The 144,179-nt window shown below is 35.6% G+C and overlaps 6 protein-coding genes, 2 long non-coding RNA genes, 1 other non-coding gene and 2 pseudogenes across 13 annotated transcripts; 6 read left to right on the top strand and 5 right to left on the bottom strand.

Annotated features, from left to right (window-relative positions):
• Positions 1-808: 808 nt before the first annotated feature.
• Positions 809-882, bottom strand: TRNAI-AAU (transfer RNA isoleucine (anticodon AAU)). Its single transcript has one exon. It is a non-coding gene; the product is annotated as a tRNA-Ile (tRNA).
• Positions 883-16,498: 15,616 nt separating this feature from the next.
• LOC108345761 (pentatricopeptide repeat-containing protein At5g59600) lies at positions 16,499-23,121 on the top strand. Of its 3 annotated transcripts, none has more exons than XM_017584500.2 (5): positions 16,499-18,577; positions 18,992-19,084; positions 19,174-19,383; positions 20,387-20,483; positions 21,680-23,121. In XM_017584500.2, exon 1 carries the CDS (start codon positions 16,520-16,522, stop codon positions 18,131-18,133), a length of 1,614 nt encoding a protein of 537 aa, XP_017439989.2. In that variant the 5' UTR covers positions 16,499-16,519; the 3' UTR covers positions 18,134-18,577; positions 18,992-19,084; positions 19,174-19,383; positions 20,387-20,483; positions 21,680-23,121. The 3 variants fall into 3 exon arrangements, with proteins under 3 accessions (XP_017439989.2, XP_052723676.1, XP_052723677.1); XM_052867716.1 differs by having other exon boundaries at positions 20,340-20,483; XM_052867717.1 differs by lacking the exon at positions 20,387-20,483.
• Positions 23,122-36,307: 13,186 nt separating this feature from the next.
• LOC108345762 (small ribosomal subunit protein S13, mitochondrial) lies at positions 36,308-38,201 on the top strand. Its single transcript, XM_017584502.2, has 3 exons — positions 36,308-36,550; positions 36,642-36,875; positions 37,735-38,201. Exons 1-3 carry the CDS (start codon positions 36,323-36,325, stop codon positions 37,885-37,887), a joined length of 615 nt encoding a protein of 204 aa, XP_017439991.2. The 5' UTR covers positions 36,308-36,322; the 3' UTR covers positions 37,888-38,201.
• Positions 38,202-69,100: 30,899 nt separating this feature from the next.
• Positions 69,101-70,681, top strand: LOC108344405 (uncharacterized). The gene is made up of 2 exons (XM_052867818.1): positions 69,101-69,742; positions 69,884-70,681. The coding sequence occupies exons 1-2, from the start codon at positions 69,101-69,103 to the stop codon at positions 70,679-70,681; spliced, it is 1,440 nt and encodes a 479-aa protein (XP_052723778.1).
• Positions 70,682-71,280: 599 nt separating this feature from the next.
• LOC108344406 (uncharacterized) lies at positions 71,281-72,747 on the top strand. The gene has a single exon (XM_017582850.2). It carries the CDS (start codon positions 71,281-71,283, stop codon positions 72,745-72,747), a length of 1,467 nt encoding a protein of 488 aa, XP_017438339.2.
• A 15,781-nt stretch (positions 72,748-88,528) lies between these two features.
• LOC108345986 (DEAD-box ATP-dependent RNA helicase 39) lies at positions 88,529-103,116 on the top strand. Its single transcript, XM_017584882.2, has 9 exons — positions 88,529-89,131; positions 90,573-90,668; positions 90,741-90,929; positions 91,011-91,151; positions 91,370-91,510; positions 100,974-101,116; positions 101,861-101,990; positions 102,089-102,137; positions 102,523-103,116. The coding sequence occupies exons 1-9, from the start codon at positions 88,577-88,579 to the stop codon at positions 102,975-102,977; spliced, it is 1,899 nt and encodes a 632-aa protein (XP_017440371.1). The 5' UTR covers positions 88,529-88,576; the 3' UTR covers positions 102,978-103,116.
• Positions 103,117-103,933: 817 nt separating this feature from the next.
• LOC108344407 (putative UPF0481 protein At3g02645) lies at positions 103,934-106,229 on the bottom strand. The gene is made up of 3 exons (XM_017582852.2): positions 106,082-106,229; positions 104,262-105,537; positions 103,934-104,180 (listed from the first exon to the last, which is right to left on the bottom strand). Exons 2-3 carry the CDS (start codon positions 105,523-105,525, stop codon positions 104,173-104,175), a joined length of 1,272 nt encoding a protein of 423 aa, XP_017438341.2. The 5' UTR covers positions 105,526-105,537; positions 106,082-106,229; the 3' UTR covers positions 103,934-104,172.
• A 610-nt stretch (positions 106,230-106,839) lies between these two features.
• On the top strand, positions 106,840-109,457 carry LOC128193489 (uncharacterized). 3 transcript variants are annotated; one of them, XR_008244750.1, is made up of 4 exons: positions 106,840-107,236; positions 107,330-107,433; positions 107,540-107,699; positions 109,160-109,457. It is a non-coding gene; the product is annotated as an uncharacterized LOC128193489 (long non-coding RNA). The 3 variants fall into 3 exon arrangements; XR_008244751.1 differs by having other exon boundaries at positions 106,844-107,433; positions 107,557-107,699; XR_008244749.1 differs by having other exon boundaries at positions 106,844-107,433.
• Positions 109,458-118,719: 9,262 nt separating this feature from the next.
• On the bottom strand, positions 118,720-119,736 carry LOC108344408 (UPF0481 protein At3g47200-like; annotated as a pseudogene).
• Positions 119,737-124,774: 5,038 nt separating this feature from the next.
• On the bottom strand, positions 124,775-134,614 carry LOC128193605 (uncharacterized). Its single transcript, XR_008244955.1, has 3 exons — positions 134,040-134,614; positions 130,926-132,467; positions 124,775-125,026 (listed from the first exon to the last, which is right to left on the bottom strand). It is a non-coding gene; the product is annotated as an uncharacterized LOC128193605 (long non-coding RNA).
• Positions 128,741-130,926, bottom strand: LOC108343958 (UPF0481 protein At3g47200-like; annotated as a pseudogene).
• Positions 134,615-144,179: the final 9,565 nt, after the last annotated feature.

The following is a 144,179-nucleotide window of genomic DNA, read 5'->3' as shown; positions in this document are numbered from 1 at the left end:
ATATTAACATTTTTCACAGAATTAAATTAATTTTGTACAAGCTATCATGTTCTGATATTAACATTTTTCACTAGTGAAAGGTTCCATATTTAAGTTACCGTTTCGGAAAATACAGATAATCATGTACAATATTAAAGATATTCGTTTCTATATTTTTTATAGTATTTTGTTGAAGGTATTTTCATCTGCGAGAAATATTTATTTATTCATTTTGATATAATTGGAAGTAGATTATGTATTATATTTTTTTAGTTGGTCTACTACTTTAATATATATTTATGTATTACTATGTTTTCTTTTTTATTATACGTATTCTTTTTCTCTGTATTAATGTGAAAAGAGCAAATATTTAGTAATGATATAACACATAAATACAGATTAAAATACAAAAAATCTAAAAAGGTGTATATTATATTATTTACTTAAAATTACCTAAAAAATAAATTAAATACTTTTTATTTGACTGAAAAAAAAATCATATTCTGTTTTAAAGAAAGAAGGACTAAGTTATTATTCATTAGTTATCGTTTCCAGTTTTAATGATATAAAACAGTTATGAAAAGTTGAAATTTGAGATTTTCTTAATTTCCTTAATGAAAACAACTAAGAGCATTAATTATTTTAAAGGCTCCCTCATTTATATGTTTTGGGGAATATTTAATGAAATAATTGTTATAAAATAAAGGTAATACTCATCTTCATGTTGGGTTTTGAAGGATGGAAAAGATGATGATCCTTAGGAAAATCAATCCCAATGCAAGCTTGGAATGTCATCAGTATATTAAATTACGAAAAATAATTAAAATTATGGCCCATGCAGGTCTCGAACCTGCGACCTTCGCGTTATTAGCACGACGCTCTAACCAGCTGAGCTAATAGGCCACATTTTCTTAAAGTTCAAAGTTATATTATTTATCATTATACATAATTCCTATGTTTATAACTTGAATTATTCTTTGTAGTATTTATATATGCTTTTGAAATTTAAGTGTTTAGTGATGAACAAAACTGGTACATAATTTCATTCTGAAAGAGAGAAAATGAAAAAAAAAGTGTTTTTGATGTTGAATTGGACATGGGTGATTGGAACCTCAATTTTATCATTAATTAGCAAATGAAAAAGAACCTAGATTGATATTGACAGCAATCTAATTGATACTTTGATGTCATGCTGGTTTGTTTAAACGTCTCTTACAGCATAATATATATCTTTTTGGTACATTACTATACACTTTATTGAAACGAAGAACTCAATTATTAGAAGTTAGACCAAGAATAATATTTTTAAAAGATACGGCAAAATTGAAAAACATTATTTCGTTGCAGTTGAATTTGTAAAAGATACTTAGAAGATTTAAAAACATTATTTAGTTCTTTCATTGTTGGATTGTAATTTGATTAATGATATGTTTCATAGGTTGTTATGCACCTTACCCTATATATAAGTATGTACATTAATCGTGTCATGTTAAGTGTTTAAGTTAGAATCAATATTTCATAGTCTTCATTTTAAAAATGAACTTTAAATATGTTTATAGCTATCACAAGTGGGAATGACATAAGGACAAATCAGGAAAAGAAATTAGAGGAGAATAATTTTGTTAGGCAAAATGGACACATGACAAGTAATCATACAGTTGTGAATAACAGAAAAAGTGCAAGGATGAGGAGACCTAATGTACGTATGAAAGATTATGTGTGAGGCGCGGGTGGTTATAGGAGTGGAGGGGAAAAGAAAGGGGATATGGATGGTTACATTCTTTGTCTTCTCTATTAATTCTCTGTACTTTGGATATTATGGAATGACCTCTTTTTCTAGTTAAGGAAGATGAGCATAATAATACGAAAAGGTTTTATGAAAGAATATTCTGATATGTGATTACTTTATTTGCTTACCTTTCCGCTCTGTGACTTATTATTATTACATTTGGTGCTTTCATTTTGCACTTTTCTTCATGGCTGAAAACACTCGCTTGAAAGAGCTATCATATGATGTTAAGCGCATTTTAGAGTTGATGGAATCTATGCACATGGAGTATTCTACTCGTTTTGAGAGCCTGGAAACTACATTGACGTCGTTGCATGTACGAGTACCTCATCGAACAGGTCCGATTCGAGTTCTGCGCTTCCGTTTCAGGTTCGAAATGTTAAACTTGATTTTCCACGTTTCCATGGCTCAAATGTGTTAGAGTGGATTTTTCGGGCTGAACAATTTTTCAGGTTTTAGAATACTTCGAAGGAGCAACGCTTGACCATTGTTGCAGTTCATATGGAGGCAGATGTGATTCCTTGGTTCCAAATGCTAGCTAAGACCACTCCATTTCAATCTTGGATTAGTTTCACTAGATCCTTGGAATTGGGATTTGGATCTTCACCTTATGAGTGTCCTCGATCTACCCTTTTTAAGTTGATGCAAACATGATCCGTTCAAGAATATTATCGAGAATTTACAACTTTGGCTAATCGGGTTCAGGGCATTAATGCAGATGCTTTACTTGATTGTTTCATTAGTGGGCTTAAGATTGAAATTCGTCGTGATGTTATTGCTAAAAATCCCATATCATTGTTACGAGCTGTTTCATTGGCAAAGCTATTCGAAGAGAAATACCAGCCAAAACAAAAACCTACCTTACACCTTCCTTACCCAAAATACCTACCATCCTCGTTAGCCCAAACAACCAAATCTACCAGCTTACCACCCTTGTTACCCAACCCAAACACTATAACCCAGCCTAATTCCCAATCCAGTAAGTTTGCCAATGTCAAAAAAAATTCTACAGCAGAAATGCAATTGCGTCGAGAGAAAGGATTTTGTTTCACATGTGATGAGAAATTTTCACCTCGCCATAGATGTCCCAACAAACAATATTTGTTCTTACAATTAGAGGAAGAGGTAGACTCTACACTGGAACCTGAACCACCCGATGTTGTTAATCATTCTAACATGCAATCACTAGACCAGGAGCATCACCTTTCTTTTAATGCTCTTAAAGGAGTCTCTAGCATTGGTACTATGCGATTTCAGGGTACTATCAATGGGGTCACGGTTCAAGTACTACTGAATAGTGGGAGTTCGGATAACTTCTTGCAACCACGACTTGCCCATTGCTTAAAGTTAGCCATTGAACCCACTACTGGATTTCAGGTCTTAGTTGGTAATGGAAATTCTTTGACAATGGAAGATATGGTGCGCATAGTTGACGTGCAAATCCAAGGGCACTCTTTACAACTCTCAGTTTACTTATTACCAATCACGGGTGCATATTTGGTCTTAGGGGCAGTGTAGTTAGCTACCTTAGGTCCCCATATTTTGGACTACATGGCCTTGACATTAAAATTCTTAGTGGAACGGAACTTTATTACTCTTCATGGGGATAGGCCACAACTTCCGACTCTAGCCCAATATAATCATCTTCGTAGACAACAACGAACGAATGCCATATCTGAACTCTTTGCACTTTAGTTTCAGCAACCTCATTGTGTTGTTGATCATGGGATGCAATTACCTACGAATTTGGACCCTGAATTAGCATTACTTTTGCAGAACTATCAGGATGTTTTTACAGTTCCTACTGGTCTTCCTCCGAGTAGGTCCCACGATCATTGTATTCCTTTGATTGCAGGGGTTGATCCTGTTAAGGTTAGGCCCTATAGATACCCTCACAGTAAAAAAGAACAAATTGAGAAGATGGTTAAGGAGATGTTACAAGAAGGCATTATAGTGCCTAGTAATAGCCCTTTCTCATCACCCATTGTATTAGTCAAGAAGAAAGATGGTACTTGGAGATTTTGTACGGACTACCGCGCCTTAAATGCCATAACCATCAAAGACAACTTTTCCATTCCTACTGTAGATGAGTTAATTGATGAGCTATTTGGGGCTCAATATTTTTCCAAGCTTGATCTCAGATCTGGGTATCATCAAATTTTGCTTAAGAAGGAAGACAGATATAAGACAACATTCAGAACACATCATGGGCACTATGAATGGCTTGTAATGCCTTTTGGGTTGATGAATGCTCCGACTACCTTTCAGTGCTTGATGAATGAAATCTTTCAGGATATGTTACGAAAATCTGTGTTGGTTTTTTTTTACGACATACTAGTCTACAGTCCGACTTGGTCTTCTCATTTACACCAACTAGAATTTGTCTTGCAATTACTAAGGAAGCAAAAATTATTTGTCAAGTTCTCTAAGTGTTCATTTGCTCTCAATGAAGTGGAATATTTAGGATACACTGTTTTAGGTCAAGGCGTAGCTATCGATGCTTCCAAGGTACAAGATGTGTTAGCATGGCCTCTTCCTATTAATCTTAAACAATTAAGGGGATTTTTGGGACTTACGGGTTATTATAGGAAGTTTATCAAGGGTTATCCATCTATTGCAGCTCCTTTGACACATTTGCTCAAGAAAGACAACTCTAATTGGGATGTCGTAGCTACTACAACTTTTGAAACACTCAAAGCCACTTTAACTCAAGCACCAGTACTTGCTCTTCCTGATTTTACTACTGCTTTTGTATTAGAAACAGATGCATCAGGGATTGGTGTAGGAGCGGTGCTTAGTCAGAACAATCATCTAGTTGCCTTCTTTTCAAAGAAATTAAATCTCAGACTTCAGAAACAATCAGCTTATACGCGAGAATTATATGCCATCACGGAAGTCATAGCAAAATTTCGACATTACCTTTTGGGGCATAAATTCATAATTAAGACAAATCAGCAAAGTCTCAAGAGCCTGACACAAGAATCCTTACGAACACCTGAACAACAGTTGTGGTTGCATAAATTGTTAGGCTACGACTTTACTATTGAGTTCAAACCAGGGAAGGACAATTTGGCAGCAGACACATTGTTTAGATCATTTTTCATGGCGTGGTCTCAACCAAACTTGGCAATTTTAATCGTCTTACGCGCCGCGGTTGTAGAGGATACGAAATTACACAACATCCGTGAATTATGTCGCAAGGGTACCCCACCCCATCCCAATTATTCCACACATGATGAGTTATTATACTGGAATGGCAGATTGGTTATCCTTAGGAATCATTTCTTGATTCAGCACATCTTACATGAATTCCACGCTTCTCCACTAGGCGGACATTCGGGTATTACACGACCCGTCGCTCGGATTGCGACACAATTTCACTGGCAAGGAATGCATAAAGACATAACTAAGTTTGTTAAGCAATGTCTCATTTGTCAACAGGCTAAGTCTTCCAATACCCTACCTTCCGGGTTATTGCATCCTCTCCCCATTCCAGCACAGATATGGGAAGATATAACAATGGATTTTATTACGGGATTACCTAATGCTCGGGGGTTTACGGTGATCATGGTAGTGGTTGATCGAATTTCTAAGTATGCCCATTTTACTCCTTTAAAAGCTAATTACAATAGTATGCAGGTGGCTGAATTGTTCATGCAAACGGTGGTGAAATTACATGGATTTTCCAAGTCGTTTGTATCAAATAGAGACAGTTTTTATGAGTCATTTTTGGAAACAACATTTCGATTGAGTGGCACTTCGTTGGCAATGAGCACCGCATACCACCCCCAATCTGATGGTCAATTGGAAGCTGTCAATCGTTGTTTGGAGATGTACTTGTGTTGTTTTGCTTATGACAATCCAAAGATGTGACTGAAATTGTTACCGTAGGCAGAGTTTTGGTATAATACTTCGTACCACATCAGTACGGGTATGACACCATTTAAGGTAGTCTATGGAAGGGATTCACCTCGAATTGATAAGTATATTACAGATTCCACAGATCCTCCTACTTTACAGGAATTGTTACAGTAGCGTGATGTTGTTTTGCATCAGTTAAAGGGTTATTTGAATAAGGCACAACAGTATATGAAGCAACAGGTGGATAAGAAGAGGCGTCATATTGAATTCAAAGTGGGAGATATGGTGTTGGTGAAGCTCGAGCCTTATAGACAGACTTCGGTTGCTTTGAGAAAAAACCAGAAATTGAGTATGAGATATTTTTATCCTTTTCCTATTATCCAATGTATTGGTCCAGTGATCATTTTCCTATTATCCAATGTATTGGTCCAGTGATCCTTTTCCTATGCTCATCTTCCTTAACTAGATAGAGAGGTCATTCCATAATATCCGAAGTACAAAGAATTAACAGAGAAGACAAAGAATGTAACCATCCATATCCCCTTCTTTTTCCCTTCCACTCCTATAACCACCCCGCCTCACACATAATCTTTCATACGTACATTGGACCTCCTCATCCTTGCACTTTTTCTGTTATTCACAATTGTAGGAGTACTTGTCATCTGTCCATTCTCCCTAACAAAATTATTCTCCTCTAATTTCTTTTTCCGATTTGCCCTTATGTAATTCCCACTTCTGACAATAGCTAACTATTGTTAATCTTTTAGTTGTGATAATACTATTATATGAGTAACTAGAGTATATCCATTAACTATCTAAGTTTATTAGTGAAAGCTTAAGCATATTTATTTTCAAAGGTTAATAATGTAATTATATTTAATGGTGACAAATGTACGTACTAACTCAACTTATTTTGTCTTAATATCTTATCGGTATGTAAAAATGAGATAAGGTTGCCTGAAATGTTATAATAAAACAAATTAAATATCTTTCTACATTTTACTAGTCCCGTAATGATTCAATTAAGTTTTTTTTATTAGATTGATGTTAGTTTTTTGTTAAAATTTATATACTAAATTTTAAATATTTAAATTAATTTTATTTTTTAGGTGAGTGATTTAGTGTATAAATCTTAATATAAATCTAAAATCAATTTCATGAAAAAAATATAATTGAATCATTTTAAAAAATAAATGTCTAAATTGAACCAAATAAAAATTAGAAATTAAATTACATTTTTATAAAAATTAAAATATAATTTTACCTGTAACTTATAATTAATCATATAAATATTGTTTTAGATTTTTAATTAATTGTATGTAATTAGATAAATTAAAATAATTATTTTTTTTTACATATATAAGTTATTTTATTATAATAGTTGAATCTTAACTTATAAGTATTTGTTACCAATAAGGAGTATTGGTAAAACCTGAAGATGTATTTTGATGATGCTGCAACTTATAGATTTTGGATGTAGTAGGAAAATATTTAAAAAAAGCAACTTGTAGATTTTGAATGTAGTAGGAAAATGTTAACATTGTAATTTTTACTAGTATAATCGATTATGGTTAAGCAATAATCGATTATCACAAGTCATACTTGAATAATCGATTATCACTTCTTTGAAAACTCTGTAATGGACTTGAATAATCGATTATCACTTACAATAATCGATTATTCATGGCAGTTGGGAGCTGACCTTTGGCATTCAGTGTACTTGGCTATATAATTTGATTTGGAGAAATCAGAAGTGAACGTTTTTTTTTGTGAACTGAGAAAGCTTAGAACACTGTGTGTCAGAGGAACGTTCTTAGAGAGCTTTTTGTTCATTGTTCCCTTGCTTGGTCTTGTGAAAGGAGAGGCTCGCGTATCGTGTGTCGATAGTCGGAGCAAACTCTCTTCAAGTTAGCAAGGTACTCTGCCTGGTCTTGTGAAAGGAGAAGCTTGCGAATCGTTGGTCGATTGCCGGAGCGGTTCTCTTCAAGTTGGTAGAGTGGTTCTTTTCGTTTTATTCCTGTTCATTTGATTGTAATCTGTTAAACCATTTTTAGTGGAACTGTTAATCACTATTTATAGTGATTAACGACTGGACGTAGATTCTGTTGAATCGAACCAGGATAAAAATCCAGTGTGTCAACTTTTCTATTCCTTACACTCTTTATTATTTTACGTATATCAACTGTTTGATTAATTTTCTGAAAGAAAAATTATTTTTACTAAAAGGACCAAATTAATTTTAATTGTGATCGAACACCCTTTCCGCTCTCTGAGTTTTAATTCCGTTGCGTTATACTCTTCGAAAAATACCCCCTCCGTTACCAACAATTGGTATCAGAGCTTGCTTTGATAGTTTTTCAAAAAAATTTATTTGCGAAAATGGCCGGTCACAATCAAAACCATGTATATGCTGAGGGTGCTTCCATTAACAGACCTCCGTTGTTTACTGGTGATAACTATGCTTTTTGGAAAGTGAGAATGGAGATTTTTATGGGGTCTGTTGATAGAGGTATCTGGGAAGCTGTACAAAATGGCCCTTATATTCCTATGAATACTGTTGATGGTGTAGAGACTGAAAAACCTTATTTTAATTGGACTGCTGAAGAAAATAGACGAGCTTAGTTTGATATTAAAGCTCGCAATATAATTTCATCTACTGTTGTACTTGATGAATTTTATAGAATTTTAGTGTGTAAGACAGCATAGGAAATGTGGGAAGTCCTCAGAGTCACTCATGAAGGAACAGAGGACGTGAAGCGCGCTAGGAAGAACACTCTCATTCAAGAATATGAGATGTTCAAAATGCAACCTGGAGAAACGATCTCTGACGTTCAAAAACGATTCACTCATATTGTGAATCATTTAACAGGTTTGGGTAAGACTTTTGATACTGATGAACTTAATGTGAAAATTCTGAAATCTCTGGACAGGTCTTGGCAACCAAAGGTGGCTGCCATCTCGGAGTCTCAAAATCTTACTCAGATGTCAATGCCAATCTTGTTTGGAAAGCTCCGTGAGCATGAACTTGAGCTGAGGAGATTGACTGCTGCAGAGGATCAAGGCAAAAGGAAAACTCTAGCTTTCAAGTCTGAAATATCTAAAGGAAAAAGCTCTAAGAGGATCGAAGAAGATGATTCTGATGATGAAGAAAACATGAGCTTGATGATAAAGAAATTTGCAAAGTTCATGAAAGCAAAGGGAAAGGACAAGTTTCACAAAGATAGGAAAGAAAGTCAAGAATCTCCATCAAACGTAAAGTGCTTCGGTTGTGGAGAAAGAGGGCACGTAAAATCTGAGTGTCCAAAAAGCAAGAAAAGTGAAGACAAGAAGGAAAGAAAATTTCAAAGGAAAAAGAAAGCATACATAGCTTGGGAGGATAATGCCTCTAGCTCAACGAGTTCAAGTGACACAGAAGAAGAAGCCAATCTATGCCTTATGGCAGATTCTGAAGAAACTGGAAGTCAAGTAAGCGATTCCAGCTTTGAATCTAGTGAATTAGATTTACAAAAAGCTTTCTTTGAATTGATGAATGAATCTGAGAAACTTAATGCTGCTCATAAAAATTTAAAAAAGGAACATAATGAATTGAAGTTAAAATATGATAAACTGCTTGATGATGAAGTTGTTCTAAGAAATAGAGTTAATACCTTAGAAATTAAATTATCAAATGCAAATGCTACTGTTGAACCTGTTGAATGCTTGTCATGCAAAAGTTATATGTTCGATATTGATATACTTGAAAACTTACTTGCAAAGGCAACTAAAGCTAATTCACATGCTAAAACAAACCTTAATAAGAGCAATGGAAACATGCATCAAAATTTTAAATCCAAGGTAAGAAGAACTCGAAAAATTTGGGTTGTTAAAGGAACTTTTATTAAAAATAAAATTAGTGGTGTATGTTGCTTTTACTGTATGAATCATGGTCACACATCAAACAAATGCAATATCAAACATGTTGGTGTTCCAAGTGGCAAATATGCTTGGGTTAAAGCTGTGAGATGATGTAAACTTGCAAAAACTAACCCCAAGGACCCATATTGAGATTGGGGACCTAAATATCTTGCTAACTTGTTTTGTAGGATCAATCTAAGTCCAAGAAGTCACTGTGGTATCTTGACAGTGGTTGCTCAAGACACATGACTGGTGACAAGAAAAGATTCATCTCTTTTGAGAAGAAGAAGCAAGGATTTGTAATGTATGGGGATAACAACAAAGGCAGAATAATGGGTACTGGAAACATTGGAGGAGGAAACACTTTGACAATAAAAGACGTCTTATACGTTGAAGGCCTCAAACATAATCTTCTAAGCATAAGCCAACTATGCGACAAAGGTTTCAAGGTAACTTTTGAGAGTGACAAATGTACTGTTTATTTTAAAAATTCTGCTGAAATTGCTTTGCAAGGTGTTAGGCATAATAACATATACTTGATTGATATTGAGAGTGCATCTAGTCATAGTATAACATGCTTAGTTGCTAAAGAAGAAAATTCATGGCTATGGCACAAAAGAGCTGCACATATTCACATGCAACACTTAAATAAATTAATCTCTAAGGATCTTGTGATTGGTTTGCCTAAACTAAAATTTGAGAAAGATAAACTTTGTTCTGCATGTCAAAAGGGTAAACAAACCAAATCTTCATTTTCATCTAAAAGCATGATTTCAACATCAAAACCTTTTGAACTTTAGCATATGGACTTGTTTGGTCCATCTAGAATTAAAAGTTTTGGTGGAAACTACTATGCTCTTGTAATTGTTGATGATTACTCTAGATTTACTTGGACTTTCTTTTTAACTTTGAAAAGTGAAGCTTTCAAAGCATTTAAAACTTTTGCTAAACGTATTCAAAATGAAAAAGATTTGAAAATCAAAACTTTGAGAAGTGATCATGATGGTGAATTTGAAAATGAATCGTCTGGAAAATTTTGTGAAGAATTTGGCATTGCACATAATTTTTCTGCACCTAAAACTCCCCAACAGAATGGTGTTGTTGAAAGGAAAAATAGATCATTAGAAGAATTAGCTAGAACGCTTATGAATGAATCTAATGTGCCAAAATACTTTTGGGCTGATGCAGTAAGTACTGCTTGTTATGTGTTAAATAGGATGCTTATTAGGCCAATTCTAAAATTAACTCCATATGAACTGTTGAATGGTAGAAAACCAAATATATCTCATTTGAAAATTTTTGGATGCAAATGCTTTGTCTTAAATAATGGAAAAGATAATCTTGGAAAATTTGATGCAAAATCTGATGAAGCAATTTTTCTAGGATATTCTTTGACTAGCAAAGCTTATAGAGTGTTCAATAGAAGAACACTGATAATTGAAGAATCAATGCATGTTGTCTTTGATGAGATTGTAGACCTTGAGGTAAATCCTCTTGAGTCAAATAGACCCATTGCAGGTGATGAGGATTACTTAAGAGAAGCCCTTGAGGAGATGTATCTAAATGAAAATTATGCTCCGGAGCTTCAAGAAACACCCCAAGTCGTTGATTCCAAAAGCTATCAACAACCAAGAGGACTATCTTTGGACAACATCATAGGAGATATATCAAAAGGGGAAACTACTAGACATAATTTAAATAATTTTGGGTTAAATATGTTTTTAGTCCCTAAACTATTGGCCGTTTCTGGTTTTCGTCCCTCTTTCAAAGTAAGGTACGATTTGGTCCTCAATCTTTAAAAAACGTTCGTTTTAGTCGAAAAAATGAACGTTTTGAGGACTAAAACGAGGACTAAAAACAAAATTTTGAGGACTAAAACGAACGTTTTTTAAAGATTGAGGACCAAATTGTACCTTACTTTGAAAGAGGGACGAAAACCAGAAACGGCCAATAGTTTAGGGACTAAAAACATATTTAACCCAATAATTTTTGTCTAACTGTTGCTTTTGTGTCTCAGGTAGAACCTAAAAATATAAAGGAAGCTCTTCAAGATGACAAGTGGTGCATTGCTATGCAAGAAGAGCTAAATCAATTTGAAAGGAATGAAGTTTGGGAACTTATTCCAAAACAAGAAGAATTCCAAGTCATAGGAACAAAATGGGTATTCAGGAACAAGCTTGATGAGGATGGAAACATCACAAAGAATAAAGCAAGGCTAGTTGCTAAGGGATATTGTCAAGAGGAAGGTATAGATTATGATGAAACGTATGCACCGGTAGCCAGGTTAGAAGCAATTAGATTATTACTTGCATATGCATCTTTGATGAAATTTAAACTATATCAAATGGATGTAAAAAGTGCTTTCTTAAATGGTTTTATAAAAGAAGAAGTGTATGTTAGTCAACCTCCTGGCTTTGAAGATTTTAAATTTCCTGATCATGTTTACAAGTTGAAAAAGGCCCTTTATGGTCTTAAACAAGCACCTAGGTCTTGGTATGAAAGACTTAGTACCTTTTTAATTGAAAATGAATTTTCTAGAGGAAAGGTTGATTCAACCTTATTCGTTAAGAAAGTAGGAAAACACATTTTAATCGTGCAAGTTTATGTAGATGATATCATTTTTGGGTCAACTGATGATTCTTTGTGTGAAGAGTTTGCAAAAATAATGCAAGGTGAATTTGAGATGTCCATGATGGGTGAGTTAAACTTTTTCTTAGGACTACAGATAAAACAAATGAATGGTGGAACATTCATCTCCCAAACTAAATACTGTAGAGAAATTCTTAGGAAATTTGGTATGGATAGCTGCAAGGAAGCTAGTACACCCATGGGTACTTCATGTTATTTAGATAAGGATGAAATTGGAAAAGGAGTGAATGAAACCATGTTTAGAGGCATGATAGGATCCTTGCTATACTTAACTGCTAGTAGACCAGATATTATGCAGAGTGTTTGTGTATGTGCTAGATATCAAGCCAATCCTAAAGAATCTCATTTGACTACAGTTAAGAGAATTCTAAAATATCTTAAGGGAACTACTTCATTTGGACTTTGGTATCCCTCTGATGCCTCACCTAGTTTAATAGGATACTCTGATGCAGATTATGGTGGCTGTAAAATTGATAGAAAAAGTACTAGTGGAACCTGTCATTTCTTGGGATGCTCTTTAGTGTCATGGCACTCAAAGAAACAAGCATGTGTAGCTTTGTCTACCACCGAAGCTGAATATATTGCAGCTGGAAACTGTTGTGCCCAAATTTTGTGGATGAAACAACAATTGGAAGACTTTGATATCTTCCTTGACAAAATTCCTCTAAAATGTGACAATACTAGTGCGATAAATTTGACCAAGAACCCCATAATGCATTCAAGAACTAAGCATATAGAAATTAGGCACCATTTCTTAAGAGATCATATTCAAAAGGGGGATTGTCAAATTGAATATGTTGATACCTTACATCAATTAGCTGATATCTTTACCAAGGCTCTACCTAAAGATAGATTTTTTGAGCTTAGAAGAGAGTTATGAGTGTTAGACATATCTTAGAATCAAGATCTATGCAAATTTTTGCATTTTTCGTAAACTTAACGCTTCATAATCGATTATCACTAAGTTATAATCGATTATTCATGCATAAAATTCAATTCTGGAAAATCTTGAGCAGATAATCAATTATCATTATGCATAATCGATTATCATGCAATTCTAGGCAGTAATTATTGAACTGATAATCGATTATCACGAGCCATAATCGATTATCTCACTGACAGTTTCAAAAATAGAGCCGTTGGAGCATCCCATAACGGCTATAAACGGTCATAAACGACTAGTTTTTTCCATTTTTCTTATAAATAGCCCCCTATAATCGATTATTAGACACTCCTTTGCACCCAAATACTGCTGAAATCAAATCTAGAGCTCAAATCTTCTTCATTTCTCTTCACCTTCACAAAATCTCATTTTCCCATTCTTCCTCCATGGTTGACTCAAGAAGGCACTATCGTAGAACAACTGAAGCCTCCTCTTCTTCTCAACCACGTCTTGCAAACATAGATGGATGGATTTCAGATCAAGGGAAACACGCAGACTTTGTTAATTCTTGGCAAGAAAGGAAGATCATGGCGGTAAAGTTTATTCGTCTTGACTTTTTCTGCTTCTATGACTTTCAATTTCTAAACACTTTTGCTGAGCAGGGGTTAACGCATCTGTTAGAACAAAAAGGATGCATTTATCCTGATCTTATAAGAGTCTTCTACTTCAACTTGCGCTATCGAGATGGGATAATATCTACTAAGGTCAAGGGAGTACGCATCATTTTAGATGATGACGTATGGACCAATGTTGCTCAACTTCCCATCTGGGATGATGCTGTCAAAGTCCATTTAGGACTTGAAGATTTCAACAGGATGATGACTTTTCAATCCTTCCTGCGTCATCCTGAACGGCAAACAAATAGAAGGCAATTACTGGTTGGAGGTTTTAAAGTTGAAAAAAGGATGATCCACTACTTGATTGTCTGGATTTTATGTCCTAGAGCAACCAACCATGCTCAATGCTCTGAGCAGGATTTACTTCTGTTGTATGGGATTCTAAATCACATACACATCGACTGGCCTGCTCTCATTGCTGACACAATGGTAAAAGCCAAGAAATCCCATTCATATCAATTTCCCTATGCTCTTCTTATTTCTAGGATTTTAGAATTCAAAGGTGTACCTGTTGAAGGAGAACTCGTTCAAACTATTGAAGCTGTGGGATCAGAAATTGGAGATACTACCTTTCGTCAAATGGGATTCATTACTAGAGGCAGAGTCCTTATTCACAAAGATGATGACCATCCTGATGTAGATGAAGATGATGACATGGACATTCATATGGCTGACCCAGTAAGTGCTGCTGCTCCGTCTGATGCTGGACCATCCAACATACCCTCCTCTTCCTCAACTTCTATGGAAGAACATTTGGCAAGGTTATCTAAACAGTTGGAGGATATGAGTCTTGCACAAAAGACTCACTTTGAGGAGATTTATGAGTGGCAGCGATCTGTTGATGAGTACATGGTTGATCAATTTCTTGATCTTGATGTTCGCCTATCTAACATCGAGAGTCATCTTAATATCCCACCTCCTAAACGTTCTCCTATTCCTGAATTCTAGGTTTTAGGCCTCTAAGTTTGATTGTTATGTTATTTTCTTTATGGTATTTAGTTTCTTAATCTTTATGAATTTCATGTAATTCCTTTCTATTCTTAATATAATGAGCTTTTATTTTGTGCATATATTCCATTTTTGAGGGGGAGCTCATATTAAGGGGGAGGTTATTACATTATTCTTTTTTCTTATGATCAAAAAGGGGGAGAAGAAATATAAGGGGAGGATTAAAAAATAAATAAATAAATAAATAAATAAAATAGTTTTTAATTGTACAGGTACTGCTAACTCTGTGGTTGTCCATTAGTTTATATATGTTGCAGGTAAACCTGAGTTGCTTTTAAAAAGAGAGTTTTTGATCATCATCAAAAAGGGGGAGATTGTTACCAATAAGGAGTATTGGTAAAACCTGAAGATGTGTTTTGATGATGCTGCAACTTATAGATTTTGGATGTAGTAGGAAAATATTTAAAAAAAGCAACTTGTAGATTTTGAATGTAGTAGGAAAATGTTAACATTGTAATTTTTACTAGTATAATCGATTATGGTTAAGCAATAATCGATTATTATGACTTGTGATAATCGATTATCACTTCATATAATCGATTATCACTTCTTTGAAAACTCTGTAATGGACTTGAATAATCGATTATCACTTACAATAATCGATTATTCATGGCAGTTGGGAGCTGATCTTTGGCATTCAGTGTACTTGGCTATATAATTTGATTTGGAGAAATCAGAAGTGAACGTTTTTTTGTGAACTGAGAAAGCTTAGAACATTGTGTGTAAGAGGAACGTTCTTAGAGAGCTTTTTGTTCATTGTTCCCTTGCATGGTCTTGTGAAAGGAGAGGCTCGCGTATCGTGTGTCGATAGTCGGAGCAAACTCTCTTCAAGTTAGCAAGGTACTCTGCCTGGTCTTGTGAAAGGAGAAGCTTGCGAATCGTTGGTCGATTGCCGGAGCGGTTCTCTTCAAGTTGGTAGAGTGGTTCTTTTCGTTTTATTCTTGTTCATTTGATTGTAATCTGTTAAACCATTTTTAGTGGAACTGTTAATCACTATTTATAGTGATTAACGACTGGACGTAGATTCTGTTGAATCGAACCAAGATAAAAATCCAGTGTGTCAACTTTTCTATTCCTTACACTCTTTATTATTTTACGTATATCAACTGTTTGATTAATTTTCTGAAAGAAAAATTATTTTTACTAAAAGGACCAAATTAATTTTAATTGTGATCGAACACCCTTTCCGCTCTCTGAGTTTTAATTCCGCTGCGTTATACTCTTCGAAAAATACCCCCTCCGATACCAACAGTATTAACATATTAGATAAATTAAAATAATTATTTTTTAAGTATATAAATTATTTTATTATAATAATTAATTTTATTTGTAAGTATTAATAAAGTACATTATATTTATATTTTTAGGTTCTTCAAATAACATAATATAAAAATAACTTTTTAAAGAAAAAAAAAACAGATTGGCAGTCTAGTCCACATTGCACAACCTCTCTGTCTAGCCAATATTTAAAAATCAATTTTTTTTAATGAAAAATATTTATATAACATGATGTATACCAAATCTTTTACAGTAACATTTTATTTCTCATTCTCATTATATTAACCTTCTATCTCAAACTGGGCGTCTAATATGTGTAAAACTTAAAAGCATACCATTATGTTTTTGAAACAAAGGAGTGATTTGTGTGAAATTTGTAAAAAATAAGGCATTTTTAGACATTAGTGTAATTTAATCCAAAATATTAGAGTATAAGCTTACTATTTTCATGTTAAAAGGCTGCGGAATCAGCGTGTCGCAAAAGAGTAGAATCATAAAAGAATGAGAACTATGCCATTTTCCTCACAATTGAGATGGTCACCACATGAATTTGCTTTGTGCCTTGAAAAATGCCTGAAAGCAAAGACCTTGAGACCCGGCATGCAGGTCCATGCCACCGTGGTCACTAGTGGAACAAACATGAACATTTTGTCTCTTAATTCAAAGCTTGTTGGAATGTACGCTAGTTGTGCTCATCTGAAATCAGCTAGGCTTTTGTTTCAAAAGATTGAACACCCCAATGTTTTTGCATTCAATTGGATGATTCTGGGGTTGTCTTTCAATGGACACTTTGATGATGCATTGTTGTACTTTCGTTGGATGCGCGAGGTTGGCCACATGGGCAACAATTTCACCTTTTCTGTTGTTCTTAAGACCTGTGTTGGCTTGATGGATGTGAAAATAGGGAGACAGGTTCATGCCATGGTTTTTGAAATGGGTTTTCAAAATGATGTCTCCGTTGCCAATGCTCTCATAGATATGTATTGCAAATGTGGCGGCATTTCTTGTGCTCACAGCGTGTTTGATGGAATGCGTGAGAGGGATGTTGCCTCGTGGACGTCAATGATTTGTGGGTTTTGTAACGTGGGGGAAATTGAGCGAGCATTGGTGTTGTTTGAGAGGATGAGGTTGGAAGGGTTGGAGCCAAATGATTTCACATGGAATGTGATTATTGCAGCGTATGCTCGGTCAAGTGATAGCAGCAAAGCTCTTGCGTTCTTTGAGAGAATGAAACGGGAAGGTGTTGTTCCTGATGTGGTTGCATGGAATGCATTGATTTCTGGGCTTGTACAAAGTCATCAACTCAGGGAAGCGTTCAAGATGTTTAGGGAGATGATACTTTCCGGGATTCCGACAAATCAAGTGACCGTGGTTGCACTGCTTCCTGCATGTGGATCAGAAGGTTGCATTAAATGGGGAAGAGAGATTCATGGATTTGTATGCCGGAAGGGGTTTGATGCGAATGTTTTCATTGCTAGCGCTCTTATTGACATGTATTCAAAGTGTGGGAGTTTGAAAGATGCTCAAAATGTATTTGACAAGATTCCATTTAAGAATGTTGCGTCATGGAATGCAATGATTGGTTGTTATGGAAAGTGTGGCATGGTTGATTCGTCCTTGGAGCTGTTCAAAAGAATGCAGGAAGAGGGACTGCAGCCAAATGAAATTACTTTTACATGTATTCTTTCAGCATGCAGCCATGGTGGTTTAGTGCAGAAAGGTTTAGAGATTTTCTCATCAATGAATGAATGTTATGGGATTAAGGTAAGCATGAAGCATTATGCTTGTGTGGTTGATCTCTTGTGCCGCTCCGGAAGGACGGTAGAAGCATGTGATTTTTTCAAAGCCTTGCCAATACAAGTCACAGAGTCAATGGCCGGAGCTTTTCTACATGGTTGCAAAGTCCATGGAAGAAGAGATCTGGCTAAAATGATGGCAGAGGAAATAATGAGAATGAAGTTAAAGGGACCAGGTAGCTTTGTTACACTATCAAATATATATGCTGCTGAAGGTGACTGGGAAGAGGTTGGGAATGTAAGGAATGTGATGAAAGAAAGAAATGTCCATAAGCAGCCTGGTTTTAGTTGGCTTGAAAAGCTAGGTGAGGTTACATGAAGGGAGGAAACAGAAAGAAGGTAGCAATATGGTGGGACTAACACTCCAGACTGACCACATGTAAAAACAATTGCATTCGACATAGCAGCTTGTAGAGCTGCAGGGGCCATAGCAGACCATGAACACCCCTCCAGAAGTTGACGTTTGGACTATGATGTTACTTGATAATAAAATAGCACAAGGCATAAACTGGAATCAGGTTTTGTTGGGTAGGTTCAAGGCTTGTGGAACCAACAAGTTAATAGCTTTCAGGACTAGTTAGAGGGTTGAGGAGATTGGCCGTACTTGTTGTCCAGAGTGCTTTGGTATGCATGAGTTTTCATAGATGATAATTCTCTAGGCCATGCAATTGTTGAGACTTTTCTGATTAGTGGTTACTGATCGCCAACACGATACTGGTAGTGTGAAACAGAAGTTGGAAACCGGCGAAGTGCGAAGCATCAAGTTTGTCCCTTTTCTATTCCTTTCTTCTTTTCTCATCATTTCTGTATAAATTCGTTTTCTTTTTGATTAATTTTTGAAAACCCTAAGCTAAAGGGGGCAAAGGTGTGAGACAGAGAGTGATGTTTTTGATTCAGTTTCGAAAACACCAAATGCTCTACTATAGGCCCATCTCTCCAGTCCGTCCTTGATTCCTCTCTGCATCATATAATCTAATTTGCTTATGTTGGCAGTTTCATTCTGTGTATGACAACACCCATTTCTTGTCTTCATCTTTATGTTGATATGGGCGAAGGGTTTTCACTTGCACCTACACACTCCATTTTTTATTTTGATAATGTTTTATTATTTTATGTGGAATGTGTCATTTGTAAGCTTTACTATCTTTGCTCTTATATTTTGTGAAAAACCTTGCAGTTCAATGAAGGGGATGGGGCATTCTATGGACCAAAGATAGACATCAGTGTATCTGATGCATTAAGTAGGAAATTCCATTGGGCAACTTTGCAGGTTTGCCACGCTTAGATAGATTTGTGTTCACATGATTTAGTTTTGGATAACTTGTCATGTAATAGGCAGGGGAATGTGGTTACTTGCAGCTTGACTTCCAGGCTCCTGATCGTTTTAAGTTGGAATTCTTTACTGAGGATGAAGCCAAAATTGAGAGACCTGTAATGATACATAAAGCAATTGTAGGATCTATTGAACGCATGTTTGCCATAGTTTTAGAGCACTAATAGGGTAAATGGCCTTTCTGTGAAGCAATTGTATGTCCTGTGTCTGAAAAATCACAATCTTAGGCACTACAGGTAAGCAGCTCTTAATTTGATGCTTTATTCTTTGATATATTTGGTTTCACCTATTAAATGATACAAATGTTGTACTGACATATCTTGTGGTAGCACTTGTATTTTTTCATGCCTGTAAATTAACTGTCTAGTACTCTCATAGGAGCTTTTGCAACATTGGCTTTTCATTGTTTATTTATGAGCTTTTCTGTATCATGTTGAAACCGTAGACTAATGGGGGCAAGGTCATGAGAGAGAGTTGCGCTTGAGAGAACAAGGTGTGGTGAGCTATAGCAGTGTAATTTGAATAATTTTTGTTGAATGTGTAATTTGGGATGTTTGTTTGGTTAGGTTTCCTGTTTGAGAAATTTGATTGTCCTGAATTCATAGAGGTCTGGTGATGAATTCATATGTAGGAGAGAATGGAAAGTTTGGTTGCCAATGCATGTTATGATGCTTTGTAGTTGTAAATTAGTCCCATGGTCTACTTTAAGTAAGGATAAATAAATTATATTCTGTGCATATTCCCTTAAAGGCCGTGTAGCTTGGTGTAAAATGCGTCTTATACTTTGCACTAAAAACTTGCAATCACTAAATGCTTATTTTAATGGCACATTCCTAATGTCGGAAGCATAACAGAGTGACTTATTCCTCTGCATCTTTTGATGTCAAACGACAAAATCTATATTGTCATTATATCAAAATCTTGTTATGTTGCTTATAGCCAATTTACTTTATCAAAACCTTGTGGTTAGTCATGCCTTGATCCCTGTGAATTTTAAATATTTAGAAGCATATCATTATAGTTTGTTAATTTTAGCGTTATATTCCATGACCTTGTGACCAATTTTTTTAACTTAAGAAGGTTTCTCTTTCTTCTCTACTTTATAGTTTGGTAATTATTGTAGGTTTATTTAACATTTTGTGTACTTTAATTTTTGAACTTTTTTTAATGTTCATATGTAATTATGGTGGAGGTTTTGATACTCTAAGATGGAAACATGTTGATAATTTTGAAGCATAGCTCGTCTTGACAAGGTTATTCTCTTAATTCTTCTTCCTGCTTGCAAGTGGCTGATGCAAAGGTTGTTTTCTCCGGAGAGTTTTGTTGAATTAATCAAGTATGTATTTGACTTCTATCTTTTCTATATATGAATTTTTGTGTGTGAACGATATAGTTTTGATTAAATAGCTCGGGTGCTTGGTGTTTGACATCAGATGCAACTTTGCATTGACTCTTTAATTGAACTTTTGTTTGCTTTTGTAATCTGATCTAGAGTTTATCTTGAGTCAGTTGCTCTGTTGTGCTTTCATCTGGTGCTTAGTTTGTTTTGTGGTTGTCCTGTACTGTCCTTTACTTGGCCTTAGCCTAGCTCTTTCTTAATTGAGAAGCTCATCACTCTGGTTCTTGGAATTTGAAAGAAAGGTTTGTGCTTGGTGGCATCTTAGGTGGTAGTGGTCTGAAAGACTCTCCAGTCTTGAACTGCCAAGGGGAATTTCCCTTTCCAACCCATTCATTTATGTGCTTTAAATTTCTAAAGAGAAGTCTGAGTGTTGTGAGTTTTGTAAGACTGATTTAGCTTAGTTTCCTTGGCAATTTGAGAGAGAATTCAATATTCATCTAATTGTTCTGAGATTGTTCATTGTGTAGGAAAAAGAGTTTCAGTAATCAGATTGGAGCATCTGTGCTTGTTTAAGCTGTTGTTGCATTCAATTTAGTTATAAACTGCAACTGCATTCATTTTAGTTTATAAATTGTTTGTTGAATCATTGATGTCTTAACTGTTTTGAAAATGATTGCCGATTTCATGGATTAATTGATTCTGCTGAAAGCTGAATTTGATTTGCTAAGAATTATTGAAACTGGTTTGGAATTTCAAATACTAATCTGAATTGGCTTGTAAGCATTTCTGCATTGCATTGGACTGAACAAATCTTAAATTAGATTTGATGATTGTTTAAATCAGTTTAGTTTACCTTTGAATTACACCTATTTACATCTGGCTTAATATCCATGTTCATGTGTATTTTGCTGGAATTGGTGTAATTTCTGTGTGCATATCTGAACTGAATTAGTGCATGGAGAAAGTGTAGAATAGGTGTGTTGTTGTGTGGAGAGTTGATAAATATTTGGAGCAAGAATTTTAAGCAGCAGCAAAATCTCATTATAGAGTTTGGAGCAAGCTAGACCAACCATTTAATTAGGGGAGTTGCTTAACTTTCTTACCTCTTGCTTGTTTAGTTGTCTCTGTCTTGGCTTGAAATTGATAGCATTGGTGGTTGCTCTGCTGAATTGAGTGTGAATATTTGATTGTAGTTTGTCCTTGGAGAGAAAAAGCAATTCTATTAGCTGTCTGGATCAATAAGTGCACGCGTGAAGGCCACAGAATAAAAGGAAAGTTCTTACTGTAATGTGTTTTCATTGTTCAATTTGTTCTAGCTAAGGGAATTTTGATTGCAGCTCTGCATTTGCCTTTGTAGGATTGAAATGATCAGGAGAAATCAAGAGAATTGATCCAAGAAGCACCAAGTTGAGCACGAGATTTATGCACAAGGATGAACCAAACTGTGGGCACGTGAATATTTTGGGCACAAAGGAGTTGGACCGTAAAAACATAGAGTAGTAGCATAGTTTTGTTTCTTTGAATTTTTTTTGTAATCTGATTTGTAATGGGCTTGTGTTAGCCTACTGTTAGCTTTAGCTTTGTTTTGTAAAAGGCCTTTTAAAAAGTCCAAGTATTTGGAAGAGTCCTTGGTGCTCTTTCAACTCTTGGAACCTTTCTTGATTGCTTAATTTTTTGAATTTTGATTTTACATGTTAGTAGTGATTTAGGCTAAGAGATTAAACTCTAAGCCTTGTCACATTAGATTCCAAGGAGTCTAGTCTTTTAATTGTGTTTATTTGTTTGTTTGTTCGTGAGTCATGTACTTTGTTTCTAAAGGTGATTTTAGTTTAAGGGGCAAATAGTTAGTAACATTAGACATTTCTGACAAGGAAAGACTTAGTACATAAGAAGTTTTTTGGCTCACCTCTCTTACCTGGAACTTGTCTAAGTGAAAGCTTTTAACCCTTTAGATTAAGAAAACTTTTAAAAACAAAGATGTCTTGTTATGGTTCATATAGGTCTTCTAGGTCATCTAGGATAGAAAATTGTGATGAGATGTTTAATCGAGCTAGGAATCTTCCATTCTTTGAAAAAGACATAGGTACATTAACATACCTAGCTTGGGAACAACAAATTGATAAAATAAATCCTTGGTTTTATAAAGACAGGGAATCTTATGTCCTTAACATATATCTCTCTAAGTTAGAAGAGCATGCAAGTAAGTGGTGGGATGAAAGACAATATCATGTTAGGAAAGGTAGAAAGTCCCCCATTCGTGATTGGCATGATTTAAAAGCTTGCATGAGAAGAAAGTTTGTGCCTTCAAGCATTAAAAGAAAACAAGAATTAATTAGAGATTGCATTGAAGATGAAAAATTATTTCTTGAGAGTTTAAATGATCATGAGTTTCTTCGTAGAGAACTAGAATTTGGGGTAAGACTTAAAGAACTCAAGGATAAGAAAAGAGAAAGAGAGATTGAGAGAAAAGAAGAGGAAGAAAGGAGAGAAGAAGAGAAGAATAAAAGAAGAAGAGAAGAAGAAAAGAGGAAGAAAGAAAAGAAGAGAGAAGAGAAGAGGATAAGGAAAGAGAAGAAGAAAAGAAGAGAGAAGAGTAAGAAAGGGAAAAGAAAGAAAAAGAGAAATTGCTAATGGAAAATCCTATTCTTTCAAAGACTATGAAACCTACAAGGGAAGGTTTCCAATTCTTTACTTCTTTTCCAATAATTGTTTATTCTTCAACTATTAATTTCTCTTTTAAACTAATTGTAATTCCATATTCTATGCAAACTTTTTCAAAATATGGTAATTTAAATCTTGAGTTATTCTTATCTTCAAGGAAAGAAATAACTCAAGACAAAAGTAAATTTGGATTTCTAAAATTTCCAAAGACTACAAAACAAAATATTTGAAGCCCTTATTTCCTTGTTTTTATAGAAAATTTCTTTCTTGAATCAATATTAATTGAAGATATATTTGATGTGTATTGCAAATTCGTGTTTGATTCAGGAGGAAGAAAAGTAGATCTAAAAGAATAAGGTCACTATAAGATGGCCATGCTCCCAAGACTGTGTGGAGCTCCTTCATAAGGCGATTGCCAGATTTAAGGAAAAATCTTTTTTTAAGAGGGAGGGTATGATGCAATCCTGCCTGACGTACCTTTCTCAATGTTTTCCTTTTTATAATTTTACATTTTATTGTATATGTGTATCAGCTTGCAAGGAGCATGGGTTACTATAAATAACCAACTCCTCTCTTGTATTTGGGACTTTTGAGTGAATGAGAATTATATTTTTGAAATCAGAATAATTCTCCTTGAAAGTCAGGCTAGAGAGTCCAAAGACTCCCTCTAGCCACCTTCCAACACACTACCTTCATTTCTCATTTTCCATTAGCTTTTCACTGTGCTTCCAATTGCTTTCCTCCACGACGTCGCTTCTCCACCAATCCATTTCCTCTGTGTGGCATGCCTCGGCAGCTACATTTCTTCCTTTTAGCACGCGTCATCACTCCTCGCCACATCATCATTTGTGATTCGAGCTCTCACTTCACCGCATCGACATCTTCTCTCGCTGAGAGCATTTCTCACTCGTAGAATCTCCATTTTCATTCTTGCCTTCGACGTCTGCGGGAGCGTTCGTCTTCCTTGAGAGCCTTTCATCATCACGGTAAGCCTTCTTCACTCACAGAATAATCTCCATTTCCTCTATCCTCCATTTTCCATCAAAACATTCATAGATCTAAACCCTCCGTTAGGGTTTCTTATCCTTTTCACCATTTTCTTTCAATTCCATCGATTAAAACCTTGTTTTCACTATTAGGAACCTTTTCCACCGATTACACTTTGATTTACACCAATCAATCGGTTCAGAATAGGTTTCCTTCTTCTTCTAGGGTTTCTATAAGGTTTAATCCTCTGTTCCTTGTTCTTCTTCGAGTTTATGTCATTTTCGCTGCCTCTTTCTCTCTGGAGGAAGCTTCGAGGATTCGCATCATGCCTACAGTCCTCTTCTCGGAGTGCTCTTCCATCACAAGAGAAAAGCAAGATTGGTGGCACATCTTTCGACATAAACAAGGTCTAGATTATACTAAGATGTTTTCTCTTGTGGCTTGAATTGAGACCATAAGGTTGGTGGTTGTTTTGGCAAATGAAAGAGGATGGCCTTTATTCTAGTTGGATGTGAAATAAGCATTTTTGAATGGGGCTCTTGAAGAGAAAGTCTATGTTACTCAACCCCCTGGATTTGTGGTTAAAGGGAGTGAAAACAAGGTCTATAGATTGAGAAAGGCCTTGCATGGCCTAAAGCTGGCACCAAGAGCATGGAATAAGGTGATTAATGCTTTCATGCTAAGACATAATGTCAAGAAATATCTAATTGAACATAGAATATATGTGAAACTCCAAGATGAAGCCAATTTACTTTTGATGTGTATATACGTGGATGACTTGCTTATCACATGAGGCAACTTCATAGGAATTGAAAAATTCAAGAATTTATTGATGGTTGAGTTTGAGATGACAAACCTAGGTAGATTAAGGTACTTCCTTGAGAAAGAATTTGTTAAGACTAAGAAGGGAATAATACTTACCAAAGGAAGTATGTTGTAGAGATATTAAAAAGTTTAAAATGGAAAACTGTAATGAGGTGGTGGCTCCAACTACGACAAATTTCTTCAATAAAAGGTGATGAAGAAGATGTTGATAACATGTTTTTTAAACAAATGGTTAGATCTTTTAGATACCTATACAACAACAGACCTACCATTTTTTTCTTAGTGGGTATGCTCAGCAAATTTATACATCAACCAAGGAAGAAACATGTGTTGGCTGTAAATAGGGTATTGAGATCAGGTAGAAAATTAGTTGCTTGGCTATTATGAAGTAGATTGGTGTGGTGACAACATTGATAGAAGAAGCACCACTAATTATGTTTTTAAGTTCATAGGAGCACAAATCTCTTGTTGTAGTAAGAAGTAATTTGTTGCATATTTGTTGAGCACAAGCTTAAGTGTTACTTGTCAAGTTACATGGCTTGATTCTATCATGAGTGCTCTGAGTGTGGAGATTAAAAAGCCTATTCAGCTACTTGTAAACAAAAAGTCAACTATAAATTTAGCCAACAATCCTGTATCACATGGGAAAATGTTAACACTTCGGTAAGTGTACCGAATCGTATCAAGTAATAATAAATGGTAAGACCAAGTATCGTTCTCAAGAGACTCACGACACTAAACAATTATGTGCTTACTAAACTAATTAAGACTCTAAAGAACAAATTTTGGGGTTTTGAATGCAAATGCAATAAAATAAACATGAATGCAATTTGATCAATTGAGGCTAAACACAAGAATGAATGGATGAAGTTGATGATATTGTTGTTAGGTTTAGATTTCACCTAATTTACTCTCATGCATATATGAATTCATCTTCGTCATTAATGTTAATGTCACTTTCTAATTTACCTTAAACTCGATGTCTCGGTGAAGAAAGCCTTATCCTAATTACTAGTTCACAATGTCTTGTCTCCCTAGCAATTAATCATGCATTACATTCGCACAAAAGCTTAAAGGCAACCAATTCTCCTATCCCTATGTCTAGGAAATATTGCTTTTGGGAGAATTTCCTCAGTTCTAGATTTCCCCATATGTGTCCATATCGACAAAATCAATTATCATGCTATGAATGAGTTAAACAAAGCAAGCATAGAGTATAGAGGAAAAACCCTAACAATTAATGAAGTAAAGCATATATAATCAAGAATCAATTCAATACATGAGAGTTTAAGAGGTTACATCTTTCCCAACAACAAATAAGGTTTAGTTCCCCATTATCATGGAGAAACTAGATGAATAATGAAAGAGTGAAAGAAATAGAAAAACCCTAGAAAGAGAATAACAGACTCCCGCATCCCCAAATCTAGAACGTGCAAGTCCTTAAATAGAACTAAAAAATAACAGAAAACATGTCCAAGCCCACGAAACTGGCACTCAATGCCCAAAAAGGCCGCTCTGTGGTAACTGCGACACTAAACTGGTGCTCAACCCAGACTGGCGCTCAACGCTACTTTTCTGCACTCTAGTTGACTTTCTGCATTTTGGTTGACTTTCCTGCATTCTGGTTGACTTTTCTGCATTCCAAGTATTTGATACTTTAACTCTTCTTTCAAATCATTCCAATAGCCTACAAAATCAAGGGAATTTAGTGATAAAATCATCAAGTATAACCTCAACTCTCTTATTCACAAAACTAAAGTAAAAACATGAGTTCAAGCAAGTTTCTAAGTCAGAAAGGGTGTTTTTAATATCAAAATTAAGTATAAAAATAACGGTTTTTCAACCGTTATCACAATTCCAAACTTGAAACTTTGTTTATCCGCAAGCAAAACAAAAACTGGCTTAAATAACATAGTCAAACTACAATGGTCTAGCACACCAAAAAACATTTTTATCTAGAACAAGTAAATCGCTCATGTTTGCTCATCATAGAAAGATCAATCAAGATAGATGATGTCATAACCAATCAAGCTTCAATTGTGGTGCTCACATAATCAAGAAATACACAACAGATGCAACAACCTTATGAGTGATCAACAAGCAGACAAAATGTTACCCTATGTGTATGAAACTATTCCTCACCAAAGACAGTGTTTCACTCAAGCACTCAAAAGTGTATAGTGAGGTGACGCTCTTACACTCTACTATCACAATGTCACATGAATCAACTTTGCCTTTCATTTAAACACATCAAACACATTCACAAACAAGTTATCATCACAAGGACTTTTTAAGGTTTGTATTGAGGTCGGGCTAAGAAGAAAATTGGTTTTTCTAGACAACAATTGATTCTCTTTAAATCTCAACTCTCTTTCTTCTTTTATGTGAGAAACCAATATTCAACTCATTCCCAAACTTTACTTGCATTGAGCTTAACCTTTTCTTTTCTTTCTTTTCTTCTCTTTTGCTTTTTGCTTTTGCCCAATGCTTTTTAATGAATTTCACAAAGTTCTTTTCGATTTCTCACCACCCCAAACTTGAACCATTCTCCATCACCACAAAAACATACTCTACTTAACTCAAGGTAATGATTTCAAAAAGGGTTTTTCCACTTTTCAAATTTAGGCTCAAGGTTCAAAGGATAAAGAGAAACCTTTTTCTTTGTTAGGTTCACCTATTGGCATTGGCTCTAAGGGAGAAGAAAACATGGCCTTGATCATATGTAACAAGCAAGCAAGTGGTTCAATCATAGAAAATTAGGCAAAATCAATCATGCTTCCAGAGCAATAGCATTTAATCAATCAAAAACTCTGGAGCCCAACGTCTCATAGGTTAACTCTAGTTCCATAATTTGATAAACATTCTGCCTAGCATATTAATCACAATTGAAATCATGCATCTGTTTCAAATAATTATGAGCAACCACCATCTGTGCTTAAAAGATAAACAATCATTATCTCAACATGCATCATAGAAAAATAAATCAAACACAAGAATATTACTCATCACAAAACAGTTTATCATCAAACCATTGCAGCAACTATTCATTCAACCAAGTACATGACTCAATTAAAAATAAAAAATAAAATAAACAAAGTTCAAACAAGCATAAAAATAAAGTAAAACAAATCCTGATCTCATAGGATCCATCAGTAGATGCTATCACTCATCGTCAGCCTCTACTATAATAGCATCCATCAGTAGACATTGTCATCTGAATCTTCATCATCATAGCATCCAGCAGTAGATGCTTTCAATAACATCCATCAGTAGATGTCTAATCACAGGGCATCCATCAATAGATGCAAACCTTTCTCATCAGCATCCATCAGTAGATGTTGATCTTTCTCATCTTCATCGACATCCATCAGTAAATGCCATCAGTAGCATCCATCAGTGGACACTTAATCACATAGCACCCATCAGTAGATGATATCATTCATCACCCTCATCATAGCAGCATTCATCAGTAGATGGTGTCATCTGAGTCCTCCTAGCATCCCTCAGTAGATGTTGTCCAACATCCATCAGTAGATGCTATAATTCCTGCAAAGCAAATTCAAATCCAAAAGAAAAAGTCAGAAATTGGGTTGTCTCCCAATAAGCGCTTGTTTAACGTCACAAGCCTGACACCATTAAGCACAATCTGCATCTATGATGTTGGTGTTCCTTTTGCTTTCATCACACCAACTTATCTACAACATCTTCTTGTTCACCATCTTTACCCTCCTTGAATAAGAAGCCTCAATCTCAATAACTCCATTCTCTTTTATATTCTTAACCACTTCATGCACAGAACTTGGTGAACATGACACTTGAAGGATGGCGCTCAGCGCCCTTAATGGGGCGCCTAGGCGCGTCCTGCAACCTTCTTTGTCCTTTTTCTCTTGATGATCATGTACTCCTAGTACATATTTTTCGAATTTTATCCTGCAAACACTAAAGAACACTGCACTAGAGCACCCAATTAGCACAAACAGATAAAAAATTAAAAAGATAAAAGGATGAAGAGATAGAAAGATAGAAAGATATAAAGATAGAAAGATAAAAAGATAAAAAGATAAAAAGTTAAAAAAGAAAAAAAATTAAGAGATAGAAAGATAAAAATATAGAAAGATAGAAAGATAGAAAGAAAAAAAAATAAAAAATAAAAATGTAAAAAGATAAAAAGATAAAAAGATGAAAAGGAAAAAGTAAGAATAAAAAGATAAACAAATAAAAAAAATAAAAAAATAAAAAGATAAAAAAAAACTAAAAAGATAAAAAGATAAAAAGAGAAAAAGATAAAAAGATGAAAAGAAAAAAGTAAGAATAAAAAGATAAACAAATAAAAAAAGTAAAAAAATAAAAAAAAAACTAAAAAGATAAAAAGATAAAAATATAAAAATATAAAAAGAGAAAAAGATAAAAAGATAGAAACATAAAAAAAATAAACAGATAAAAAAAATAAAAAGATAAAAAGTCTAATCGGTTAAGAATCACACAAATAGAATAGTTATACCACGAGTCCTTGACAACGACGCAAAAAACTTGTTAACACTCTGATAAGTGAAACGAATCGTATCAAGTAATAATAGATGGTAAGACCAAGTATCGTTTTCCAAGAAACTCACGACATATGTGATTACTCAACTAATTAAGACTATAATGAACAAATTTTGGGGTTTTGAATGCAAATGCAATAAAATAAACATGAATGCAATTCGATCAATTGAGGCTAAACACAAGAATGAATGGATGAAGTTGATGATATTGTTGTTGGGTTTAGATTTCACGTAATTTACTCTCATGCATATATGAATCATCTTCCTCATTAATGTTAATGCCACTTTCTAATTTACCTTAAACCCGATGTCTCAGTGAAGAAAGCCTAATCCTGATTTGCTGATTGAGTTGACTTGAGAATTTCCTGATTAAATCTTTTGTGAAAGAAATTTGAACCATGTGAGTTTTGAACTTAATGTTAAGGATGGACCACCATGTGCCATACCTATTTTTCTTGTGTGAATTGCCCATGTTTTGTTGATACTCTAATAGTTAGCTTGATTCTGTGTTGTGCAACTAAGGAGAATATGCATGACTTGATATGATTGAGGCATTTCTTGTTTTATCTACTTGGCCAAATAAACTTGTCCTAACATTAATCCATTGGAACCCCTTTTGAGCCTTGAGCCTATTTTTCTTGTTCCCAGTCATTGTCAAAAGAGAAAAGAAGAAAAATCATGTGTTCCTTATCTTAGGAAAGAAGAAGGAGTAATGGATTCTGTTAGAAGTAAAGTGATGAATAAGTGTGTGGGTGAGTACCTCACCCACAAAACAATAAAAAGGGTAAAAAGGAAGATGAAAAGTTGAAGTTTTAAAAGAAAAAAAAGATCTTCCTTAAAAGAGCAAGAAATAGAGTTGTTTTTGAAATCAAATGTCATTACTCTTTCTATATCAATTTCAAAAACTCAGAAATTCCAAGAAAATTCCCTACCTTTGCCTTGTCCTCAATAAAACCTTAAAAAGCCCTCATGATCAATAATTGCATGTTTACTGAAGTGTGTGAATGTTAGAGTCTTGCTAAATATCAAGGGTGTCTACTTACATGGGTATTTTAAGTGTAAACACAAGCCAAAAACACTTGAGAGAATTGGAGAGAAATAGATACATGTTGACTTGAGTGTTGTCTTTCATATTTGATTTTCTTGGAAATTCAAAAAGGTTAACTCATGTGTGAAGAATAAAGTGATTCCATTTGCATGTCCATGACAAAGTAATGCTTAAATGATTGATCTATGTCTGGTGATGCTTATTCTTTTGATCCAAATGCAAATATGAAATAAAATGATTCAGAACAAAGTCTTGGAATTAATCAATTTTGCCCAGGAGTGCAAAAAGATAAGTGTGGGGGTGTGATGAGTGCATATTTATGCCCACATTTATGCTTTAAGATTTAAATTTTTTTATGGGATAATTATGTTTAAATGGTTGATTTTAAATGAATTTGTGATGATTGGAATTGTTGGGTTTGGGAAATAAAGAGACATAAAAAGTGAGTTTTAGCGCATAAATTATTCTTGGATGTTCTAATGTTTATTTGTGCAGCTGAGAATATAAGTTTTATTGGTCCAAATGGCAATTCAAGGCCCAAAATCAGATTTTATTTGGAAAATAATATATAAATAGGCCAAACTGACAGACTTTACCCTTGCACCTCCTAAAATTCCTACATACACTCCTATTTCTGAAACAGGCCAACAACCAAGCCCAAACACTAAGCCTTTTCTACTACACCTCCTAAATTTTCCTACCCATACCCCTCCTAAGCCAAACTTCACCAGATCATGCCACGTGGCAGTCCACCACTAACAGATTGGACCACTTAGATGATGCCACATCACTGATCCTTGCACTCACTAGTGAATCAGTCAGAACACGCCACCTCAGTCCTAACACATGAGCATCATCTTCCACCCACTGAAACCCTAGCGCCGCCGCGCCGCTCCGTCACCGGACAACCACCTTGTCGCCGCGCCACTATAGGCCACCACAGAGTCTCGCAATCAGCCGCCGTCGCACAGGAACTACGTCGCCAGTGGCCATCATCAACCACCTTCTTCCACGGCCAATAACCACATGTCGCACCGCCATCAAACCCAGCATCGTCACCGTTTCCCATGGCAGCTATCATCGCGCCACCACGCCGCAGATCCAAACCACCACGTCGCTATCCTCCGTCGTAGAGCCACCCAGAATCGCGAAGACCATCCTCGCGAGGCCACCACTGGGTGAATCTCTCCATCATCGACGCGAGTCCTCCTTCGCCGGTTACTACCTTGCTGTAACCATGCACCGCAAGCAGAGCCACCATAGATCGAAGCCTCCACGCATCAGACCATCACCGGATCTGCAACCGCGAAATCGCCGCGCACCCCTCCTCCTTCATCGCGAGTTCTTCATCAGGCTGCCACGATCTTCATCTTCCCCGCCATCAATCGCGAAACCGCTGCTCCCCACCATCGAACACGCACCAGCCACCACGACCTTCGCCACCATCCATCATCTTCACCACAGCTCCTCCATGGCAGTCACTGAGAAACCGTGCCTCCGCTGCCTTCGTTTTCATCATCGTCTTCGCGTCTCCACCTGAAAATCAAAGGAAGCCAAACGCACAGAGCAATCGCAACAAGCGAAACCCATTCGAAAATGCAAAGTCGCGCCTCCATGGTTCGTAGCACCGCAGACGAGAAGAGAAGCCCTTTCCCCCAATCTGAAACCCTAATTTTGGGTGGGAAAGGGGCTGACACGTGTCAATCTCCCATTGGCTGCGACCTCTCTGGTCAAAGCTCGTCAACAGGGGCTTCTGGTGCAATTTTGGAGAAATTCTGAAGGGGTTAAAGTGTAGATAGAGGAAATTTTAGGGCTTATGTGTAATTTTGGAAATTCAGAAAAGCTAAAAGATAAAATTTTGTTGTTGAATTAATTTAATTTGGGAATATCAACAGAAAATATCTTCCAAATAATGTTATAATTATCTAAATCTTTTAGTTATTTGGAAGATATAAGATAAAAGATTCGATCAATTGAATATTCAGAGTCCAAGCCCAATCAAGCCCTATATAAAGAGACCCAAGTGGGACTTCACTGAATTCATTCATTCTCTCATACTCCTCTCACTTTTCTTTCATCTTGTATTCAACTCCATTCATGGAGAGCTAAGCATCTAGGGCTATTCTGTTGTAATTCCATTATGGATTCTGAGGTTAGATTGAGTTAATGCAATTGTTTACTTTGGTTATTGATTTAAGTTGTTCTCTCTATGTCTTTCATCTCTCTATCTTGTTAAAAGCAAAGATTTTTGCATCATAATGTGTTTGAATCTACATACATATTGATTATATGAGTTTTAGGGTTTCTAGGTTTAAATTGAGAATCTACTTTGATTTAATTTCGAAACTTTCATATGTTTAAATGGTTTTTACTATCAATTGAGAATGTACTTTGATTGATTAGTGATAATTTCAACTATAATCAATTGAGAATTTACTTTGATTGATTAGCTTTTAATTTGGTTAGGAGATTTAAGAATAGACATGATTAAACACAATAGAATTTGATTGAGAATGTACTTTGGTTGAATTTATTGTGAATAATCTAGAAAGGTTTTGCATTTGATTGAGAATTTACTTTGGTTAAATGCATGATCGCCCTCAAATTAATTAAGAATGTACTTTAATTAATTTGAAACTTAAACAATAATCAATTGAACAATTATCCGTGAATAATCGATGACGAATCTACCTTGGAAAAGCAGTGGAATTAGCCTATTTCATCGTAACTGTTTTTAAGTTTCTTATTTGTTCTTTAAACATTCTCCAAACATTACTTTTATCCATAAGCATTGTATAACATTCGTAAGAGTCAGATATTCAAAAGCAATTCCGTGTTCGTTGGGAGACGACTCAAGGTTACTTTAGCCCTATCTACTTTCTTGAATACTACTTGGCAATACTAAAGTTGCCTTGAAAAGTAGTATTAATTTGATAGCTTCAACGACAGCCTATCAAATTTGGCACCGTTGTCGGGGAATACGGTTAGTATTTTAAATATTTTGATTCTTATTTTGATTTTTGTTTTATTTTTTTATTTTTTTTATTTTTTTATTTTTTTATTTTTTTATTTTTTACTTTTATCTTTATTTTTTTTATTTAACGCACATACATTTAATTTAATTTGAGTTATTTTGTAGCCTTTAGTCATTCTTGTTTTAGCAAAAATCTTTGTTCTTGTTTTTATTAAGAATTTCTCTTGAGAAATACTTGAGGCTATTTTGAATACACTCTGGCTAGGAAAGACTTGGTACTTAAGTTGTCCATTGTGACCCACCTCTCTTTCTTGGGAGTGGACCCAACAAGTCTCTCTTATCTTTTATTTGAAATCTTTATCTAAAGCAAGAACAAAAGAAAAAGAGAAGTAACAGAGAAACAACTTCCAGCAGATTGCGTAGTGCATGACCAAAGCTAACCCGGGAGAATTTTATCAAATTAACCCGGAAGTTGAAAGGAATTTGCGTAAGCTGCGGAGAAGATTGAAATTTGGGTGTTCTACTGAGGGAGCACTTCCTACATCTGAAGTCATTCCACCTTCATTATCTCCAATCACAAACATACCATCCAATCCTTTACTTGATCCTAACCCAAACAATATGGCACAAAGAACCATTAGACAATTAGCCACCTTCCACAATACAATTATCCGAAGTAACATTGAAGATCCTAATGAGGAGTGGGAGTTGAGACCTGACCTGTTAAATGCGTTACCAAAGTTCAATGGGTTATCAAGGGAGAATTCACACAAGCACTTGAGACAATTTCACATGTTGTGTGAAAACTTTAGATCTCCCAGGATTACAATAGAGAGCCTTAAAATGAGAGCTTTTCCTTTTACTCTTCAAGGCGCAGCTCAAGATTGGTGGTATTATCTCTTTGCACGGATTACAAATTGGGAAACTATTGAAAGACTCTTTCTTGAGAAGTATTTTCCTACATCTAGATTATTAGCTATCCGTAGAGAAATTCAAGATATGAGACAAAGAGATAGAGAGAATCTTAGTGAATATTGGGAAAGATTCAAGAAACTATGTTCTTCATGCCCTCAAGTCCAAATGGAAGATTTTATTCTAAGCTTTTATGAAGGCTTAAGTCCTATTGATAGGTCATGGGCAGATGCTGCAAGCGGAGGATCTTTCTTAGACAGGTCACCAGAAGATGGTATAGATCTAATAGAAAGGAAGGCAGTAGACAATCAACAGTATGGAACAAGAGAAAGAGATAGAAAAACCCTAGAAAGAGAGGAGGAGACTCTCGCATCCCCAAATCTACCCCGAAGGGGTGAAAAGTGTGTTTATGTGCCAAGCCATCAAAAGATACAATCCCTAGGACCTGGAAGTCCTTAAATAGAACTAAAATATAACAAAAAACAGGTCCAAGCCCACGAAATTGGCGCTCAACGCCCAAACAGGCCGCTCAGCGGTAACTGCGACACTAAACTGGCGCTCAGCCCAGACTGGCGTTCAACGCTACTTTTCTGCACTCTGGTTGACTTTTCTGCATTCTTGTTGACTTTTCTGCATTGGTTGACTTTTCTGCATTCCAACTATTTGATACTTTAACTCTTCTTTCTAATCATTCCAATAGCCTACAAAATCAAAGGAATTTAGTGATAAAATCATCAAGTATAATCTCAACTCTCTTATTCACAAAACTAAAGCAAAAATATGAGTTCAAGCAAGTTTTTAAGTCAGAAAGGGTGTTTTTAATATCAAAATTAAGTATAAAAATAACGGTTTTTCAACTGTTATCAGAAAAGCAAGCATATAAAACTAGATTTAATTTTCTAAAGGAGAAAGTTAATAAAACATAATGTGTATCCTATTGATTCAATTGTATTTGAGTGTGTGGGTGTTTGATTAAGCATGATGTGTATATGGTTACTTCCTTGATCCATCTATATTAAAGGTTTAGTGCTGTGGATGTTGCCCACAAGGTGTTTGATGATATGCCCGTCCGAGATGTAGGGTCTTGGAACGCAAAGATTTTGGGGTTTTGTCAAAACGGGAAAGCAATTAGGGCATTGGGTGTTTTAGGTAAGATGAAGGCTAAAGGGGTGAAAATGGATACAATTACGGTGGCAAGTGTGCTTGTTGTTTGTGAGTAAGTGAATGATGTTGTTTATGAGATGTTGGTTCATTTGTAAGTGATAAAGCATGGGTTGGAAAGTGATGTTTTTGTTTGCAATGCTTTGATTAATATGTATACAAAGTTTGGCAGATTGCAAGATGCACAAAGGATTTTTGATGCATGAAGGTGAGAGATGCGGTGTCATGAAATTCTATAATAATTGCATATAAGCATAATGATGAACGAGTTACTGCTCTTCGTTTATTTAAAGGGATGCAATTTGTGGGATGGGACCAAAATTATTTGACAATTCTAACTTTTAGAAAATAATATTTTAAGATATTCACGAGTAAGTACTGATTTAAAAAGTCCATATAACAATTAACAAATTAGATAATGAATATATATTTTTTTCATGTGAGTTAGATTAAACATTATTTATATATATTTATATTTATTTATATCTAATAACTTTTGTCATCCTTAATCATAATAACGGGTCCTTTAGTTTCTTGCCCTATGATTATTTACATAATGTTGAAAACAAAAATTAAATTCATAAAAATTAACAAAAAAATTAAAACGTAATTAAAAAACTAAATTAAACAAATTTATTAGAAAGTAAATTAGTATTTAATTTAACCCATGAAATTAGTGTAATATAATTTCAACAACATATTTTAAAAAATTAATAAAAGGAAAATGTCATTTTGTTTTGAAATTCTTTTTCGAGTTTTGGTGCTCCATTTGCACCTCCCAGTCCACACCGGCAGCACCATACTGAAGGAACAAAATATTGAATTGGAAAACCTACTCAGTGCGTCTCTCTCTCTCTCTCTTAAGTCGCATACTGAATCCTCCAACTCCACCATGTTCGGCTCCGCGCGAATCTTCTCCGACATCGCTCTCCGCCTCCGCCAAAACCTATCGGTAAATTCTCCTTCCGCTCAATTCGCCTTCGCCATGGGCTTTGTCGAACATTCTAGATCTTCACGTTGTTCTTTTCTCTTCCGTTTTGCAGTTTCGAGGTGTGCGCGTGCAGAACATCAACATCGGAGGCGGTATGGGAGGCGAGATCCCCGACAACAAGCGTCTGGAGTACGCTCTCCAGCACCTGCACGGAATAGGGCGCTCGAAAGCGCACCACATCGTCTGCGAACTTGGCGTTGAGAACAAATTCGTCAAGGACCTCAGCAAGAGGGAACTCTATTCCATTCGCGAGTTGCTCTCCAAGTACTTGATTGGAAACGATTTGGTACTTTCTTCCCACCATTTAGACACCTCTTTGCATAAATTACTCTATGTTTTTTGTACAAAAATACCAAAAAAAGAAAGAACAAATTGAACCTAAATTTCGTGACTGGCCAAAACTCCTATTCTTCTTTATCGTATTCAGCAGCGTTGTGTGCAATCTCCTTTACTGGGTACAATAGTACACCCTGTAATATAAGTGTGATAAACCAGAATATGTATGCTTCTTCTTCTGAATTATCACTATGTCTCCGTGAGAACAGGACCAATACGCACACGCATCTCACCAACACTCTTACACACCCACAGCAAAGACACTCACTCAACACCAAACATGGAAATTGTAGAGGAATTACAAGAATACTAGAGATTATTCACTCACAAAGACCAAACAACCCTATATATATTTCTGGTTTACAACAGACTTAACCATAATTATTAACTAACAGAATTTTTAAATTCTGTATACAAAAACATTATTACAATAAGTTATTTTTTTTAAAACAACTAAGAAGTGGTCTATTAGGGGTGTCAGTATAATGTTTTTCAGATGATTAAGGACAGTTAAGGATGGAAAAAGGAGGAGGTGGCAGTAGAAATTAGACAAAAATTTTGGGTCAGTCTAATTCACTCAAAGCAAAATGAATCAAACTTTTCTCATTGGTGAAAATCAACATATGTTTATCGGTTTTCAGAGAAGTCGGATGAAGAGCTTCTATGAAATGTGTAGTGTATAATTTGATTCTAACTTATAAAATAGGTTTAATTTATTTTTACCTTCTCTTTTTGTACTTGTATGTGTTTAAGGAGAATTTTTTATCTGAATAGGCTTGTTTGTTTCGTCATGTGTATGTGTGTTTCAGAAAAAGTGCGTTGAGAGAGATGTGGTAAGGTTGGTGGGCATTCAGTGCTACCGAGGGATCAGGCATGTGGATAACTTACCCTGCCGTGGACAGAGGACTCATACGAATGCACGCACTAGGAGGAGCCGGAAAACTTTCTCTGGATCGAGGTAGGTACCGCTTGAGAAACAGATGAGTCTGAGATGATGAAATAAGTTTTGTTAGAGACTTAGCTGGTTTAAGTGAAATCAATGTTGAGATTTACATGTTCAATATGCCTTTGGCGGGTTCATCTTTTCATTGCAAGAGCTTTAATGGTCTTATTCTGCATTTTGGTGAGTTTCTTGTCTTGTCTTGGTTGATTGGCTAGCTAATGTGCTTTTTTATTTGAAAATTTTTAATCGTTTATGCTAGGCAAGGTTTTAAATTGTGGTTGTAGCTTTGTTGCAGTGCAAAATTTCAAATAAATGTAAATGATGCCATTGCAATTGTGGTCTAGGTTATCGATATCCAAAAAGCCTTCGTTTTAGGACTCTGAAATTGTGGTTGCAAATTATTTATAAAGCCTTAATGTTGGTGTTACTGATGTAATCACTTTGAGGGTTGTGGATCAGTTGAGAGTGGAATTTGTAGTTGGTTATTGACTTAATTCCTAATTTGATTATTTAATTTTATTCAAATTTTCCGAAAGACCTCTAGCTATTGATTTTTCCAATTTAATTCTTTAGTTTATTAAAAACATCTAATTTGGTTATTTTGACTGTTTGTTGGTCCTTTAATTTTTAACCAACCATCTGCTACTTCTTCTCCTTAGTTTCATTTTTCTTATTCATGGTGAAACAGGAAACTAGCGACAGCCAAATTAAGAAAAGAACCAAATTTGAATGTTTTTTAAAGAATTAAAGGACTAAATTAATGTCTTTAAAAATTTAAAAGACTAAATTGAACTAATTAATAACCAGAAGTCTTTTTTAAAGTTCGAATGAAATTAGAGGATTGAATTAGGAATTAAGCTTGGTTATTATAACCAACTTTCCTCTAGCATGTTGTTGGAGATTGATACACTTTCTTTTTCTTCGTGGCTCATTAGTATGCCATCCACTGTCATCTGCTTCTGCACCTATCGATTTATTTTCCGAGTTTCTCTACCAAAAATACTTTATATACTTTGTCTGAGATGGAAATTAGAAAGTAGAAAACAAGTGAAAAAGAAAGAAAGAAAAAATTAAAAGTGAAGTTATTTCTAAAATGTCTTCTAACGTGTTTTCTTTCTATGTGATTTTTAAACCAATTAATTAAGGAAAATGAGTAGCAAGTGATGTAATCACATAGAATAAAATTATGTATAAAGCATGCTAGTAACTTTGTTAACTATTAATTGGATAAAAAACTATATGAACACAAAATTTTAGAATAAAACAATTGTCTAAACTATATTGTTGTTAAAGCTGAAGTTACTTAATAATATTTTTACTTAAGTCATTGGACACATTTTAATACCATAAAATGGACATGCAAGGTGAATCAATATTTAATAATAATAATAAACAAAAATACTTAATTCAAAAAATTTATTACACACAACAATTTATAATTAAACGGTATCATAAATTTCTTATTAGATCAATTTAATTTTAAATCTTTTAAAGAGTTTGATTAATTTTTTAAATGAATAAAATAATTTGTTTAATCGTCTCTAATAAGTTTAACACAAAAATGACAGTTTCATAAATCCAATAATTATTTATAATGCTTGATTTTTAACAAATATAACAAAACAAATTCTTACTTCAAAATGGGTTGTGACTTGCGGGCTAGTTTGATAGTATGCCAAAATGGAAAATGGATCGAGTCGGGTTGAAAGTTATAACTCATTAGTTTGTTTTGATATGGTTCATATGTAACACTCTAATTTATGAGATGTCACGGTTTTACAAAATTCAATAAATTTTAAAACTTTATCATAGCGCGAAAATGTAGTTTTTAAAAACCTTAACCTTTCATTATGCATAATTTATTCGAAACATAATATTTGCAAAAACCTTGTCTAATTACATTATTCCAAAAGTAATTAAAAGGACTAAGGAAATAAACAACTACAATTATTTTGTTTCAAAAGTTTATACCAAAAGAACTTTTTAAAGAAACCCAAATCTTTCCCCTGTCATCTCACAAATCTATCCTGCCTCTGGAACATCTACAATCTAATTTGTTCATGTATAACACTTTATACGATCATCATTGATATTTCATTCACAAACACAAACATGTGTGGGGTAAGTTACCGATTAATCAATCATAAGAACAAGAAGCATACATATTGATTATATCAACCATAACCAAACGCACAAGATACATACCTTCTTATTATACCAACCATAATCAAACACACAACAAGATACATACCTTATGATTATATCAACCATAATAAAACGCACCATACATAGTAGTAATAACAACATGATTTCTAATCCTCTAACATAAACAATTCAATCATACTGAATTACTCAATCCTCGATCCCTAATCCATGATCTCTAACCCTTGATGTCATTACTAACATTTCACACATAGACCCTTGATTTATCCCCTCATTAGCATCCATGCTAACTACTTACTATAACCATTATAGTAACACCACTATCAACATAACATAACCTAGAGCATCTCAAGTATCATGATCATCATCATAGATACACCACCATCATGACTATCCTAGTCATGAACAACAACACCATGAGCATCATCGTACCACAATATCATAGTGGAAAGAGTCTATCTCACTTGTGTACCCGACCTCACCGATTGTAGCCGCTACTACTGCCCATTTGTAGCCTCCTCTACAAGACATTTGTAGCCTTCCCTACAAATCATGTCCTTCCAATGTACACAAGGAAAAAGGAAGCACCTATCCGCAGATAGAACTAGGATTTACAAGGTACAACAAGTAGACATATCATCCACTCTCATGTTCATCAATCACATACTCAAGTACATCCCAATACTCACTCATCCTCCACTCTCAACCACAAGTCAAATTGACCATAAACATAACCATTAACCTCAATCTCTGATTATCATCATGTTTCACAACTCCTCAAGCATGATTCACGTCCATTCTTCATCAAATTCGTCATTTTTCACCAAAATGCATTGTAATAATCGAATATTACTTGAGATAATCGATTATCTCAATGAAATTTACCGAGAAACATCATGCGGGAAGGGATAATCAATTATCATCCCAGATAATCAATTATTTTCAAAATCGCACTCAAAACCAACGCGTAGATAATCGATTATTGTCGAATTGAAACACACCATATACATGATTCAAGCATTCAAACATACATACATCAACCCTAGATCATATGGAAACACAATTAACACATCATACATACATTCAAGCATCACATACCTATGTAAACATACTCAAACACATGTAATACATCACTTGAATCATCCAGATCCAATCACTGACGTGTTATACCCCCAATAATAGGGTGCAAAAGAGTCTTTGATAAAAACACCAAATAAGGTTTTCAATCAGCCAAACTAACTAAGCATAATGCTTACAAATGAGAACCAAGAAGATGAAAATTCTTCAAAGTAGAGTCGTTGATGCGAGGCTATTTGCTCCCAAACTAGATCTCCGATTGACAATCTGAACAGTAAGAATTAAGAACCATATCTTTGGAACCCATTATCCAAAAATCACTTCAATCCAACGGTGAACGACTTCACAACAATGAAAACACAAGTGTAGATTTTATGAAATTCTTCAAAACAAAGTATCTAATGCAAGGATATTTCCCCCAAACTAGATCTATGATTGATGATCCGAACGGTCAGAATTAAGAACCATACGTCTGGAACCCATTGTCCAAAACTCAGTTCGATCCAACGGTGAACGACTTCACAATGACGAAAACACCAGTGCAAGTTTTATGTTATGCGGGAATGACTTCTTATCTTCCTTTCTCTCTCACTTGGTTTTTCCCTCTCTTCAAATGACTTTAATGTGTCATACTAATTTGACTCATCTCCATTAAAACAAAGTGAGACCTAATTGTCTACATTATTTGGTCTATTCTCCATATAGGAAGGGAGTCCAATAACCCAACACTTACAACATATATTTGCATGGAAGCCTTCAAGCATCATAACTTTGTTCTCTCTTAGCATCAAACCCTTTGTTGGGATAAGCCACAAAACATACATAATACATTTATAGGAAAACTCATCACAAATATTACCAAAAACATATTCTCATGCACACACAAACCATTGTCCAACAATAGCAATAGATAATCATAATCATATAACATATATCAACAAGTATTTTCATGCAAGTACGTCGAGAATGAATAACATACAACAAAGAACGGTAAGCTTTCCCATACCTTGGCCAATATTAGGGTTTTATCTAACTTTAAAAACACCATAAATCCTCCTTTGCACTAAGGTTTGTTTGTAGTTCTTCCTCTTTTGTCTTAGAAAACATATTTTCTCTCTCATAGCTTTCTGATTTTAATTTTTTGATTTCAGGATAACAAAATGCAAACCCCTTTTTACTCTTCTTCTTTTTATCTTTTTCTATTGTATCACTATGTTTTTAGTTTTAATAAAATCTCTCAGTTTATCTCTAAAACCACTAAGATTTCCTATCTTATTCTGTCCTAACTACTTTTTAAAATATCATCAACCACTAAATCTTCTTAAACTTCACGTAATCTTTAAAATATCTAACAATATCTAATAATGATTTTCTCTAATAATAATATATCTTTTAATCTTTAAACCCACCAAGATTATATTTCCTATTTTCATTTAACTAAATTTTAAAATAACAACTAAATCTTCTAAAAGATTTACATAATATCATTTTATTAAATATCCAGATTATTTAATTTGCATGTTTTTCCTTTCTACACACCCCTTAATTAATTTCTACATCAATTAAATAAAGGTAAAAGACTCTTTTTCCCCTAGAGAAAAATATAAAAATAAATAAATAACATAACAATTATGTTCTAACTAAATATAATCTCAAGAACACTAATTTTCTAATAAAAACCTAAAGTCTCAAAACTACTTTACTTTTAAAATCTCTATTTTCACGAATCTTACATCATCAAATTGACGAGTTAAACAGAAACTAGTCCGCTTTTGACATTTTGACATTGTTTCTATTATTTTTTTAAAATTAAAAATATTAATTGTTTTATATTATCATTTTATAAAGATGCAAATATACAATATTATTTTAAGTTAAACTTAAAAATTAAATTTTAATTATTAAAGTAATGTAACATGTAAATGCAATAATTATTTTAATTTATTTAATTAAAAATATTAATTAATCAATTAAAAACTTAAAAACTATTTACATTTTGAAATATTTATTAATAGATATTATACAAATAAATTTTATAAATAAAAATTTTAAAAAATAAAAAAAAAGGTGGTAGGTCAATCCATAAGTTGGTCGACTCGCTTGTGACATGGTGGATTACAATTTCTTATTTGTTTTTTTTTTGTGTGAATCAACCCAACTTGATTCATTTTTAGTAAGTTAAAAATATATGGGAATGAAACAAGTCAAATTGACTCATTTTTCCATTCTTATCTTCTTAATATTGATATATTAACACATTTTTTTAAGAATATCTTGAAAACATACGTGATATTTTTTCATTGATTTTAAAATATATTAACACAACAATAAATAAATAATGAACCAATAAAAAAATATAATAAATTAATAAAAAAGTAATGTATTGTGAAATGTTATGAGTACTTCTTCCTACACCTTACTGTGTTCAGCCTGCAGCTCCCTTTTTTATATTTTCAATTGTACCCTTGTTAGAGAATATTTTGGTTTTTAAAACGTTGACCCATTGAATAATAAGCATCAGCTCTTCCTCCTCTGCTGCATCTCAGATTTGCAAACCTACACCCCTTTTCTCCCTCTTTCCTCCTCTTTGTCGCATTTCATTTCTAAAAGCCTACACCTCTTTCTTTCTCCTCTCTTCTGGCGCTCTTCCCCTCCTCCCTCCTCCCTCATTTTTCACCATTCTCGCGGTTGAGTGGTCCTTTCCTCCCCTCCTCCCTGGTTTGGTGATTGTGTGTTGTTGGTGTCGTGGTAAGTTGTAGTAGTAGGGGTAGTTCTTCTTCTCAGACATTTTACATCAAGCTTTGTTTGGCATCCAGGTTCTTGTGATTTCCTTAAAGCTCATTGTATGATAGAGTATATGATGCATGATGGATGATGGTTATAGTGTGAAAAAAATGCTTGATATGTTGTTATTATTGCATTTATGCTTTATTTGGGCTTGTGCATGGCGGAACGATGGAGGGGACGAAGTTGGAGGCCGTAACCGCAAGTGGAACTACAGTTAAGGCTCTGTCGCACTTGGAAGTGCGGATGAGGCGGTGCCACAATTGGATATGGTTGATGGGAACCGCACTTGAAAGTGTGATTGTTGGTCGCAGTAGTTGGAGTTGCGGTTGGTGTTCGCCGCACTTGGATTTTTATTCCTTTCTTTTTTTTATTATGTTAGTATATTAAATTTATTTTTGTTAATATTTGGTATACTTTTCTAATAATTTATATTTATATGTTCTGTAATTTTAATTTATATGTTATGTTTTATTGTGAAATAATATTTACTATGTTTTCAGAGTAAGAGTATGTTTTGATTTGTTTGTTAATTATTGTTGTATTCGTTGTTTTTTTTATAATTTTAATTTTTTTATATATTATTTATTATGTATATTTTTTTGTTTAATTTTATTTTATTTGTTTTTGAATTTTGAATTTTTATTAATTAATTATTTATTTATTGATTATTTATTATTTGTTTCAATATTTATTATTATGTAATTATTTTATTTTTTTTGTATATAATTGGTGAATAATATAATTGGTTAATAGAAATGGTTAGAACTAGAGGTGCTTCATCTTCTCGTGGTGAGACTGCATCTTCTCTTGGTGAGCCTTCATTGTCATCACATGATGAAAGGAGATGACATACGACATCTGCTTGTAGAAGACGTGTTGAAGAATATTGTGTGGACGTTATTGATGAGCATGAGGAGCAGGACGAGTTTATATAGTAGGGACATTGTGAGGATGACTATGTTGAGCAAGAGGATGTTCAACAGCAGGATGACTATAGTAAGGAAGAAGATGAAGATGAAGATGGTGGATTCCTAGGAGGTCCACATGACACCTCTTTGCTTACCCATTACACCCAACACGTTACATTCGCCATATGGCAAGGCTGGGTTAGTCATGAACCTAAATTTTAATTGTTCATTAATTGTTAATTTATTTTTGTTATATAATTTTGTGTTTTTATGTAGGATCGAAGGGGGATCAAGGTGATCTCCATGTCGGGGTTGGGTTCCTTAGTGAACCTATCATACGAGTATGCCGATCATGGATTGATCGTTGTCCTCTCGGAGAGGTGGCACCTAGAGACTAATACTTTCCACCTCCTGGTAGGTGAGATGAGCGTCACATTAGATGACGTTCTCAATCTGCTCCACCTACTCATCATGGTCAATTTTGTGACGTAGAGGAGTTAGAGTATGGTGGGCTCAATCTCATATTATGGAGTTGCTTGGCGTGGACTGCACCAAAGCTTCAACTGAGATGAAACAGTCACGCGGTCCAAAAGTTAGGCTAAGTTGGCTCTGTGAGGTCTACCAAGAGTGCATTGAGCAGGAGCTTTGAAGTGCACTGCTCAGGCCTACTTGTTGCATCTGCTTGGATGCATAACTTTTACAAATAAGAGTAGCACTCTAATTCAAGTCTCGTACCTCCTTCTCTTGCGATACTTGAATGTATATTCAAGATATGGAGCAGTGGCATTGGCACATAAAAAATAAATAAAAAATATTTTAAATTAAATCAAAACTTTAAAAATTAACACATACAAAAATCGTAAGTAAAATATTATAAACTAAATACTAAATAAAATAAAATAAAAAATCATTAACACTAACAAAATCAAAACTTCATAACAAATAAAAAAAATTAACAACAAATTAACTACTAAATCATAAATAACAAAAACTTTCAAAAACAAAATAATTACATAAAACATGAAACGCATCATAAATATTACAATTTAAATAAACAAATATAATAAATATAAAAAAACAGCATAATACAAAGCATAATATATATTAAAAATTAATTAACTCATATATAAAATAACAAATACAACACTAGAAAAACTCATTAGGCAAAAGGTTTGCATTGCACCAGGGAAGAAACGGATACACCAAATTCTAACTCCAAATAAAACATTCATTCTCTCACACTCGCACACATCACTACAAACTCACCACCCTTCACACTATTTCCTTTCTTTCTATCCCTTGTCTCCATCATACTTTTCCACCCACACACCACTACATCTTTGACAACCCCACACCCACTCATGCATAATCATTTGTAACATTTTCTCACGTAAACACTATACCCCTACAAGCACCTACTTTTTTTTTTTCTATTTCTCCCTAAAGTTTCTTTACATTTTCTTTTCTCTTGTAACCCCTAAAACCTCCTGATAGAAGACCATCAAGGAATCACATTGGACCTCTTATTAAAGCCATGGCAAGGAAGATTCAAGAAGAAGAAGGATCACCTAACACTTTACTTCTATGGAAGGTTACTTATGAAAATCCTTCTTCTCTTGTCTAAAAACTAATATTTGTAAATAATGTTTTTGTAGGATACAATAAAACTAGCCCTATAGTCTCTTGAGTCACTCTTTCTCTTCACTTTCTCTACCCTTTCCTCTAGCTTCCTTCCATAGTAGGAAGGCCTTCTGAGCTAAGAGGTCTCTACACACACTCCTTCCATTAAAAACACACTAAAACACCACTCATCTTCATTCATTCTGCTGCACCATTATTGCTTGCTGTTTGGAGTTGCTACCTGCGAGTTCCAATCCTAGGCATGCTTCCATCAAGTGGTATCATGAGCTTAGGTCATCCACGCACAAAGAGCTAAGCTATTTCCTCCATTTTCTTTTTTAGATTTTAAGCTTCTGTTTTGAATTTCTTTTCAGACTGTTTTGCTATTTCCAGTCACTATTGTTGTGCTTCCATTGTGTAATCATGTTTATCTTTCATTTTAAATGGTGAATATTCTTTGTTTGAGTTATTTTTAGCCTTATCTTTCAATTTCAAGTTTGTCATAAGTCATGTGCACATTCTAATGCAGTTTTAGTTTTGTTTGTTCTAGTATTAATTTGTTCTGCTGTGTTTTTTCGGTTTGCTTGAGTTTAGAGTGTTGGAAAATATTTAAATGAACCAATTAAGGAAATGAGAACTTGTTCTAGCCTTGGTGATATAAGCAAAAGCACTAGAAATTGATTATGGTTTCAAATTTGCTCAAGAAATTCAATTCTGGTTTAAATCCTTAAATCTGTTTCAGTTAGTTTTCCTTTGATTCTGAAGCTTAGTACAACATTTTTTAGTGTTTTTGAATGTGTCTTAAGGTGTGACAAACCAGAATAAGCAATGAAATGCAATATGCATAGCTTGGTTGCTCAAAATCCTTAGCAATTCACTGTTTCAGATTTGAATTCTGGCTTTTTACCGTGCTCAATTTATTTGATTGGTCCATTCTGAGTTTGGACATGCTAAGCATCTCAATTCTAGCTTAGTTCAGTAGAGTTATATCTTCTTAAGTCATTTTAATTGTTGTCCAGCCTTTTGATTCTTTGAAAACTGAATTTGGGTGGTTTATTGGAGGATTTTGCTGCATAATTTGGCTATAGCAAGGGTGATTTTCGAATCTTGTTGTTTCTGTGCTTTTGGAAAGCTTAACCAAGTCTAATTTGATGTTTGAAAGTTGTGTGCACTGTTCAAATGGTCATTTTTAGGCCTATATGCAGAATCATCTCTTAAACCATCAAAATTTCCCTTAAAATGGAAGTGCACCAGTGAATTCACATTGCAATCCGTTTTCCAGCTGTTTCAATGTTTAAACATCTTTAAAATGATGATACAAAGTTGTTTGATGCATCCATTGAACTGTTGAATCACTTCCAATCAAGTTTGGGTTTAAAACCACCATTTCAGTCCACTTTTTCTGGTGCAGAAATCACTTTCCAGCCACTGTTTTGGTATTTCTTGTTCAAATTTATTTCTGGATTGTGGAAAAAGCTGGTTCAATGTTTGGAAATGAAAATGAATGATCAAAAGAAGTATAATCAAGTTATAAAAGGCTTATACAACCTTACAATCTAGTTTAGAGGCCATAAAACTCAAAAACTTCAATGTTTGCTTTCATTCCAGCCTTGCTCCATTTGAATTCCTCATTTTTTTGGCTTCCAAGTTTTTCAATTCAGAAAAACCATATGTGAAAATTGGTGCAAAGTTTTAAAACTGTTTGGTGTGTTTCTGTTATGTTTTGGAGCAGTTGTGCTATATGTTTAAGGCATCCAGAGGCAGAAGCCTACACCTACTATGGTAGCCTTTTAGGAAGTGGTTAGGGGATTGAAGTTGGAGCAAGAAGGAGGACTTTATAGCATCAATTTTTCCTCTGTCCAGCAGCTGCAGTTTGCTGTTCCAGCAGCATTTCCAACCAGAAAAAGTTCAACTCACACATTGTTTTTGAGTAGCACATAGCAACAGCCAAAGCTTGAAGCTTGCACTAGTTTTAGGCATTATTTTGTTTGAGCCTTCATATCACGGAACCTTTGTAGTTTAAATTTCATTTTGGTTTTTGGCTAAGTGACTTGGGAAAATGCTCTTGAAGCAATTCCAAGATCACATTTGAACATTGTAATAGTGTAATTTCGTTTCCTTAGTGTGGAAGTGTGTCAAGGGGCTCCAAGTGTCACTTGCACTTTAACTTAGGGTCGTCTAACATTTACATTTTGCATCTTTATTGCTTTCTTTAAATTGCTTGTTGATCTTTTTGTTTTAAGTCTCTGTGGTATATTGGATTGCATATCATCTAGATAAACCTTCTTTTGGTTTTTAGGAGCATTTCATTAACATTTGAAAATATTTTGAAAGATTTCTACCTAGAAACTAAGGTAAAAGATAGTTCTAAGGAAACTCTGGCTAGGAAGAACTTGGTTTCAAAGCTTGTCCAACTGTGACTCACCTCTTCTTCTTAGGAGCTACTTGAAAACATTTTTGCCTCTAGAATCTTTTTAGAAATCTTTCACCAAAAACAAAGAAAGTTTGTGAAAATCTTTTCACTCATTACTTGTCAAAATTAAAAAAAAAAACCTTGTTAAAACCTTTTCTCCATACTTGACAAGGATGAGTCAATCTAGTGTCCAAGGAAGTGTGAGAGCTTACAACTAAGAGAGGAATTTGAGCAAAAGTTCCAACAAAGGGACAAAGAGATTAGTGAGCTCAAGGATATGATTGGTCAACTTTTAATCAATCAAGACAAGGGTAAAAGGAAAGAAGGGTCTACACATATAAAAAGAGAATACCTTGGAGATACATCCTCTCCACCTAGTGAACCTAAGCATTATAGTAGTCATCACAATGATGACCACTATCAAATACCTCCTAGGAGAAATCATAGAGTGAGAGAACATCACCCAAGGGAGCCCAAGATTGATCTTCCTTCCTTCCATGGAAAAGATGATGTGGAAGAATATCTAGAATGGGAGATGAAAGTTGAGAAATTGTTTGAGTGTCACCAAAGAGATGATGAGAGGAGAGTAACTATGGCCTCTTTAAGCTTTCAAGGCTATGCTTTATATTTGTGGACAACCTTGGTAAAAGATCTGAGATTGAGAAACCTACCTTTCATTAGGTATTGGAATGAGTTGAGGTCTGCCTTAAGAAGAAGGCATGTGCCAGCTTACTATGATAGGGAGTTAATGGACAAGCTCCATAAACTCCAACAAAGAAACATGAGTGTTGAGGAATATAGGCAAAAAATGGAGTTACTCATGTTGAGAGCTGGAATAAGAGAGGAACCAAGGATAACAATTGCTAAGTTTCAAAGTGGACTTAATTATAACATAAGAGATAAGGTAGAACTCTTACCTTACAATGACCTTAATGAATTAGTCCAACTTTGTGTAAGGGTGGAGCAACAACTCAAGAGGAAAAGCTCCACTAGAAAGGACTACCCTACTAGTTCTAGCCTTAAGAAAGAATACAAGAAGGAGGGTAGTCTATCTAAGCCAAAGTATGATGGGTCTAGGGAGAGAGAGAGAAAAAGAAAAGGTTAAAGAACCTTCAAAAGACCATAGAAGTAAGGAGACTAAGTGCTTTAGATGTGGGGAAAAAGGGCGCTATGCATCTGAGTGTCGCAATAGAATGTCAACTTACATTCTTGAGCATGAGAGTAAAAGTGAGGGTTCTTCATATAGTGAGTCTGAAACATCCACTTTTGAAGAAGAAGAAGCTTTACCTTGTGATGGTGACTTACTCATGGTAAGAAGACTCCTTGAAAATAAACATGTTGAGCTAGAACAATCACAAAGAGAGAATCTATTCCACACAAGGTGTAATGTTTTTGAAAAAACATGTTCAATGATTATGGATAGTGAATCTTGTTGTAACTGTTGCAGTTCAAGAATGGTAGAGAAGCTAGGCTTAACTATTACTCACTAGTAAAAAAACAACTTTTAAAGGCGCCCAATACGCTTTGGTTTTAGAAAAACCGAAGCATATTCAAACGCGGTGGCGTTTTTGTAATTAATGGAAACTTATATGTTTCGGTTAATGGGGAACTGGTGCCTGAAAGTGCTACTACCTCAGTTGTCTAAGCTACCCGAGGCATAAAACTTTCTTGTAGATTTGCTAGCGTTTCATGAAGGGGATACCGCCTCGGCTCGACGCAGAACCGGTGCCTAAACACGCTACTATTGCACCGTAAAATAGAATGGTTTTCAGTTCCTTTTCTTCTCTCTCACTCAGATCTCCTTCTCAGTTTCTCTTCTTCTATCTTCTCTCTCGCTCAAATCTCAAAGCCACCACTCCGCTACTCCGCTGCTCCGCCGCTCCGTTGCTTCGTCGTCGCCACTCCGTTGCTCCACCGTCGCCACCTCTCCTTCAACGCCGCCGCTCCGTTTTCGATGTCCAAAGTCATGGCTGCATCCCACCCTGCAACCCCAACCCGTGACGCGATCTCAGATCTCACTCCACCACCGGACGCGATCTTAGATCTCACTCCACCGCCTAGTGCGGCCCGTGCCAGTGGTGGAGCCGCTGGCCTAGCACCCGGTCCAGCCCCCTTCCGGTCCAGCCCCCTTCTGGTGCCAGTGGTGGTCATTACAAAGCGTCTTTGCTGCACAAGGGAGTTCCACTCTTCAGTGACTTCGCCACTGTTGGTGCAGGTTTGGGGACTTCGCGACTGTTGGCGGAGGTTTGCGGACTTTGCGACTGTTGGCGGAGGTTTGGGGTTGTTGGTCATCCGATTTGGGGGTTAGGGATTTGAATGGGGTTTTGACTGGATTTGGGGGTTAGGGATTTGAACGGGGTTTTGATTGGATTGGGGGTTAGGGATTTGAACGGGGTTCATCTATTGCTGATTCAAAAACATTCATCAAGATGATGACAAGAACAATCAATCTGCTTGTTCCCTATTCCCTGATTCAATTTTTATTTCAATTTTTGGGTTTCTGAATCTGCTTGTTCACTGTTCAATTTTTGGGTTTCTGCTTGAGAGCTCCAGGAATAGAGGCTCAGAGGCAGTGGAAGATGGGTGTCTGCTTATGCATAAGAACATACACCAAGAACATCCTAAAGGTTGAAAAAATTAAAAAACAAACACGTTACTGCCTCGGTTACCTAAAAACTGAGGCATAAATCCTATCTTTTTTAACTCAGTTCACAATCGAGGGATAAAACCTACCCCTTTTTACCTCGCTGGTATATACTTCGATTGTAGAACTGGTGCCTATAAGCAAAAGTAACCGGTGTCATATCCTCTTAGTGCATTAGTGACTCCTCATCCTAAACCTTATAAACTTCAATGGATCAAAGAGGTTGAAGGAATAGTAGTCAAAGAGCAAGTAAGTGGACCCATTTCATTGGAAAATCTTGGAAATTCGATAAGCAAGCTCTACATGATGGAGTCACCAACAAAATGACCATTCAACACAAGGGCAAGAAAATTGTTTTGTGTCCTCTCACACCTTCACAAGTAAGAGAGGACCAAATAATTCTTAAGAAGAAGTTGGATAGAGAAAAAAAAAGGGAAAATAGGAAGGAGAAGAAGGAGAAGAATATGGGATTAGTAAATAGTGCCTCAACCAAAGAAGTTGTCCAACCCCAAACTTTGAAAAGTTCTAAAATATTTTGCTTGGACAACCTCATTTTCTTCTCTATTGCAAAGAGACACTTGTTTCATTAAATTATGAACTTGTTTCTCTACCAAAGGGGTTGCAAAAACTTTTAAAAGAGTTTGATGATTTATTTCCTAAAGAGGTACCAAGTGGTTTACCACCTTTGAGGGAAATAGAACATCAAATAGATTTGGTGCTTGGGGCAAGCCTTCCTAATAGGCCATCCTATAAAACCAACCCCATGGAAACAAAAGAAATATAGAAACAAGTTAATGAATTATTGAATAAAGGGTGGATCCAAAAGAGCCTAAGTCCTTGTGTTGTGCTTGTGTTGTTGGTTCCTAAGAAGGATGGATCTTGGAGAATGTATATAGATTGTAGGGCCATCAACAATATAACTGTCAAATATAGGCACCCCATTCTTAGATTAGATGACATGTTAGATGAATTACATGGAGCAAACATTTTCACCAAAATTGATCTCAAAAGCGGATATCATCAAATAAGAATTAAAGAGGGCGATGAAAGGAAAACCGCTTTCAAGACCAAGTTTGGTTTGTATGAATGGTTAGTCATGCCCTTTGGCTTAACCAGTGCTCCTAGTACATTCATGAGATTGATGAACCATGTCCTTAGGGAATGCATAGGAAGGTTTGTAGTTGTCTACTTTGATGATATCTTGATCTATATTCAAGGTCTTCAAGAGCACCTTAGCCATGTCAGAAAGGACTTGCTTCTTCTTAGAGTATATCTTTGCCAACTTTGATAAATGTACTTTTTGTCAAGAAAGTGATTTTCCTTGGATTTAAAGTTGGAAAAGAAGGTGAACATGTTGATCCTGAGAAGATCAAGGCCATACAAGAATGGCCAACCCCTAAGACAGTAGGAGAGGTGAGAAGTTTCCATGGATTAGCCAACTTTTATAGAAGATTTGTAAGCGACTTCTCCACCATAGCTCCTCCTTTGAATGAACTAGTCAAGAAGGATGTTCCTTTTATTTGGGCTGACAAGCAAGTTTTATATTTTGAGACCTTGAAACATAAGTTAACTCATGCACCTATTTTAGTGTTGCCTGATTTTTCCAAAGCCTTTGAACTAGAATGTGATGTATCTAGGGTAAGGATAAGAGTTGTTTTAATTCAAGAAGGTCATCCCGTAGCTTACTTCAGTGAAAGACTTAGGGGACCTACTCTAAACTATCCTACCTATGATAAAGAGTTGTATCCTCTCATTAGAGCTTTAAAGACTTGGGAGCACTATTTGGTAAATCGAGAATTCATTATACATACTGACCATGAATCTCTCAAGTATCTTAAAGGGTAAGGAAAGTTAAACAAGAGACATGCCAAGTGGGTGGAATACGTGGAGCAATTTTCCTATGTCATCAAACACAAAAAGGGGAGTACTAATGTTGTTGCAGATGCTTTATCTAGAAGACATGCATTATTAGTAACCCTAGGCTCACAAATATTAGGATTTGATGATATAAGAGAACTATATGAAAATGATGAAACATTTGCATCCACTTATTCATCATGTCTTAAGAAGCCTTTTGATGGATTCTATCTTTCTGAGGGGTATCTTTTTAATAAAGGAAAACTTTGCATACCCCAAGGATCCATTAGAAAACTTCTTATCAAAGAGAGTCATGGAGGAGGACTCATGGCCATCATGGAGTTGATAAAACTCTAAATATTTTTAAAAGTAAATTCTATTGGTCACACATGAGAGTAGATGTTCAAAGGCATTGTTCTAAATACATAGTTTGTTTACAAGCTAAGTCAAAAATTATGCCTCATGGACTCTATACACCTCTTCCCATAGCTAATACCCCTTGGGAGGACATAAGCATGAATTTTGTTCTAGGATTGCCAAGAACTCAAAAGGGGTATGATTCTATATTTGTGGTAGTATATCATTTTAGTAAAATGGCACACTTGAGATTGAAAAGAAATAATTCTTGAGGGCTTAATTGATCCCTCTCATAATCTTCTATTTATAAAAATAAATTGATACAAGAGTACATGATAATTAGGGTAACCTTATTAGACACAATATAATCATGATAAATAAGGTAACTCTAGACACAATGTAATCATGATAAATAGGGTAACCTTAGACACAATATAATCATGATAAATAAGGTAATCCTAGACACAATATAATCATGATAAATAGGGTAAATATTTTAACACTCCTCCTCAAGCTGGTGCATACAAATTGTATGTGTCAAGCTTGGAATAAATAAACTCAATCCAACAAAATCAACTTGTCTAAAATGTCAAGACAATAGACGTGGTAACTTTGGCTCCGAACAAGATGCACATATGCTTCAGACCATCAAGAGAGAATGTCTATAAACCAAATTGGACTCACAAACCAGCGTAACCAAAGAGACTCTTCATAAGCTTATGGAGAATAATATTAGACAACCACGAAACTTCATCTAGCACCATGAACCTTCAACTAATGACTTTGACAAAGTTGATTTCCATCAAAAGTGAATGACGAGTGGCAGACAACGACAAACTGAAGAAACTGGATTGCCATCAAGTAAGGATGGGGCCTGCATGACTAAAAGCGATAAACTACAAAGACTGGATTCCATCGAGAAAGGATGGAGCATGGAGCTTATAGTGGCTAAAAGCGACAAACTATAGGGACTAAATTGCCATCAGTGACGGATGAGGCCTGTAGTGGTTGAAAGCGACCAAACTACAGGGACTAAACTGCCATCAAGTAAGGATGGGCCCTGTAGTGACTGGAAACATACTCCCCTCACTACAGGGACTAAATTGCCATTACTGACTGATGGGGCCTGCAGGGACTAAATTGCCATAATTTACTGATGGAGCCTGCAGGGACTAAATTGTCATCACTGATTGATGGGGCCTGTAGTGGCTGGAAACGACAAAACTACAAGGACTGCCATCACTAACTGACGAGGTGATGGGGGCCTACTGTGGTTGAAAGGACAAAAGTGCAAGGACTGCCATCATTGACTAATGGAGCATGTGGCTGGAAACATATTGCAGTGGTTGGAAGCATACTCCCCCTCACGACAGAAATGATGACGCCGTCGATGATAAATCGTGAATGTGGAAGATCATAATGGTCTCTTTTATTCATCAAAGCATCCAAAAACAGATCTAATAAGGGACTGGTGAAATTGTTTGACTAAGATTCTGAATCTGGCCAGAAATAGACTCCCCCTTATGCCATGAGGAACCTTCAACCTATGACTTTGGTGTTGAAATTCCTTGGAGACTTGTAAATAAGTGACACAAGCCATCAAGAACATCACAGCTGCTACAATACGCAAAGATAAACAAATATTATGAAAGGAGACTAAGGAACAATGCTGAAACAGAGGTATAATGCTGAAATAGAGAGTTTTTTTTTATTTGGTCGAGCGAGACGAATGACAGTCATGCTGTGTGATTCCGACACCGGAAAGGTGGCGTGTGACAAACAAGCGCCGGAAGCTTATTGGAGAGAAGTCGTGCGTGACAAGATGAGAATGAGGCAATGACTAGGGATGGGTCGCACTGTATAAATGCTACAGTAAAATACGTATAGTGCTACAGTAAAATATGTACATTGCTACAGTAAAAATACCTCGTGAATCATGTGTTGCTACAGTACCGCTACAGGAAAAATGTAATACAAGCTACAGTACCGCTACAGTGAATAGTAGTATAGCTACAGTATTGCTACAGTATTGTAGTACAGCTACAGTACTGCTACAGTGAATAGTAAAATGAATAGTAAAAAATGAATTGTAAAAAATGAATAGTAAATTTTTTTTTGCTATAAATAGCCAAGGGGGGGAAGGCTGAAAATTTACACCAAAAACTTAGAAAAATTTTGAGAGAAGAAAGTTGGAAGAATTTCTAGTTGCAAAGGGGACATTCTAGAAGTTTTTGGGGAACGAGGAGATTAAGTCTATAATAGAGGTAAGGGAAGCCACTCTTAAATCTTGAGTATACAATACTTTGCTTTTGTCTAATCCTAAATCTTGAATATGGAGTATTTTGTTTCTGGATGATCTTGAATTTTGAATGAGAACATGCTTCTGTGATGAGACCCAAGTTTGATGGTTTTAAAACATGATATTGATTCTGTTATGCTAATTGTACGTTATTATTACTTAGAACATTTAGTTATTCCTTTTGAAATTTTGGAAGGATGAGAAGTTGTCTAACCGGCTCTGCCAGATTCAACTTCTTGTTTCCCCAGACCTTTTATTGTTTCTTATCTCTTTATATTGTATTTTTGGAAGGACGAGAAGTTGTCTAACCGGCTCTACCAGATTCAACTTCTTATTTCCCCAGACCTTTTATTTCTTATTTATTTATATTGTATTTTTGGAAGGATGAGAAGTTGTCTAACCGGCTCTAATAGATTCAACTTCTTGTTTCTCCAGAAATTTAATTGTTTTATCTATTTTTTTTATTACATCTTTCTTGATTATAATTTTTCTTATTTTCGAGTTACTATGGTAAAACATTCCTTTTAATTTTTGTTACCGTTGGATTTAGCTAAAATTTTAATATATGAATCCCAAGACCTATTTCTTCACTTTGACCGTTCGGATCATTAATTAAGAGTCTATACTTGGAGAAAAAAGTTCTGCATGTTTGAGTAAATTAATTACCCCTGTTATTGTGTTACTGTGTCCTCTCGGTAAAATATAGATTCTGTTCTATTTGACCGTTAGATTAACCTGAAAATTTGATATATGATTCCTAAGATATATTACTATAATTTGACCGTTCGGATTTGTAATTAGAAGTCTATGTGTTGAGAAATAAATTTTGAAATTTTCTAAAAGTATGATGAACACTATATTTTTGTTCTTGAGTTATCATGGTAAAAACTTCATATATATTTCATTTACCGTTACATTGAGCCCAAACTTTAATATGTAGTTCCTAAGATATGTTGATGTATTTTGGCTGATCTATGACCTTTGATTGGTGAAAATCTGTTGAGTTATACTCGTTATGGGAAAAATGAGTTTATAATATGAAGTATGATATCTGGCAATATGTTTAATTTATTGACACCAAAAAGGGTTATTGTCAATTTATGATTAAAGAATGAACATGATTGAGTTAGGTGGATAACAGTGTATGAATTGTTGATTTTATGAAATGTTGGAGTGGATATAATAAATCATTACTTATGAAATGATGTTTACTACTGGGAGTAGTATGTTCGGTTTATACCATGAGAGCTTGATATGAGTAAAGTAACACCCGAGCTTTATGAAAGCAGGCAGAAAGTGGTCTGACCATAAGGCTTTGACATAAACATATGATTCGTAAGTTTTATGAAAGCAGGCAAAAAGTGGTCTGACCATAAGGCTTTGACATAAACATATGATTTGTAAGTTTTATAGAAGCAGGCAGAGAGAGCTCTGACCATAAGGCTTCAGAAAGTAAGACATAGTATACAGGTAAGGCTTAAGGAAGCAGGCAGAGAGCGGTCTGACCATAAGGCTTCGTGAGTAAGCATGGTATACTTGTAAGGTTTATGAAAATGAGAAAGATGATTTCGAAGAAGTTAAGAAAGAAAAAAATGAATTAATGACATCGGGATAATGGTATTTATAAATTGCAAAAATACATGATTGAAACATTTATATTATAAGTAAGTTGAATGATTGTATGATATGGTTGGCTTACCCTTATTTGTTTGTGCTATGATCATATAACTCATGTTATATGTGAGCAGATAATGTTGCAGATGCGGTTGAAAAAGCTTAGAGATGATGAGAGAGATGCGGGGAAAAACTTTCAGGGATTTTTGAAAAAAGAATAAATTTGCATTGGAAAAATATGTTGTGTAAGACTTATAAGTTAAATTTCGAATTTATGTTAAGTGGTGAAGACTATATTGTTTAAAGTTTGTAAGTTTGGAATTGTACTTTGGAAGAATTGAAATAAAGTTTGATTGTTTATATCAGATATCAAATTAATTTAGTCTTTACTATCAGTAATACCCTTTAAATTATTTGGGTGTTACATTGTGGTATCAAAGCAATGGTTTTCGAAAATATTTTGGGACTGTGGGGAGTGGAATTATTATTCTTAGTAAAACTATTAATGGTTTATGATGAAAATGACTATTTGAAGAAATTCATATCATATGCTAAATTGTATTATTATCTTTCTGAAGAAATCATTTAAAACTCGACAAAGATGCAGCAACAACAAGTTGATCAAGTACCTCAAAATCATTCTAGCTTGAATGACTTCTTAAGGCATGATCCTACTAAATTTAACGGGGAGGCTACACCTGATGAGGCCGACTCTTGGCTAAGGCAGAATGAGAAGATTTTTGAGTAATAACTTGCTCAGAAGAACAAAAATTAACTTATGCATCATTTCTTTTGGTGGGTGAGGCTGAATATTGGTGGGAAAACATGCAACAGTTGTTGACGGTTCGTGGTGAGGCTGTGAATTGGGAGAACTTTAAGATAAGGTTCTTGGAAAAATATTTTCCAAACAGTGCAAAATTTGCAAGGGAGGCGGAGTTTCTGACCTTACAACAAAGAAGGCTATCAGTACAAGAGTACGCGGTAAAATTTAGCTATCTCTCAAGATTTTATACTCAGAATATTACAGAAGAATGGAGATGTCGAAAATTCGAGGGAGGACTAAGGCATGAACTGAAGAAGGTACTTATGCCATTGGAAATACAAGAGTTTCCAACATTGGTAGAGAAAGCCAGAATGATAGAATTGTTGGAGTTTGATCCAAATAGAGTTTCCAGACTTGCAAAGGGAGAATCTTCAATGAAATTCAATAAAAAGCCTTATGAAAAACCACAATTATCCTATCGAGGAACAGTGAAGTGTTTTGAGTGTGGAGGAGCACATTTCAAATGTGACTGCCCTAAACTTATTGGGGAAAAAGTTGAAGGGAAGAGATGTTTCATCTGCAATGATCCGGGACACTTTGCTAATGTTTGTCCAAAGAAAAAGAAAGTGGGTGAACCACAACAACAAAATTCTGCTGAAATAAAGCCCCGGGGAACAGGAAGAGTATTCGCAATGTCTGCAGAAGAGGCTACTAAGCCAGGTACATTAATCTTACACACCTATATGTTGTTAGGAGAATGTGTATATGTTTTGTTTGATTTTGGAGCCACACACTCCTTTATATCCCTAGCATGTTTAGAAAGACTCGGATTACCGATGGGTGATCTAGGGTGTGAATTAGTAGTTTCTACACCGGCATCGGGACCAGTTACGACTAGTTCAGTCTATGTCGGATGCCCGATCCAAATTGCAGGACGCAAGTTCAAAGTGAACTTGATCTGCTTACCCCTTCAAAATCTAGACATTATTTTGGGAATGGATTGGTTGACTGCCAATCACGTTCTTATTGACTGCGGGAAACAAAAGATAGAGTTTCTAAATCTGAATGATTTAGAACTAAGCTCAACTCGGGTCGTTGCAAAGGATATCAAAGATGGAGCTACTTGCTATGTGGTGTTAGCTCAGGAGAAAAGAAAGAATACTGAAGAAAAAATCATCGGAATACCTGTGGTAGAAGAATATGTTGATGTTTTTCCAGAAGAAGTACCAGGTTTACCACCTAGTCGAGAGATCGATTTCACAATAGATCAAGTGCCCGGAGCTGGCCCGGTTTCTATGGCTCCATACAGAATGGCTCCTGCCGAACTAGCAGAGTTGAAAAAGCAAATCGAAGATCTGTTGGAGAAGAAGTTTATCCATCCAAGTGTGTCTCCATGGGGAGCTCCTGTATTGCTAGTGAAGAAGAAGGATGGAAGTTCAAGGTTGTGCGTGGACTATCGACAGTTGAACAAGGTTACAATTAAGAAGAAGTATCATTTGCCAAGAATCGATGATCTATTAGATCAGTTGAGAGGAGAAGGGGTGTTTTCAAAAATTGATCTCAGATCTGGGTACCATCAGATTCTTGTCAAGACGGAAGATGTACAAAAGACGGCTTTCAGATCTCGCTACGGACACTTTGAGTACGTGGTAATGTCGTTTGGTGTGACGAATGCTCCAGCGATTTTTATGGACTACATGAACAGAATATTTCGGTCATGTTTAGATAAGTTCGTGGTAGTATTTATAGACGATATTATTATCTATTCAAAGAATAAGGAAAAGCATGCAGAACACTTGAGGGTGGCATTGGAAATTTTGAGAAAACATCAACTCTATGGGAAACTGTCAAAGTGTGAGTTCTGGTTAGAGAAAGTACAATTTTTGGGTCATGTGATTTCTCCTCAAGGAATCTCAGTAGATCCAGCAAAAGTGGAAGCTGTGCTAAAGTGGGAGTGGCCGAAAACTGTAACTGAAGTACGGAGTTTTGTAGGATTAGCAGGTTATTACCGACGGTTTGTCTAAGGGTTTTCCAAGATTGTAGGTCCTCTAACTCAGTTAACTCGCAAAGATCAACCATTTGTGTGGACTGACAAGTGCGAAGCCAGTTTTGAAGATATGAAGCAACGACTAACGTCAGCACCAGTATTAATCATTCCAGACTCTAGCAAATCTTTTGAGGTGTATTGTGATGCGTCATACCAAGGATTGGGGTGCGTTCTGATGCAAGGAAGGAGACCTGTGGCTTATGCATCTAGGCAGCTGAAGGCGCATGAGAAGAACTACCCAACGCATGACATAGAACTTGCAGCAGTAGTATTTGTATTAAAGACATGGAGACACTACCTCTATGGGGCAAGTTTCCAAGTTTTTAGTGACCATAAGAGTCTAAAGTACTTGTTCGACCAAAAGGAGTTGAACATGCAACAAAGAAGATGGATGGAATATATGAAAGACTATGACTTCGAGCTTTTATATCACCTAGGAAAAGCCAATGTGGTGGCAGATGCATTGAGTAGGAGACAAGCTCAGATAACAACACTGATGGTGAAGGAATTAGAACTGTTAGAAAAGTTACGTGATATGAACTTGGGGTTGTAGTTAAACCCAGATCATATATGGTGTAGTCATTTGGCAATAACTAGTGACTTCTTAGAATAAGTGAAGGTTGAGCAGTCAATGGATCAAGAGTTGTAGCAAAAGATCAGGTTGTTGGACACCGATCAAGCCAAGGAGTTCGTTCTAAGTTAAGATGGCATTCTTCGATTTAAGAACAGAGTGTGTATACCTGCAAAGAGTGAATTGAAACATTTAATTTTGGATGAAGGTCATAAAAGTCGTCTTAGCATACATCCAGGTATGACTAAGATGTATAAGGATCTAAAGGAGTCATTTTGGTGGAATTGTATGAAGAGGGATGTGGCCGAGTTTGTAGCAGCCTGCTTGGTGTGTCAAAAGGCAAAAGTGGAGCATCAAAAACTGTAATACCCTAATATTTTAAAGAGTATTACTTTTAGTAGAGACTAAATTAACTTATCTTCTATAAACAATCCAACTTTTTCAATTCTCCCAAAGTACAATACCAAACTTACAAACTTCAAACAATATAGTCTTCACCACTTAACATAAATTCGAATTTCAACTTATAAGTTTTACACAACATAATTTTTCCAATACAAATTTATTCTTTTTACAAAATATCCCTGAAAGTTTTTCCCCGCATCTCTCTCATCTCTAAGCTTTTTCAACCGCATCTACAACATTATCTATTTACATATAACATGAGTTATATGATCATAGCACAAACAAATAAGGGTAAGCCAACCATATCATATCAATCATTAAACTTGTAATAAAAATAGTTCAATCATGTATTTCTACAATTACTAAAATATCATTACCCCGATGTCATTAATTCATCATTATCAAAATTATCTTCCTCAATTTCATAAACCTTACAATTTTACCATGCTTACTCACGAAGCCTTATGGTCAGACCGCTCTCTGCCTGCTTCCTTAAGCCTCACCTGTATATTATGTCTTACTCTCTGAAGCCTTATGGTCAGACCTCTCTCTGCCTGCTTCTATAAAACTTATGAACCACATATTTATGTCAAAGCCTTATGGTCAGACCACTTGCTGCCTGCTTTCATAAACCTCAGGTGTTACTTTGCTCATATCAAGCTCTCATGTTGTAAACCGAACATACTACTTCCCGTAGGAAACATCATTTCATAAGCAATGATTTCTTATATCCACTCCAACATTTCATCAAATCAACATTTCATACCCTCTTATCCACTCCAACATTTCATCAAATCAACAATTCATAACCTCTTCTCCACATAACTCAATCATGTTCATTCTCTAATCATAATTTGACAATAACCTATTTTGGTGTCAATAAATTAAACATATTGCCAGATATCATACTTCATATTATAAACTCATTTTGACCATAACGAGTATAACTCAACATATTTTCACCAATCGAAGATTCATAGATCATCCAAAACATTTCAACATATCTTAGCAACTACATAATATAGTCTGAGCTCAATGTAACGATAAATAAAATATATGTGAAGTTTTTACCATGATAACTTTATGCATCTACAATTATCTTATTTTATTTTATTTTCATCCTATTAGAGATCTTTCTTTACCCCAATTGGTCACCGGAGAGGTCCCAGATGTCTGAACGCATCAAACTCACCTTCGACGCCAGCACATATGACTAGTCACAACTGACTGGACTAGGCCAGGGCTGCTCTATGATCAAGGATGTGCCAACTCAGGTTTTTAAAGTTCCTCTATCCTACCAACAAAGGGAGGCCCTCAATAATTAACAATTTATTTTTTTTTAATTTATCTACCTTGTTTTTCTTATGCTCTAAATCTTAAAATGCCTAATTTTACTTCCTCTTACAACAACCTCAAACATTATCTGTATATCTATTTAATACCCGTATACAAGCTATTTCAGAACCCTTATTCCAAACCTTCCAACAAGATAAATTTCAGCCAACAAACTCATTCAATAAATTCATCACAATAAACATCCATAATAGAATTCATACAAGATAATTATAAACAATTAACAATAATAAAACATCACTATAAATGGTCATAGAAGAATACAATATTTGACAATCATAAAAATAATCTTAATATAAAAATTCATGGGGAAATAAGAAGTTGAATCTGGCAGAGCCGGTTAGACAACTTCTAATCCATCCAACAATACAATATAATTAAATAACAAGAACAATACATGTCTGGGGAAATAAGAAGTTGAATCTGGCAGAGCCGGTTAGACAACTTCTAATCCTTCCAAAAATGCAATAAAATAAATAAGTAAAGCAATAAATAGTTTGGGGAAACAAGAAGTTGAATCTGGCAGAGCCGGTTAGACAACTTCTAATCCTTCCAAAAATGTAATAAAAATAAATAAGGAAGGAAATAAAAAGTTTGGGGAATCAAGAAATTGAATCTGGCAGAGCCGGTTAGACAATTTCTAATCCTTCCAAAATACAATAAAAATAAATAAGGAAAACAATAAAATGTTTGGGGAAACAAGAAATTGAATCTGGCAGAGCCGATTAGACAATTTCTATTCCTTCCAAAATACAAAAATAAACCACTAATAACATACAATTGGCATAACATAATCAACATCACATTTTACAACTATCACACTTGGATATTAACACAAAAGTATACTCTCATTTAAAATTCAAGATCATACAGAAACAAAATACTCCATATTCAAGATTTAAAATCAGACAAAAGAAAAATATAGCATATTCAAGACTCAAGATAATACAAAAAGAAATACTCAAAGTTAGCTTCCCTTACCTCTATTACAGACTTAATCTCCTCGCTTTCTGAAAACTTCCAGAATATCCCCTTTGAAATTAGAAATTCTTCCAACTCTCTTCTCTCAAATTTTCTAAGTTCTTTGGTGTAAATTTTCAACCTCCCCCCCTTGGCTATTTATAGCAAAAAAAATTTACTATTCATTTTTTACTATTCATTTTAACTATTCATTTTTTTTATTCATTTTACTACTACAAAAATAATTTTTATTTGCAATTTGATGAATTCTGATCTCAAAGCTACGTGGAACACTTATCCTTTCCAAATATTAATTTTTTTTTATTCACTTTTTACTATTCACAATTTACTATTCACAATTTACTATTCATCATTTTTTTTAGCATTTAACTTACAAATATTTTCAAGGATCTTACAAAAACCGGGAGGGATGTTACGACAGTTAGACATTCCTCAACGGAAGTGAGACAGTATCTCGATTGACTTTGTAACACATTTACCAACATCATCAAAAGGTCACGATTCTATCTGGGTTATCGTTGATAGACTAACCAAGAGCGCTCACTTTTTGCCCATTAATCAATGTATGTCACTAGAAAAGCTGACGGAGTTATACATCGGGGAAGTAGTGAGGTTGCATGTCATACCAACAAGCATTATGTCAGACAGAGATCCAAGGTTTACTTTAAGGTTTTGGCAGACGCTACAGAAGGCTCTAGGAACACAGTTGAGGATGAGTTCAGCTTATCACCCTCAGACTGATGGTCAAACAGAAAGAACTATTCAGTCTTTGGAGGATTTGTTAAGAACTTGTGTATTAGATCATCTCGGAAGTTGGAATGAGATACTACCATTAGTAGAATTTACTTACAACAACAGTTATCATTCCAGTATTGGTATGCCTCCATATGAAGCTTTATATGGAAGAAGATGTAGAACACCGTTATGTTGGTTTCAAGATGGGGAAGCACTGACAGTAGGACCCGAGCTATTACAGCGAACCACAAAAATGATAAAATTAATCCAAGATCGGATGAAAGCAACTCAAAGTAGACAAAAGTCATATGCCGACAAAAGGAGAAGACCGTTAGAATTTGAGGCAGGAGATCATGTATTCTTACGAGTAACACCTACTACAGGAGTCAGGAGAGCTATCAAGATGAAGAAACTGACACCAAAATTTCTCGGACCATATCAAATTCTTAAAAAGATTGGGCCAGTGGCTTATGAGATAGCATTACCACCTCGATTGGCAAATTTGCATAACGTTTTTCATGTATCCCAACTGAGGAGGTATATTCCAGATCCAAAACATGTGTTGGAAGTTGATGAAATTCAGGTCAAGGAGAACTTAACAATGGAAGTTGGACCAGTAAGAATACTAGATGTTTAAATGAAGAAGCTAAGAGGAAAGGATATTCGCACAGTAAAGGTACTTTGGAATGAAGACACACAAGAAATGACTTGGGAATTAGAAGAATTTATGATAAAAGAATATCCATATCTCTTCTGTTAAAATAGCTAATTTTCAAGGGCGAAAATTTTTGTTGATAGGGCGATTGTAAGATCCTTGAAATTTGTTGTAATTAAGATACTAGATATTTTTGAAATAAAAAATAATTTTTTGTATAAATGCTACAGTAAAATACGTATAGTGCTACAGTAAAATATGTACATAGCTACAGTAAAAATACCTTGTGAATCATGTGTTGCTACAGTACTGCTACAGGAGTATTGTAGTACAGCTACAGTACTGCTACAGTGAATAGTAAAATGAATAGTAAATTTTTTTTTGCTATAAATAGCCAAGGGAGGAAGGCTGAAAATTTATGATTAAAGAATGAACATGATTGAGTTAGGTGGATAAGAGCGTATGAATTCTTGATTTTATGAAATGTTGGATATGATTGAGTTATGGGAAAAATGAGTTTATAATATGAAGTATGATATCTGGCAATATGTTTAATTTATTGACACCAAAAAGGGTTATTGTCAATTTATGATTAAAGAATGAACATGATTGAGTTAGGTGGATAAGAGCGTATGAATTGTTGATTTTATGAAATGTTGGAGTGGATATAATAAATCATTACTTATGAAATGATGTTTACTACTGGGAGTAGTATGTTCGGTTTATACCATGAGAGCTTGATATGAGTAAAGTAACACCCGAGGTTTATGAAAGCAGGCAGAAAGTGATCTGACCATAAGGCTTTGACATAAACATATGATTTGTAAGTTTTATAGAAGCAGGCAGAGAGAGGTCTGACCATAAGGCTTCAGAAAGTAAGACATAGTATACAGGTAAGGCTTAAGGAAGCAGGCAGAGAGCGGTCTGACCGTAAGGCTTTGTGAGTAAGCATGGTATACTTGTAAGGTTTATGAAAATGAGAAAAATGATTTTGAAGAAGTTAAGAAAGAAAAAAATGAATTAATGACATCGAGATAATGGTATTTATAAATTGCAGAAATACATGATTGAAACATTTATATTATAAGTAAGTTGAATGATTGTATGATATGGTTGGCTTACCCTTATTTGTTTGTGCTATGATCATATAACTCATGTTATATGTGAGCAGATAATGTTGCAGATGCGGTTGAAAAAGCTTAGAGATGATGAGAGTGTCAATACCCAATTTCGTCCGGGTAAGTATAATTCATCACAAAAATAAATAAAAAAAACATAAAAAAAAATGAAAAATACTATTTATTTTACTTTTTGCACCCCCAAATTTTCTTTTAAACACTTAATCCAATGGCCCAAAATAATCTCTTACTTTTTTACTTTCTCATCACCTCTTTTCTCTTATTACACCCCACCATCCACATCACCATCCACATCACCCTCCACATCTCATTCCACATCATCTACCTTTTTCATTTACTTTTTCCACATCATTTCCATATTAATTTTATATATCAACTTTTCTAATTATTCCACTTACATTTTTTAATTATATCTTCTCCATCAACATTTTTTATTATTATCCATTTTTCTCCACCTTATTTTTCCACCCACTTTTTATATTATTTTTTTACTTATTTTCCACATTAACTTTTACTATTCACTATATTTTATTTTACCTACTTTCTCCACCAACTTTTTTATATTATTTCTTTCACTTAATTTCCACACCTAATTTCTCCACCAACTTTTTATATTATTTCTTTCACTTATTTTCCACATTAACTTTTACTATTCACTATATTTTATTTCACCTAATTTTTCCACAAACTTTTTATATTATTTCTTTCACTTATTTTCCACATTAACTTTTTCTATTCACCTTTTTTTAATTCATCTAAATTTTCCACCAACTTATTATATTATTTTTATTCATCAACTTTCTTCATCCTTAACTCTATAAATACCTACATTCTCTTCACTTCACACACACAATTACATAATATCCATCTCTTCTCTCTAAAAATCTCTTCATTCCATCCCAAAACTCTACTTCATTTTTCTCTCACATTTTACTATCTCTATATACATAATAAATCCCATACCACATTTCTACTACAAATTCATCTTCTTCACCATCAATCTACCTCTTCTCACAACTTATTACAAGCAAAGTCTTACTTCATCTTTCAAATCTTTAACAAGGTACACATTTTCTTTTCATTCTACTTATATTCATTTTGATCATTTTTTAGTTTATAAATTTATCCTATTTTCTACCACAATTTTATCCTATGCTTTTTGATATTTTTACGTCATAGATATTTCAACTCACCTCTCTTTCTTAATAAAAAAATAAAAAAATATAAAACTTTAAAAAACATGTAATAATAAATATCGGTATGAGTACTCGTGCGATCGTACGCATCAGCCTAGTACTCGTTACCCAAAATATAAAAAAAAACAAAAAAAAGCCGTATGAGTGCTCGTGCGATCGTACGCATCAGCCTAGTACTCATTACGCAAAACAATAAAAAAAAATAAAAAAGTCGTGTGAGTGCTCGTGCGATCGTACGCATCAGCCTAGTACTCATTACGCAAAACAATAAAAAACAAAGAAAAAGCCGTGTGAGTGCTCGTGCGATCGTACGCATCAGCCTAGTGCTCATTACGCAAAAAAAAATCTAAATATTACATCAAAAAATACCAAAAAATATAAAAATCTTCAAAAACTAAAAACATCCACATTTTCAAACAACAATCAATATTGCTAGCCAGAACTACGTGATCCTTGATTCTCCATCAAAAGTGGAGATACGTAGGAGCAAGGCCAGTCCTTGTCAGGTTCATTTCCCCAAAAATCCAAAATCAATTTCTTCAAGCAAATTTCTCAAACAATTTCATGAAGAACTACGGAACCCTGATTTCTCATTCTGAATGAGAATACGTAGGAGCAAGGTCAATCCTTGTCGGGCCCAAAAAAACTAAAAAATATTGTTTGTTTCTTTAGTGTTTTTATTTCAAGGGAAAGTTAAACATTTTGAAAACCACATCATATTCGCATATTTAATTAAAGGTACTGCCTTAAGGCAGGCGTTGTAGGGTGTTAATACCTTCCCTACACGTAATCGACTCCCGAACCAAGAATCTGGTTCTAATAGACCATGCCTTATCATTTTATGGTTTTTCCGTAGTTTTCCAGAATAAACTATGGTGGCGACTCCAAATCTCTTTTCCAAAAATATTTTTCCTTTTTTCGGATCGTCGTCCCGTCGCGATTTTTCGGTTGCGACAGATGGCGACTCCACTGGGGATGTCAGAGAGTCAGGCCATTTAATTAGATAAGTGAATTCAATGTGGTTTTTCTTTGTGTTTTTATTCCCTTTGTCTTTATTTATGTTTAATATTTGGAATAATTGCATGTGAGTTTCTTTTACTTTTTATTTATGTTTGAAATAATTGTTTCTACTTATCTGTGTTTATTTTTGCAATTGTTGTTTTTTATTATAATCTCCCTCCACACAATATGCATATCATGAGTGAGGCCCTATACCCGGGTCTGAGCGCAACTTAGAAATAGATGGGTTGTGTAGCGGTGTCACTCTGGGATGTACTTCCTGTCTGGCTATCGTGAGAACTCCAGCTAGAGTCTGTTCTCTTCATTTGTGTCTCCACATCTAGTTGATTACTCTGACTGTTGTGGAGAAACAGTGAAAAGAGCCATAGCTCTAGTGGCCTTGATTTAAGGATTAGGAAGCTATCCTTGTGAGTGCATATATTTGGCCTTAGAGCTCTAGTTATTCAACTTTTGATAAGGCACGAATGGGAGATGTGTGTCGTCTTATAACCGATTTTTTTAAAAAAAAATTAAACGCGTTGTATATCACTTTATCATCATGTGTTTTTCTCATGCATTTTTTTATGGTCTTGTTGTTGTGGGTCATATGTAGGAAGTTATAAATTTGTGACTAAGCCGTCGAGATAAAATGGAAATTAACATGAGATTTGAAGTTGACCGACCTTCAAGTTCAAACATTTTAAAGGAAAGGATAGCCATTGAAGCAGAGGAAGGAAATATGAATGGTCTGAGAAAACTGGTAAAGAAAATGAAGTCATCCCAAAAGGACGCATTCAAGAAGGAGTATGGGAATTTGTTGAGCCTGTTAGAGGTGAAGGTCCAAACATCAGCAATTACTACTTTAGCCCAGTACTATGATCCGCCACTAAGGTGTTTCACTTTTCAAGATTTCCAATTGGTGCCAACAGTGGAAGAATTCGAGCAGATTTTAAATATACCTCTTGAGGGAAAAGCCCCATACAATTACCTTGGGCAGTATGTCCCTATCTTGCAGCTATCAAGGGTCATGAAAGTACACCCTATGAAGCTGGAGAGCAAGTTCACAATCAAGGGCAAAGTGAGGGGCCTTCCTCAAGGATACCTAAAGGGATACTTGCATCGTCTGGCTGAAGAGGAAAACTGGGAAACATTTATGGATGTATTGGCTCTTCTCCTCTATGGTGTCATGCTTTTTCCTAATGTCAAGAATTTCGTCGACTATGCCGCCATGAACGCATTTGTGGGGTACAAAGAGCGCTGTGAGAATCCAGTCACTGCCGTCCTGGCTGAAGTTTATGGGACCCTTAATCGTTGTTATGAACTGAAGGGAGGAAAGATGTTATGTTGTCTACCAGTGTTGTATATGTGGTTCATTTCCCGTGTGACTGGAGATGCCTTAAATTCCCTGTGCCCCATGGATGAGCTATTGCAGTGTAAATCAAATTTGAAAGGGGCAAATGAATGGGCACAACTTTGTGCAAGTTTAAACGAGGATCAAATTAAATGGTGTGTTCCTTGGCAGCGTAGATCACAAATTATATATCACTGCGGCAGGTACCCTAATGTACCCCTCATGGGTATTAGGTGTTGTATTAATTACAATCCTGTGTTAGCACAAAGGCAATTTGGGCATCCTATGAGAGGATCACCTACACCTGCGTCTCTTGCCATATTGCAAATCTATTATGAGGAAGGAACCTTTGTTGAAGTACTTCATCAAGTTAGGAATGCTTGGGGCAACATTATTCGTGCAGAAATGGACCCCAGACCATGGACTATTGATGAAGGAATTCCTTACAGCCATTGGATTGCAGAAAGGGTTAGGACAGTGAAGTTGCCTTTCGAGTTAACTTCTCCTAACCTAGATTATGGAAAACAATTTCATAAGGCTGAAAGTGAGGAAGTAAAATTGTTGAAGGCAGAATTCGAGCAAATGAAACTAGAAAATATCAAGTTGACCAATAATCTTCAGAGCCTACAACATGATTATGAGAATCTTAAGCAAGAAGGTGTGGAAAACAGCGAAGCATACGAGGAGTTGTTAATAAGACAAAAGCAAGAGCTAGTAGCGGCCAACATTGAGCTGACTTTGAAAGACCGGGAATATGGTATAATTGAGATATCAGAGCGTGTTACGAAGCAATTGTGTGACCAATCCCAGAGGGACAAGCAAAAAGTACTAGAGGAACTGCACAAAATGCATATTAGAATGGACGACGCCGAACAATAGGCGAATGCAGCAGTGACAAAACTGAAGAAGGAACGTTGGCATCGGGCTGAATCAGAGAAAAAACATCAAGAGTTGATGAATCAGATGAAGGAGTATACCGTTGAACAAGGGCGAGTTATAAAAAACTGGAAGAGAAGTTTCACACAACTAGCTTCCCTTGCCAATGAAGTCATTAAGGATGTCCCTAAGCTATTAGCTGATGCTGAGTCTGCATTGCCGATCTTTAACCCACCTGAGAAGGTTGAAACTTTCCTCAATTACTGCAAGAAACTGATAAGAGAAATGAAGAATGTAATGGCTGAGGCTCATGATAGTTGATCGTGATTTTGCACACCTCACATGTGTTGAACTTAAATGTTGTGAATGGACTGTCCTATTGACTTTGTTTCATGTTAATTTCCAGATTATACATTTGGCAATGTTTTCGCATCTTTATAATTTCTTACTATAGTAATTGCGTTGCTTTGTCTTTTCTCTTTTTCTTTTCATTTTTATTTTCTTTTTCTTAATTTATTTCATCTAATAAAATTCAGTTTAAAAATAATAATACGGCTAAAGTCTCCAAAACATCCTAAAGGACACGAACCAGTGGCAAAATCATGGAGAACCAAGGAGAAGTTCAAGAGGGGATGAAAGTCGATATCCAACAGCTGAAGGAACAAATAACTCAAATCCTAGAGGCCATGAATGCCTTACAAAGCCCCAAAGATTTGTGCGCACAACAACCACAACAAAGAGTTCCAGAAGTACAAACTTTCCCTTCCTATGGTCTTCCCCCGAATTATACTCCACCATCAGGAGTGGACTTGGGGCATCTTGATACTCAAAAGGCCGAAGGTAATGCAGTTGAAGTAGAAGGCGAGCTTGGGGCAACCACTTTCACAATTCCTGGGAAGACAATCCAACCAGGTATTGAGAACATGATAATGAAAAAACAACCTGAGACAAAGTCTTCATCTTATGTCGTTACACCAGCAGATTTTAAGGACGATAAGAGTAAATTAGAAGTCTTTGAGAAGAGGTTAAGAGCCATAGAAGGTGAAGGAAGTTTTGAATTTGGAGATGCTAGAAAACTATGTTTAGTTCCTGATGTGGTGATACCTCCAAAGTTCAGGTTGCCAGAATTTGAGAAATATCGGGGAAATACTTGCCCATGGAGCCATATAACCATGTACTGCAGAAAAATGGCGGCTTATGCCCACGATGAAAAACTTTTGATTCACATCTTCCAAGAAAGTTTAATTGACGTAGCTCTGACTTGGTACATGCGCTTAGAAACTACTCACATCTATTCATGGAAAGATCTGGTTGATGCATTCCTAAGGCAGTATGAATATAATAAAGATCTAACACCTGACAGAATACAACTGCAAAACATGGTGAAGAAAGAGTCTGAATCATTTAGAGAATATGCCCAAAGGTGGAGAGAAATTGCTGCTCAAGTAGAACCGCCTCTGAGAGACAAGGAGATGACTACCATATTTTTGAATACTCTACAACCACCATTTTATGAACACATGATAAGCAGTGTCTCCTCAAGTTTTGCAGACATAGTAGTAATTGGAGAGAGGGTCGAGGGTGGCATAAGAAATGGAAAAATTGCACTAGGCCCACAACTAGTAGCGAGTTTAAATGAGTATGGTCCTAGACATGAGAAAGATAAAAAACGAAGAGCTAACTCACATTTTATTGCCTATCCTCAAATGTCACATTCTCATGGGTCCAATCGACCCATTGAGCGAAGAAATTACAATCGTGATGAGAAGGTCGCCAGCTTCACTCCTATCCCCATGACCTATACAAAGTTACTGCCAGATCTTCTCCGCAGAAACCTCATAAAGGTTTGTCCAACTAGACCTATACGACCTCCGTACCCAAAGAGCTATGACACAAACGCCAAGTGTGATTATCATGAAGGAGCGTGTGGACACTCAACAGAGGCATGCAAGGCTTTAAAGCATAAAGTGCAATCTTTGATCGATTCAGGATGTTTAAAGTTTGAAGAAAGTCAATCCATCACTCTGGCAAGGCGCGAGTTCGCCCCTACAAATGCCATGGACAAATGAAGAACTATATGGGAAAGCATAGGTTGTTGTAAAAGGCGAAACTGATGTTGTTTTGTCTTGCTACGAGGGTTATGCTCATGGATATTACGCTTTTATCCGTGACTTTTAATGTGAACTTTCATTATTTGGTATCTCCAAGGTTTACTGGAAATCATGTCCTAATAGGGTGTCGTGGAGAAAAACGAAAGCCGCGAATAACAAAATTGAAAAAAAAAACAAATAAATGAAGGCAATATTGAGTCGCTTGTCTTTCTTACAAATTATCAAACTCTTGTTTTTTCGAAAATAGCAAAAAATATATAAATAGAAAAAAAAAGAAAATAAAAGAATTGATAACAAAAAGAAAACAAAAGTTGTAGTGTCAGATTTTTCCGAGGTCAAATGTTGAATCAAAAATAACAATTTGATGTTTTCTCTCGAGATGTTTGTGCACATGGTGTTTGAAAAATCTCACCCTTCACTTTCCAAAATAAAGGATCTTCCCTAGTAAACATTGTCACTGCCCTCAGTAACAAAAACCTTTACACTGGGGCAGATTGGCCTGACCAACATTATCCTCGTTTGCGCTAGTTGAGTGATCCCTGAATCCATTGAGGCAAACAAAAGAACAAAAGAATTTTCAAAAAAAAAAAGAATAAGTCCCCTATATTGAAAAACCCGAAAGGGCGGTCTAGAAAAGAAAGGAAGAAAAAACGACTCATGTTGAGGTCATCTAATCGTAGAATTAATCTTTTGAAAATAAAGCAATCAGAGTTCAAAATGATGTGTGGCCTTCTTTCTTTATCCAAAAAGCAAAAAACTATAACCATTGTTACCCCGTTTGAGCCAAAAATAAATTTTTTTTCAAAATTATTCCCAAGCAAGGGTTATCATCAGTATGAGTCAACTTGGAATGCAGATGAAGAGTACTCAACGATCAAATGAAGCGAATCCTTCAAAAAGAGTAAAAAAAAAAACAACAATAAAAAAGAATTAACCAGAGATGAAGGAAAAACGAAGTTCAAGACAAAAGCAAAGTGCTCTAAAGATCAAATAGTTGATGCAATGCGTAGATGATAACCCTTGTTTTAAAAAAAATGTGTATCCGACAAACATTTCATTTGGGCCTTTATACCCTTTTCATTCAATACCTTTTAGCCCCTAGCCATGTTACAAGCCTAACAAAGTCCACGCAGATCGAATGATGATTGCTCATATTTTCATAAAGCTTAATTTTGCGATAAGACAAAATAACTTTCAATGTGTCCAAAAAAAAGATTTGAAAATGAATAATGTCTCAAGAATAGGGGACCTCTCTACCAACCAGCCAAAAGCATACAAAAGAAAATCGAAGCAATTTGAGCCATCCTTTTAGCTGACCCTTTCCTACCCACTACTTCTTCCAAACGGAACCCCATTCCAAAAACAAAAAAAAAACAACAACAAAACTGGGGCAGCTTGGTGAACCTCACCGCGCGTCTTTTCCTTGAAATTCGTCAAACCATAATCTCAAGAATGGGGCAGCTTTGCAGATCTTACTTGAATTTTTCACCAGAATTATCATGGATTCACCATCATACTCATTACACCAAATCGGGGCAACTTTTTAGGTACCTCGTGTTTCGCTTTGGCACTCATCTCCTGTAAGGAGCGTATGAGGTGGCAAGCCCGCATGGCTATCCCATTATCTTCCAAACCATTCTAAACAATTCCCATTTCTTCACTTCCGAGTGAATTCAAGCATATGTACGTTAATGTCTCGGGAGAAAAAGTCAAAATGTAATAATCTCAAAGTTAGATCTCGGATGTATGACATTCCTCACTTTTCTAAGCATTGGAAATAATGGCCAGTCTGATGATTGCAAGTAAGACCATGGACTCGAAAAAATAACAAAAAACAAAACAAAGCAAATGTTTTCATATATTTATCAAAAAGAAAGTATTTCTCATCGAAACCCTCTTCATTGACATGAATGGTTATCGATTTCCTTCTTCAAAAAAAAAAAACCAAAGAAAACACAAAAAGAATAACATTCAGATTTTCTCTCTCAAGCCATATTGTTTCATGTCGATAAGCTTTCAAATTTGTGTCAAAATTAAATAACATTTGAAGTTTCAGGAATTTCAAAATTCGAAAGCCCAGTTTCTACACTGGCCCACAAAATGAAAGGTTTCAACACCCCTACGCTTTTTCAAAAATCAAATTTCTATCAAAATTACAAGACATTTCACAAATTACAAATTTCAAGAATTTCAAAATTTGAAAGCCCAGTTTCCATACTAGCCCCTAAACCTAGTTTCCACACTCGCCAACATTTCTCAAATTACAAGTTTCAAGAATTTCAAAATTTGAAAGCCCAGTTTCCATACTGGCCCACAAAGCCCAATTATCACATTGGTCCCAAGCCCAGTTTCCATACTGGCCCCTAAGCCCAGTTTCCACACTGTCCAACATTTCTCAAATTACAAGTTTCAAGAATTTCAAAATTTGAAAGCACAGTTTCCATACTGGCCCACAAAGCCCAATTATCACATTGGCCCCAAGCCCAGTTTCCATACTGGCCCCTAAGCCCAGTTTCCATACTGGCCAACATTTCTCAAATTACAAGTTTCAAGAATTTCAAAATTGGAAAGCCTAGTTTCCATACTGGCCCACAAAGCCCAATTATCATATTGGCCCCCAAGCCCAGTTTCCACACTGGCCCCAAGCCTAGTTTTCACACTGGCCCCAAGCCCAGTTTTCACACTGGCCCCAAAGCCTAGTTTCCACACTGGCCCCCAAGCCCAGTTTCCACACTATCCCCAAAAGCCCAATTTTCACACTGGCCCCCAAGCCCAGTTTCCACACTGGCCCCAAAAGCCCAGTTTTCACACTGGCCCCCAAGCCCAGTTTCCACACTAGCCCCAAAAGCCCAGTTTTCACACTGGCCCCCAAGCCCAGTTTCCACACTTGCCCCCAAGCCCAGTTTTCACACTGGCCCCCAAAGCCCAGTTTCCACACTGGCCCCCAAAGCCCAGTTTCCACACTGGCCCCAAGCCCAGTTTTCACACTGGCCCCAAAAGCCCAGTTTTCACACTGGCCCCCAAGCCCAGTTTCCACACTGGCCCCAAAAGCCCAGTTTCACACTGGCCCCCAAGCCCAGTTTCCACACTGGCCCCAAAAGCCCAGTTTTCACACTGGCCCCCAAGCCCAGTTTCCACACTGGCCCCAAAAGCCCAGTTTTCACACTGGCCCCCAAGCCCAGTTTCCACACTGGCCCCCAAGCCCAGTTTTCACACTGGCCCCCAAAGCCCAGTTTCCACACTGGCCCCAAGCCCAGTTTTCACACTGGCTCCAAAAGCCCAGTTTTCACACTGGCCCCCAAGCCCAGTTTCCACATTGGCCCCAAAAGCCCAGTTTTCACACTGGCCCCTAAGCCCAGTTTCCACACTGGCCCCAAAAGCCCAGTTTTCACACCGGCCCCCAAGCCCAGTTTTCACACTGGCCCCCAAAGCCCAGTTTCCACACTGGCCCCCAAGCCCAGTTTTCACACTGGCCCCTAAGCCAAGTTTTCACACTGGCTCTTAAGTTCAATTTTTGCCTAGCCCTTAAGTTCAATTTTTGTATGGCACCTTTAGTTTCTCTTTTGGATATCGATCCTCTGCTAGGAATTGGTCGAACCCTTTTTATTGCATCGTGATTCTCTTCATCTTATGTACTTGAATCGATTGTTATTCTCCTCTTTTCTCTTTGAAACCCAGACGAAATTAGTATTTCTATCTTTACTTATCTTTTACTCTAATAATATAAAAACGTTGTTTGTCATATTATCTAGTAAAATCTAAGTAAAGAGGGGCAGCTGTCAATACCCAATTTCGTCCGGGTAAGTATAATTCATCACAAAAATAAATAAAAAAAACATAAAAAAAAACAAAATGAAAAATACTATTTATTTTACTTTTTGCACCCCCAAATTTTCTTTTAAACACTTAATCCAATGGCCCAAAATAATCTCTTACTTTTTTACTTTCTCATCACCTCTTTTCTCTTATTACACCCCACTCTCCACATCACCATCCACATCACCCTCCACATCTCATTCCACATCATCTACCTTTTTCATTTACTTTTTCCACATCATTTCCATATTAATTTTATATATCAACTTTTCTAATTATTCCACTTACATTTTTTAATTATATCTTCTCCATCAACATTTTTTATTATTATCCATTTTTCTCCACCTTATTTTTCCACCCACTTTTTATATTATTTTTTTACTTATTTTCCACATTAACTTTTACTATTCACTATATTTTATTTTACCTACTTTCTCCACCAACTTTTTTATATTATTTCTTTCACTTAATTTCCACACCTAATTTCTCCACCAACTTTTTATATTATTTCTTTCACTTATTTTCCACATTAACTTTTACTATTCACTATATTTTATTTCACCTAATTTTTCCACAAACTTTTTATATTATTTCTTTCACTTATTTTCCACATTAACTTTTTCTATTCACCTTTTTTTAATTCATCTAAATTTTCCACCAACTTATTATATTATTTTTATTCATCAACTTTCTTCATCCTTAACTCTATAAATACCTACATTCTCTTCACTTCACACACACAATTACATAATATCCATCTCTTCTCTCTAAAAATCTCTTCATTCCATCCCAAAACTCTACTTCATTTTTCTCTCACATTTTACTATCTCTATATACATAATAAATCCCATACCACATTTCTACTACAAATTCATCTTCTTCACCATCAATTTACCTCTTCTCACAACTTATTACAAGCAAAGTCTTACTTCATCTTTCAAATCTTTAACAAGGTACACATTTTCTTTTCATTCTACTTATATTCATTTTGATCATTTTTTAGTTTATAAATTTATCCTATTTTCTACCACAATTTTATCCTATGCTTTTTGATATTTTTACGTCATAGATATTTCAACTCACCTCTCTTTCTTAATAAAAAAATAAAAAAATATAAAACTTTAAAAAACATGTAATAATAAATATCGGTATGAGTACTCGTGCGATCGTACGCATCAGCCTAGTACTCGTTACCCAAAATATAAAAAAAAAACAAAAAAAAATCGTATGAGTGCTCGTGCGATCGTACGCATCAGCCTAGTACTCATTAGGCAAAACAATAAAAAATAATAAAAAAGCCGTGTGAGTGCTCGTGCGATCGTACGCATCAGCCTAGTACTCATTACGCAAAACAATAAAAAACAAAGAAAAAGCCGTGTGAGTGCTCGTGCGATCGTACGCATCAGCCTAGTGCTCATTACGCAAAAAAAATCTAAATATTACATCAAAAAATACCAAAAAATATAAAAATCTTCAAAAACTAAAAACATCCACATTTTCAAACAACAATCAATATTGCTAGCCAGAACTACGTGATCCTTGATTCTCCATCAAAAGTGGAGATACGTAGGAGCAAGGCCAGTCCTTGTCAGGTTCATTTCCCCAAAAATCCAAAATCAATTTCTTCAAGCAAATTTCTCAAACAATTTCATGACGAACTACGGAACCCTGATTTCTCATTCTGAATGAGAATACGTAGGAGCAAGGTCAATCCTTGTCGGGCCCAAAAAAACTAAAAAATATTGTTTGTTTCTTTAGAGTTTTTATTTCAAGGGAAAGTTAAACATTTTGAAAACCACATCATATTCGCATATTTAATTAAAGGTATTGCCTTAAGGCAGGCGTTGTAGGGTGCTAATACCTTCCCTACACGTAACCGACTCCCGAACCAAGAATCTGGTTCTAATAGACCATGCCTTATCATTTTATGGTTTTTCCGTAGTTTTCCAGAATAAACTATGGTGGCGACTCCAAATCTCTTTTCCAAAAATATTTTCCTTTTTTCGGATCGTCGTCCCGTCGCGATTTTTCGGTTGCGACAGAGAGAGATGCGGGGAAAAACTTTCAGGGATTTTTGTAAAAAGAATAAATTTGCATTGGAAAAATATGTTGTGTAAGACTTATAAGTTAAATTTCGAATTTATGTTAAGTGGTGAAGACTATATTGTTTAAAGTTTGTAAGTTTGGAATTGTACTTTGAAAGAATTGAAATAAAGTTTGATTGTTTATATCAGATATCAAATTAATTTAGTCTTTACTATCAGTAATACCCTTTAAATTATTTGGGTGTTACATACAAAACCCCTAACTTCGCGAGAGAAAATGTGACAATGGCAGAGGCGAACGTCGGACAAATGTGGCGCACATGGTGACGTCTGGATGAGAACTAACCCTCTCGCTCAAGGAAGCGAGTCGGACTAAACTGTGGCAGCAGATGGCAACGGAGGACAATAGACGGTGGTTGGCAGCGGACAGTGGTCGGCAACGGACAGCTGCGGACGGTGGGAAACAGAAGTTGATGGTGACAAACTTCTACAACTCCTCACAGTGGCAAAACAGTGCTAGATGGACAACGACAAATGGCACCAGACAACGACAAATGGCACCAGTCAACGACAAACGATGTCAAACAGTGACAAACAGCGCCTGGGCAGCGGTAAACGGTGCCTGGACAGCGGAAAACGGCGCCTGGACAGCGGCAAACGGCGCCTGGACAGCGGCGAACGGCGCCTGGACAGCGGCAAATGGCACCGGACAGCGTCAAACGATGCCGGATAGCAGAAAACAGTGCCGAACAGCGGCAAACAACATTGGACAATGACAAACAGTGCTTAACAGTTGCGGACAACAACTAAGGTTTGAAGACTAGACAAGATTCAAAATGAAACTGCTCATTTAGCTATTTTAGAAAAGATGAAATTTTTAAGGCCGCCGGGGGTCAATGCCGCCACCGGCGCAACAAAGACAGAGTAGGAAGAGACTCAGACAACCTGCTCTGATACCAACTTGAGATTGAAAAGAAATAATTCTTGAGGGCTTAATTGATCCTTCTCATAATCTTCTATTTATAAAATTAAATTGATACAAGAGTACATGATAATTAGGGTAACCTTATTAGACACAATATAATCATGATAACTAAGGTAACTATAGACACAATATAATCATGATAAATAAGGTAACTCTAGACACAATGTAATCATGATAAATAGGGTAACCTTAGACACAATATAATCATGATAAATAAGGTAATCCTAGACACAATATAATCATGATAAATAGGGTAAATATTTTAACATGCACATTTTATATCCTGCCACAAAGTAGATGTTGCTAGCTATATCTCTAGACTCTTCTTTAAAGAAATAATGAGATTGCATTGCTTACCCAAAACCATAGTGTCTGATAGAGATGTTAAGTCCCTAAGCCATTTTTGGAAAACTTTATGGGAAAAGCTAGGAACTAAACTTATATTTTCCACTACATGTCACCCACAAACTGATGGACAAGCTGAACTAGTAAATAGATCTCTATCTACCTTATTAAGGGTAATTTAAGAGGTAATAAAAAAAGTTGGGATGATCATCTACCTCATATTGAATTTTCTTATAATAGAGTAGTTCACAAGACTACTAATATTTCTCCTTTTAAGGTTGTTTATGATTTTAACCCTATTACACCTCTTGATTTACTTCCTCTTCCATAATCATCTTCTTTTCTTCATAAAGAAGGTGTATCTAAAGTGGAGTTTATCAAGAAGTTACATGAGAAGGTTAAAAACCAAATTGAAAAAGAAACCCAAAAATATACAAAATATAACAACAAAGGGAGAAAGAAAATAGTTTTTGAAGAAGGAGACTTAGTTTGGCTTCATTTGAGAAAGGAAATATTTCCCTCTCAGCGAAAGTCCAAACTTAGTCCAAGAGGAGATGATCCTTTCAAAGTGGTCAAAAAGATAAATGATAATGCATACATATTAGACCTTCCTGAAAGTTATGATGTCAGTCCTACTTTTAACGTTTGCGACTTAATTCCTTTCACAAGATATGATCAACATGATGAAGCAGATCTGAGGACAAATCCTTTTCAAGAGGGAGGGTCTGATGGAAGACCATCAAGGAATCACATTGGACCTCTTACTAAAGCCATGGCAAGGAAGATTCAAGAAGAAGAAGGATCACCTAACACTTTACTTCTATGGAAGGTTACTTATGAAAATCCTTCTTCTCTTGTCTAAAAACTAATATTTGTAAATAATGATTTTGTAGGATATAATAAAAGTAAGAACCATGGCAAACCAATCAGATTTGGGAAAAACATTCTTTAAGGAATTAGCACCAGGGCCGCTCCAACGCCCTTAGACAAGGGGGGCTCCAACGTAGATTCACCAAATGGACTTCCCAGCTCACGTGCGCCCAGGCGCTCCAACACCAGTGGAGCTGCCTGAAGCATGTTTTGGCAACATTGTCCATGTGACCAGCATGCTTTTCATGACCTAGCTGACTTGGCCTCCAACCTCGTTTCTTATTTCGAATTTTGGAGGGAAATTAGGACAGAATTGAGGCCCTTATTCACCTATAAATAAGAGGGTCTCTCCTTTGTAATTTTCACTTTTGAGCTTTAGTGAAATGCTGCAGAATTTGATTCCAGTCCTATATGCTCTTGAGTCACTCTTTCTCTTCACTTTCTCTACCCTTTCCTCTAGCTTCCTTCCATAGTAGGAAGGCCTTCTGAGTTGAGAGGTCTCTACACACACTCCTTTCATTAAAAACACACCAAAACACCTCTCATCTTCATTCATTCCGCTGCACCATCATTGCTTGCTGTTTGGAGTTGCTACCTGCGAGTTCCAATCCTAGGCAGACTTCCATCACCTCCTCAAGGAATACAACAATTTAAATCCCATGCAACACGAAAATAAGAACCCATTTCCCATGCATCATTTAACTACCCAAAACATACACACCACCTTATACCCAAACTTTTTTTCTTATGTATAACATACTGTTACTCTCTCTTTCACACACTTAAACTTACGTAAAAAAATCTCCATGCAACATCCCACTATTCTTCTAACTTTTCTTCAACTTTGCATACCCAAAACAACCCCAAACAACAAAACCTAAAACTACCCAACCTGGACTCATAACTATTACATATAATAGAGCATAATCCATTAAATAACACATATATTAAAAAAAAATCATACAACATAATACATAAAGTACAAATTTTTAAAAAAATGTAATTTGCACAGTGCAACCGAAGTTGGAAATGTGGCCCCCTTAAACCGTAGTTCGAAGTGCGATTGAGGGCAGCCGAAATTTGAAGTTCGGCTATATAGAACCGGGGACGACAACACCCTTAACCGCAACTCCAACGCCGGTTAAGGGTGTTTACTTGAAATATTAAACTTACTTCGATGAGCTCTTTGTCAGCACCTTCTTCCTCCTCCAATATCCACAACACCATCACCACGGATCACAACCACCACTGTATAACCTCTCAACTCTCAACTTAGAAAACAATAAAAGTGAAGAAAATGCTACAATGATAAAAATGAAAAAAATGGAAGGGTGAAGGGGGTGCATATAGGATAAGGTTTATACAATCAAAGGAAATTTAGGGTTGTTGATTAGAAGGTTTTTGGTTGTTTGAAAATCTTTAACTCATTATTAATTTTCTTTCGACTTTAATAAATGAAGGTTAAATATATAAAATGAAAGATACAAGATAAAGATAAAATAGGTGAAGTGCAACTAGCATCACTCAAATGTTATTATAAGAGAAAGGTGTCAAAATTTCCTTTTCCTATATCCCTCCACTGTCATGCATAGCTACTTATGTGAACAATTTGTTATAATTTTAAGGGTTAAACCCTTTAGTTGTCCCTATTTTTGTGGATTTTTCCCATTTTGATCCCTTATTTTTTGGAATTTCCAATTGAGTCCTAAAAAGTGCTAATTTGAATCAATTGGACCCCTGCCGTTAAATTTGGTTAAGAGAGTTAAGTTTTTGATGAAGTGGAAGATTGACGTGGCAAATTTTTTAGACGTGGCATGCTGAAAGCTTTATACGTGGAATTTCTTAAAAGATTAGATTTTAATAATAGGGTTTCTGAAATGGGATTTAATAATAGAATTTTCGGATAATTCTTACTGTTGGTGCTTCTTCTTCTTGTGAATCATCCAATGCTGTTGTTGTTTACTTCCTACTTTTCTTTTGCGTTGTTTTTTTTTTCTTAAAAAAGTTTGTGTGTAAAACCCGTAATTTTAGGAGTGGTGGGGACATGGTGGTCACCCACCTCTTGCATTATTAGGAAGCATTATTTGGAGGTGCATCTTACGGGAAGCTTGGAAAAAAAAAAGGAGAGAGAGGCTTATCTTTGGTATGAGGGAGAGCTTCCAGAAGAAGGGAACCCTTCCTCCCTTTCGTTTCCAGCCGTTCCAGGAGCACCCATGGGAAGCTGTTCCAACTTCTGAAGGCCTGAGAGGAGGATCTGGTTGAGCATCTGGTGAGAGGGGAGTCCTTGCAGCAAGATCTGGGAGAAGAAGTGAAGAATTGTTGAGGTTGCAAGGAGATCTTGATCTGCACATCTGGGAGGAGATAGATCCCAAAATTTACAAGGAAGTCTTCAAGAGGTAAGGGGAGTTTGATTTATTTCATTAATTGTTGGTATAATCTGTATTTTGATGCAAATTTGGGAAGAAGGGGTTGAAAATAGGGTTTTCTGGGTTTCTCTGGATCTGCGCGATTCTGCAGAATTCTGCAGAATGCGCGAACGTCCAATTTTGGTGAAAATTGGACGTTCGTCCAGTTGGTGTTCGACGGACGTCCAATTTCTGAACGTTCGGTAATTATTTTGAGCGTCCGCCGAAATCAGCAAACTTAGGACGTTCGTCCAACTGGTGCTCGACCAAATAGTGGTCGGCCAAATTATAACTTGTAGAACGAGCGTTCCCTCAACTAGTGACCGTTCGGTCTTGCCTCCTCCTGTTACGAGCGTTACGTTCGTTCTGGGCTTGATCTGTGAGCGTCCGGTTTTGTATTCTCGTGTAATGAGCGCAGCGTTCGTCCTTATGTTAGTTGAATGTTAGACGTTCGTCAATGATATTTATCCAGTGAATGAGAGTTATTGGACGTTCGTACTTAGTTTAGTATTCGAATTGTACAGATTGTGAGTGTTCGTTATCAATTGATATTCTAGGTTTCAACTTGGGCGTTCGGTTTTGAGTATTAGTGATTGCAGTCGTTCGTTCTTAAAAAGAGAATTTTAGGTTTGAATCCTGAACGTTCGGTTATGAGTGTAAGTGAGCGTTCGGTTATGAGTGTAAGTGAGCGTTCGGTTATGAGTGTAAGTGAGCGTTCGGTTATGAGTGTAAGTGAGCGTTCGGTTTATGAGTGTAAGTGAGCGTTCGATTTATGAGTGTAAGTGAGCGTTCGGTTATGAGTGTAAGTGAGCGTTCGGTTTATAGGTGTAATCGAGCGTTCGGTTTTGGATGTAATTGAGCGTTCGGTTTTGGGTGTATTTGAGCGTTCGGTTTTTGATGTAAATGAGCGTTCGGTATTAAGTGTTCGGTGTGGATCTTGGACGTTCGTCCTTGGTTATGTGAGCGTTCGTCCTTGGTTATGTGAGCGTTCGTCCTTGGTTTTGTGAGCGTTCGTCCTTGGTTTTGTGAGCGTTCGTCCTTGGTTTTGTGAGCGTTCGTCCTTGGTTTTGTGAGCGTTCGTCCTTGGTTTTGTGAGCGTTCGTCCTTGGTTTTGTGAGCGTTCGTGCTTGGTTTTGTGAGTGTTCGTCCTTGGAGCTCGGTTAATAAGGTTTGGTGTTCATCGGCAGCGTTCGGCCTTTGAGGAGGATTGATTCCAGAACGTTCGTTCAGACAACATCAGAGTTGGAAATAGCGTTCGGCAATAATGCATGTATCTGTGGGAGTATTTTGACAACGATTATCGAGAATTGTTGGTTGTTTCCTTGATCCAATATTGGTTTAGTTATACATATTAATGAGAATATGTATGACTTCGTGATTGAGCACGTTTATTCTATTGGTTTAGTTATACATATTAATGAGAATATGTATGACTTCGTGATTGAGCACGTTTATTCTGTTGGAGGTGGTACATACACTATGTTATTTACTTGTAACTTCGTCGGTCTTTTTAGCATTTTTGCTAGTCTCACGCGTGAGACGGAGATTCGAGTGTCACCTTCTTCTGCGCGAGGAGGTGAATGTCTCGCCCAATGACTTCGGCTCGTGTTGAGTATAGTGCATCGTTACGCGTAGTATCGATGTTTTTACTCGTTAGTCCTTGAGGAGTCGGGGAGATAGGTCTGAAGTCGCGATGGAAGACGGCTCGGGTCGCCTGTTATTGAGAGCAGGTTATGACGACGAATTACAAGTAAACGACATTAGTTTATGAAAGATTAGTTGGCATCGTCATGTGGATCAATTTATCATGGGAATTGTTATAGTTTATATGTATTGGGTTATGATGTGATGCTTCTGGTTATTCATCTTGCATGTTGTGGCTGTGGTTTCCAACCGTGATGATCGTATTGGTACGGGAGAGATGGCAGTGCAGATAAAACTGGATTTAGAATAATTCTTCGAGAGAGATGGGAAGTAAAACTTGTTGGGTCTATAGGTAGTAGCGTGTGTTATTATTAGTGACGTCCGGTCTTGGTATTATTTACTTTCGGGTAGTAGGCGTTATTAGGTAACAGTTGATCTTGATGTTAGTTGTTCTCAGGTAGTTAGTGTCCGGTCGTATTTTGGTACCCTGTGGTTTAGTTTGATTACGTTCAGTCAGTACTGAGGTGCTCAATAGAGTACTTTAGGTGTTTAACCCTGACTCAGGCGTTCTTTATTCTAGTGTTCTGTCTTGTAGCGATGGTTCTTAGAGAATGATCTTTATTGGTGATGTTGCTCTGAGGTTGCAATCATTTATGGGGAGTGACCGGCCTTGATATTCGTTGAGGTAGCGATCGATTAATTAATAGTGATTAGTTGTAATGATGCATGATTCAGGCAGTGATCGTTCATAGGTAGTGCTCGGTTTGGATGACGCTTGTCTTAGACAAGGACTGTTAACGGTTAGTGGTTATACATAGGGAACATCCGGCCTCGATGAGGTTACCCTCAGATAGTGTTAAATCTAGTAAAGTGATCAATTAAGTGTTCGTCCGAATGGTATTTAATCTGTGGTGCACGAGGTTTGATCTTTAAGCGATCGTTTGAATAATGTTCGAAATTATGGTAATTGTCCTAGTAGAGTGCGTTGTCTCAGCGTGAAGTCTAGTGTTTGATCTTACTTAGCATTCGGTCTCTTGGTGTGCGACTTAATGGTATCCGGTCTAATAGCGTTTGATGTCTAGTGTCGAGCCTCAGTGATCAATCTTAATGTTTGTGCAATCAGTATTCGATCTGGCGTTCAGTTTCTAGCGTTCAGCCTAGTGTTTGATCTCAGTGTTCATTATGAGAGTGTTCGGTCATTATGGTTTCCTGAGTTTAGTGTTCGGCTCAATTGTGCATGATTACCTAGCGTTCGTTTAAATGGGTTTCAGCCTAATAATATTCTTTAGATAGGGTTCGGCAGATAGCGTCCGTCCAAATAGTATCCGGTTAGAAGGTTTGGGGAATAGCTTTGTCCAGTAGCTCATCATTGTATCGTCCGTGTGAGTGTCTAGTAGAAGTTTGGTATGTTGGTGTATGGGAATGTCTATCCTAATTATTACATGATGTTTTTATCAAAACAATTATGCATACTTTTATAAATGATATATTGCATGTTAGCTCACCCTTACTTATTTGTGCATGTATTGGAAATCACATTTTTGCGATGATCGTATAACGTTTTTGTTATACGGGAGCAGATGAAGAGATGTCGCGTGGTCTGGCGCAAGTGCAGGAAGAGATGGAAGAGTGCATTAGAAGGTTTCAATGTTATCCTTATTGTTCTATCTGAGCTGTAAACTTTTGTATGGATTTGAGCTTGAGGTTCGGGGTGTTACCGTAACTGTATTATTGTAATATTTCAAGTCTTGAATTTTAAAAAAGGGCAAAATTTTTTTTGGGATGTTACATTGTGTACTCTGATAATTCTTACTGTAATAAAACACAATGAATCTGGTTTATGATAAGAACAAGTTTTCTTTTCCTTATTTTTCAGTTGATTTTGTTGTTTCATCGTTCAAAGTGTTATCATAAATTAGCCCAATCTAATGTGTTTGGTACATCTTGTGACAATGGTGATCAATTTTGGGATTGGATTATCGTATACAACGCAATGTTATTTTGTTTAAAATCCTTACTTTTTGAATGTGTCAAAGAGGTGATGTGAATATTTCAGATCTAGAAAAACCCTCATTTTGACTAGTTTTAATAAAAAATTACTTTTCAGAAAAGAACTGAATTGTTGTTGCTTCTTTCTTGAAAACACCATTGATGTTGCTCCTTCACAAAAATACATAGGGGCTTCGCCAAAAATCCTCCAAATCATGACCACCACAGGTTCCTCTCACTCCTCTCTGCCTACAAACACAATGCCTTTAACCCTTGTAAAATCGTTTTCTCTCTCTTCAATGTCTGTCTCTCTTTCTTTCTCTCCCTCTCTATTTCATGTTTTTTTTCTCTACTGCAATTTTATAATTTTAGATTAATTTTGGAAGAAAGAACAAATTGTCTGTTGAGACAGAAAAGACCGGAATATAAGGCGGGGAGAGTTTCTTCTCTCCCCAATGGAAGGCGGCGAACATGTTCCTCCTTCGACCACTGCCGCCATTACAACGGTCGTTAATGTCACTGCGTCGCCTCCTCCGCTCGTGGATCCCTCCGTTAATGTCACAACAAGGAGAAACTACCTTGGTTGAGAAAGATGAACTTTCGACAACCGGAGGCACCGCCGATCGGAAGCGTCGCCGACCCGTTCCCTTCCTCTTCCAAAACGGGTTCACCAAATTGCGAGAAACGCCAAACCGTGCATCCACCACTGGCACTCCAACCGCCATTTCCACTTTTCTTTACCCATTGCTTCTTTCTTCTCTATCTGTTGGGTCTCTCTTTGTTGTTTGTCTCTTTGAGAAGAAGACTTCTGGGTGGTGCTTGTAATGAAGATGATTTTTTTTAATATTTTTAATCAAACATTTTTCAAGTTAAACTTAGGACATTCCAAGTATCACTCAGCTTATGCCACATTTTAAAAAATTGACACATCAACCTCTTACCTGTGCAAAAACTTAATCCCATTAAGTAAATTTAACAGTAGAGGTTCAATTGATTCAAATTAACACTTTTAAGAACTCAATTGATAACTTCAAAAAATAAAAAATCAAAATGGAAAAAACCCACAAAAATAGGAACAACTAAAGTTTAAACCTAATTTTAAACTCTTATAAATTATTTCACTAAAATAAACTTGTCTGAATTTATTTATACCTTTAAAAGACACACTTTCAAAGAAAATATTTTTAAATAAGAAATCAACTTTTTTTTAATATTAACCTCAGAAAGCGTGAGAACAAAACTTATTTTTATTGAACTTAAACACGATTTTAAATTAAATTAAAAAATAAAAGACCAAACCAAATTTAATTAAGAACATTATCTAGCCTAAACGAGAGAAGCATATGTCACAAGTTATGTTTATGGCGAGGGAATACATTTTCATAAATTTATTTCAGTAATTAAAATAATGTTTTAAGTTATAATTTTGTTAGAGAAAATGATTTCTTCTTCATTATCATAAATAATTACAACAAAACTACAAATTCACGATTTAAAAAACTGTATACAAATTGGAAATAACCAATTCTCATTTCCATATCTTCTAAGATAAATTTTGAAACGTAATTATTTTTATATATAAATTTATAAATTAAATATATCATTAATTTAAAATTGTAAAATATCGCATCTGCTTTTCTTTGGCTTGCAAAACTATCTTGATTCTGCAACAAGTGTTATCATCAACAATGCTAAAAGCACCTCTCTGTTATGTGACCCTAAAATCCCCACAGTTTGCAGCCATGGCGGGAGCTACAGGAAGAACCCTCTTCACCTTCTCCCTTTCTTCCTCTTCTTCTTATTCTTCCTTCACGCGCTTCCTCGCCAAGCGCGTCCCACTACGCAAAGCCCTCCCTCTTCTCCCCCGCTTCCGCCCACTCTGCTCCGTCGCTGCTGCGCCGGAAACCGCCGACGCGAAGCATTCTTTACTCCTCGAGAGGCTCCGGGCGCGACACCTCAGGGATGCCGCGAGAATCGCCCCCGAACCGAGGAAGAAGGCCAGGGGCGCCGCCGTTGCGGAGGCTGAGAAAGAGAGGGCGAAGAAGGAGAAGAAGGTGGTTGCCAGTTTCGAGGAGTTGGGAGTGAGTGAAGAAGTTATGGCGGCGGTTAGTGAAATGGGGATTGATGTACCCACTGAGATACAGGGAATTGGCATCCCCGCCGTTTTGGAAGAGAAGAGTGTCGTTTTGGGGTCGCATACTGGCTCTGGCAAAACCCTCGCCTACTTGCTTCCTCTTGTTCAGGTGTTGTTCTGCATTCGTTTTGAAAATGGAAATTTGTGAGCTAAGTTCATTTCCAACACAAAGAATGTTATTTATATTATACTCTCATATAATTTATAATACCTTGGCATTTTTGTTCCAATGCAATCCTACACTTCAATAATTTTATTTGTTTATAATTTAACTTTTCAAAAGTTGAAACCATTTTTTTTAATTCTTGTGAACTAAGGACTAATTTATATCTAGGTCTTCGAATTCATTTCATGTCACATTAGCATGTTCGAATAAGGTGTCATATAAGACACAAATTTTAAGCTTATGACATTGACTATGAACTGTGCATTGGAGATGATCTAAAAATTTTAAGATAGTAACATGTCTACGTTGTGTACACTTAAGAGTGTTAGACACTACCTATGCTCCTACGTAAATTTTAGGCTAAATGAGTTCCTGAATGTATGAAATTTCAGTACGAGAAAGAAAGAAAGTTCCCAGTTTGTCCCCAATGTGAAAGAAGTTAGACAATTACATCCTTTTGTATAACTTAAAAACAAATTGGTTTTAAATTTTACTATTTACTGTCAATTTGGTTGTCAAAAATATAACTCGGTATCAAATTGGTTCTTAAATATTCCAGCTTAAGAATGAAGTGGTCCAGCCAAATTTAATCACACATTCAGTTACTAAATAATATATTTTTGGTCTTTTACGGACTAAATTGTCATCTATTTACACATTTAAGAATTAAAATAGACATAGATGTACACATTCAAGGACCAAAATTGTCATTCATCCTAAGATTTATATGGATGTTTTTTTAATTTTAAATTTTTAAACTTTGAAGAGTTTTCAAGGTATAATATTTTATCTACTGTAATATTACGATGAGGAATATTGATCCGTTGAGCATGTTTGGCTGCCTTTTAATAATTTCAGAAGAGTAATTAAAATATATTGAATTGAAAAATAAAAGTAGGATTGTAAAAAATGTAGTGAAGATGAGTAGCTATGTTAGAAAGTAACTTCCATTTTCACGAGAATGTAAAATACAGTTCTTTCACCATGGGAATAAGAAGTGAGACAAACATTTTATTTTCATGGGAATCAACAAGAATAAACCTCTGCGGGGTTGTTTTTGGCAAAACTTGTATGAAACATGAGTATGTGCTATTCCTTAGTTTACTTAAAAATTTAGTCACTCTTTTGATACCTTGAAATGAGAATAAGATCCCTAGTTCACTATTTGTTTTTTCTATTCCTAAGTTTACTTTCCTTTACCAAACATGAGAATATGTTGGTCAATATAGTTCACTTTCCCGAACATAACTTTTATTATAATCTTAGAGTGAAAAATGTTTGCACTGACTTATCTTGGACTGTTATTTAGATTTAGCTGAGGCAAACTTGTGTAGGCATTTATTTTGGCAGCTGAGGCACTGTTAATTTGTTGATATACCTGTAGTTGCTACGACGGGATGAACAATTGAATGGAATACTGTTGAAGCCCAGGCGTCCGCGAGCTGTTGTATTGTGTCCTACAAGGGAGTTATCTGAGCAGGTTAGCTGCATTTAAGTTGTATAAATCACTCCTATTAAGTTGGATTACATTAATATGAAGTGGGCTTTATAGGTTTTTCGAGTAGCAAAATCGATAAGCCATCATGCCCGATTTAGGTGTACCATGGTAAGTGGTGGTGGCCGGATTAGGCCTCAGGAGGATTCCCTTAACAACCCCATTGATATGGTAGTTGGTACCCCTGGAAGGGTTCTTCAGCATATTGAGGAGGGCAACATGGTGTATGGTGACATCAAATACTTGGTGAGTATCTCACAATTGACAGTTTTTAATAACAACATTGAGTTTAAGCTTCACTTGCTGATGATGGTCTTTGCTTTGCAGGTATTGGATGAGGCAGACACAATGTTTGATCGGGGTTTTGGTCCTGATATACGCAAGTTTCTGGGCCCATTAAAAAATCGCGCTTCAAAACCTGATGGTCTTGGTTTTCAGACTATCTTGGTAACTGCAACCATGACAAAGGTGTGTGTGCACCATATTCTTGTTGGCTACACGCAAATTAAATACTAATGGTTTAGAAGGTTATTCATAAAATGGGTGCCCTTCTATATAAATGTTAGTCCCGTGGTTGTTTTTCACTTTCTTGAATTGTGGACAATCCCTATTATATTAAGTGTAATGCATTTTTCATGATCAATTTTGACAATGAACTTCAGTATTGATTTCTTTGAGTCTTGCAGGCTGTTCAAAAGCTGATTGATGAAGAGTTTCAAGGCATTGTTCATCTGCGCACATCAACATTGCATAAGAAGATTTCTTCTGCTCGTCATGATTTTATTAGACTTTCAGGTTCTGAGAACAAGCTTGAAGCATTACTGCAGGTATAGTTATAAATTTTGGCGTGTTTGACATGTGTCAACCAATGGTTGATAATTTTGGTTTGTGTTGGGATGTGCAATCAAGGGGCACCAAGTCTGTTTGGGATTATTTGGTCCTGGGATTAAGTCTCACGCAGGCTGTTTTTCTTTCACTTTAGCTAATGAGATATAAGTCTAGGCTGTTATTATTTAGAGTTAGGACTTGATGGTACCAACTGACTCTAAAAAAGTATAATAGAGGGAATATGTGTATACTAGTTACTAATGATTGTATTTGTTCTGACCTCAAGTCCATTAAGATTGTATCATTAGGATCAATCACCTTATTCAATGTATCGTCCATTTTGGAGTCTAGAACTTTTGTCATGATTTTGTCCTTAAAGGACATCTCATATTTAGATTACCCTTGGCTTCGACTCGTAAGTGTCTAGAAGCACGCGGTGAATTTAGGCTTTATTTAGGGAAATTTATATTTATCTTTTATTTTGTTTGTTTGGTTAGATTTGATTCTGAATTTGATATTAGGAGATTGTAACAAGAATAAAATCTCATAATTATAGGGATTATTCTCTCTAAGATTGTTTACTGTTTTATTTTTTAATTTCTGTTTTTATCTCAGAACACACCTATAAATATAGGTCAGCTGGCCTAATAATTGTGAGTGAGAAATAAAGAAATTCTTCCCTTCCAAATTTAAGATGGTACCAAAGCTCCTGGTCCTAGGAGCCTGATAGGTTCTTGGGTCGAGAAGGACCAAGAACTATCAATACGCAATAGTAAAACACACACCCAACACCAGAAAGAAGAAAAGAATTGTATATTTCTTCTGTATCGAATTCCCAACTGTACAAGCCTCCAAAAGGGGGATGAATCCCACCTCCACAGGATATGAATTGTCCTGTCTATACAACAATGAAACAATCGCTACCCCTCTAATGAATTATACAACCCTTATATAGGTTGCTCTTTTCCCTCAACAGACTAACTAACTACCCCCCTGCAATACAACAAAAGCATCCCCCTTACTCACAGTAGTTAACTAACACATTAACAGTCTATGTTCTCTTCCTTCTCTCATAGACTCTTAGTATCCTACCAGGGCCTCTGACCGTAACGTAAATTTCTAAAAGCCTTCATAGCTATGCAACCCTAAAAAGAACTGTTAGCCTTCATCGCTGCCAGCCGTTATCCGTATTTGCATTGTTGCTATGATCATCATCATCTTCATGCAGCCTTCATCGCTGCACTTAGTTTTTCCATTCCCTTTATCTCAGCCATTATCCAAAGTAAGGAAAGTACAACAATGAAGGTAGAAGAAGGAGCAATAATGGTGGTTAACCAGAAGAAGAACGATTTTACGACAGGAGAAAAGAAACAAGAAGTGTGGTGTACTTACTGCAAGAAACCATGTCACACTAAGGAGAAGTTTGGAAACTACATGGGAAACCACCCAGCCAAGGATGGGGCCAGAAATTTCACAACCAAAAGAAGGGAGGCCAAGGACAACTAAACTCGTAATTGGATAGAATGGAGAGATTGGGTAACTGAATCATGAAGAGATAGAAAGAGTAAGATCTGTTAGGATATTTATCCTATTTTATCATCATTATAGTGTGTCAAGGGTTACCCTATTTATCATGATTATATTATGTCTAGGATTACCCTATTTATCATGATTATATTGTGTCTAGGGTTACCCTATTTATCATGTATTTGTGTATCAATTTATTCTTATAAATAGAAGATTGTGAGAGGGATCAATCAAGCCCTCTAGAATTATTTTACAGTTTCAATCTTAAGTTGGTATCAGAGCGGGTCGATCCCGCTCTGGTTTCTGTCTCGTAATATATATTTGTCCGGCGCCACAGTTCTTTGTCGCCCGCCGCTGCCCGCCGCCGGCCACCGTCAACCGTCGGCCACCGTCTCCGGCCACCGTCTCCGGCCACCGTCTCCGGCCACCGTCCGGCCACCGTCACCGCCGGCCACCGCCCGCCATTGCCGGCCACCGTCGTCCATCACTGTCAAAGTTTCCTTCGTCTAAACCCTTAGGGTTTTCTTGTTCTTCGTTAGTACTATTCGTCTTCTTCAGAAATGGCGTCTGGCAGTACTCTTTCCTTCTCTGGAAGTCCATCAATTACCTCCGAGAAGCTAAATGGAAAAAATTATCTATCATGGTCTGCTGCCGTTGAAATGTGGTTCCTTGGCCAAGGGCATTATGACCACCTTGAGCGAGATGGAAGCCATGTGCCTACTGAAAAAGCTGATCAGTGGAAACAAGCAGATTTCCAGTTGTGTGCCCTGTTATGGCAATCAGTGGAACCCAAACTTTTTGTATCTTTGAGGGCTTTCAAAACTTGTCACTCCTTTTGGAAGAAAGCCCAAAGCATTTATGCCAACGATATTCAACGTCTCTATGACACTACGAATAAACTTGCATCTCTTAAAATGGCAGACCATGATATGGTGTCCTTCATGACTGAAGCCCAATCTGCTGTCGAAGAACTTAGGATGTTTTTGGAAGTAGATCCATTAGAGGATATAAAAAAGAAACTAGACAAATTCTACATGGTGTTGATCCTTCGTGCCCTACATCCCGATTTTGATCATCTCAGAGATCAACTTCTAACTAGTCATGAGGTCCCCTCTATGGAAACATTGACCACTCGCCTTCTGCGTGTCCCGGTATCTCAAACTCAAGAAGCGCATGAACTAGTGGAACCATCTGTCATGGTTGCCACACGAGGAAGAGGAGGACGTGGCACTAGAGGAGGAGGACGAGGAGGTCGGGGACGTACTCAATGCACATATTGTAAAAGGATGGGTCATACTCAAGAGAATTGCTACTCCTTACATGGTTTCCCTTCCAAAACCGCCAATATTTCGAAGACTGAAACTTCCACTTTGAAAACTGAAACCTCTACTTCTATGTTTTCTGAGGATGAATATCAAGAGTATTTAAGGTTAAAGTCTAACAGCTTGGCACAACCATCTCAATCTCCCAATACATCAACAGCCTGCGTTTCTCAATCTATGGAATGTCAAAATTCATGGGTAATTGACTCAGGTGCTTCTGATCACATTTCTGGTAATACCTCTTTGTTCTCATCTATTTCCTTTCGAGAAAAACCTCATTTCATAACCCTTGCAAATGGATCTAAAACTTCTTCCAAAGGAGTCGGTCATGTTTCTTTGTCTCCCTCCCTCAATCTCAACTCAGTCCTTTTTGTCCCTAATTGTCCTTTTAATTTAATTTCCTTAAGCCAGTTGACTAAAATGTTAAATTGTTCAATAACCTTTGATCATAAATCTTTTGTTATACAGGAGCGTGGTTCGGGGAGACAGATTGGAGAAGGATATGAAGCTGGCGGATTATACCATTTTGGATCTCGTCCAAGGGTGTCTTGTGTTGCTGCTCTTAATCCTAAAGTGCTACATGATCGACTTGGCCATCCTCATTTGTCCAAATTAAAAAAGATGTGTCCTGAACTTAGTGGTCTCCAAACCTTAGAATGTGAGTCATGTCAATTAGGAAAACATGTTAGATCTTCCTTTCCTAAAAGGTCTCAATCAATATGTAATTCTAGTTTTTCCATCATCCATTCTGATATATGGGGACCTAGTCGTATCTCCTCCTTTGGTTATAGATATTTTGTTACCTTTATTGATGAATATTCAAGATGTACTTGGGTTTATCTTATGAAAAATCGTTCTGAATTGTTAGCTATCTTTACATCCTTTTTGAATGAAATCAAGAATCAATTTGGTCAAGTAATCAAAATATTAAGAAGTGATAATGCCAAAGAGTATTTTTCATCCTCCTTTTCTGCCATCTTGAGTTCCCATGGTATCTTACATCAGTCTACTTGTCCTCATACACCACAGCAAAATGGTATAGCAGAACGAAAAAATAGACACTTGGTTGAAACTGCTCGTACCCTTTTGCTTGGTGCCCATATTCCTGTCCATCACTGGGGGGATGCCATCTTAACTGCATGTTATCTTATTAATAGGATGCCCTCCTCCTCTCTTGATAATAAAGTCCCTTTCTCCATTTTGTTTCCTAATGATCCTCTCTTTCATACATCTCCCCGAGTGTTTGGCTGTGTATGTTTTGTTCATGACATGTCTCCAGGTCTAGACAAACTCTCCGCTCGCGCTCTCAAATGTGTCTTCTTAGGCTATTCTCGACTTCAAAAAGGATATCGGTGTTACTCTCCTGAAACTAAGAAGTATTACATGTCTGCCAATGTCACATTCTTTGAACAGACTCCTTACTTCTCTCCATCTGTTCAGGATGTTTCTATCCTCCAGCAGGTCCTTCCTATTCCAATGGTTGAGTCAAATAGCTCCACTGTCTCTGTCATTCCCAGTCATGATCACAATCCTTCTACACCTGTTTCTCCACATACTGAGATCATCCCACACAGGGCCCCAATGGATAGTCCACCTCCCCAAGACAATGGTGAATCTCCTACTTCAGATTCTTCTCCCTCGTCACCTCCTCCCACGCCTCCTGGTGCAAATGATTCAGCATGGCCTATTGCCCTCAGAAAAGGTACTCGTTCCACTCGGAACCCTCATCCCATTTATAATTTTCTAAGCTATCATCGATTGTCGCCCTCCTATTTTTCTCTTTTATCCTCAGTGTCCTCTGTTGTTATACCCAAGAATGTGAAAGAAGCACTTGATCATCCTGGATGGCGACAAGCTATGATTGCAGAAATGCAGGCTCTTGACCACAGTAATACTTGGGAGCTGGTGCCCCTTCCCCCAGGAAAAAAGGCGGTTGGTTGTCGATGGGTGTATGCAGTTAAAGTTGGCCCTGATGGTGAAATTGATCGGCTCAAAGCTCGGCTTGTTGCAAAAGGTTACACTCAGGTTTATGGTCTTGATTATTGTGACACTTTCTCTCCTGTAGCCAAGATGACTACTATTCGTCTCTTCTTTGCCATGGCAGCCATTCGTCACTGGCCACTTCATCAATTGGATATCAAGAATGCCTTCCTACATGGTGATCTTGAGGAAGAAGTTTATATGGAGCAACCTCCAGGGTTTGTTGCTCAGGGGGAGTCTGGTATGGTATGCAAATTGCATCGATCTCTATATGGCCTCAAGCAATCCCCACGTGCTTGGTTTGGAAAGTTTAGCTCCATTGTTCAAAAATTTGGGCTAAAACGCAGTGAAGCAGACCATTCAGTTTTTTATTGTCATTCTTCTCTCGGGAAATGTGTTTACTTAATAGTATATGTTGATGATATTGTCATTACAGGAAATGATGCTGTTGGAATATCTCAACTAAAAGAGTACTTGTGTAGACATTTTCAAACCAAGGATCTTGGAAGTCTCAAATATTTCTTAGGCATTGAAGTAGCGCAATCAAAAGATGGAGTTGTAATCTCCCAAAGGAAGTATGCTCTTGATATATTACAAGAAACAGGCATGATTGATTGTAGACCGGTAGACAGTCCCATGGACCCAAACCAGAAATTAAGGACAGAAGAAGGTGAATTATTCTCCGATCCAGAGAGGTATAGGAGGCTGGTTGGCAAACTGATTTATCTCACTATTACAAGGCCAGATCTATCCTTTGCAGTTGGAGTGGTTAGTCAGTTCATGCAGGCTCCATGTATTGACCATTGGAATGCTCTCATTCGCATTCTAAGGTATGTAAAGAAGGCTCCCGGGCAAGGATTGTTATATGAAGATAAAGGAAGCATTCATGTCTCTGGGTATTATGATGCAGATTGGGCAGGTTCACCTATTGATAGACGGTCTACAACAGGATATTGTGTTTTTCTGGGAGGAAACATTATTTCATGGAAAAGTAAGAAACAGAATGTAGTAGCTCGATCAACCGCGGAAGCCGAGTATAGGGCAATGGCATCACTAACATGTGAACTTATATGGGTGAAACAATTCCTTCAAGAGGTTAAATTTTGTGACATCCATACTATGAAGATGTATTGCGACAATCAAGCTGCTCTCCACATTGCATCAAATCCAGTGTTTCACGAGAGGACTAAACATATAGAAATTGATTGTCATTTTGTTCGTGAAAAGTTGTTGACCAAAGAAATATGTACTGAGTTTATTGGGTCAAACGATCAACTCGCAGATGTATTGACCAAGTCATTAAGGGGTCCTCGGATTGAGTTTATTTGTTCCAAGCTTGGTACATACAATTTGTATGCTCCAGCTTGAGGGGGAGTGTTAGGATATTTATCCTATTTTATCATCATTATAGTGTGTCAAGGGTTACCCTATTTATCATGATTATATTATGTCTAGGATTACCCTATTTATCATGATTATATTGTGTCTAGGGTTACCCTATTTATCATGTATTTGTGTATCAATTTATTCTTATAAATAGAAGATTGTGAGAGGGATCAATCAAGCCCTCTAGAATTATTTTACAGTTTCAATCTTAAGTAGATCTTTTAGGAGTAAGATGGACAAGCCTATAGGTATGTGTGCTTTGATACATTCTGGTAAGATTCCATATTCTCTTGGTTGAGCCGAATGGTGAAAGACCGAACGGTTAAGGGTGTGTGGGCTACAGGACCGAACGATCAAGGGTGTAGAGGTTTCTGTTGTAATAGGGGAGTGGATCAGAGCTGCTATAAATAAAGCTCCTGTAACTCTATAGAGGGCATTGAGTATTCTTTTGTAAAGTCTGGACTTTTACCAAACGAGGGAGGTTATGCTCCCAACCAGGGAGGTTATGCTCCCAACCATTCTTTGTAAAGAGATTTCTATCGCTGTCAATAATAGAACCCATTCTTTCTTTACTGTTTCTACCTACTGTTAGTGTTCATAGTTAGGTTTCCAACCCAGGTACCTAACAATTGGTCCGACCTGCCGTTTCGAGAAGCGGCTGGATCATCCAGAGCGCTGCCGTATCAACAGGAGAACTTGCGGTTATCCTTAGGAGAGGGGTTCCGGATCAAGAAGGGATCAAGATGTTATCAAGAAACTACCGGATCCAATTAAAGGCGGAGCAAGACGGTGGGCAAGCTACCGCTTTGGAGAATAGAATCGAAGGGAGGATATGCGTGGTGGAAGGAAGAGACAATACCTTGGAGAGGAGGACCAGCGAAAGGAGCATGGTAGAATGGAAAAGAAATATGCAAGAAATACGGCAAGAAACGGCCGCGATGCGTCAAGACTTACAAAAAAATCATGCAAATATTGGGTGGACGAAACAGGAACCAGGATGGACACTTAGATGGGAGCCAAGCATCCGTCGATGAGGACAGGAGGGATAGGCGTGAAGAAAACAATGGCGAAATAAAAGTGGGAGGAAGCAAGGGGAATTACCCGTCTTCGAGGTACTCGACCCATTGAATTGGATCAGTCGCGCTGAGAAGTTCTTCGAACTACAAGGGGTGACAGAGGAAGAAAATGTGCGTCTGGCGCACATTAGTGTGGAGGGAAGTGCAGGGTATTGGTTTAGATTATGGAGGGAGGTTCCCAACCATTCTTTGTAAAGAGATTTCTATCGCTGTCAATAATAGAACCCATTATTTCTTTACTGTTTCTACCTACTGTTAGTGTTCATAGTTAGGTTTCCAACCCAGGTACCTAATAGTTTCAGATACAAATTTTGCCCACTCCTGGATATTAGATTCAGGAGCCACAGAGTGGCTTCAAAGTCAGATTGCAACTTCATCAAGAATTGATCTCTCTTGTGTTGGAATCTCGAAATAATTGCATTTGGACAAAACTAAGAGAGGGTGAATTGGTTTGTTTATAAAACTATGCTTTTTAAAAGTTTTCCCTTTTTAAAATCTGACCTAAAAATAAAAATGATTTCTTTAAGATAATAGCAGATAAATAAGGAGGGTAGGGAAAGAAAAAATTGAATAAGTAATTTTAACTAGTTTTGATCAAAAGACCCTACGTCCAATTTTTAATTTTTTTAAAAATGGATTAACTCAAACACTAAAAATAAACTAAGATTGCAAATAGGAGTAAGAACCGTTTAGGATAGAAAGCATCTCTCTTTAAACCAAAAGAGATGAAAGACACTTCCCTTGAAATCCACAAGGGATGAATGCCTCCTTTGAGTCCCACAAAGAATGAAGACACATTTCTTGAATCACACAAGAGATGAAGAAACACCTTCCTTGAATTCACAAGGAATGAACACCTCCTTTGAATCACATAAAGATGAACAACTTCCCCTAGCAACAGCAGCAACACTTAATCCACACTAGGTTTTTCAAAGCCTTTCCACAAAGAGTTCTCAAGTACTCACACTTCTCTAACTTCTATGTTTTCAAATGAAAGCCTACCACTTTATTTATAGAAGTCCTTTTCGAAATTAGGTTAAGAAACTAAAGAGTCAAGTTACAATTCCCGCTGATAATAGAAGTGATAATCGATTATCATAGAAACTTTTGTGAAAACATTGTTTTTTGCTATGATAATCTATTACCAGCAGTGATAATCAATTATAATAGAGATTCTTCTAAAAATTTTGATTTTAACATGATTTCTTGGATAAATAAAATATTTTCCTGGGTGATCTTTGTGCATGTTGCTTTATGACACTCTAAGCAAAGTCCTATACACAATTTATTCGCTAATATGTCTTATTACAAAGGCTTAATCATATAAATAAATAAACTACAAGTCTTCCAATATCTTTTGTTGTCACTTTAAGATCTTGGACTTGCTTTTATCATCATCAAAATTTACTCTTGAAGAATGATCTCCATCACCTTCTTCTTTTGCCAACTTCTTGCTAGTCTTGTGCACTGTTTGGACAGCAGAGAGGACTGCACCAGAAATACCAGCTTAATAATATTGGAATATTCAGCCCAAGGATTTTGAAAACCAGAAAAATATTTCTCAATTGATAGACTTCCTTGTGTGAAATTTTAACCATCTCATACTCCAATTGAAACCTCCAAGCAGCATTGTCTTGATGATAAATCTTTTTCAAATAATCCCACATGTCTTTAGCAGTGTTATAAGGCCGTGCAAATTAAAAATGAAATGAGGCTTAATAGAGCTAAGTATCCAAGTCATGATTTGGGCATCTTTGGTTTCCCCTTTTTCCAAATCTGCTGGACTTGTAGGTGCTGGAATTTTGCCATCAGTATGACCCCATAAATCTTTGCCTTTGACAAATAGTTTAAATTGAAATTCCCAAGCAGAATAATTTTTTCCATTAAACCGAACTAGATAGGATTAAGATTTATCATAAGATATGATGAAGAAAAAAAACCTCCAATTAGGGCTTGACATGTTTTTTTAATTTTGTACTTGTTCAGCATTTGAATTGTTTCATGTTTGATATTTGAGTAATTGTTGTTTTTAAACTGTTCTTTGGTTTATGTGAACTGGTTGGTTGAGTCACTCTTTGACTAACCTGTGTTGCATTATCACTGTTGTTGGCTAGGGTGCTTTCTTGATTTATTGGGTTTTCATTATATGTTTTCTGATCACGTGATGTTAGGTACTAGAACCAAGCCTTGCAAAGGGTAACAGGGTGATGGTTTTCTGCAATACATTGGATTCTAGTCGTGCTGTGGATCATTTTCTTGGTGAAAATCAGATTTCTACTGTAAACTACCATGGTGAGGTACCAGCAGAGCAAAGGTAATGTGCTATGTTGAAATTCTTCTCTACTTCTTCCTCTTTATTTTGTTATGGCACAGAATTAAGCTGATCATAAATAGGCACACTGTAACTGTTGAATTTGACTCTAAGCTTTAAAATGAGGAGATATGTAAATTGAAAGGGTATATTCAATGTTGATTTGAACTGGGCAAGTTTAGAAGGTAGGTAATTTATTTCAAATTAGGGGCATCTTACTTTAAAGAAATTCAACCCATGGAAAAGAGGTAATAGAAAGTGAAAAATGTCAAATATATTTTAGCAATGAGGCTTACAATAAATATGATACGATACACTGACTACACGCCTGTTTTTATTCTAAAACTTTCAATGATCAGAAGACAACAATACCCTCTGCTTTGGGGACTCCGAATAACTGCTAAATTAACCAAGAAAATTTTACTCATTGCATAACAATAAATACTATACATGATTCTTGCAAAACTTGTGATGGGTTTCAAATACAATGACATAAATTAAAATGTCATTAGAGAAGATGGGCACTGCTTATTAGACAACTCATTGACCTGATACTACTAGGCAGCTAGAGTGATTAATGACCAAAGAAAATAGAGAAAGAATGGGCCAAACAATAAATGAAATTTGTGTACAATAAAATTGCATATGGTAGCTTTTGAGCCTATGATTCCATTTGAACCAGTGCTTCTCTGATGCTCTGTTTCCTGTCATGCCCACTTATTTATGTTGTTTTTCTCTTGAATTCAGGGTTGAAAATCTCAGAAAGTTTAAGAGTGATGGTGATGATTGTCCTACGTTGGTTTGCTCGGACCTGGCTGCTAGGGGTCTAGACTTGGATGTAGATCATGTTGTGATGTTTGACTTCCCCTTGAATTCTGTGAGCATCACATCTATTAATTTATTTAGTGGCCTATTAGGTCAGAGTACCTTCTTTCTGCCTTCCCCTTTTGATATTCTTTTTCCTTTCTATTTTAGATTGACTACCTTCATCGCACAGGTAGAACTGCTCGTATGGGTGCAAAAGGTAACAAATTCTTATATAATTTAATTTAATCAGTTTATCTCAATCGATAATCCTGATCTTTATTTTACAAGCAGTGTTTTTGCCTTAGTATTTGTAAATTGGAAGCTGCAGACAATGTTCTTGGTCACCAAATCTTATAGTTGAAATTGCTTATAAACTAGAAGATAAAATTGATTACTATCTATTTGATTTTAAAAACCTGCATGGAGCATTTCTAACTGGGGTAAAAAATTGGTCATTATATACCGAAGCAAAGAAAGGAAGAAAAAATTCTTGGTGTGTATCATATCGGGTTTCTTCTATTTCGTACATTAGACATTGCATTATGAGTGTTACAAATATGTTGCTATAGTTGGAAGATCTAAAATGCTCTTTTCTTATGCAGGGAAGGTAACAAGTTTAGTTGCTAAAAAGGACTTGGACTTGGCCAGCAAAATAGAGGAAGCAATAAGGAACAATGAGAGTTTGGAGGCTATCACAAAAGAAAGTGTTCGAAGGGACACTGCAAGGACCCAAATCACAGAGCAGAAAGGAAAGGGTAGAAAAATGGTTCAAGTTTCAAAAGTCAAGGGCAAATTTGGTAGTCGTTCCAGTTCTGGAAATAATGGATCAGGTATAAAATCTGGCAAAGCTTCACCAGTCAAATCTATGAAAAAAGGGATTAACGTTTCAAAATCTGGGAATTCTTCTAGGGCAAGTAGCACCATTAGAAAAGGTTCTTCAGATAAGAGGCAAACAGGTAAAGTGGTCAGTACCACCAAATCTACGAATTCTAAACTCAATGTGGTTGGTTTTCGGGGAAAAAAATCATCTTCAAATAACAATGGTTCGGTTTTGTGAAGTGAATTCTGCGTCATATTTGTATCTTCTAGGGAGTAAATGCCTCTCAATTTTGTGTACTAGATAAGAATTTTTCTGTTAGATAAGAATTCTGTAGTAAAATTATTATAATATTATAATAATTTAATATTTTTTTCTTTTTCTGGTAGCTATTATTATAATGATTAATTTAATGGATAAACATTTTAGTCGATAAGATTTTAATTCCTGCCTTTACGTCCCCAAAAAAATTTATCAGTTTGTTTTCAATGTATGTAGTCAGGGCATGGACTAAATCAAGTCATGAATATTGTATGCAGGATCATAATATAATATATAAAATGCATTTCAGAAACTGAAAAGTAAATATAATGTTTGCTGGAAAAGGGGAAGGGTTTAGGCCCTAATCGATTTTTTCAATTTAATTTTTTTAAAAAATAGGTAGTTATCGTGATTTAAAATTTTAAATATGAAAACAATATTATTTATTTATAATAAAGTATTTATTTTTTTTCTACATTTTATTATTCAGTATATTGTATATATATACATGTCATGCAATTTTTTATTAGAACAAAATTTAAATTTGTATATAATATTATTTATCTTTAAGAAAATAATATAATTTTTTTATAAATTTTATTTTTGAGATAAATGATATTGCTATCACTTCTAACTCATCCTTCTCCTATTCCACCTCATCTTCTAACTTGGATAGCTACTGTGTCGTATTTTTGTGTAACTATCCTCTTCCTTCTCAAAAGGTTGCAAATGAGTCTATAAGATCAAATGTGATAACAATCATCAAGTGGAATGATACTGTGATATATTGGTAGTAAAGGAATATACTTAGAAGACATTGACTTCAATGATATATTCTGTCCATCCATGGTTATTCAAGGAGGTTATACGGACTCGAATTGTTAAGGAAGGAACTCAGACATAAATACAGTGCATTTTATTCTAGCAAAAAAAAGTACATTTTACAAGTTAATTTTTTTAGTAATCTAAGACCTCGCAACAAAGTTACATGTGAATAAAAAGTAGTTAAAGTTAACATCCAAATAGAAATATTAAAAACAAGTTGAATATTCATTGAAAGAAAAATAACAACACAGTAAATAACATCACAAAGTTTTCCTGATAACGAGACAATCAAATACAATCATCAAAATACTTTCTTCACCAACTGTTGCTTATTTAATGAATCCTTTCTTTAATTACCTGCAAATTTAACGTAGCTAATTTTATCAGTTGCAATAGCTCATATCTGTAGTTAACTATTGATATGTCATGATTTCTTACCATGAAAGAGTGTGATGATTGAACATACAGTCTGAATAAACGTGAGGAAAAGTAGCATAATTGCAGCAGTAGTAGATGCTATTTTCCAAGGAGTGTTGAAGTAGTCGTGTATGAAGATAGCCTTGTACTTGTTGCGAGGGTTTTCATAGAATTCATTTAAGCTTTTGCAGATGGAGAAATAGTGGGAATTGAAATGTGGCATGCTAAGGTGTGAGGTGAGATTGTTAATCATTGTAACCACTTTATTAGCATCACCAGTCCAATTGACAATAAGTTTTTTTTCAACAAGTATGTTCACATCTTTTTCAGTATTGATAAGAAAATCTAGAATCACTACATATTGAGTAATGATGTTAGTAGCAGAAAGGTTGCCATGTTCATATGCCATCATATTCCTGAACAGAAGTTCTGTACTGTCATGTATATTAAAGATTGGCATGCTCAAAACTCCATGTTTAGAATAGGTCAAGTCAAGGAAACTTTTATTTGGACTGACTTTGAACTCAAGACCTGCCTCCATCAGTTGGCTTGCGCTGTATACATGTTCAATAACTTCGCCTTCTTCCTGTTTTCCAAGACCAAGCTTTGATGATGATATTACAGAATATCTTAGCAAATCTGTGAAGTGTTTTGGAGACTCTATTGGACACACGTTTCCTAAACTTTTTCTTTCAAAAAAGTTGAAAGTAATGTCAAGAAATTTCTCATTCATACCAGTGAGGTTGTAAAGTTCTTCAAAAACTAAGAATGGAAGTTGATTTTCCAACAGTAGCAAGTCCTTCTCAATTTGTACTAGCACCCTTGTTTGTAGGAACAAAGGTTCTTTTTCCACCCAATCCCTGGGTTTATGCCATCTTAGAAAAAGCTCAATTACGAAGCAAGCATCAACTAAAATCATTTTTAAGAACTCATCACTGTTATATTGGATAGGCCCTTCATAGCAACTTCGAATGGTTTCTTCCAACTCTTTAATTTTGACAGCAAATACTCTCATAAGTAGTCCTGTTCGATTTAGAAATCCCTTGAGATATTTTAGTTTAAGCTCTTCGGATGCCCCAAAACTGTTGTGATGATAAGGGCCAATTGAAACCATTTGAGGTGTGTAGGCTTTGGGATTATTTTGACGAATATTTGCTGGTACCCTATAAATGCATTGCATATTGATTTCATCCATCTCTGGAGGTTTCACATTTTGAAGCATCTCAGTCCATTCTCTGTCTAAACGTTCTATTTCAATTGATACATATCTCGATCGTCCTCCCATTTGGTTAAAACTCTGTAACATAAAAAATTATGCAAATATTAGGATTTAGGATTTTAAAATAACATTTTTAAAGGTGGAAGTAATTATAAATACTTATTTTTAATAAGCATTCTTGTACATGATTGATGTAACAGATATTTTTAAAATTGATATAAAACATCTTTTACACCAATAAAAATAAAGAGAAAATATCTCACTATTTAGTAAAAATATCATTAAGTACGCACTGCTCAACATACAATACTGGTCAAGCTGTTAAAAACAAGTTGCATTATAATTAGGATTTTTCTATCAGAAAATATGGTTCCAAGATCGATGATAATTCATTTGACACTAAAGCAGAATTATATACTTACAACACCAAAAAATCAACCCACTTAAAAAAAATCTGAATTCAATAAGCACTTGAACCAACAAGTAAGTAGGACGCCTAATTCCCCAGGTTCAACACAGACCCTCTCCAGCTAAAGAGTTAGTGCAAAGAACAATATATTCGTGGATGCATCGAAATCGAAGAAGATTGGAACTGAAAAAAGGAAAAAGGAGGAGAAAGAACCTGAGATGTTGAGAATATGATTGATCTTCAGCAATTAAAATCACCAGTGCTCAACTCAACAGCTCAACACCATCATGCATGAACACTATTCCAAAATCTAGTGGCTAGAAATTGAAGTTCATTAATGGATTATCTAGTGAATTGTACTGTTATGTATAATATATGGACCCATTGTCCAGCATATTATCATGTTTTAAAACTAGAAGTGTTAAAAAGTTTGTGAAAATGTTAAAAAGTGACGATTTTCCCTAAGTTCATTTTTAGAACTTTTATTTTTATATGTGAGACTCTAATTTAATGTGACAAATATTTTTCTACTTATTAATTTAAATTTCTTTATCTTTGATTTCTTTAAATTTTCTATTTTGCTAAGTTTTTTATTAAAAATTATTAGAAGGATCCTACATATGAGGATAGTTTTCTATCAGTAAATATTACTGTAACAAAAATTAGTTTTAGTAATATAAATATTTATTATTACAATCTATAAATATGTCTTGATGTCTTGTTATTAATATCTTGTGATAAAAATCAGTCACAAATAATATATAAATAATGAAAAGTTTTATATTTATCACACAATTGATTACATTATAAAAAAAACAATTTTAACTTATGAAAGAAAAATCTTATTAAATTCAAATCTAAAACACAAGTTTAATATATTTATTTATTACTAATATATATATATATATATATGTGTGTATAACTTCTCTATGAAATATATAATAGTGAATTTATGATACATTTGTCACTACAAAAATAATATATTTTAAGAGGGGTTTTTTTTCGGCGGCTGCATAAACCCCTGATAAATTTTGGGCGGTTCTCTGATGAATCGACCGTAACAACTAAATATTTTTCGAGTTCATTCCCCTTCCTCGCGAGACTTCATTCACTTTTCTCTCCCACAGTCATTGAAGTCATTTTCCCCCAACCCCACCCATTCCCCGCGCCATTTATTCACGAACCTTCATTCACGTTTCTCTCCCTCAGCCTCTATGTACTCATTTTTTTTTTCAATCATACTCCTTCCCCGCACCTTTTATTCATGTTTTTTGGACTTCAAATAGAGTTTGGAGTATTCGCGCTAGGAGCATGGCAAGGAGGAAGTTTTTGTCTCCTCCGTTTTGGGTTCAGATCATGGGATCTTCCGTAATTCTTCTAATTTCATCTAATTTCTTCAACGTTCGTAATTCCTTCTCAAATTCTTCTCATTTCTTCATCATCACTCTCTCTCTGAGGTAGGTTTTTCACTCTTCGCTTTCTCTTCTTCGCACTAATGGTCGCCACACGCCTCCTTCCTTTTCCCCTCTCGCACCACCTGCGCCTCTCTCCTCCGTGAATTACAGGTTCTCCACTAACTTCAGCTACACTGTTTTTTAATATTTTGTTATTAGTTATTAAAAATGTGACATTTTGATTTTTACCTTTATTTTAGTTTTTTCATAAACATAGTCGTCTCTGACTATTAGGTTTTGAGAGAGAAAGAAATAAAAGCATGAAGGCAAAGAGAAAAGGGGAAAACACTCTTCACACTCAGATCTGAAAGAACAAGCACCAGGGAACGATGAAGGTGGGAAACCAGAGAAAGAGGAAGTCACACACACTCTAAAAGGTAGTGAATGAATTTCTGTTGATTATTTCTGTAGATTTATGGTAACTGATTTTTGATTTTTGTTTACAATTTAACACTGACTAATCTGATTTGGCTAAAAGGTAAATAAAATTTTATTAAAGATTGTTTCACTGATGATTCTTTACCACCGCTTTGCCCTGGACTAATCTGTTTCCATTTTCAATTTGTACCTTTCTTTCCCTCTTTCATGATGAAAGTGTCTTCTTTTCCCACACACCAACCGTTCATTTCTTTGTAATTTTATGATTTGACCTCACCCCAAACTTATCTCCTAATAATTAAACTTATCTCCTAATAATTAAATGAAACAAAACATGTACAGGATTTTGATTGGAGACAAGAAAACATTAGGCTGGAATTAAAGAAAATTAGTTCCTTCTTTTGTGAGAAACATCCAAACACAGGGCTGCTATCTTCAAGGATAAAACCTTAATTTCCTCTTTATAAAAACTTAACGAAAATAGTAAGGAAGAAGGGAGGAGAGAAGGTTGGTCAGAGATAGGAAGAAGTAAGTAAAGAGGTTGGACAAAACTCTATAGATCTAGCCAAGTAAGACTTACCTTAGATCATGTAGAAGAATTGGAGCTGCTAATTTTCGCAAAAATGAACAAAGGAATCCAGGTAGGGGATTTGCCGTGAGTGGTTGCTGTGAGTTATACCTGTTGTCAATCTTGGAGTATATAGAACAAGCTTGAATTTGGATGCCAATACTAATTAAGCTTTACGGCCTTTATGGTATAACGAATTATGTTTTTTTAGCCGAGAGTCTTGTTCACGAATTTAAATTCTTAGTGGATTCAATTATTTATTAAACTACTTCCTTTTATGTATATGCTTTTGTGGAATCATTCCATTCATTGCAAGTTGTGTTCGATTAGTAAAGGATATATTTTTTTTATTAAACCATGCTTCACCTTTTAGGAAAAACATAGTGAATTGTGTGGAGTGACTGGATTAAATCACTTATTCCATTCCTTTTAATTATTTTAAAAACTGCAAGACACACTTTGCAGAAAATTTTCAGTGCATGTTCCTTGCCAAAAACCACCTCTTCATCAATGAATTTTATTTAAGATGAGATGAAGTTTCTTTTTTTTTTTAAACGTGAATGAATATATCATCTAATATAAAAATTAATTTTAATCTATCTGCAACTTTACTTTATTTTAGTGGGAAAACATTTTTCTCAGGATCATGCTGCAATTAGACCTGGTTAGGATGTTTAATGAAGTCAAAACCTTTGATCCATTCCATCTTAGGAAGACTATGACGTTGTAAAATGCTATAAGCAATTTAATCCTTTTATTTTATCTTATTTTCTTTGGATGCAATGTTAGTTGTTTTATTGGAAAGTTTAAGTTTTAGGGCAGTTCGCATTAAGAGCTATTACCCTTGATTACCATTGAAACATGACAGTACATAAACACAATAAAACTCAGGTTGAAAAGCAGATGGAGCAAGTGCAGATTAAACCAAATGTAGAAATCTGTCTCAATGATTTGAAGCTTGTTCTTGGACCAGAGTTGAAGATAGTTTATCCTTTGATTCTTAATTTCAGTGTAAGTGGATAATATTAGTTTGATGCAACACTTGGATTTTGAACCAGTTCAAACTGAACGACCAGGAGAGTTAATTGCTTACTACAAAATTGCACGTAAGAGTATTTTTATGTTTTCCTGTTATGTGTTCTCTTTTTGAAAGGAATATTTAATTGATACATTTATCAGGTCATTACAAGTGGGCTTTAGATCAGTTGTTCTACCATCCTTAGTCATAATTTTAGTATTTTAATTTAATATTGAACATTTTTTTTTAATATATGAACCATTAATTGTATAAACATATTAACATGTAGAACAATGTTATTTATCTTATATATAATATTTTGTTTTAATTCATATTATTTTATTGTTTGTTTGGTTAATCAAACAAATTTTATTATAATTCCATTTTATTACAATCAAAAACTAAAAAAGAAATCTGGACAAATTTCTGGCGGTTTTAGAAAACCCATGCTAATACCGGCGGTTTTCGCAAAATCCTGCTAATACCGGCGGTTTTCGCAAAACCCCCGCTAATACCGGCGGTTTCCATAAAACCCCCGCTAATACCGGCGGTTTTCGTAAAACCCCCGTTAATACCGGCGGTTTTCACAAAACCCCCGCTAATACCGACGGTTTTTCAAAAAACCGCCGGTAATAATTTAGCGACGCAGCTTTTCCCAACGATTTTCCTAACCGCGGGTAACTTACTTTGCGGGGGTTAAAACCGCCGAAACGAAAAAAATAACTCCCACTAAAATTATAATTTTTTGTAATGTGTATTGACAAAAATATTTTAGTTTTATAATAATTAATAATTTGTCACCTATAATAAAGAAACATTTATTTATAAATATGTAATAAATTTTATATTAATTACGTTTTCATCATAAGAAAAATAATTTTATTTTATGTAACAAATATTTGGTTAAAGAAAAAGGATGTCTACAGATGTTGGCTTAGATATCCAGGAATACATACAAGAGAAAGACTTTAAACGCATGATGGTCTTAAAATGGAAGAAATAATAACTGCTCATCTTCTTGCTTAGGTGATTCTACTTGAAAGATTGATGCAGGATGTTGTGACTACAAAAGACATCTAAAAGCTATCAAAAATGACATTCCCACAAACAGGGTAGAGATTATAAAAGATCATATGGTTGAAGCTGCCCTCATTAACTCTCATTATTTGCCTTATGTTGTACTGATCAACAAATTGCTAATTATGCAGGGTGTGGACATTAGTGGAGAACAAAAGTGATCCTATGATTCCACAAACGTAATAAACAGAAACACCATTGCAAGTTTTGCCCTAACACAAACAATGACAGGCTAGTGCTTTAAAGAAGAAGAATAGTTAGTGTATAGTTCTGGAAGCACCTGTGCCATGAATGATGACAGAAGAAATTTTGTTCCTCAAACCAACTTTGAAAGATATGTGGTTGATCAATTTAGATATCTAAATAAAAGGATTGATTAATGGGAAAGGAAATATGATGCAGTTCAACAACAAAGAGAAGACAACATTTCTGAAGAGGATACTATGAAAACATCTGACTCAGAATAGGGTTACAAGGAATGTCTGTCTTGTTGTTTGGTTGTTGTTTTTTTGTTAGATCTAAGTTTGCTTGTTTAATGTTTTGTTTGTTTTTAGTACTTGTTTTGTAAATGGCTTTGTATGCCATTTTGTTTTGATATCATCTGTTTGTAATCCTATTTCACATCAATGAAATCAGAGTTTGTTTTAAGTTGAGTAATTGTTTATATCTGATTGAAATCGATCGTGTGGTGTATGAAGTTGATTAATTTACTGTTTATCATTGCACTTATACATTTACATACACAAATTATATTTGTAATATTTCTTGCATTACAATAATTCTAAAATGCTTGATCTGGAAATATCTTGAAAGGTTTTGCAAGAACATTGCTTCTGGAATAACTACTGGAGATAAAACTCAAATGGAAAGCAATGAAATCGATTACAACAATGGATCAACCGATTACCATTTTAACAGGGGTTATAAATTCCATGAATTGGAATTTGGTTACTTTACTTCATATATTGTTGTTTGTTTCATTTTCAATATATCTCTTATCTTATATTTGATTGAAATTACTTGAGATAATATTGAGATTGTTGATTGATATTGTATCTAAGCTACATTGATGTAGTTGCACAATTTCTGATATGATACAATACTGTCACATGTTTATACTTGCTATGAAATGTTCTATGAAAACTGCATTGTGCATTTATATTTTGATTATAAAACATGCATAATGACAGGGGAGCATTGCATATGAATCTTAGATAATTTCACATGCCTACACTTTAGGGGGAGATTATATCTTTATCATGTGATTATTTATGACAGAGGGAGCATCATTGTTTGATTAATATTATTTATTAATGCATCTCTGAATAAATGTCTGTCAGCATATCATTATCATATGGTATACCTTTTTTGCTGATGTTGGGAAAAATAGTTTTCTGTGTTAAATTTTCTGATAATGCTGGGAGAATAATCTGATAGTGTCTCTGATATTCATATTATGATTTGATATTTTGTTTGTGCTCTAATATGAATCACTTGTGCTCTGTTATGAATTGATAATTTTTTAAGCTGAATCAAATGAGAATATCTCAAAATGTTTGCAATGTTTTGCTTTGATACATGATCTGATATATTTGCTAATCATTTGCACTGATACATTTTGGCATGATATGATTAGATTTGTACAACGTGGTTGTTTATTAATCATGGTTGTGCATCATAAAAAAAGAGAGAGATTGTTGAGATTGTTGATAGGAAGAACACTGGTTTAGCTGAACCTACAATCTTAGAGCTTTTGGTTTTTGATGATGACAACATAATTAATAACACGTGATGTTTATGTATTATATGTTCTATTGCTTACATGCTACATGTTTTAATCAATGTATAAATCCGTTCAAAGCATGGAGAACATGATTGTGTTGATAAATTGCATTTCACTGTGCTATATAATTGATTTTATTGGTGAATGCATGTTTGATGTTTTATAGAAAGAAAACCACAAGCACTTATACTGAACTTATTATTGTGTGGCAAAACAACAGTTTTAAGTCGACTTCATTATGGAGTGAGTCGATTAAAACTTCTGGCTTTGCATAAACTTGTTCAAAGTGTGCTGTGAGGATTTTCAAAGAAGAAGTTTTTCAAAACTCTGTTTAATTGTGTTACATAGCCGATTATATGCAATTTGCATTCGACTAAGTCTATTACAGTTTTGAAATTCTATTAATGCTTGTGTTAAATGTTACAACGACTATATTTTTATATATGTTGACCAAACATTTATTGTGGTTCGATTGCATTAATTGCACATTCAATTAAATGCATTAATTGCTGCTAACTGCTTTGACTGAATTGTTACATTCAACTGCATTAGTAGCTAAGTCGATTAAAATGCGTATGAATTGTGAAAATCTATAAATTGACGCGAACTTGATCTCTGTAAGAACTTTTGTGATTCTAACAGTTTTGTGATATTTTGCAGAGAGTGCATTCTTACAGAGAAAGGGAAAAAGCTTCAAGAAACAAGAAGTGACCGTGATGTTCATATCTGCACATTTAAGTGTTACTGAAAGATCAGAGGATACAATCTTGAAAAGATTGGTTTGTGGTTTCCCTGTTGTTATTACAAGAAGAAGAGCGTGCTGCGTTCTTGACTTTGAGGGTGGCTCAAAGGGTTTGACTGCAGGAGAGGGGATTCTTGCTGCTAGTCTGTTTTGTATATGCCTATATTTTGATTAGAGGGTTAGAGAGGTGTTTTATATTTTTAACGTGAGGTCGCTATAAAAATCTTGTTGTAAAAACCTTGATCATTATAGTGCATTGGCTTCATGTGGTTGGAAGGACACTGGATGTACGCTTGGTCGAACTAGTATAAAAACCCAGTGTTTGATCTTTCTATCCCTGCACTTTGTATTCAGTCGACTGCATACTGCATTAAATCGATTATATTTCCACTGCATAAAGAAATCTTTTTCCTTGCGTTTCAAGAAAGCTTTTAAAGGCATCAACTTTGCAAAAAAGATTTAAAGAAAACGTTGTCTTTATATTTCACCAATTCACCCCCTCTTGGTGTGAGAAATTAAGCCATTCTATTTTCAACAAAATTGGCATAAATAGAGTTAACTTACAATTGACATGGCAAAGAAATCTACACTTTTTCTTCTCTCTCCTGTGCTTTTCCTGCAATGTCCCTGCTTTTTCTCTCTTTTCTACATCTTTATTAAATATTTTTTTTCTCTCTCTTCCTCCAAAGCTTATCTTTTCGAACACTTATTCACTCATTATTCAAAGTAGTAGTTTGGTTCATCCAACCGTTCGGTGTTCTCCTCATGCTCCCACTGCAGGATTTTAGAACCCTAATCCAAAACATTCAAAGTTATCTGTTCCGATGTCCAGTTGTGTTGTCTTCTCTCTTCTCCTTGTCCAAGCCTCGGGGGAGGGTGCTTGCAAAAGACACTCCGACGCTCAAGTCAGTGACTTTGCGTAATAATCTTGTAATCAAGATTTAGTTATCAAAATTCAAAGTTCATTCCAAAGTTCAAGTTACCTGTCCTCTTTGTCAGACAAATATTTATAAATTATAATGAGCTTACGGTTAGATTTGACTCATTAATCACTAATGAATGACAATATTAATTATCAACAAATGACAATTATTTTCATTAACTCCCCGATAGTTATTACTATTGATTACCTTAACGACTGATTTTACCGATCGATTCATTGACCTGAGAGGTATCATCGGTCGGCCGACTCTTCTGCACCTTTACCGTTCGATCGGCTATGAGCCCATAGTAACATAAGCCTTCCAAGCCCTAACAAAATTTTTGATATTGCGTTGGGTTTATAAAGTTATATCGATTGGAAGAGAATTTTACCTAAGTTTCAATTCATACTAGCATGCATTCTTTATCGTCTGAACGAGTTTTGCAGTAAGAGTTCCTTTGAAGTGTTCCCAGACCAAGGCGAGAGTTCACGAAAGAGCTTGCTTCGCCGCTTGATTTAGGTCTTACGAGTTCACTAGGAGCATGCCCTAAGAGCAAGGTGAGAGTTCACGAAAGAAATCTGCCTCATTTGCCCGATTTAGGTCTTAGGAGTTCACTAAGAGCGTGCCCTAAGACCAAGGTGAGCATTCACGAAAGAAATTTGTCTCACCTGCTCGGTTTAGACCTTAGGAGTTCACTAGGAGCGTGCTCTAAGACCAAGGTGAGAGTTCACGAAAGAAATCTTCCTCACTTGCTCGGTTTAGGTCTTAGGAGTTCACTAGGAGCGTGCCCTAAGACCAAGGTGAGAGTTCACGAAAAAAATCTGCCTCACCTGCTTGGTTTAGGTCTTAGGAGTTTACTAGGAATGTGCCCTAAGACCTAGGTGAGAGCTCACGAAGAGACTGCCTCACCGAGTTGAAAAATGTTCCCTGCCGATCGGTTGCTCAAAGTTGGCCAAGTAGTTTGTATACAGAGTCCTGTCATCTGCACCAAAGAAAAACAACACTAGAATTTTGAACGGTAAGAAAAATGTAGCTAATAAAATTTAGTTTGAGTTGAGGCCAGACGACCGATCGAGTGAGACTGTTCGGTCTTGTTGTAACTGCTTTAGAGTCTTATGACCTTCAAGACAATATCAAGAATATAAACGTGACCGCTCGATCGAAATGTAACTACTTTAGAGTCTCAAAGTCTTGTGACGTGCTAGATATAATAAAAATATAATTTATATTTAAATAAAAATATCCATTTGCCGCTGTTAAGCAGTGGTTGACGAACTGGGTGGGAGTTCTCGATGTCGGACGACTCTTCCAGGAGTTTCTAGTTTCCACTATAGCAGCATGCCCATGATAACTGTAATGGAAGCACTATGGTTTTTTGAGCATTATGTGAACAAAGATGCTCATTTACCGAGCCCGTTTTTCTGAAATAACTAAAGCACATAATAGGATCTTAAATTAAGATGTAAATTAAATTATTCCGCTAAGAATAATAAAATAAATTTAGAATAATTATATAGAAAGTAATTATCAAAATATGTGTATGATTGAGCAAAGTCAAGAGCTCTCAAGTGCAGAAGTTGGTTAATGTTGGTAGTGAGACTTTTTGTCGTCACCGATCGAGGCCAACAGACGGCGTCGCATTCGTCGCAGGAGTTGTGGACGACGGTATAACACGGAGTCCGCGAGAAGGCTTGCTTATCTGATTGCAGACCCTAACACATTTGCGGCGATGCTAGGAAAACCTCACACGGTTTCGAATCTTCTGAGGATCATCTTTTCGCATCAGCCTCGACGCTCCGGAAATGCTTAGACCAGAAACATCTTTTCTGAAATTTTTTTCATTTATTTCAGAATGTTTTCTACCATTGTAGTAATACTGTTTTTGTCTCACCAAACAATTATCGTTAAACAATAACAATAACGATAAAACCCCATTTTTCTCATCACATATGATGTGTTACCTCATTCCGCATGATGTTTAATGGTCCATTAGTAGCCAGATCAGTAATATAAAGAATAGAGGGTTTCTGGGCGAATTCTTGTATTGTATACAAAATGTAACGCTTGAATCATATCAGGTATACACAGTGGAAATAAATATTTTGAAATATTTGAATGAACAATACGCCGTGGAAATAAATATTTTGAAATATTTGACTGAACCATATACAGTGGAAATAAATATTTTGAAATATTTGAATGAACTGCACAGTGGAAATATTTCAGCATTGGGGCAACACTACTTTTTCTCTGAACCGCTATTCTCCCCATTTTGATGAGGCCTTTTGATGAAATTATTTATCCAAAGGGGAGCCTACGCAACCTTTACAGCTGCAGATTCATTAATGATAACATCCTTGACTTTTATATCAAGTATTTGAAAAATAAAACTCCCTGTTGATGCACAGTACCGGTTTCACTTTTCAATATAAGTTCTAAAAAATGAATATTTTTTTAATAAAGTTTAACTGTTCTTTCCTAAATAAAGGAGTAAAAGAAAGAAGCAGGCCGCCAAAATAATGTATTGTGACCTCCATTGGAAGTTGACGTAACAGTCAAAATTATTGACAACATTATGATATATCACATTTTTTAAAGATGTATGTGATTGTCATATAACTAGAATAGGTGGTAAAATAATAAAATATTAATGAGAAAATTTAGAATATTAGGAATTTCCCACTCATCTTTTACTAAACCTCAACCGGGGGTATGATGAGTCTTTTTGAATGTAGACTCAAGACCAATGTCCATAATATTCATGAAAGTTCTCAAAACAAAAAATATCAAATTTATTGTTGAACTTTTTGATTTTGGTGCAAAACCTGGTACTGATATAAAGTAGCGATGTTGAGACCGAGCGCGCGTATGCTTCTTCGTGGCTTCATGGGGATGCCGTTCGGCTCCACGGTGGACGTCAAAATGTTTCGTCAGGATTTAGAACCCTAATAAAAAACATTCAAAGTTGTTTGTTCCAATGTCCAGTTGTGTTGTCTTCTCTCTTCTTCTTGTCCAAGCCGTGGGGAGGGTGCTTGCAAAAGACACTCCGACGCTCAAGTCAGTGACTTTGCGTAATAATCTTATAGTTATCAGAATTTAAAGTTCATTCCAAAGTTGAAGTTACTTGTCCTCTTTGTCAGACAAATATTTATAAATTATAATGAGCTTAGTCTGACTCATTAATCAATGAATGACAATATTAATTATCAATAAATTACAATTATTTTCATTAACTCCCCGATAGTTATTACTATTGATTACCTTAACGGCTGATTTTACCGATCGCTTCATTGACCTGAAAGGTATCATCGGTCGGCCGACTCTTATACACCCTTACCGTTCGGCTATGAGCCCATAGTAACAATAATAATAATAATGATATTACTATTAATAATAATAATATAATAATAATAATAATAATTTTATTTATTTAATTTTAAATTACAACTTTAATATATATATATATATATATATATATTAGATTTTGTTTGAATGAATTTGTTTTCAAATACTTGTAAAGGTGAATTGAGTTTCTTGTATACACTTAGCATTTATAGTCATTTTATTTTTATTTTTATTTATTTTCTCCCAAAACTAAGGACATATATTAATTTTAACTTATGAAGAAACTCTTTATTTTGTCTTCTTATTTTGCTCTTGTAGAATTGTTTATGAGAAGTTTTTCTAAGCAAGACCATAAAACTTAATTAGTTGGGGGCAAAATCAATCTTTTGTCCATAAGCAATGTGAGTGTGGTCTAACTTGTTTTTTTTCCCAGCGTAAATAACATCAAGGTAAGGTTTAAGATGTAATAATTCAGAATAACGAGTTACTTTAGCATAATTGTGATTTCTTTCATATTCATGTGGATAAGTATTTAATTAAACTTTCGTATCTGTTACTTACTTAAACACACATGTTAGTGCTGACACTGCATCTCTTGTTTGCTGATAAGAGTGAATACTAGCTCATAAAATATGGTGTTTAAATAGTTTTTCATGTGTAACGAATTAATGACCAAAGAAAATAGAGAAAACATGGACCAAACAATAAATGGAATTTGTGTATGATAACATTTCATACGGTAGCTTTTGAGCCTCTTATGCTATATGAAAAGTGCTTCTCTAGTTATCGGTTTCCTATCATGCTCATTGAAACAAAGGTAAGAAAAACTAGACAGAAAAAACAGTAATAAAATCAAAAACTGAATTATTCACTATTAAATTTAAAAATTAATGTTTACAAAGGAAATGATACAGAAAAGGCTCTGCATTCCCATTCAAACATTTAATTGAATAGTTTTATAATTCATAGCTAATCATATATTTTCTACATTTTAACTATCAACACATATTTCCTTGCATCATTCATGGCATTTTATACGTTCATTAGTAATTTCTACCTAGAATATCGTCACATCATATAATATTTGCTTCTTTTCTCATATTGCAATGGTTCTCCCCTGTTTTAATATTTACATACAAGGTTTATTCTAGTTTTTTTTTCTAGTTAGAATTCTTTAGTTTAATTTTTTCCATCATTGTATCTTTTTCATTTTAGACTGAATTCAAACAAACAGATCACTCATACTTTGCCATTTCCTTGGATTTGACATCCAAGTCTATCATCACAAGATTTCCTTTATACTGAATCCAAATAGAAAAATCAGAAAATAACTTGAATCTTCATTGAAAGAAAAGCAACAACACAATATATAACATCGCAAGGTTTTCCTTTTTCTAAGACACTCAAATACAATCATCAAATACTTTCCTCACCAAGTGACTTCCTTTTTGCTTATTTATTGAATCCTCTCTTCAACTACCTGTATATTTAACATAACAATTTTATCAGTTTGACTTGTTTCTTGCCATTATTTAAGTATTGAAATTATCATGATTTCTTACTTTAAATCACTGATATGATTGAACATACAGTCTGAACAAACGTGAGCAAAAGTAACACAATTACAGCAATAGTGGAGGCCTTTTTCCGAGGAGTGTTGAAGTAATCGTATACGAAGATAACCTTGTACTTGTTGAAAGGATTTTCATAGAAATTATTTAAGCCACGATAGATGGAGCAATAGTATGGAATGAAGTCTGACATACTCATACTTAAAGCCAAATTATTAGTTACTGTAACCACTTTATTAGCATCACCGCTCCAATTGATAATAATTTTACTGTCAACAAGTACGTTCACATCTTTTTCAGTCTTGATAAGAAAATATAGGATAGCTACATATTGAGTAATGATTTTTGTAGCCGAATGGTGGCAACTTTCGTATGCCACCATATTCCTCAAATAAAGGTATGTACTGGCATTTATATTCAAGCTTGGCATGCTCAACACTCCATCTTCAGATAATTCCAAGTCAAGAAAGCTTTTATTTGAACTCAAGACCTGCCTCCATTAGTTGGCTTGCACTGTATACATGTTTAATATTTTCTTTGCTTTCAGTCTGATTTCCAAGATCAATCTTTGATGATGATATTATTGAAGATCTAAGCAAATCAGTGAAATGTTTTGGACTCTCTTCCAGCACTCGGTTTCAAAACTTGTGCTTTTAAGACAGTTGAAACACATCTGACGAAAGGAGAGGATTGGTTCGTTTGTCCCAGGGAGTGGTTCATTGATACCAGTAAGTGGTTCTTTTGTACGTATGCAGCGTTTGTATTGACACACATCTTAAAAAAGGATGGGTACTCGTGGTACCGGATAGTGATTGACTGGTATCACATAATCATTCATTGGTATCAGAGAGTAATTCGTTGGTATCACGGAATGATTCATTCGTGGTACCGCAAAGTGGTTCATTGGTTATGGGAAGTGTTCGTTAGTGAGGTTGTAAAGTTGTTCAAAAACAGAAAATGGAATTTGATTTTCCAATATCATCAAGTCATGCTTAATCTCCAGTCGCATCGATGGTTTTAACATTATGTGGTCTTTTCCCTCCCAAATATTGGGTTCACTCCATCTTAGAAAAAGCTCAATCATAAACACAGCGTCAACAAAAATCATAGTCAAGAAATCAACATCGTTACCTTCAATAGTCTCTACATAACAGCTTCGAATAATATTGATGTTTTTGCATATCTCTTTAATTTTGGCAACCAATATTTTCTCAGATAATTAGCATTTTTCAGCAATAAAATATGATTCCAAGGTTGAGTTTACTTCATTTGATACTTCACAACAACAAAAAATCAAGTTGACTCCCCAAGTTCAACATCTCCAGCTCAAATAAGTAGTGCAAAAAATTGGAACCAAATAGAGCAAATAGGAGAAGAAGGAACCTGGTATGGTGAAACTGTCTGAGGAAGATGATGAATCTTCACCAATTAAATCACCTTTTCCACAACTCACCAACTGCTTTTTCATTCATCTTATGCATTAATTCATGCTTTATATAATTAATTCATGCTTTATATAATTTGGCCCAATTACAACCCAACATTGTTCACGTGATGAACTACCCTGAGCGGATGGAGCGAATAGTTCATACTGTATACCATATATATATATATATATATATATATATATATATATATATATATATATATATATATATATTATTTTGTATAATTTTATTCTATGATGTATTAAATCATTGTAAATTTAATTATTATTTTTAATATTTGTATTTGTTGCTTGTTTTAATAATGTATAATATTGTTTCAATGATCTTTTATATTATTATCTTTATTTTCTAACTCATTTTCATAAGTATGATTTCACCACCAAAATCATATATAATTATTTTATTGGTTTAATGTCTTCTAAAGTTCCAATTTTCGTTTAGAATCTCAAATAGGTCCCCTTCTTTTTCGGCGTCTCAATTGGGTCCTTATTTTTGTAAAATTGAATCAAATAGGGGCTTTCCGTCAAATTGAGATAACAACGTTAAGAAGGATATGCTGACAATGTAATTTTTTATTACGTGGCATTAAAAGTTAAGTTTATAATTCTTGTTCGTGGTGTGGGCTGTAGGGATGGCAGGCCCCAAAATGCTATTGGGGAGGGAGGTTGAGAAAAATTCTCCATTTTCCCTTGTTCATGTTAGAGGACTGAGGTTTGGAAGAGGGAATAAAATAATAGGAAGGGGTAGGGGGAGGATGATTCAGAAAGAAGACCTGCAGAATTCAACACAGTTTAAGTTTATGTAAATTTTTTTTTCCTTTATATTCTCTCCTTCACTCCCTTCCACAGCAACCCTGCCTCTACCGAACCAGTCCAACTGTGGCTCTCTCTGGCCGGCCAAAATCATCACCGGCAACGCCCTCCGCACTGGAAGTGCCACCACACACCATCGTTCCAACTTCTTTCTTTCCCCACGCGAGCCACTATCAGAGCAAGAACGTGCCACCGCTGCCGCTTCTCCTTCAAACTTCCAGATCAGAGTGCAACATAGGAACGTTGCTTCGCCTATCCAAGAACGTGCCACCGTTGCCGCTTCTCCGCTGTTTCTTTAATTTGTTGTAAATCTGAGAGTTTTACTTGAAAAGAAGAATAAAGTTATGATGATGGATGATTGTTGCGTAGACGTTTGAGAGTTTTACTTGGAAAGAAGAATGGTAATGGGATGAAGATTGGAAGCTGAAATTGGAATCATGGAGAATTTCGGGAAAGCTGGTTTTGGAGGAATCATTGTATGGACGAAAAGGGAAACATTTTTTTTTAGGATTTTGGATATGGTGGTGTCTACTGGACATTGAAGGAGAAGAGATGCACTAAGAATAGTTAACAGAGGGGAAAAGAGAACACCCCCTTTCAGCACTTAGTTTTATTTCATTTCCAACTTTACCCTTTCAGCACTATTTATCCTTCATTTTTAATTAAAAAAAATACAGTTTAATCACGTCATCATGCCATGTAACATCTTATTTAACGGTGTTTAATCAATTTGACGGAAAGTCTTTATTTGATCCAATTTTACAAAAATAAGGACCCAATTGAGGCGCCGAAAAAGAAGGAGATCTATTTGAGATTCTGAACGAAAATAAAGACTTTAGGAGACATTAAACCTATTTTATTTACTATATATAATAATTTAATGTTATGAATTTGGTTTATCAACTCCCAACATAGATTAAAATTAAAAAAAAATGAAATATTTATATTTAAATTCAAATAATTATTAGCTTAATTTTTTGTTGTGTGATTTCATTCAAGTGGTATATTGTAGTATTTATTAATATACAACATAATCTCATTAGAGTTTAGAGAAAGAAATTAAAGAGACATATAAAATATTTGTATGTAAACTTAATTATATGCTTTTATTTAATAATGTTAGAAAAATAATTTGATTGTCATGACATTTTAATGCAAGTGAAATTATTCAACGTTTGCAAAATTGATAGACATTTTGGTTGACATTTGAGTTGTCTCTAAAAAAACTTGTTTAAATGCCCAAGCATTATTACTCACGAATTTTGGGTGTTTGTCACGAATTTTGACTACAAGAAATTTCAATTTTTCTTATAGTGTGTAGAATTGTTAATATTTTATGTAGTTTTTTTAAAATTTTTATCCAATCGGTATTTGGTAATTTAATTTGATATTTATACAATAATAATGTTTATTAATATTTGACAATAAAGAATAAAAATGTTAATTTTTGACATAAAGTATTTGATAATATCATATTTTATCTATTGTGACTTTTATTTCTTTATAAAAACTATTTAGTTGACATTATAATACTAAGAAAGCGAGTAGGATCGTTACTACAAATATATTCGATGAAATACTTGCAATTCGATATGATCACAACAAATGGAAAATAAATGTCTTTTTATTATTTTAGTAACTTATACAATTTATTTATTTTTCTGTTCTAACTTTAATTTATTAACACTTTGTAAACAGGTATGACAAACTCTAGATCATGAGACAGGAGGACGTGGTAGATCTGTGACTCGGTTACCTGATGTTACATCCTGTCGGATTGCCACAGAGAAGTTGGCGGTGGAGATTGATTCCCAATCGGGTACTCCTAGTGGGGCACATGCAGAAAAGTTTAGGAGCTACTGGGACATGTTGGCAAAAACACATGTCACTATTGTCGTTAACTCTTAGAATGATGTCCTAGAGGTTGAGAAAAATAAAAAATAACTGAGGAGGAGTAAGTGCAGTTTAAAGCATCTAGATTTTTTGAGGACTCACATATATGTTTTTTAATTTTGTTATAGTCACACAAGATATTAATTTGTACTTATTAATTTTAGTTGTTTTATAGGAAAAAATGATAGCCGCCCATAAGAGATAAACGCTTAATGATGCATCACACGTACACTGTCACATGGTGGTTATGCATTATTAGAGATAAAGTGAAAAAAGTCGTGTTGAGGCTTTAGGTCTTGAGTAATCTGACTTAGCACCTCCACTAGTTAGGTATGAATTGTGAAGGCTGGACGGACTAAGGCCGATGATTAGATGACATCCCAGACGGCTCAAGTTATATCCTAGAGAATTGCAAGTAGACACTTTTAACTAATTACCATAGTTCATATCAATTTTATGTAACAAACTTTTTTATGTATCTAAGTTCATTATGACATGCTGAATGAGTTGGTTGACCACCCAGGTCGTGTGCGTGCTATTAGAGGATCTATTGGATTGATGGAATACTTTAGTCCTAAACCAAGAAGCAAAGAGGCCTCAAGTTAGGAAGCGCTGAGTAACCTAAAGCAAGAGATGCAACTCAAGATGGAGGAGTGCATGAGAGTTGTCATGAAACGCTTCCAACAACAAGAATCAACATACTAAAAGCTTCCAACAACAAGAAGCAGCATATTAAAAGCTTCTTGAAGAAAAACTTCAGATGATGTCCCAACAACAAAAGAAGGACATCCCCATAGATGATTACACTTGTTAGTGTGAGTTTTGGTTGATGATGATCCTCCATGCATAGTGGCCGTGGGATGACAAATTGCAAGAGGCCAGACCCTTCATGGTGCTCCTTTAATGCACACTCACGTGTGGGTCACGATTGATGAAGTTAGAGACCCCTCGCTCGAGTGCCAATGCCTACATCTGAAATCCAATTCGTGGGGGAGGCCTTAGGCACATTTATAGGTTGGCTTAAGGCTACGATCATGCCATATTTTGGCCTACTAGCAGTATTATATTCTTATTTTTATAATTTAAAACTTCAAGTTATAATTAAATGATTCCTAGCTTTATTGAATGTGTCTTGCAGTTCTACCACCCTGAACCAATGGTTAAAACTGTGAGCCATGAAGATCATGAGGAAGCAGAAGATGATGATGATCCTCTAGCCATATTGATGAAGAGATTACATAAGTTGAATAAAGGACTAATGGAGCTGGAGTGAGAGTTAACAAGATTTGGCGTCCCGTGTACGTGCCATTGTATATTACTTTAAATGATGCACTAGAGGTCGTTGATGGAGGAAGAATGTTGAATATTTCATGCATACAACTATGGTGCATGCAAGTTTTTTAATTGTTATTTAACTTTTGAATATTATTATTATTACTTTTTAATAAATATACTTGACTTTATTGTTATAGCTATATGGACACCATCATAGTGGACCAAGGTCGTGCAACAATGTATGACTTTCCTGAACCTCAGACCATTCAACCATTTGGAAACACATTAGATTTGAGACAATCATATATGCAAACATGGATGACTGAGTCTAAAAGAGAGTTGTATATCACGCCATACATTAATAGGTATGTGTTACTCAATATTGTCAACTTTTATCAAAATTTAATTAATAGACTCACTAGTTGTTGGTACATGTAAGGGGCCATTGGAAATGATGGTGATCATTCCAAGAAAAACACAAGTTGTATGGTTTTGTTCTCTTCATAGGAAGAGGAAATCGGATTTGAAGTCTTTGTTATAAACGTAAGTATTACATTCATTTATATTGTAACATCCCAAAATACAGTAATTACCATAAATCAGAATTAATTACATTTAACAGTAAACAATGCAGTCTTTACACTAAGATTAAAGTTCAAAAGCCAAAACACTTTAGTTACAGAGATTCCATACAGTACTATCAGAATAATAGAAGCAGGGACGAACGGTTTTACAAAATTAATAATCGAACGTCAGAATGAAAACTAACATCTAAACTTCTAATTCAAACGAGCGGTCTAAGGCTCGGCCTTGACTTCCACTTCAACCAGATTCTCTTCTTCAATCACGTCCTCCAAAGTGACCTCGCCTTCTGCTCACATCCACACGGATGATCATTGCAAGACAGGACGAACGTACATGGACAATAGACAACACAAGGAAAACGAAAGGGTAAGCTTATGTAATTTAATTCATACATCAACATATACACTTAACATTTCAATTCACACAACAGTTAACTTAGCATATAACAACATAGACATATATATATATATATATATATATATATATATATATATATATATATATATATATATATATATATATATATATATATATATATACTAGACAGACCGTCCGGACTGTATGAATCTGTGTAGCTACACGCGTCCTTGCACCCGAGTGATGTAGTAACTGGGATACACTCAACAGCTGCCACTCGAGGTTAGCCCTATCCAAAGTACCCCTAAGGAATAGAACCTCCTGCCATTCCCACACATGAACTACTCTCCTCTACGTGAAGATGAGTATCACGGAATATCAGGATGGACCAAGCCAGCATTAGCATGCCCACAGTCATACTTTACCAAATTCCATATTCCACATATATGAGTCGTTCCTCCCTGGAACGCTCGTCCAAAATCCATAATCATAAAATCATTCCATATAGTGTTCACCTTTTAAAAGTTCATACTTTATTATCATTTTCATCTTTAGTTTCAAATACTCAAAATAACGAACGTTCAGTCTTCTGAAGGAAGAGGACGAACGTTAAAAGTGAGACTTAGAAGGACTCGTTGCCAATCAGAATGAATCGACACATGATTATTTGACGAACGCCAGTGCTACTCAAATCGGTTAAATGAACTGACTCTAGAGTGATACAATCAATATTCAGAATATTTTAAGTACCAAGATGTTAGGCCGAATCCAATTGGATGAAGATACAACAAGACGAGTAATTAACTACATTGGGAACCTTTCGTTTAAAGGAATCGACTGCCAGTCAATGACCGAACGCGATAATATACATTTACTAAGTATTTGGACGAACGCTATTTACGCACGTTTGGAATTCAAAGATAAGAACGAGCGTTCGGTATAAGACCGAACACTACATTAGGACGAACGCTAGGTAGATGACCGAGTACTAATTAGGACGAACGCTTAGTATAAGACCGAGAGTTCATTAGGACGAACGCTAAGTATACGACCGAGCGCTACTTAGGGCGAACGCTTGGTAGAAGACCGAGCGTTACTAATCTTAAAGTTTAAAGGTATTCATATACAGCTAAGCTGAACCGAACGCTCAAACATAGCATTTCATAGGAGGACGCTCGTTCTCAATCAGAGTTCTTTCCGAATGAAAGAATTCCATTTTAAGCCATTTACTAGAAAACCGAATGGTATAAGACCGTTCGATGACGAGCGTACATTATCAAGGTAAGAATTATCATTTCCAGATTTTTCATCTATCTTAACTCAACATTTCTCATACGATTCATATCTTTATGATTTCATTTTCCTCATTAAATCACATACTTTATAAAATTCATATTAACAACTCATACTCTACAATAATCATCCATTTTCCAATTCATACATATCATCAACATGCAGTTCAACCAACAGAAACCATATTCATTCAGTACAACAGTGGTCGTTCATGCATACTCAATCAACATACGTCTCATGCATACATTTCATATCATACTTTCATACATCATACAAGTATAAATTAAATTAATAAGCTTCCCTTACCTCTAAAATGTGACCGGACGTTCTCAACGCAGAAACACAACCTCTCTACCACAGTTCCTTCACTCGTTAAACCAAACTACATAAGGTGATACCCGACACTATCAGATCTACTAATTTTGAAGAAGTGAATCGACGCACGAACTCAGAACTGAGTTGGATGCTTTGGAAAACGAACGACAGAGGCAATGGGGAGAACTTACCAGTCCAGCTTCACAAACCGAACTGTTCTTCTTGAAGCCCTTGTCACCAGGAGTCCTTCTACGGTGTCAGAATCGTGATCGGAGGAGATGAAACGGTGGTGATCTTAGAGAGAAGGTGGGGAAATCGTAGAGAGAAGGAAGAGAGAAAAGGATTCTCCAGAATTCTGAGAGGAGTGTGCGTGTAGAGAGAGAGAAGAGTTTTTCTGAGAACGCATGTTTTGCTTCCAGCGCCGAACGAACGTCCACTCCTCGTCAGCCACGTGCATTCCACTAACGCTTTCCAGACTCCTCTCGTCGTGACACCTGGCGTTCGTTAGTGAACTGTCGCGCTCTCCAAGTGACACGCGGACTGTACAGCGCTCGGCACTCCAGGCTCCATGCAGCGCGACACCTGGCGTCCGCTGTTGAAATGCTTCTTCCTGCGGCTGCCACGTACGTTGTTGAGGTGTCTCGTTCTCCAGCTGCCACGCGTACTCCAGCGTACATTATTTTCCAGGGTCTTACATATATCAATTAATATCAATTCATTATGACATTAATATATTAAATTATGTTTGTAATGTTTCAATTTTTTTTAGAGTTGTGGGTAGGCCCATATCACAACAGATTAAATTATATATCCTAAAGTTGTAATTCGTTTATCTTTAACTTATTATTACTTTTCGTAGTAATAATTGTGATTTTATTTTCTCTTAATTAAGTATCTCATATAATATTTTCAGTTTACTTTAATACAAATTTATTTAATTTTGAAAATTAATTTTAATATTTCTCTTCTTTATATAATATTTTTTACAAGTAATATTGTAATAAATATAATTTTATATTACTTTTACTACTAAAGACATTGGGTAATTTTCATTTTTTATTTGTTAAAATATTTTTTTTGTCTATTACATCGATTAAATCCTATACAAACTTTACATTCAAATTGTTGTAATAATGTTAGATTATTGGAAAAGAAAAACGTTGGATTGCAACGTTCAAAACTTTAATTGCCAATAACGTTTAAATTCATTTTATTAAGTGCTCTAACTGTAAAATATTTAATGGCTTTTATTGTCTTTTATTGATTTTATTCTTTCCTAGCTCTATAAATAGAGAGCTTCTCCCCCATTCCAAAAACACACCAGAAGCCGTCTTCTTTATACTATTTTTAGAGATTCTTGCTAGTTCTGAGATCCTCAGAGATATTCTGGGATGTTCCTATTGTATCCTAGGGGACTTGCGCAATACACCGCGGATAAGTCTTTAAGGACAGTGAATCTACACGCCTAAAATACTGCTCGTGAGTTTGTCAACTTTTATATATAACAATCTTAAGGACTTATGACTGACATCAACAACTCATTATAAAATCATTTTTTGTAAGATTGTTTAACCGCCAATGTTTCTGATTTTTTTTAGTCGGGTTATCATAAGATGACAGAGAAAATGTTGGAGTGAGAGAAGTGAAAGAGAAAGGGTTGAGAGGAACGAGGGAAGTGAGTAAGGGTTTGGTTTTTTTTATTTAGTTTTGAGAATGAAAATTATTAAAATACCCTTAACCTTAAAAGTTAGAATCTATGATAAGGGTATTTTTGTCTACTAAAACCCGGAACACATTGCTAAAATTTATATATATATATATATATATATATATATATATATATATATATATATATATATATATATATATATTTGAATAATTATATATGATACAAGTGATATTAATTTTAATAAGCTTTAATTAAAAATATTTATGAGAGCTTGTAATAAAGTTACTTAGTGATTAAAAGGTAGATAAAGATAACCACACACTATAAAACAAGTTGAATATTTATTTTTCTGAAAGAAAAACAACAACAAAGTAAATCACCTTACGAGGTTCTCTTACAAATAGAACTTAGACAGTCAAATACAATCATCAACATCTTCTTCCCTTAACTGACTTTCTTGTTCCTTATTTAACTATCCATCTCATTAATTACCTGCATATTTAACATAGCTAATTTTATCAGTTGTAACTCATTTCATAGCAGCAGTTAAGTATTGACATAGCATGATTTCTTACCATGAAATAGTGAGTTGATTGAACATACAGTCTGAATAAACGTGAGGAAAAGTAGCATAATTGCAGCAGTAGTAGATGCTATTTTCCAAGGAGTGTTGAAGTAGTCGTGTATGAAGATAGCCTTGTACTTGTTACAAGGGTTTTCATAGAAATCATTTAAGCTATTGCATAGGGAGAAATAGTGGGAATTGAAAAATGGCATGCTAAGTTGTGAGCTCAGATCATTAATCATTGTAGCCACTTTATTAGCATCACCGGTCCAATTAACAATAATTTTCTTATCAACAAGTATATGTTCACATCTTTTTCAGTATTGATAAGAAAATCTAGAATCGCTAAATATTGAGTAACAATGCTTGTAGCTGAAAGGTGGCAGTGTTCATATGCCATCATATTCCTGAACAAAACTTCTGAATTGTCATGTATATCCAAGCTTGGCATGCTCAACACTCCATATTTAGAATAGGTCAAGTCAAGTAAGCTGTTATTTGGACTGAGCTTGAACTCAAGACCTGCCTCCATTAGTTGGCTTGCACTGTATACATGTTTAATAATTTGTTTGCATTCTTCTGGTTTTCCAAGACCAAGCTTTGATGATGATATTATAGAAGATCTTAACAAATCATTGAAGTGTTTTGGACTCTCTCCTGAACACTCGTTTCCGAAAAGTCTATTCCCAAAATATTTGAAAGTAATGTCAAGAAATTTCTCATTCATACCAGTGAGCTTGTGAAGTTTTTCAAGAACACAAAAAGGAAGTTGATTTTCCAATAGTAGCAAGTCAAGGTCCACATAGGTTAGCATCCATGGTTTTAGCATTAAAGGGTCTTTTCCCTTCCATTCACTGTTACTATTCCATCTTAGAAAAAGCTCAATTATGAAGCAAGCATCAACTAAAATCATTTTCAAGAAATCATCACTATTGCATTTAATAGCGTCTGCATAACAACTTCGAATAATATTGCTTTCTTCCATTTCTTTAATTTTGAGAACAAATTCTTTGATAGGTAGTTGTGTTCGATCTAGGAATGCCTTGAGATATTTGAGTTTAAGCTCTTCCATTGCCTTAAAACTGTTGTCTTCCTTACTAAGGTCACATGGTTTGTGATGATAAGGGCCAATTGAAAGAACTTGAGGTGTGTAGGCCTTGGGATTACTTTCACGAATATTTGGTGGCACCCTATAAATGCATTGCATATGGAATTCATCCGTTTGTGGAGGTTTCACATTTTGAAGCATCTCGGTCCATTCTCTCTCTAAACGTTCTATTTCAATAGCTAAATCTTTCGATTCTCCTTTCATCTAGTTAAAACACTGTAACATGAAAAGTGATATATACTGAAATATTAGAAATTAGGATTTTGAGTTTTAGAGAAAAACATTTTTAAAGGTGGAGTCTAGAAAATTCTTAAACATAATTCATATAGCAAGTATTTTTAGAATTGATTTAGAACATTTTTTTACATTAACAAGTGTACCGTACGTATGCTCGTATATGAATTATTTACATCAACTAAACGGTCTAATTCTAATACCAATTACATTTTTGGTTGACCATCCATGATCAATTACATTTGATCGATTACTCTTAATGGATCATATTTGAGTGACTTCTTTGGACTAATCATCATTAGCTTATTACTCTGAGTCGATCACCTTTGATAGTCCATCTCTTGACCAAGCACATTTGGCCAATTACTCTAGGCCGACCACTTTTGGTCCTTCATCCTATCCTCTTAAACATCATGACCATCATGACCGATTGATTACAAAATGGTTAAAATTGTAATCTCGAATCAATCAGTTGATTTTGATTAAGATTTGATTAGGTCGTGATTAGACTGGTTAAAAAATAGAAGTCCATAACAATCATATTAAACAAAACTCTAATGTATGACTTTCATATATACACATTAGTCATGCATGTCTACATTAATATTATACTGATCGATAATTTACTGACTTTAACATCGTACCATTTGAGACTAGGAGACTCAACCTAGCACCCCATTCGGTTATGAAATGTGACAAAAACACCTGAGCGACACAGATAAGAAATCCAGGAATAAAAAATACTCAGTGTTGGAGACCAATTACAAACCCGACCCATACACCCGTAACAACAAGCAAAATGAGAAAATATCTTACTACGTATTAAAAATAGCATCAAGTACGCACTGATCAATATACAACACTAAAGCAGTAAAAGAGTTTCATTTTTCAATCATAAAACGTGGTTCCAAGATTGAGGATAATTCATTTGAAACCAAAGCAGAATTAGACAGTTCAGAACAACAAAAGATAACCCATTTAAAAAGAATTCCGAATTCAATATAGTACTTAAACCAGCGAGTTAATTAGTACCATGCCTGACTCCCCATGTTCAATATTTCTTGAAAAAATAATTAGTGCAAAAAAATCTATTCATGGACGAAATCGAAGGTTGGAACTAAATAGAGCAAAGGGGGGAGAATGAACCTGATATGTTGAAATTGTAGAGGAATATAATTAATCTTTAGCAAAAATCACCTTTTGAACTATTCATGCTTTTTATAACAATTCCTTATGCTGAAGTCTTTCCAAGTCAACACCATTGTTCATGGACAGCTTTCGAAATCTAAATCTAATGGCTATAAATTGCAGTTCATTAATGAATGATTTAGTGAAGGATATTGCACGCTATCGCGTTTGAGGATAATGTATGGACCCATTGTCCAGCATTTGGCTCTTTCCATAGCTTTTCAGGTTGAAAAAAGTCACTTTGACTCTCATTCGTGCCAAATAAGTTTCAAAGATGGAGGGACCAAATCTGTTTGTACTTTTATAAAACTGAAGTTGAAAATATGCTAGTTAAAATTATGTTAGCTTAGCTTCTACTCGTTTTCATATCATTCAGTTGCTTATTTACTTGGATTTTTTTAAATTTTACGTTTGCATATATAACTGCAAAGTGTTTACCACACAAATAAATAACTATGAGAAACTCGTGAAATAGTAAGTAAAATATAAATGATAAAAAGAAAAACAAGTGTAAATGCATGGCCTAACTCGACCAAAATAATTTATAGGCGTGAAAATGATAATGGGTCCACTCTTTAATGTGTAGAAAATATAAAGAGTGTATGGAGTAGAAAAATCACACAAATGATTTTTATCCTGGTTTGAATCAAAAGATTCTACGTCTAGTCATTAATCACTATAAATAGTGATTAACCTTTTTACTAAAATATTGTTCACAAATTACAATAGGATGAAATACAAATAAGAATAGAAAGAACATTCCTTCGACAAATGAATCGCACGTGAACTACTCAGCCAACTTGAAGAGAACCGCTCCGAACTTTAACGCACACAGCACGAACTTCTCCTATTCACAAGACTTGACAATGAGCAAGAACTAGCACTTGAGAACTTCCTCATACTGCACTGTATTCTCAAAATCGCAAATTTGCTTTTGAAACGTTTGGAAGAAGAGTGTATATAGCCTACTGGTCTGAAACTGAGACGACATATTACAACTGCCAATGATAATCGATTATTGTAAGTGATAATCAATTATCTGCGAGGCTTGGAACAGTTTGAATATGGACTCTTCAAACCAGTTGATAACGGTTGAATTTACCGTTATTTGTGATGCTATTTTGATACTAAAATAATCCCTTTTGGCTTTAAAGCTTTCTTAAACTCTTGTTCTAGTTGAATTTGATAAATAAGTGAAGAAAGGTTATACTTTATGAATTTGATCACTAATTCCCTCAATTTTGTAGGTTATTGATATGATTGGAAGAGGAGAAAAAGTGTCAAGGAGTTGGAACCCAGGGGGGACAACATAAGCACTGGGAAAGAAGACTGAAAGAAGACTAAGGACCGTAGGGCGCCTGGTTACCCTTTTTAGGGGACCTCAACGTCAGAAGTATTGCAAGGGCGCCTGGTTGTCACCATTTGGGGCGTTGAGCGCCACTCCCCTCGTAAGTACGCCTGGACACCCCCTCTAGGGGCGCTGAGCGCTAGCCAGCCACACCGTAGGACGCCTGACTGCCCTCAGTCAGGATGCTGAGGGCCAGTCTCTTCACAGTCAGGACGCTTGTTATGTTTTGGCCACTCATGACTTGATGTTTGATTTATTTGAGTATTGGAAAATATCTTATGAATCGTGATCTAGAGGATTTGACCTAAAGGGAATATTGCCTAGGGATAGGAATATGACGTTTGGTTGTCTTAAGCTTCTTTTCTTAATGCGGAATTGATTGTTAGGGTTTTCAAGGGATTGTTGTCTAATAATCAAGACTAGGCTTTTTACATCGAGACATCAAATTTTAAGTAATTTAGAAAATGACATTAACATTCCAACAAAGAAGATGAATGTTGAAAGGTTTTTGGTGGCACAAAAGTCAACAAAACCTAAATTCCCCACTAATGGAGTATAGGGGAAACCTAGGATATCAATCGAAGGACTTGGTACTTATTAAGTATAGAACTGTAGAATTATAGCCTAATTATTTATTTACTAAAACTAAGTGGGGAAAAAAAAAATTAATGAAATCTAAAAGAAAGAAACTGATTATTGATGTATGATTAAAGAAAAGTAATACCTAAGTAAAACCAATGAATAAAAGAAAACAATGCATGATATCTATCCTATACTACTACTGTAACTAATGTAATCTGGACTACCAGAACCAAACTAATGCAATGATGGTAAAAGCAACGTGTATGATTTGAAATTGAAGTAAACATCTAAATCTAAATGTAAAAACAAAGATAGATGATAAACTATGAACTATCAGATGCATAAAGCTAATCTCAATCAACAAAAATCAAGATAATGGAAAATAAAGTTCAATATTAGAAGGTAAAGTCCAGAATTCCAACCAAAACTCAAATCAAAGCTTGAAATTAAAATTTAGAATTTAAAAGTTCAATCTATACTACAACGACCAAATATCAAATGCAACAAAACGAAATAACAATGAATGTTAAACCTAAAGGCAACTAAAGATTGAAAGAAAACAACTAAAGACAGAGACAATAAATCGCAATCCAAGAATCAACAGAAATTAAAATTTTATTAAAAGAGGAATGAAAATTACAGTAGAAAACACCGTGGAAGCAAAGCCAAGAATATCACAAGCTGTCACCACCGTGATTGCTCGATCAACAGTCCAGGAGTATCAGAATCTACACTACGAGAATGAAACTGGACGAAAATGAAAACCCTAAGCTAGGTAGCGTCTGTCACCCACTACCGTGCACTATCTAAACCTAAGAATGGTGTCTGTCACCCACCACTCGTATTATTCACTTTACAAGACTTCCCTTTATATAGGGAAAGTTCAAAGGCAGAAAAAGAAAGAAAGAGAGGGGGAAAGGGGGAAGAATCAGTTACAACTTTGGAAGCTTCTCGAATCAATCTTCAACTGATTCTAACCTCTCTTCTCTTCAGCCGTCAACCGCTTCTCGGTTCGATCAACATTCTGGTCCGATCATCATTATGGGCCGGCTTCCTCTTGGGCCGTGAAGAGTCTGATCAGCCTTCTACCTCGCATCATTGATCTCATGTCTGGTTCTACCTTTTTTCTTCTCTTCTCGCAAGAACCCTAACCATAAGTGAGAGAGTTGGGAGAAAAGCCCAAATGATTCGAGCTGGTTTCGCACAAATGATACACAAAATAGAAACCCCATCAGCTTTGGACTCCTATGCAGCGTTTCATTAAGTTTTGTTCAAAACGCACAGCTTCAGCCCATGCCTAAGCAACGACCCAATCACTGTTTCAATAAGGGATGTTGCTCCCTCTATCACCACACCTTTCTCCCTCCACCTCCTCTTTATTATTTTGTCCCTCAGTAAAATTTTATTTTAGGGTTATTATTTTTTAATTTTACCCATTCACAACCTATTTCACTAATAACCTATTTTAATCCCATACATGAGTAAAATACTTTTCTTTCATTTTAACATTATACTTCTTTCTCTCTTTCTTTCGTCGTTGTGAGATACTACAAGTTGCAAAGGTTGGTGGTGATGGAAAGTATTATCAAGCAGTCTCCCTCTCGTGGTGCATTCGCTCTCGTGGTGCAGTGCGTGTCGTGCTTCCTCCAGGTGTGTATTCGAATAAACCTTGAAAACAAACCCTAAAATAAAAAACGTAACCGGTCACATCCTTCAACGGATGTCAACATCCGTTTAAGGTAAAACGGATGTCGACATCCGTTTTTCCTTAAACGAATGTTGATGTCCGGTTGAAGGATGTCACCTCCGTTTAAAGGTTATGTTTTTTTATTTTAGGGTTTGTTTTATTAGGGGACATCCGTTGAAGGATGTCACCTTCGTTGATGTATACTTCCTCACGTTGGTCGACGCTATAGACGCTCCTCCACACCACGGCGGCGAAACTCCTTCACACTACGGCGACAATGGAAGCTTTCAAACCAAAAAAAAATTAGGAAGAAAAAGGAATGTAAGCATGGGAGGTGGGGAAGTGAAAAGGAAACGGGGAAGAGAGTTCCGTGGGTGGGTGCTAGAAAAGTAAAATCGGGGTTTCAAATTATTTAAAATAGGGTAAAAGTAAAAATCTTTTTAACTTAAGGATATAATTGTATTTAAAATAATGTGGGGAGGTGGAGGAAGTATAGGGTGGTGGTGGAGGGAGAAACATCCTTCAATAAGTAGCAGTAGTGCATAATAGCAGTAGTGCTAGTGGCCCAACTCTGCACCATCTCTAAGAGTGTTACTCCCTCCACCACCCCATTTTCTCCCTTCACCTTCCAAATTTTTTTTAAATTTCAATCTTACCCTTTTTACTTTTTACTTTTTCACTTTCACTCTTTCTATTAGAGCCAAACCCCCACCCCCACCCCCACTTTCACTTTCTCTTTTTCTTTTCAATTTTCACATATGTTAACACATAATCTAATTAATCCATACAATCTTCCTCGCCAACAGTGTCACGAGTTCCCTTCACCTCTCTACATCACCACCATATATTACATCATGTGACTTTGAATATCAGAACTAGTTTATTGAATCTACACCACATTGAGAAATCCTCACATTCACATATGTTGATGAACTACCACATGAAATTTGTTGTTCAAACTATCAACTTTTTTCCATTACTTTTTTTAAAATATGACAAAAGTTATCAAACCATATATAATATAACGTAACTAAGCTTTCGAGAATAAAGAATGAAGAAAAGGCGAAAATGGAGAATGGTGTTAATGGATGTGAAAATTGAAAAGAAAGAGAGAAAGTGAAAGTGGGGTGGGGGCTTGCCTATGAGAGAAAGAGTGAAAGTGAAAGGGGATTAGGGTTTTAAAAAATAAAAAGTAAAATAGGTAAAAGTAAAAGTAAAAAGGGTAAGATTGGAATTTAGAAAAAATTGGGGAGGTGGAGGGAGAAGATGGGGTGGTGGAGGGAGTAACACTCCATCTCTAATCCGCCATTGGAGCAGCCCAAATCATTTCTCTACTGGCCCAATTTGTGACATGGCCCAAACAACTTTCATTTACTTAATTATGGCCCACTTTTCCAAAGGTTAATCTTGCAAAAAGAAAGAAAATGAAGAATTATACAGCAAAAATAATAAATAAAATTTTAAAACAACAAAAGAAATTCTTATTTTTATTTTCTGAATTTTTCTAAAAGACAAAATAACCTATTTATTTAAAAACCTATTTTATTTAACTAAAAAGAGAAAATTAACTATATTTTTATTTAAAACCTATTTTTACCCTAATTACACTAAACTATCTTAATTCTAGTAAATTAAAAGCTAAAACTAACATAAAAGAAGAGTATTAACACAGAAAAATGAGGAAAAATAGAGAGTTAACAATGAATTCTAATATGCATGAAAGTGAAGTAGGTGAAATCTAACCCCAACAATATCATCATCTCATATTATCAATCTCACCCATTCATTCTTGTGTCAAGCCTCAATTGATCAATTTGTATTCATATTTACTCTTGTTGCTTTTGCATTTAAACACCAATAAAATAGCTTTTAAGTCTTGATTAATTAAGGTATTAAACAATTGTTAAGGAAACACAAGTCTCTTGGAAAATGATACTTGGTCTTACCATTTTATATTACTTGATACGATTTGGTACACTTGCCAATGCGTTAACAAATTTTTGGCACCGTTGCCGGAGACTCGTGGTCATGCTATACTTTTGTGTGATTCTTAATTTGTTTAGACTTTTTCTTTAATTTTTATTTTTATTTTTATTTTTATTTATTTTGGCTAATTTGGTGCTCTAGTGTGGTATTCTTTAGTGTATGCAGGACAAGGTTTGTACTAGAAGCATAAAACTATCTGAACCTCTTCTTACAGTCTGGAAAATAGTAGAAGAAGAAGGAAGATTAAAATGGCTCACAATCAAAATTTTTGCTTCTCTAGAGACTCTCCAACAACCTTTCACTTTATTTGATCAGGAGATAGGAGATATGACTCACAATCAAAATGGTAGATGTACCCTGGCATATTATGCAACAATCACAAGTCTTCTTCATTTTAATAGCAATGCAAGGGCAAGGGTTAATGCTGCAAGCATGGAGATGAAACATGCTCTCATTCAATTGGTGAAGAGCAACCAATTCAATGGATTAGCTCATGAAAATCTAACCACTTTCAATGAAATATGCAATACAGTGAAGATTAATGGTGTGCCAGATGAGGCTATTAGACTTAGCTTGTTCCCTTTCTCTTTAGGAGGCAATGCTAAGATGTGGCTTTAGTCTTTCCCAGAGAATAGCTTCACTGAGTGGGAAGATGTGGTGGCTAAGTTCCTGAACAAATATTTTCCTCAGTCCAAGGTCAACAAAGGTAAGCGGGAAATTTCTTATTTTAGACAGGGCATGGATGAAACTCTAGGTCAAGCGTGGGATAGATTCAAAAGTTTATTGCGGAAGACCTGAGAAGAATTTTGGGGCTAATACTGATGTTAACCCTAAGGAGGAGTGTAATGTCATTATGACTAGAAGTGGTAAGATGTTAGAGGAGAGAAAAATTGAGAGAAAAGAGAAATCTGAGTTGAGTGAGAAAGAAGAAGAAATTGAAGAGAGAAAAGAGGAGCCTGAGATAAAAGAAATTGAGAGCGATAAAGGAAAGAAAAAGAAAGAAGAAGAGGAAGAGAGAAAAAATAAGAGAGAAAAAGGAAAAGAAATTGAGAAGCCCCTTCCTTATCCTAAAGTACATTCAAAGAAAGAAAAAGAGCAACAATTTGGGCGGTTCATGGAGATCTTCAAGTAATTGGAGATTACTAAACCCTTGATCGAAGCACTGCAGCAAATTCTTGCTTATGCAAAACACTTAAAGCAATTCCTCAGCAAGAAGAAGAAATATTTAGATGAGGAGGCAATTGAAGTGCAGGATAATTGTAGTGCCATCATGTTTGTGGTATGATGCATACAACTTTGAGAGTCAAATGTAAAATGTGAAACTTTGAGTAGGAGAAATAGGAAGCTTTGTAAGTGCAGTGGAAGTGTCATCTTAGTCGGATTGATGCTGAGGGCCCCATGACTATGGGCGCCCAGCGCTAACTGAGCAGGTTGGAGGACTCATGACCGAGTCGCGCTCAATGCCCTTTTGAGGGGTGCTCAGCGCGGGTGTTGCTGGCAGCACAGTTTGGGCCTTTTCGGGCTTAGTGTAATTAAGCCCAACCTACCCCCTTAACCCTAAAAGTTTCGTCCAAACCCTCACTTTTCACTCTCACACTTTCCAGCCACTCAAACCCTCACCCTAAGAGTTTTGTCTCACTTTCCTCTTCCTTCCAACCATCAAAGCTCATCTCTTTCACTCAGATTTGCTTCCATACTTCAAGATTAGGGTGGTTTCAAGTTGTTGCCATTGTTCTCTACCCAAGCCCTAAGTTTTCCTACTCTATTGTGCATCTTTCAAGCTTTGCATCTCTACTCAAGTAGGCATTCTCATTTTTGTTCTTAAAGTTTTTGATTTGTTGATGATGTTTATTCTATGCATGATATAATGTTGATACTGCTATTTGAACTGATTGGGATGGAGTTTTGATTGCTAATTTTTGCATAAAGCATTGCATTGAACGAAAGAATCATCAAAACACCATGTTGAGTTTTCTGTCATGACGATGAAGGCCCCCTAAGTGGCGCTCAGCGTCGATAGGGTCTGTGTGTGCCAGGATTGTGAATTGTATTGGTTTTATCTGAGGTGCAGGTGGCGCTGAGGGCCTCTGTAAGGGGTGCCCAACATTGGCAAAGCTGATTTTGTGATTGTTTGATTTGTGCAATGTTTTGGTATGATAAATTGTTTGTGTGATGAGAAGTATGATTTGCTTGTGTTTGCTTTATTGTGTGGAAGTGATGTTGAGATATTATTGCTTTGGGTTTTAAGAATAATTGATGGTTGCTCATATAATAATTGTTAAGACAGATGCATGGTTTGAATTGTGATTAATAGGCAGGACATGATGTTTATCAAATTGTGGAACCTTGAACTAACTTGTAAGATGTTGTGCCCTAGAGTTTTTTTGCCCAGAGTTTTGTTTCATTGAATGCTATTGCTTTGGAATCACAGTTGATTTTTCCTGAGTTTCTCTATTTGAACAATTTGCTTGCTTGTTACATATGATCAAGGCCATTTGTTCTTATCTCTTGTAAGCCAATGCCAAAATTTCAACCCAAAAATTTTAAAGGTTTGTTTTATCCTTTGAACCTTGAACCTAATGTAAAAAATAATACCCTTGAAATCCTTGCCTTGAGTTGAGTAGAGTATGCATGTGTGGGATAGGAGAATGGTTCAAGTTTGGGGTTATTGGGTTGTTTAAAGTGAAAAGAGCATTGAGCAAAGTGAATAAAGCAAGAGAAAAGTGAATAAAGCAAGAGAAAAGCAAAATAAGAGAAAGGTAAGCTCAATGCATAAAAGTCGGGATTAAGTTCAGAAGTGGTTTTTCAAGTGAAAAGTAGAAAGAGAAATTAATGCTAAATTATGAAGTAATTGTTGACTCTCTTAACTCAAGGAACTTTGTTGTATCGAGAAAAACAAGTTTTTTTTCTTAGCCCAGCCATAATACAAGCCTTAAAAAGTCCTTGTGATGATAACTTGCTTGTGAATGTGTTTGATGTGTTTAAATGAAAGGCAAAGTTGAATTGTGTGACATTGTGATGGTAGAGTGAAACAAACACCTCACTATACACCTTTGAGCTTGAGTGAAACACTTTCTTTCTTTAGTAAGGAATGGTTTCATGCACTATGGGATAATATTTTGCCTAGTTGTTGATCACTAATAAGGCTTGTGCATCTGTTGTGTATTTTGTGATATGTGAGTACCATAGTTGAAGCATGATTGGCTAAAAGTCATTATATCTTAACTGATCTTTCTATGATGGGCAGACATGAGTGATTTACTTGTTCTAGAAGAGAATGTTTTTGGTATGCTAGACCATTGTAGCATGGCTATGTTGTTTGGGCCAAGTTACATTTTTCTTGAGGACAAACAAAGTTTCAACTTTGGGGTTGTGATAACGGTTGAATTTACCGTTATTTGTGATGCTATTTTGATACTAAAATAACCCTTTTTGGCTTTGAAGCTTGCTAAAACTCTTGTTTTAGTTGAATTTGGTAAATAAGTGAAGAGAGGTTATACTTTATGAATTTGATCACTAATTTCCTCAATTTTGGGGTTATTGATATGATTGGAAAAGGAGAAAAAGTGTCAAGGAGTTGGGACCCAGGAGGGACAACATAAGCATTGGGAAAGAAGACTAAAAGAAGGCTAAAGAAGGACCGTAGGGCGCCTGGTTACCCCTTTAAGGGGCCCTCAGCATCAAAAGTCTCGTAAGGGCGGGTTGCCCCCACTTGGGGCGTTGAGCGCCACTCTCCTCATAAGCACGCCTGGGCACCCCCTCTATGGCCCTGAGCGCCAGCCAGACACACCGCAAGACGCCTGGCTGCCCTCAGTCAAGACGCTGAGGGCCAGTTTCTTTGCAGTTTGATAACGGTTGAAAATACCGTTATCTGTTATGTAATTTTGATACTAAATGGATCCTTTTCCGCTTAGAAACTTGCTTGAAATCATGATTTGTTTTTAAGTTGTGTGAATAAGAGAGTTGAGGTTGAACTTAATCATTTTATGACTAAATTCCCTTGTTTTAGTAGGTTAATGAAGTGATTTGGAAGAGGAATCAAAGTAAGAAGGAGTCGGAACTCAAGGAGCGAGCACAACTGCAGAAAAAGAGAAAAAAGGCAGTGTTGAAAATATTCGCGAGGCTTGGGCTCCCCTCAGGGGGGCCTTGAGCGCCAGAAGTGCACCGCACACTGCCTGAGCGCCCCTTTTGGGCGCTGAAGCGCCCCTTTTGGGCACTGAAGCGCCAGAAAGTACCGTTCAACGCTCGGATGCCCCACTTAGGGCGCTTGAGCACTAGCGACGTTGGTCGGACCTAGTTTCTGTTTTGATTCGATTATATTTAAAGGACCCAGACGCCCTAGGTTTTGTATCTTTGGCAGAGGGAGCGAAGTAGCACGCTCTTTCAGTCTCTGGAGGAAGATTTGGATGCGAGAGCTTCCATCTTCTACTTTTAGGGCTTTTCTATGCCATTCTTCTCTATTATTCATTTAGTTTCACCATGTCTATGATGAACTAAACTCTATTTGTTGTTGGGGGATGATGTAACCTTGTGAACTCTCATGTATTTGAGTTGATTCTTAATAATATATGTATTTTCATTAACTGTTAGAGTAATTCATCTGTTACAAAGCTTGTGTTTAACTTATTCAATAACATGATTTATGAATTGCGTGAGTGCCAGGAGGTTCCTTACAATTCAGGTTCTTGTTGAATTACTCCTAAGAGTAATATTTCTCAAGGATGAGGGTATGATTCTTGGTCGTCTTAAAGCTCTTGATCTTCACATTTAACATTAATGCATAAAGAAGAATTCTTACATACATGAGACGGAACTTGGCGAAATCTAACCCCAAGAACATACTCATCTCATATTAAACAACATCCGTTGATCATTGTGCTACTCTGCTATCGATCAACATGCATTCATATTTAATTTGTTGTCTTTGCATTTGAAACCAATGATCTTGTTTTCTTTAAGTCTTAATTAATCGAGTTATCACACGACTGTCTAGTGCCGAGAGTCTCTTAAGATACGATACTTGGTCTTACCATTTTATATTACTTGTGCGATTTGGTACACTTGCCGATCCATCAACAAGTTTTTCGCGCCGCTGCCAGCGACTCACGGTTTAAACTATTCTATTTGTGTGATTCTAGATTAACTTAGACTTTATTTTTATTTTTACTTTTATTTTATTTTTACTTTTATCCTATTTTTAATTTGTGTTTTATGTCGTTTGTTTTTGTGCTAACAATGTTTTCTAGGGTTTGTGTCTAGTGCTTGCAGAGTGCAATTCGGACAAGAAGTTAACTATATGGACACTCAATTCCACCAAAGTAATTTAAACCACTAGTGGAAACCTCACTTAAACATGGGTCAAAGTCAATTTGGGCAAGCTGCCGAACAATTTGATAGGTTGCCTCAACAACAATGGCAACAACAAACCTCTCTCTCAGAAAAAATGGATGACACACTTCAACAATTAATGTAGATGTTTGATTCTCACCACAAAATCACTCAAGTAGCATTCAGAAGGATAGGGAGTCAGCTTTGTCACATAATTAAGAGGCTGGATGATCTTGGGACTAATATGGAAGTTAACCCTAGGGAGGAATGTCAAGCCAATATTATCACTAGAAGTGACAAAGTTTTAGATGAGAGAAAAATAGATAGAAAAGAAGAAAGGTTGAGTGAAAAAGAGAAAGATGTAAAGGAAGAGGAAGAAAAAGAAGAGAGAAAAAGTGAGGTTGAGAGAAAAGAAAAGGGGAAGAATGTAGAAGAGAGAAAAGAAAAAGAAGAGGTTGAGAGAGAAAAGAAAAAAATTGAGAAAAATCTTTTTTATCCTAAGGAGTGTTCCAAGGAGGAAACAGAGAGGGAAGAAAAGAAAAAGAGAGAGGAGGAAGATGAGAGAAAAAAGAAAGAATCATATGAAAAACCCCTTCCTTACCCAAAGAAGTATCATAGGAAGGAGAAGGAAAAACAGTTTGAGCGTTTCATGGAAATCTTCAAGAAATTGGAGATTAAAATTCCTATGATTGGTACACTGCAATAGGTTCCTGGTTATATTAGATTCGTAAAAAAATTCAACAAAAAGAAAAGAAAAAGTATATATCTAGAAAAGGGAACAATTGAGGAACAGAGCAATTGTAGTGGGTCAAGCTAGTGACGTTAAAGAAGCGCTTGCTGGGAGGCAACCCAGTTTATAATTTTGTTTTTTTTTATTTAGTTGTGTGGTGTGGATTTGATTTTGTTTTACAGTAATGACAACATCTGCTGATGGATGCTGGACAACATCTACTGAGGGATGCTAAGATGATTCAGATAACAACATCTACTGATGGATGCTGCTACGATGAATGATAGCCCATTTTTCTGAACTTTTCTTTTTAGTTGATTTAATTGTGTGGTTTTGATTTGATTTTTTTCTTTGTGTGTTCGAGTTTTTTTTAGGTTAAATGCTGCTTCTGATGGCAGTAATCATAGCATCTACTGATGGATGCTTCTACAACATCTACTGATGGATGTTAGGTGATTAGGCATCTATAGATGGATGCCGATGAAGAGGAGAAAGATTGGTGTCTACTGAGGGATACCAATGAAGATAAGAAATATTAACATCTACTAATGGATGCTATGTGATTAGACATTTATTGATGGATGTTACTGACAACATCTACTAATGGATGCTATGATGATGAAGATGGTGTCAAGCTAGTGACGTTAAAGAAGCACTTACTGGGAGGCAACCCATCTTTCTAAACTTTTATTTTTAATCAATTATTTTGTTATTGTACTTTGCTTGAATGAACCACACTGCTTTGATTCAACTATGTTGTGTTTTGTAATGAGTATTGCTTTGTGATATTCTAGTGTATTGATTGATGTTGAGATGATGCATGATGTGTTGATATACAGGTGATGGCTCATAGTATATGAAATAGGTGCTTGAGGTAAAACTTGATTGAGATACTGAGCATGGTGTTTTTCTGAATTCTGGGACTTGTGAGTTTACCTGTGTGAGATTTAGGCTTCAGAGTTTTTTTGTGAATAATTGCTATTACTTTGGAAACATGAATGATTTTGCCCAAATTTTCTGTGATTGAACTACTTACTTGCAGGTTTCAT

Source organism: Vigna angularis, chromosome 8, assembly GCF_016808095.1.
Source record: "Vigna angularis cultivar LongXiaoDou No.4 chromosome 8, ASM1680809v1, whole genome shotgun sequence".
Lineage (NCBI taxonomy): Eukaryota > Viridiplantae > Streptophyta > Magnoliopsida > Fabales > Fabaceae > Vigna > Vigna angularis.
This window is presented reverse-complemented; position numbering and strand designations above follow the sequence as displayed.

Bases quoted from the DNA above. Each gene is read 5' to 3' on its own strand.
- LOC108344407 (XM_017582852.2), bottom strand. From the start codon at position 105,525: ATGGGAGGACGATCGAGATATGTATCAATTGAAATAGAACGTTTAGAC.
- LOC108345986 (XM_017584882.2), top strand. From the start codon at position 88,577: ATGCTAAAAGCACCTCTCTGTTATGTGACCCTAAAATCCCCACAGTTT. The intron at 90,930-91,010 runs GTGAGTATCTCA...TTTGCTTTGCAG, and splicing joins ATGGTGACATCAAATACTTG to GTATTGGATGAGGCAGACAC. The intron at 91,511-100,973 runs GTATAGTTATAA...ACGTGATGTTAG, and splicing joins AGCTTGAAGCATTACTGCAG to GTACTAGAACCAAGCCTTGC.
- LOC108345762 (XM_017584502.2), top strand. From the start codon at position 36,323: ATGTCATTTTGTTTTGAAATTCTTTTTCGAGTTTTGGTGCTCCATTTG. The intron at 36,551-36,641 runs GTAAATTCTCCT...TCCGTTTTGCAG, and splicing joins GCCTCCGCCAAAACCTATCG to TTTCGAGGTGTGCGCGTGCA. The intron at 36,876-37,734 runs GTACTTTCTTCC...TGTGTGTTTCAG, and splicing joins ACTTGATTGGAAACGATTTG to AAAAAGTGCGTTGAGAGAGA.
- LOC108344406 (XM_017582850.2), top strand. From the start codon at position 71,281: ATGGAGAACCAAGGAGAAGTTCAAGAGGGGATGAAAGTCGATATCCAA.
- LOC108345761 (XM_052867717.1), top strand. From the start codon at position 16,520: ATGAGAACTATGCCATTTTCCTCACAATTGAGATGGTCACCACATGAA.
- LOC108344405 (XM_052867818.1), top strand. From the start codon at position 69,101: ATGGAAATTAACATGAGATTTGAAGTTGACCGACCTTCAAGTTCAAAC. The intron at 69,743-69,883 runs GTTTATGGGACC...GAGCTATTGCAG, and splicing joins TCACTGCCGTCCTGGCTGAA to TGTAAATCAAATTTGAAAGG.